The sequence below is a fragment of the Lepidochelys olivacea genome (genome assembly GCF_965140295.1).
Source record: "Lepidochelys olivacea isolate rLepOli2 genome assembly, chromosome: 2".
NCBI classification, from domain to species: Eukaryota; Metazoa; Chordata; order Testudines; family Cheloniidae; genus Lepidochelys; species Lepidochelys olivacea.
The window spans coordinates 2,768,905-2,905,757 of NC_140412.1; the positions used below are offsets into that span (position 1 = coordinate 2,768,905).

At 59.2% G+C, this 136,853-nt stretch overlaps 5 protein-coding genes across 5 annotated transcripts in view; 2 read left to right on the forward strand and 3 right to left on the reverse strand.

Annotated features, from left to right (window-relative positions):
• Window positions 1-9,092: 9,092 nt before the first annotated feature.
• TMEM249 (transmembrane protein 249) lies at window positions 9,093-16,801 on the reverse strand (the record flags this gene model as incomplete). The annotated part of the gene is made up of 6 exons (XM_084618907.1): window positions 9,093-9,311; window positions 13,867-13,992; window positions 14,842-14,927; window positions 15,025-15,217; window positions 15,460-15,557; window positions 16,687-16,801. 6 exons carry the CDS (start codon window positions 16,799-16,801, stop codon window positions 9,093-9,095), a joined length of 837 nt encoding a protein of 278 aa, XP_084475033.1.
• An 8,309-nt stretch (window positions 16,802-25,110) lies between these two features.
• FBXL6 (F-box and leucine rich repeat protein 6) lies at window positions 25,111-41,333 on the reverse strand. The gene is made up of 10 exons (XM_084620861.1): window positions 41,228-41,333; window positions 39,023-39,595; window positions 36,057-36,215; window positions 35,762-35,825; window positions 35,239-35,370; window positions 33,665-33,772; window positions 32,994-33,107; window positions 28,464-28,695; window positions 26,222-26,462; window positions 25,111-25,657 (listed from the first exon to the last, which is right to left on the reverse strand). Exons 2-10 carry the CDS (start codon window positions 39,553-39,555, stop codon window positions 25,516-25,518), a joined length of 1,725 nt encoding a protein of 574 aa, XP_084476987.1. The 5' UTR covers window positions 39,556-39,595; window positions 41,228-41,333; the 3' UTR covers window positions 25,111-25,515.
• Window positions 41,334-42,608: 1,275 nt separating this feature from the next.
• Window positions 42,609-70,686, forward strand: SLC52A2 (solute carrier family 52 member 2). Its single transcript, XM_084618915.1, has 10 exons — window positions 42,609-42,727; window positions 44,366-44,504; window positions 46,281-46,420; window positions 49,549-50,407; window positions 52,084-52,207; window positions 52,763-52,969; window positions 60,313-60,524; window positions 66,450-67,457; window positions 68,116-68,239; window positions 68,460-70,686. Exons 1-10 carry the CDS (start codon window positions 42,658-42,660, stop codon window positions 68,670-68,672), a joined length of 3,096 nt encoding a protein of 1,031 aa, XP_084475041.1. The 5' UTR covers window positions 42,609-42,657; the 3' UTR covers window positions 68,673-70,686.
• Window positions 70,687-100,597: 29,911 nt separating this feature from the next.
• Window positions 100,598-112,228, forward strand: ADCK5 (aarF domain containing kinase 5). Its single transcript, XM_084618112.1, has 15 exons — window positions 100,598-100,698; window positions 104,488-104,588; window positions 106,391-106,540; window positions 106,742-106,817; window positions 107,325-107,525; window positions 107,999-108,139; window positions 108,775-108,888; window positions 109,201-109,332; window positions 109,769-109,852; window positions 110,281-110,362; window positions 110,594-110,672; window positions 110,865-110,956; window positions 111,285-111,537; window positions 111,715-111,831; window positions 111,938-112,228. Exons 1-15 carry the CDS (start codon window positions 100,681-100,683, stop codon window positions 112,041-112,043), a joined length of 1,746 nt encoding a protein of 581 aa, XP_084474238.1. The 5' UTR covers window positions 100,598-100,680; the 3' UTR covers window positions 112,044-112,228.
• A 350-nt stretch (window positions 112,229-112,578) lies between these two features.
• The window catches only part of CPSF1 (cleavage and polyadenylation specific factor 1), a 36,131-nt gene continuing 11,856 nt past the window's right edge, over window positions 112,579-136,853 (reverse strand). Inside the window, exons 8-38 of the mRNA XM_084618108.1 lie at window positions 136,340-136,479; window positions 135,122-135,232; window positions 133,624-133,717; window positions 132,476-132,563; window positions 131,596-131,721; window positions 130,878-130,929; window positions 130,388-130,482; window positions 129,727-129,801; window positions 128,945-129,025; window positions 128,041-128,130; window positions 127,570-127,680; window positions 126,905-127,046; window positions 126,398-126,576; window positions 124,954-125,090; window positions 124,353-124,527; window positions 123,251-123,457; window positions 122,372-122,461; window positions 120,543-120,686; window positions 119,855-120,007; window positions 119,500-119,616; window positions 119,001-119,091; window positions 118,452-118,536; window positions 117,950-118,091; window positions 117,269-117,421; window positions 116,484-116,660; window positions 116,208-116,274; window positions 115,777-115,824; window positions 114,737-114,892; window positions 113,814-113,943; window positions 112,889-113,027; window positions 112,579-112,760 (exon numbers count right to left, since the gene is read on the reverse strand). Of these exons, the coding sequence (XP_084474234.1) occupies window positions 112,713-112,760; window positions 112,889-113,027; window positions 113,814-113,943; window positions 114,737-114,892; window positions 115,777-115,824; window positions 116,208-116,274; window positions 116,484-116,660; window positions 117,269-117,421; window positions 117,950-118,091; window positions 118,452-118,536; window positions 119,001-119,091; window positions 119,500-119,616; window positions 119,855-120,007; window positions 120,543-120,686; window positions 122,372-122,461; window positions 123,251-123,457; window positions 124,353-124,527; window positions 124,954-125,090; window positions 126,398-126,576; window positions 126,905-127,046; window positions 127,570-127,680; window positions 128,041-128,130; window positions 128,945-129,025; window positions 129,727-129,801; window positions 130,388-130,482; window positions 130,878-130,929; window positions 131,596-131,721; window positions 132,476-132,563; window positions 133,624-133,717; window positions 135,122-135,232; window positions 136,340-136,479 (3,643 nt within the window). The 3' untranslated portion in view covers window positions 112,579-112,712. The remainder of the gene's footprint in view (window positions 112,761-112,888; window positions 113,028-113,813; window positions 113,944-114,736; window positions 114,893-115,776; window positions 115,825-116,207; window positions 116,275-116,483; window positions 116,661-117,268; window positions 117,422-117,949; window positions 118,092-118,451; window positions 118,537-119,000; window positions 119,092-119,499; window positions 119,617-119,854; window positions 120,008-120,542; window positions 120,687-122,371; window positions 122,462-123,250; window positions 123,458-124,352; window positions 124,528-124,953; window positions 125,091-126,397; window positions 126,577-126,904; window positions 127,047-127,569; window positions 127,681-128,040; window positions 128,131-128,944; window positions 129,026-129,726; window positions 129,802-130,387; window positions 130,483-130,877; window positions 130,930-131,595; window positions 131,722-132,475; window positions 132,564-133,623; window positions 133,718-135,121; window positions 135,233-136,339; window positions 136,480-136,853) is intronic.

Genomic DNA, 136,853 nt, shown 5'->3' on the forward strand with positions numbered 1-136,853 from the left:
GCCAGGAAGAATTTAGCCAGAGCCCAAAGGAAGCAGAAGGCCTGGTATGACTGTACAGCGCGGGCCCGTGCCTACACCACTGGGGATCCGGTGATGGTTCTCATCCCCGTGAGAAAAAACAAACTATAGGCCACTTGGGAAGGTCCCTTCAAGGTCATCAAGCTAAGTGGGAGGAAACACAGGCAGGGCAGGGGATCTGTTGGGAGTGGCAAGGTGCTGAGTAAGGAAAGTCTGGATGAGCCCAGGCAGCCTTGTGAGCTGATGGCTGTGTCTAGTCAGCAGGGTGGGAAGGCGAGGAGAGTGGAAGATGAGTGTCCCTGGCCCTTACCTGTTACCTGGGTGGAGAATTGTGACAGTGAAGGAAATGTGCCTGTGTCTGTCAGGGGTATTGACTTGCCTATGGAGGGAGCTACCCTGGTCTCCAAGCAGTTGTCTGCGACCAGCCCTGTGTGCTGGGACAAGGGGAATGAGATCCCAAGCTGGGTGTCTGGGAAAGGAGAAAGTGTGTCTGGCTCTTCTGTGTCCGTGGAGCAGACAGAAAGGGCCTTTCAGCCTGTGATGGTTGAGGGTCGTGCAGTTGTCTTAGAGCTGGTTCTGGATTCAGCTAAAGCACAGGAAGGGAAGGGTCCTAAGTTTGTGTCTGCTCGGGAGAATGGCCCTGTAACTAGGTTGCATCCAGTTAGTGTCTATGTAAAATCCCAGAGACCAGACAATTCTGGTGCTTGTATTTTGCCTGTTGCTAGTGTGTTGTTGGGAAAGGGTGTCGCAACTCTGTCTAATCAGGGTGAGATCCTAGCCAGGGCACAAGGAGAGCGTGAAGGTGATGTGATTGTGTTACCTACTGAGGGAGTGGAAACCTGTAGCAAGAAGGAAAAGATTCCTGAACTTGTGTGTGGCAAAGGGAAGGAGAATGCTTCTGACCTTTTATCTAGGGAGTCTGTCAGTTTGCCTGAAAGGGGATTGTGTAGGAATCCGCCGGATGGGCCAGAGGTAATTCTGGATGTAAGGGAGACCCAGAAAGAGTCTGTTGTTGCTCAGGAAAGTGTTTCTCTAGAGCAAGCCCTAGGTGAAGAGGGTAAGGGCAGAATTTCTGTGAGGGGTGAATTGTTGTATAGAAAAGCCCTAGGGAAAGGAATCCTCATGGAGTCTTTGCAAGCAGTTTACTGCAACTGAGGGGTGTGAAAGTGATTTAATCAAGAAAGTTTCAGTTCCTAACAGCCCGAAATTTTCTGTTGTGAATGGATCCACTGACTGTCCTGTTGAAAGATCCAGTGTGGATAGCTTTGAGAAGGTCTCAGATGAAGTGAAAGCTGTTAAGAAAGTTAAACAGTCCGAAAACCAAGTGGCTGTGTTTGGCCAGCTTGTTGGGGAGAAGACCCAATCCCAGTTTGACCCCCTGGGGTTTTGGGGTGGCCAAAGGGCACAGGCTGCATAAACCTTCCCACATGCGGCCTGTGAGTGCTATCGACCACCCCGGACCTAAGGGAGGGCGTGAAACTGGAAGGGCCTTGTGTAACTCCTACCAAGGAATGGGAGAGATGCTGGGGCATCCATGGGAACGTTGTGGCTTCGAACTTCCCCAGGTCACTGGCTAAAGTGACCCCGCTCAGTTCAATCTTGAAGGGGGGAGAGATGTGACAAAGTGGGACTGTTCTTAATGTTTCCTCTGAATAGTGTGGGGGTGCCTCAGTTTCCCCTAGGCAGTTCTTAAGTATCTAGGGGGTGGGGTAAGGGTGTATGATCGTTGCAGAGCCCTAGAGGGCAGGTGTGTGCAGGGGTCTGGACACTGAGAATGGCCAACACCCTGTTTTCTGGCAACTGATGGCCTGGGCCCTCCCCCAGGTGAGAGCTAAAGGGTTGGAGAACAAAGGAATCAGGTGACCTCCTGGCCCGGAAAGGGAGGGAGGGAATTTCAGTTTGGGCCTGGCCGGGACATGGAGTGAAGGGCAGACGGGGTTGTCTGGCTCACTGCCCCCCAAAATGGACCCAGCTGAGGGGTCTTGTTCTCTGCACCATGTTCCTGTCGTCTAATAAACCTTCTGTTTTCCTGGCTGGCTGAGAGTCGCGTCTGACTGCGGAGTTGTGGGGCAGGACCCTCTGGCTTCCCCAGGACCCCGCCTGAGCGGACTTGCTGTGGGAAGCGCACGGGGGGCAGAGGAGGCTGAATGCTCCGAAGTCAGACCCAGGAAGGTGGAAGCTGGGTGAGCTGTGTGTCCTGCAGACAGGCTGCTCCCAGAGCGGAGACTTCCCCAGAGTCCTGCCTGGTTTCGTAGGGAGCAGTTCCAGAGCATCTCCCGGGGACCCCGTGACAGGCTGAAGCTGGCATCGGATGAAGCTGGATGAAGGATCAAGGATGAAGCTGGAAACGGAGTCAGATGTCAGGCCAAGGGTCATGCAAGAATCGATCCCTGGAATTAGGGCAGGAGACTGGGACCTGCTGCACCCAGCAGCTGGTGGCCCAGACAAGGCGTGGGAGAGGAACAAGAAGCTTTATGCCCAGTGGTGTCCAATCAGCCGTCTACTGCTAGTCACCTGACCCAGCTGCGTCAGTGGGCGCAGCTCTGGCGGTGGGGTGTTCACTGCGGTTCCCTGGGCTGGCCTTGCTTGGCAGGGGTGCAGCGGGTTAGGCTGTTGCTTGGCAACCCTGGGGGCCTGGGTTCCAGACTCCTGGTGCCTGATGGGGAGGGTCTGTATGTGCACTAGTGGGTGCCTGGGGGGGTCTCTGCATGCCCGGGGAGGTGTCCGTGTCCTCAGTATTGCAGGTATCTGATGTGTTTCTGCAGGTGCCACTGTGCATGGGTGGGGGTGTGCGCACGGGTACCTGTGTAGGTGCATGCCCGTGTGACACTCTACCTGTGTGTGAGCTCAGTGACACTGTGCCCCCCGGGCTGGGGAGCTGGGGGTCAGCACAGCCTGCCCAGGCTAGGGACTGTAGCGAGGCTGGGCAGCCGGGCGGCTGGTTGCACGGAGGCAGGAAGGACCATGTGGGGCAGCGTGTTTGACTGTGCATCCCGCATGGCTGAGGCCAGCCCTAGGGTCACTCTGCCCCTGCAGCCATTCGCTCCAGCATCCCAGCGCCAGCTAACCCCCAGGGGGTCAGGAACGCCAGCCAGGAGCCCAGCGATCCCTGCTCGGCTGCATGCTTGGAGCGGGGCCTCTCCTGTAGCCAGAGCAGGGTTGGCTCGTCTCCTGGCGAGGCGGCACTGGGGAGCCCTGCTGGAGACGGGCAGGGGGACATCTCCCCCCCTCCGTTAGCACTGCGGCTGCTGGGCATGTGCCCGGGAAGGAGGAACCAGAGAGGCTGGAAATGAATCTTCATAAGCAAAGATCTGCTCTGTCCCGCACCTACCCCCAGGCCTGTGGGGACCCTGAGTGCCCAGGGAGCAGCTGCCCTGGGGGCTGTGGATGACGTGTGGGTATGTGGGGCTCTGAGGGGGCTATTAGGGGACTGGAACACATGACTTATGAGGAGAGGCTGAGGGAACTGGGCTTGTTTAGTCTGCAGAAGAGAAGAGTGCGGGGGGGATTTGATAGCTGCTTTCAACTCCCTGAAAGGGGGTTCCAAAGAGGAGGGATCTAGACTGTTCTCAGTGGTAGCAGATGACAGAAGGAGGAGTAATGGTCTTAAGTTGCAGTGGGGGAGGTTTAGGTTGGATATTAGGAAACACTATTTCCCTAGGAGGGTGGTGAAACACTGGAATGCGTTACCTAGGGAGGTGGTGGAATCTCCTTCCTTAGAGGTTTTTAAGGTCAGGCATGACAAAGCCCTGGCTGGGCTGATTTAGTTGGGGTTGGTCCTATTTTGAGCAGGGGGTTGGACTAGAACCTCTTGAGGTCCCTTCCAGCCCTGAGATTCTATGATTCTGTGACCCCACCGAAGCCGTAGCTCTGGGGGCGTTCGCTCTGTCTGTGGAGCTGTGCACACGCATGGGGAGTGTCAGCGGCAGATGGCACGAGCCCAGGGAACTGCCATGGGGCTTGTGCCTAAGTCCATGGGGGTCTGGCAGCTCCGAGAGCCCCTCACACCATGTCCATGCCCCTGCCAGATCAAAGCTGGGGCCTTGAGCTCTCCTGGGACAATGCAGCTGACAAGGCCTGAGATAGGGAGATAAAGGGCCCTGGAGCTTGGGATCAGACTTGGCCAAGGACCCACCAGGGGAGCCGCCATGTGCCACCCTGCAGCAGTTGGGGAGCAGCCAGCCTGGGCCCCGCAACGCCCTGGGGCGAGCACAGAAAGCAGAGGGGCTGCTGGGAGGGGGGCAATCAGCAGGATGCACAGTGGGCCAGGCTGGACGCCAGGGCTCAAGTGCTGCGGTGACGTAGATCGGTAGCTGGGGGATGGGAGGCACGGACGATACCTGGCTGCAAGCCTCAGTCTGTGGACTGTGTGGGTCTGATCCCTTGGAGCACGGGCTCGGCCATCCAGGCCCCCAGGCAGGTCAGGGCCACCTGGGCCTCATCCCCGTAGGATACGCCTCGCCCGCGGGGGCAGTACGTGGGAGAGGTAGCCCTACCAAGATGGACAGGCAGCCTCTGTCCGTGGGAGGCTCCGCGCCCGGCTGTGTCTTCCCCATGGGGGGCCGCTTTGCTGCCACTTCTCGTGAGCTCAGATTGGGGGGAGCCGGGGGCACTCAGCCCCTCCCCCTAACCAGGCGGCATTAGAACCCGGCACTGCTTCCCCTGCCATCTGGGCAGCCCCGTGCTCCCCTTGGCCTGCCCCTTTGTGTCTGCCCCCGGGCGCCCGCCCCGTCACTGGGCACAAATGAAGCGGTAAATAAAGAAACAGATCCCCTCTCCTCTAGGGAATGCCACAGGCGGCTGGAGCGGTGGGGGCAGCGGCTTCAGATGGAGTCTGTTGCCTTTGTGCACTTTATAAAAGCAATTAAAGGGCTCTGGCTCCCGCAGCAGCGAGAGCCGGGGTGGGGGATGCGGGCGGGCGGGCGGGCTGGGGTCTCTCCCTTACACTTGTAGAAGTGCAGTGGAGGCTGCGGGGTGAACTCGGGCTCAGCAGCCTGCCCTGGCAAAGTGCCAGGCCCCTGGCGGGCTCCTGCCCAGCGGCCACGTGGTGCCACCCTGCTCAGGCGGGACGGGCTGGGAGGCCCCCCCGAACGGGTCAGCCCATTTCTGGGCCTTGCGCTGTACAGGGCACGGTGCACAGAGCTCCCATCGGGGCGCCTGGCCCGGGGAGTGCCCAGGGGCACGAGGGGGCAGCATCCCAGCCAGCCCCATGAGAACACTGGCTTGGACAGGCCTCATCCGGGGAGAGGGGGCTGCCTCGCAGGGCTGACCTCCAGCAGGGCAGCACCAGCTCAGAGGGGGCGCAGTGCTGCAGGGCCCCCCTCCCTCCACGACCCACACAGCTGGCAGGGACGACTGTGCGACAAGACACCCGCTCCCAGGCCCCAGATCTATTGCTTCCCCCCCCCAACTCCCGGACGGGAGATGCTGGGAGGGCCCACGCATGCCCAGGTACCCACCTCTGCTGCCCTCACACGCCAGCCTGCTCCCCTCTCAGGGACCCACTGCAGGGAGCAGCCCCTGCCCCATATGTCTTGTGGGCAGATTCTTTCCCAGCCCCCTGCTGCCTTTGCTCTGGGGAGATGCCCAGACACTACAGTGGGGGGGCATGTGAGTACCCCAGACTGGTAAACAGCCCTCCTTCCAGTGGGTCAGGTCCCTGGCCCCTGTCACAGAGGGGCAGCTGGAGGGGCCTTGCAGCGCTGATGCAGGCCGGCTCGATGGCTGGCGCCAGCTTGGCAGGCACTAGAGGGGGGAGCGGGGCTGGGATGCCAGCAGTGGGCCTGGTGTCAGAGAGAGCTCCTGAGAGCAGCATCTGGGCAGGGTGCCGCTCGTGGGCTCAGCAGCTCCCCTGGGAAAGGCCCAGCCCAGAGCTGGCAGCTGCCCACGGTCCCCCAGAGAGCAGGTTTGGCATGTCCTGGAGGGAGGCCGCTGCTGAGGAATACCAATGAGCCAGCCATTCCCACCCCAGTCTCTCAGATGCACACAGGCTTTGTCTGCGCCAGGATGGGACCCAGGGGCCCTGGCAGTTGTGATTGATGAAGCCAGGCCCCCCAGCATGGATGGCGCATGTTGGCTGCAGCATGGTAAGACTAATGAAGGGGGGAAACTGACGCTCCCTCCCTTCAGAAGGGGGCGAGACCAGCACCTCCTTGGGCTGCTCGGATCGGCGGGAGAGAGCCCGGCTGGCTCTGTGGGCTGGACCTAGTGGGCCCCACGCAGAGATCTTCCCAGGCTGGGGACCAAGGGCTGGGGGGAGCAGGGTGGCAGGAGGGTCAAAGGGAACCAGAGATACCTCTGCACTAGTGCCGTTGAACGGTGCCCCAAAGCACCCGCACGAGGGGGCTGGGCCCAGCCGTGCATGAGGTGGGAAGGGGTCATAGAATCATAGAAGTTCAGGGTTGGAAGGGACCTCAGGAGGTCATCTAGTCCAACCCCCTGCTCAAAGCAGGACCCACCCCAACTAAATCATCCCAGCCAGGGCTTTGTCACGCCTGACCTTAAAAACTTCTAAGGAAGGAGATTCCACCACCTCCCTAGGGAACCCATTCCAGTGCTTCACCACCCTCCTAGTGAAATAGTGTTTCCTAATATCCAACCTAAACCTCCCCCACTGCAACTTGAGACCATTACTCCTCGTTCTGTCATCTTCCACCACTGAGAACAGTCTAGATCCATCCTCTTTGGAACCCCCTTTCAGGGAGTTGAAAGCAGCTATCAAATCCCCCCTCATTCTTCTCTTCCGCAGACTAAACAATCCCAGTTCCCTCAGCCTCTCCTCATAAGTCGTGTGTTCCAGACCCCTAATCATTTTTGGTGCCCTCCGCTGGACTCTCTCCGATTCGTCCACATCCCTTCTCTAGTGTGGGCCCCAAAACTGGACGCAGTACTCCAGATGAGGCCTCACCAATACTGAAGAGAGGGGAATGATCACGTCCCTCGGCCTGCTGGCAATGCTCTTACTAATGCAGCCCAATATGCCATTGGCCTTCTTGGCAACAAGGGCACACTGTTGACTCATATCCAGCTTCTCGTCCACTGTGATCCCCAGGTCCTTTTCTGCAGAACGGCTGCTGAGCCAGGTGGTCCCCAGCCTGTAGCGGTGCCTGGGATTCTTCCGTCCTAAGTGCAGGACTCTGCACTTGTCTGTGTAGCTGTTCTGCACCGTCAGAGGAGGGCAGGGCATTCAGCTCCTTTGCCAAGTCCTCCTGGCCCCTTTCTGCTCCCCGGCACCCCGCCAAACTCTACAGCTGGCCATGCCCGTGCAGGTTTGAACCCCACTGACGGTGCCAATGGGCCATGTTGGCACCTGCTTGGACCGGTACGCAGCTCCGTCACCGCCTGCCCTGTAACATCAGGGGCCTCTGCGCTGTGGGGGTCTGGGTCAATTCCCTGCCATCAGCCGCCTGCCCACGAGCACCAGCTCTCACTCTGGCTCTCCCCAGCCTTGTAGGGCAAGGGCAACACCCCTTCTGGTCCTGGGTCTCCCACATCCACCCTCCGAGTTCTTAATGCTCAGGCCCTGGGACCGTCCCCTCTGGTGCGTCAGCATGAAACCAGCCCCCCAGACACCAGCTCACTTTGGGGCACGCGCTCCCCACAGTTTGCACCCCAGCGACCGGCTTGGGGGGAAAATAAACGTTTATTTCATGGGAAAGCTGCAGATTCCCAGAGGAAATAGGGCTGTGGGGGGAGGGGAGCAAACCCACCGAGTTACACAGACAGTAACGATGCACCCTCGGGTGTTACACTTCCAGCCTAGACAAAGTCCTGGGTGCAAGTAGCGTTCCCTGGTGCCCTAAACCAGTCCCACCGTGTCCCTGCAGCTACAGGAGGGCTCCCGGCTTCCTGGCCAGCCTCCTGCCGCGGGACTGTGCCCCAGGGCTGCTCACTCAAAGCCCTTCCATTGTGGCCGGGTTTGCGGTTGTTTGCGTCACTCGCTGTAGAGACTCCAGTGGGGAAAGTTCCCTCCTTTCTCAGTGGCCGAAGCCTGGCGCTTCCTTTTCCCGCAGTTTTATCCTGGGACGGACAATGGCTCAGGGCCCGAAGCCGGGCTCATCCGCTAGCCCCTCCCTGCCAGGCTGCGAGGTGGGGCTGGTCACATTGCTGTTGCAAGGGCCTAGGCACACATCCCTTCACCCCTGACCTGGCCGCATGGTGCCTGCCGGCTGGGAGGGGCCATGCCGCAAACTGACATAACACGCCAACGGCTGGTTTAACTGCTTATGGGCGGGTGGGTTTAAACCTCTGGTTCTCCCCCTGGGGTCTCTGGACCCTGATTGCCCAGGTGTGCTGAGTGCCGGGCCCTAGAGCGGGGCTGGGTCGGGGACCCAAACCATGTGTTTGCTGCACAGCCCCTTCCAGCCGTCCAGCCCCACTGCTCCCTCCCGCCCACCACCTGCACCACACAGGCTGAGGGCAGAGGAGTCGGTTCTCCGTTGCCCTCTGCCGGGACCATGGGCCGAGAAACTGGAACTCCCGGCCAGCCTAGGGGAGCGCCTGACCCCAGGGTGGCTGCACCGCTGGCTCACCAGACCTGTCACTATCCCGGGGCAAAGCTGGCTGAGCAGTGGGCCCCTCTCCCCTCCCGGCTGTGCTCTGGCCATGGGGGAGAGGCAGCGGAGAGTCCAGGTGTCATGTCTTGGGCAGGCTCTTTCCTGGCAGGGTGACAGACGCTTGTCTGCTCCCCGTGTATGGGGCGTCCCGATGGAGGCCTGTTTGCAGACTGAGCCAGATGCTGATTAAGAGATTGTGAAAGCTACACGAAAGACGGATCCAGGCAAAGACACCCGGGGGTGGGGCCGGGGTTCGTGAATAAGGCAGGTGGATGGTTCTGATACATCTGGGGATGCAAACAGGTGTCTGGGATCTTTCTCGGGGGGCAGGGAGCTGCCAGCTGCCCCGTCCCACTGGTGGAAGATGACAGCCAGGCCTGGCTGTCCAACGCTGGAAGGACTCAGAGGGAGCGTTGCTCTCGAGGTGAAAGTATCTTGTTAAAGAGCTCGAGGCTCCAGAACATGTCCGATGGTTTTCTTTGACAGGTGGCCATTTGCTGCCCGCCTGTCTCCTGCCCATCACTCGGCTCGCTGAACCTTGTGCCATGGCCTCTGCCTCGGTTTCTCTAGAGCCGTCTGGGAGCGCTGGGTGTGCGTCCGTGCGGTGACGGGGCAGCCGGCGTCACTGTTCCCAGGGAGCTGCAGGTGGGTGAATGCCGCGTGCCCAGCGGAGCAAGGGCCGGGTGCTCCTGGGGGCGCTCCGAGGGCCTGGGACTGGCCTGCCGGGGACGGGGGGGCCTGGCAGGCAGAGCGGGGAGGGCTTGTGCAGCTGGTGGCCGGCAGAGCTGGGGAGCTGGTCCCGGCCGGCACAGATGGTCCTCACACTCGGGGCAGGTGTAGTGCAGTGCCGCACAGCCCTGGGTCCCCCCCGGGCAGCATCACACCCCTCCCCTAGTGCTCTCCGCTTCCTCCCCATCCCCAGGGGGCAGTTTTCTTGGCTGCTCTCCCCATCTAACCCCTCCCACCTGCCCCAATGCCTCCTCACCTCCCTGCCCCCCCCACCCCTCACCTTCTCCTCACACACCCCGTCACCCTGCCCATCCCAGAGCTGTCCCTCTTGGTCCTCACCTGCCTCTGCAGCAGTGCAGGGTGGGTGGCAGTGAGCGGGTGGGCAGTGGCAGGGGGCTGGGTATTGGTGAGGGGGGGTGGATGGCAGTGAGGGGGTTGGTGGTGAGGGGAGTGGGCAGTGGCAGGGGGCTGGGTGGTGGCAAGGGGGGTGGAAGTGAGGGGGTGGGTGGCAGTGGTGGGTGGCGGGTGAGGGAGATAGGCAGTGACATGGGACTGGGTAGCAGCCAAGAGGTGGGTGGCAGTGAGGGGTTGGGCAGTGGCAGGGGGCAGCGGGGTGGCAAGGGGGGGTGGAAGTAAGGGGCTGGGTGGTGGTAAGGCAGCCAGGGGGTGGGCAGCAGCAGGGGAGCTGGGTGGTGGCGAGGGGGGTGGCAGTGACATGGGGGTGGGTGGTTGTGAGGGGGGGTGGGCGATGATGTGGGGCTGGGTGGGTGGTTGTGAGAGGAGGTGGGCGGTGATGTGGGGCTGGGTGGTGGTAAGGGGGGTGGGCGGCAGCCAGGGGGTGGGCAGTAGGAGGGGCCTGGATGGTGGTGAGGGGGATGGGAGGTGACGTGGGGCTGGGTGGTGGTGAGGGGGGTGGGCAGTGACGTGGGGGTGGGTGGTTGTGAGGGGGGGTGGCAGTGAGGGGGTGGGTGGGTGGGTGGTTGTGAGGGGGGGTGGCGGTGATGTGGGGCTGGGTGGTGGTAAGGGGGGTGGGCGGCAGCCAAGGGGTGGGCAGCGGCAGGGGCCTGGGTGGTGGTGACGGGGATGGGCGGTGATGTGGGGCTGGGTGGTGGTGAGGGGTGTGGGCAGTGGCGTGGGGGTGGGTGGCGGTGAGGGGGTGGGTGGGTGGTTGTGAGGGGGGGTGGCGGTGATGTGGGGCTGGGTGGTGGTAAGGGGGCTGGGCGGCAGCCAGGGGGTGGGTAGCGGCAGGGGCCTGGGTGGTGGTGACGGGGCTGGGCGGTGATGTGGGGCTGGGCGGTGGTGAGGGGGATGGGCGGTGGTGAGGGGCTGGGTGGTGGTGACGGGGCTGGGTGGTGGTGACGGGGCTGGGCGGTGATGTGGGGCTGGGCGGTGGTGAGGGGACTGGGCGGTGGTGAGGGGGCTGGGCGGTGATGTGGGGGCTGGGCGGTGGTGAGGGGGATGGGCGGTGGTGAGGGGGATGGGCGGTGGTGAGGGGCTGGGTGGTGGTGACGGGGATGGGCGGTGATGTGGGGCTGGGTGGTGGTGACGGGGATGGGCGGTGATGTGGGGCTGGGTGGTGGTGAGGGGGCTGGGCGGTGATGTGGGGTGGGTGGTGGTGAGGGGGCTGGGCGGTGATGTGGGGCTGGGTGGTGGTGAGGGGGCTGGGCGGTGATGTGGGGCTGGGCGGTGGTGAGGGGGCTGGGCGGTGATGTGGGGCTGGGCGGTGGTGAGGGGGCTGGGCGGTGATGTGGGGCTGGGTGGTGGTAAGGGGGGTGGGCGGCAGCCAGGGGGTGGGCAGCGGCAGGGGCCTGGGTGGTGGTGAGGGGGATGGGAGGTGACGTGGGGCTGGGTGTGGTGAGGGGGGTGGGCAGTGACGTGGGAGTGGGTGGTTGTGAGGGGGGGTGGCAGTGAGAGGGTGGGTGGGTGGTTGTGAGGGGGGGTGGCGGTGATGTGGGGCTGGGTGGTGGTAAGGGGTGTGGGCGGCAGCCAGGGGGTGGGCAGCGGCAGGGGCCTGGGTGGTGGTGACGGGGATGGGCGGTGACGTGGGGCTGGGTGGTGGTGAGGGGGCTGGGCGGTGATGTGGGGCTGGGTGGTGGTGAGGGGGCTGGGCAGTGGCAGGGGCTGGGCGGCAGCCAGGGGGTGGGCAGCGGCAGGGGCCTGGGTGGTGGTGAGGGGGATGGGCGGTGATGTGGGGCTGGGTGGTGGTGAGGGGGATGGGCGGTGATGTGGGGCTGGGTGGTGGTGAGGGGGCTGGGCAGTGGCAGGGGGCTGGGTGGTGGTGGGGGGGCTGGGCGGTGATGTGGGGCTGGGTGGTGGTGAGGGGGCTGGGCGGTGATGTGGGGCTGGGTGGTGGTGAGGGGGCTGGGTGGCGGTGAGGGGGTGGGCAGCGGCAGGGGGCTGGGTGGTGGTGAGGGGGCTGGGCGGTGATGTGGGGCTGGGTGGTGGTGACGGAGATGGGCGGTGATGTGGGGCTGGGTGGTGGTGAGGGGGCTGGGCGGTGATGTGGGGCTGGGTGGTGGTGAGGGGGCTGGGCAGCAGCCAGGGGGTGGGCAGCAGCAGGGGGCTGGGTGGTGGTGAGGGGGCTGGGTGGCGGTGAGGGGGTGGGCAGCGGCAGGGGGCTGGGTGGTGGTGAGGGGGCTGGGCGGTGATGTGGGGCTGGGTGGTGGTGACGGAGATGGGCGGTGATGTGGGGCTGGGTGGTGGTGAGGGGGCTGGGCGGTGATGTGGGGCTGGGCGGTGGTGACGGGGATGGGCGGTGATGTGGGGCTGGGTGGTGGTGAGGGGGCTGGGCAGCAGCCAGGGGGTGGGCAGCAGCAGGGGGCTGGGTGGTGGTGAGGGGGCTGGGCGGTGATGTGGGGGTGTCTGTGGGCACACGTGTGTGGGTCTGTGTGTGCTAAGGCAGGGGCAGGCAGGTGTGTGTCTCTACGCACCTCAGCCCAGCACGGAGGAGCCCAGGAGGACCTGGCCCCGGGGCAGCTGCCAACCGGAGGGCAGAGCCCTTTGCCAGGAGGAGACCGGCTGGGCTCAGCCGTGCCCACGGCTGGCTGCCAGTCACCTGGGCTGCATGAACACGCGCTCTGGCCAGGCCAGCCCCAGCACCCCTCCCTCGCCAGCACAGGGCACCTCCAAGCAGGCGCTGGGCTAGTGCTCGACTCCCCGCGCTGCCCTGCAGTGACGGGCGCTGCTCTCTGGGCTGGGGGCCCACCGGCCGCCGGCATCCTTCACACACCTCAGCACTCTCGGGCTCCCCAGCCCCATGGCCAATGGGGAAACTGAGGCACAGACAGGGACGGGACCTGCCCAGTGTCACGGAATCCCCTTGGTCACCTCTTACCCCGACCCGCACATCCTCCTCCCCCAGTTGCAGGGCCCAGTTCAGCCAGAACAGCGCCGGGGGGCCGGGGTGTGTGTGTTTGATCCTAGGGCTTTGCAAACCGCCCCCACACACCCCCCCCCACACACAGCCCAGGGCTCGGAGCCACCGAACTGGTTGGAGTGTGACGTGCCCCACCTAGCGGGGGAACATGGCATGGCAGCCCCGTGGCTAGGAGAAGGGAAGGCAGCAAGCCGTAGACCTCAGCCGGCGAGGCAGGGACTGGGCCCCCATTAGCCCAGGGGCCAGGACTTGCTCTGTCTGGGGGGCCGTGCAGGGCAGCTTGCACAGGGCAGTGCCATGGGCCGAAACATTGCCCGATGGTTTCCAGCAGGCCGGAGCAGAGAGACGCAGCCAGGTGCCCCTGCCCTGCATGGCTGGAGCATCCCCCAGGTCCCCAGCACGGGACAGGGATGGTCTCGCCCATCCCCAGCCTCCATGGACAAGCGTGCCCACAGCCTAGACAGCCCCAGCCCCCTCCTGGCCAGCACCTCAGGCCTGGGCCAGCCCTCGGGGGAGGAACCGGGCCAGCTGGGTGATGCTCTGAACAGGCGGATCTGGGGGAGCCCGGAGCACTGCGGCAGCCTGGGGGCGCTGCAATCCCCAGGGCTAGCTCTGTGGCGGGAGAGGGGCGGGTTTGAGACCCCTGGGGGGTCAGGCAGCTGCTCCCTCCTGGACGTGATGGGGGTCGGCCCCTTGCAGGCCCGGGGGCTCTTTTCAATTGGGTGGTTGGCACAGCCGTATGGCCGATCGCCCAGGGAGCGACGTGGGAGGTGCCCGCCCTCACCCGGAGGAGGGACCATCAGACACAGCCTCTGAGGCAGGACGTGGGGCTGCTGGCCAGGCCGAGGTGCCCAGGCTGCTTCCCGCGGCCCCCCCTCCCACGGCCCCCCATTGGTTCCATGTCCCCACCCAAGGGCCAGCTGTGGAGGGGCGGGGGGAAGCCTGGCTGGCTGTGGGGCTGGCAGGGGGGTGACAGTCGGCGGCAGGGTGGGGGAGGGATCGGGGGGGAGATCTGCAGGGTGGGCCCCAGGGCTAGGGATGGGGCAAAGCCCCAGTGGATATACTGCAGGGGCCGCTCCCACCCCCGCCAGCCCCAGAGTGGGGGGGACCAGCAGGGTCCCCCAGTGCAAACAGCTGCGAGCGGAGAGGGAGGCCAAGTTTTACTGGGGCTTGGCCCCCCCCTCAAACCTGCAGGTCCCTGTCCCGCTCCAGCGGGGGCCGGTGGCGGATCACGTGGTGTGTGGACACATCCAGGTAGTCGAAGTAGTTGAGTTTGAGCTTGCGCGCGATCCGCCTGCCCAGGAACTCCATCTGCTGAGGGGCGACAGGCAGGGCAGGGGGCATGAGGCCAGGGCAGAGGCCCAGGGACAGTGGGTGGGCACCTGCAGGGTGGGGACATGAGGCCAGGCGAGGGGATGTGGACGGAGATGGGCGTACCCCCACCAAGCACCTGCCCCAGGGTGTCTCCCCCACACCCTGGAAGGGGGCACTCAGCATCCATGGCCCCTTCACTGCTTGACCTTGCCATGGGGCCTGGGAACACGAGCACCCCCAAACACCCCCCTCCCACACACACACACTTGTCCTGAGAGCCCCATGCTCCAAAGCAGCCCCCCGGCCTGCCAACAACTGTGCAAACTCAGCTGGGCTAGCAGGGTCAGGGTTGAGGGGCACCAGCAGAGCTCAGGGTTGGGGGGGAGCCCACGGCTGGGCTGGCAGGGGCCTTCAGGTTGGGAGTGCGGGGCGCTGGCCGGGCTTGGGGGGACCCAGGGTTGGGCTGGCAGGAGCTGTGGGTTGGGAGTGAGGGGCATGGGCAGAGCTGGGGGGGCAGGGCTGGGCTAGCAGGGGCTGTGGGTCGACCGGCAGAGCTGGGGGGCACCCAGGGCTGGGCTAGCAGGGCTGTGGGCCAGAAGTGAGGGGCACCGGCAGGGCTTGGGGGGCACCCAGGGTTGGGCTGGCAGGGGCTGTGGGTTGGGAGTGAGGGGTACAGGCAGAGCTGGGGGGCACCCAGGGCTGGGCTAGCAGGGCTGCGGGCCAGGTGGTGGGGTGGAATTGAGCTCTCGCTGATCTCTCAGGTTCACAGCAGTCTCGTGGCTTTGGTGGCGGCATGCACCAGGGTCCAGCGCGGTGCCCGGCAGAGCAGGGCCAGGCCGGGCTGCTCACCTCGTACTTGTCGGACAGGCTAGCCAGGGCCAGCACCTCCAGCCCGTAGCCGTTGATGATGAGGCTGTAGAAGCATTTCCCGTAGGCTGCAGGACAGGACAGGACAGAGGCAGCCGGTGAGGGGTGAGAGTCCTGTGCAGGGGGTGGCTGCCCCAGGCCCCTCTCCCTGGGCAGGGGCCGTACCGTCCGTCTGGGCCGTCAGCCGGACGTAGATCTGGTACAAGGGCCCCTCCTCCCACAGCTGCCTCTTGATGTAGATCTGGTAGCAGCCCCGGGCGTGGTTGATGACCAGGTGCCGCTTGTGCATGGAGCTGAGGAGGAGCCAGAGGCCGACCAGGATCCCGTAGATGAAGAAGCCGGAGTAATCCTGGGAGACCTGTGGGGGATGGACCTGGGAGCCAAGACCCAGAGCTGGGGGGTGGAGGCAGGGCGAGCAAGCGAGAGGGACCTGCTGGCCACAGCTCCCAGGATGGGGAAGTAGCTGGAGGACTTGGGGGTGAGGGGTCCCCAGTTAGCTATAACCCACCCCGGGGGCGGGGAATGGAAACAATGCCCTTTGCCTGGCCCCAGTCGGGGGGCTCTGGGGCACAGCCTGGGACCAGCCACGGGCTCTCCTACCTTCTCACTCTTGAGGTAGAAGACACCGCCCAAGACACAGAGCAGGAAGATCAGGGCCCCCTTCCACAGCGTGTCCTTGTAATACTCCATGACAAACACTGGGGGTGATAGAGAGAGCTCAGCATGGGGCCAGGACCCAGACCCACCTGTCCCCATGCAAGCAAGGCCCCAGGAGAATCACCACACTGGGGGGACAAGCCTGGAGCTGCCCCAGGCAGGCCAGCAGCAAGGATCAAACCTGGGACCTTCAATTCTAAGACCAGCTCACTCTGTCCCCTGAGCCAGAGGGCCGAGCACACAATGGGAGCAGGTGGCAGGCTCTTCCCTTTGGCGTGTGCCAGTCAGCGTAAGGTGCCATAGGCACTCGCGCCAAGGCAGTGAGTTCCCTGGGGCAGGCAGAATGCCAGAGGGTTCCAGAGCAAGGAAGCTGAACGGTTGCACAATTTGGAGCAGGGAAGGCAGCGCATTTGTGGGTTCCAGATCACAGTCTGGAGCAGGGAAGGCAGAGCAAGTGCCGGTCCCAGAATGGGCTCTGCAGTATGTAATACAGAACTCTTGCTGGCTCTGGAGCAGGAAGACAGAACAATTGTGGTTTCTGGAGTGGGGAAGGCAGAACCTCTGTGGGGTCCGGAACAGTTTCTGGAGGAGAGCAGACAGAAGCAGGTTCCAGAGCAGGTTCTGGCGTGCAGGAGCCAGCATGGCAGTGAGTTCTAGAGTGGGCTCTGGAATGGAGGACAGACGATTGCTATTTCGGAGAGGGGAAAGAAGAGTGTTTGCAAGCTCCAGAGCAGAGTATGGAGCAGGGGAGGCTGGTTGTGGAGCTGGGAGGGCAACCCTTGCTAGTTTTGGAGTGGGTTCTGGAGCAGGGAAGGCAGGAGGCGTGTGGATTCTGGAGTGGGGCAGGCTGAACATTTGTAGGTTCTGGAATGGGTTGTGCAGAACGTTAGTGAGTTCCAGAGCAGGCAGGAAGCCACTGGGTTCTGAAGAGGAGTAGGCAGAGCACCAGTAGGTTCTGGAGCAGGGTGTGCAGAACATTAATGGGTTCCAGAGCAGTTTCTGGAGTGCCGAAGGCGGTCTCATGGTCCCTCTTCATGACACACCAACCCCACGACGCTGCATCAGACACATCCTCCTGTGGGCATCTCAAACACCTCCAGGAGCTTCGGGTGATGTGGGACCATGTACCCTGGAGACCTCCAGGGCCTGGTGCCAGGGAGTGCTCCTCACCATTGGGCTGCTGCACCTGGAAGGGGTAATGCGCGTTCTGCTGCATCCTGCGTGCCAGGGTCCTCTCCACATTGAAGAAGCTGAGGTTCCAAAGCATGAAGGCACCTCGTAGCATGGCTGCTCCTGGGAGGTGGGCGTTCGCCCACACCAACGGGGGCTGTCAAGGGAAGGGCGAGGAGCCAGTCAGCAGGGAAATGCACCCTGTGCTACATACCGTGAACCCTGGAATTCATCAGGCCCATGTCAGCAGTGGGGAAACTAAGGCACAGAGCTGGGACGTGCCTCCACCAAGTCACCCTGGAGTCGGTGGTAGAGCTGGGAAAAGCCCCAAGAAGCCAAGCCCCAAGTTAATATCTCATGTTGCCATCTGGGAGGATCCCAAAGGGCTCCATAGACTCTGTCCACAGCCACCACTTCCCCAGCCACTGATATGCAGCCACCTCTGGGGTGGGATGCAGCAGCTGCTTAACAGCCGCTGTAACACCACACAACAGTAGGGGCAAAAGAAGCCCCGATCTACTTGAAAATACAGGGGGAACTGAGAGGCAGAATGGAATCCCCCGAGCTGGGCTTTGGCCAGGACATCAGCACGTCACAAAAACCGGGGTGGGATCTCAAAGGACCACAGGCAGTTAGGACCTTGGACTCATCTCAGTCAAAAGAGCACATCCAGCAGCAAGTACCCCAAGCATTGCTGACAGCAACACAGCACCCCCAGTGCCATGCTGGGGCATTGAGGTCAGCGCTGACTCAGAGAGGAGAGCACCCCCTCTCGAGCTCCCTGCAGCACAGCACCCCTCGCACCACCTGGGTCCTGGGGGTCAGCACTGATTCTATCCTGAGAAGTCTCCCATCTAATAACTGACCTGCCCCAACCCTGCTGAGCCAGTACGAGCTGAGAACATCACAGCCCCAGCTGGGGGCTCCGGAGAGACACCCACTGCTGTACCCATGACCCCACAGAGACTCTGCCACGCTCAGCACAGAGCCCCCCGGTCCCAGCACTTGCCAAGTCACCTGGCCAATTGTCAGTTCCCCCTAACCGCAGGAGCTGGAGAGTGCCGGGCTGGGGAACAGCGGGTCAACGAAGACTGATTCAAGGGCCTTGTCTGTGGCAAGGGAGGCTCAACAGCAAGGCCCTTGTGGGTGGCGGGTGGCATGGAGTGCACTGCTGTGCCATGGCAACCGGCCCCTGTGGGCTCTAGAACAGGCGGACAGAATTCTAGAGAACCCAGGACCCTGTTTCCGTGGCAGCTGTGCTCAGAGAAGGGCAGTGCCAAAGCAGGCCGTGTCTTCAGCCCCGGGCACCAGGCTCTAGAGGAGGAATGTGGGAGGGCATGGGAGTACGGGGGGGGCTTGGGAGGGACTAGCACCAAGACATTGGGCAGCATGCACATTGGCATGTGGGCCTGGGGGCAGCCTGGCTCCAGCTAGCACCCCATGCTTTCCTCGCTGGCTCCTAGGGAGCCTTGCCTTTAAAAGCCAGGACCTCCTGGCTAAGCACTCAGCTGCCAGCATTTCAGTGGGAAGGTCCCAGGCACCTGCTAGGAACCAACCCAACTCAGCAGGCGCCAGGCGTGGCCAGGCCAAACAACAGCTGCTGAGCACCCCTTACTCCTGAGGGAATTCTGCACCACTGCGCATGTGCAGAATTCATGTCCAGTGCAGAATTTGTTTTTCTGTGCAGAAAATACATTCTGCCTGAGAAGTGCTGCAGTTCTGCCTTTCTCCCACCAGAGGCTGCTGTAGCACCAGAACAGACTAACAGCTGACCACAGTTGCATTCATCACAGCACCCTGCCCACAGAGCCAGGTTAGGAGGTCTGACAAAGTGGGACTGTTCTTAATGTTTCCTCTGAATAGTGTGGGGGTGCCTCAGGTTCCCCTGTGCAGTTCTTAAGTATCTAGGGGGTGGGGTAAGGGTGTATGATCACTGCAGAGCCCTAAAGGGCAGGTGTGTGCAGGGGTCTGGACACAGAGAATGGCCAATACCCTGTTTCCTGGCAACTGATGGCCTGGGTCCTTCCCCCCTGCAAGTTGAAAGCTAAAGAGTTGGAGAACAAAGGAATCAGGTGCCCTCCTGGCCGGGGAAAGGGACAAAGACCGGGGGGGGCTTGAGAGAGTTTCAGTTTGGGGCTGGTTGGGGACATGGAGTGAAGTGCAGACGTGGTTGTCTGGCTCACTGCCCCCCAAAATGGACCCAGCTGAGGGGTCCTGTTCTCTGCACCTACAAGCTCTGTTTCAGACCATGTTCCTGTCGTCTAATAAACCTTCTGTTTTACTGGCTGGCTGAGAGTCACGTCTGACTGCGAAGTTGTGGGGCAGGACCCTCTGGCTTCCCCAGGACCCTACCTGAGCGGACTCACTGTGGGAAGCGCATGGAGGGGCAGAGGATGCTGAATGCTCCGAGGTCAGACCCAGGAAGGTGGAAGCTGTGTGAGCTGTGTGTCCTGAAGACCGGCTGCTCCCAGAAAGGAGACTTCCCCAGAGTCCTGCCTGGCTTCATGGGGAGCAGTTCCAGAGTATCGCCCAGGGACTCCGTGACAAGAGGCACAGGATGTGTGTGTGGGGGGAGGGGGAGGGTCAGAGAGTTGTGCACATGGGGCTGCTGGGGGGGACACAGAAGCTAGCAGGGTGACAGCATTGAGCCAGGGGCTGAGTGGGAGGGGGCTGCAGGGCCACATGGGGACAGGGGCAGATGTGCTTGTCTAAATGGGAGAGGCTTGGGATCAGCCAGGGTCTGCATGGGGAAAGCTCCCCAACAATCCCTCCACCCCCCACAAATCTGTTCCATACTTCTCCCACCCACACCCAACACCCCTCCAGGTTCACTCCAAGGCTCCTTCTCCCTCCCTCAGCTCCTCCATTACTCCTGACTCCCCCAAGCCTTTGCACTGCTTTTTCTGGGGGGTGCAGGCAGTGGTGAGCTAGAGCCGGTTCGCTAGAACTGGTTGTTAAATTTAGAAGCCCTTTTAGAACCGGTTGTTCCACAAGGGAGAAACAGTTCTAAAAGGGCTTCTAAATTTAACCAGCCAAAAGTGGCGCCTTAAGTGCTGACTCCACGGGCGCTCCATCCCTGGAGCCTCCACGGGGAAAATCTGGTGGGTGCAGAGCCCCCACCTGCAGCTCCCCGCCCCGTGCCTGGCCCCAGCTCCCCTCTGCCTCCGCCTCCTCCCCTGAACACGCCGCCCCGCTCTGCTTCTCCGCCCCGCCCCCGGCTTCCCAAGAATCAGCTGTTCGGCGGGAAGCCGGGGCAGGCTGAGAAGCAGGCGGCAGCTTCACGTTCAGGCCCAGGGAGGCGGAGGCGGAGCAGAGGTGAGCTCGGGGGGGGGGGGGGAGATGAGGAGGGCCGTCTGCACCGCAGCAGGTAACCTGGGGGGGGGGACGGAGTAGGGGCACCGCTCCCCACCCCAGCTCACCTCCACCTCCCTGGGCCTGAGTGTGAAGCCACCACCTGCTTCTCAGCCCTCCCTGGCTTCCCGCCGAACAGCTGATTCGTGGGAAGTGGGGGAGGGGGGCAGAGAAGCAGAGCCGGGCGGTGTGTTCAGGGGAGGAGGCAGAGTCGAGGTGAGCTGGGGCTGGGCATGGGGCAGGGAGCTGCCGGTGGGGGCTCTGCACCCTCCAAATTTTGGTCCAGCCCCGGAGCACCCAGGGAGTCAGTGCTTAAGGCGACACTTTTGATGTGATCAGTGTGGGGAGCAGCCGTTCCCCCTGCTCCCTCCCTAGCTACGCTCCCCCACCACCTAGGAGCCAGAGAATCATAGAATCATAGAATATCAGGGTTGGAAGGGACCTCAGGAGGTCATCTAGTCCAACCCCCTGCCCAAAGCAGGACCAATCCCCAATTAAATCATCCCAGCCAGGGCTTTGTCAAGCCTGACCTTAAAAACTTCTAAGGAAGGAGATTCTACCACCTCCCTAGGTAACGCATTCCAGTGCTTCACCACCCTCCTAGTGAAAAAGTTTTTCCTAATATCCAACCTAAACCTCCCCCACTGCAACTTGAGACCATTACTCCTTGTCCTGTCATCAGCTACCACTGAGAATAGTCTAGAATCATCCTCTTTGGAACCACCTCTCAGGTAGTTGAAAGCAGCTATCAAATCCCCCCTCATTCTTCTCTTCCGCAGACTAAACATCCCCAGTGCCCTCAGCCTCTCCTCATAAGTCATGTGTTCCAGACCCCTAATCATTTTTGTTGCCCTCTGCTGGACTCTTTCCAATTTTTCCACATCCTTCTTGTAGTGTGGGGCCCAAAACTGGACAGAGTACTCCAGATGAGGCCTCACCAATGTTGAATAGAGGGGAACGATCACGTCCCTCGATCTGCTGGCAATGCCCCTACCTATACATCCCAAATGCCATTGGCCTTCTTGGCAACAAGGGCACACTGCTGACTCATATCCAGCTTCTCATCCACTGTAACCCCAGGTCCTTTTCTGCTGCCAAGGACCTGCCAGATGCTTCCTGGGAGCTGCCCCAGGTGAGCACTTCCGGGACTCCCCATCTCGTCCCCCGCCAGGTCCCTCTGGCTCTTAGGAATAGGGTGGGCACCCACTATGGTGGCCCACGAGACCCTCCTGCCTGGTTCTGGGGACAGGGGAGGGGGGTGGATGGGGCAGGTGTCCTGGGGGGGGGGGGCGCGTCAAGGAATGTGGGGGGGTTGGATGGGACAGAAGTCCTGGGGGGCGGGGGTGGGCAATGACCCCCTCGTGGGGTGAGGAGGGAACCCATTGTTAAGATTTTGGCCGCTCATCACTGGGTGCAGGAAATATGGTCCTGTATTGTAGTTTAAATGAATTACTCCCAGTTCTGTAATAATATGCCTAGTAAGCAATCTGTTTGTCAAAAAACATTGTCTGAATCCTTTTTTGTTGTCTGCATTGTTACAGATACACTTGCTGAAACGTATTTTGAAATAAATTACCAAAATAATGGAACTGGTGTGATTATATTGTGTTATTTTGAAAAATAAAATATGCAGAATTTTAAAATATTGTGCACAGAATTTTTAATTTTCTTGGCACGGAATTCTCCCGGGAGTAACCCATGGGCCCAGTAACCATGGGTGGATGAATCTGGGAGCCAAGGACACCTATGCCTCTGCGGCGGGAAGGAAAGCCCTGCAGAGATTGCCCATCCCTTAGTGACTTGAAGGGCTCAGGGTCCCCAGGCCTCTGGGGAGGCAGGAAGGGTGGCCGGTGGGCCCTGCTCTTAGCCTGCTCTGCGTAGGCTCTCACTGGAGCTGTCCCCATGGGAGAGGAGCACCTGCCAGGCATGCATTAGGCCACGTGACTGACAGTCGGCATGGGTCCTTTCTTGGGCAAGCTAGGTCCCAGCTCTAGAATGGGGACAAAGCTTCCTTTCTCCTGGCCCCAGATCCAAGCTGAGTTGGCATCACACTGGCTCCTTTGAAGGCCTTTGAAGTAGCCACATACAACCTCTCAACCCTGGCCTGCCTCCCACTATCCTATTGGCCTTGGATCTCTGCACTCAGGATATGGCTGGGCCTTCCAGAGAAATACAGGAGCAGGGCCCTGCCCTGGGAGATCACAATCCCCCCATCCTCCAGCACTCACCTGCCACCAGCAGAGCTGGGCTGAGAGGAGGTGATGCGGGGCCTGCCCAATCTGGGCACAACTGTGTCTATGTGTGTGGGGGGGTGGTTGGTCCCTGGAGCGAGGGGCCAGGGAGGGGAACTGAGGCACAATGGAAGGGGAGGTCAGGGGGGGTCCCTGGAGCGAGAGGCTGAGGAAATCAAGGCACAGTGGGGTGGAGAGGCAGACAGGTTACCCCGCCCATACGGCTCCGGCCCGTACTTTGGAGCCCGGTCCGGGAGCAATCAGTTCAGTTGGGCTGGGGGGCAGGAACAGCAGCAGCTACTCCTCCCACCCCTGGGTGGCGGAGGCCGGTTACTGCAGGTAACTGGACTTTTAACATCCAGGCAGCTGGGCTGCCAGTTCCCCTTCTCAACCAGATGTTCCCCTCGAAAACTGGACCCCTGGCAACCCTACCCCTGTATCTGACCATCTTCACTGGAAGGGGTCGAGTGGGGTGTCAGCCAAAAGCTCAGAACTAGCTGACTGTCATGGCCATTGCAAGAGGTCTGGACAGGAAACGACTTGCAAGGAATGTGATGTGCAGGGTCCTGGCTTTCCAACCTGCTGAATAATAGACTCATAGACTTTAAAGTCAGAAGGGACCATTATGATCGTCTAGTCTGACCCCCTGCACAACGCAGGCCACGGAATCTCACCCACCCACTCCTGTAACAAACCCCTCACCTATGTCTGAGCTACTGAAGTCCTCAAATCGTGGTTTATAGACTTCAAGGTTCAGAGACTCCTCCAGCAAGTGACCCGTGCCCCACGCTGCAGAGGAAGGCGAAAAACCCCCAGGGCCTCTGCCAATCTGCCCTGGGGGAAAATTCCTTCCTGATCCCAAATATGGCGATCAGCTAAACCCCGAGCATGTGGGCAAGACTCACCAGCCAGACACCCAGGAAAGAATTCTCTGTAGTAACTCAGATCCCACCCCACCGAATATCCCTGGCTGGGATGATTTAACTGGGAATTGGTCCTGCTTTGAGCAGGGGGTTGGACTAGATGACCTTCTGGGGTCCCTTCCAACCCTGATATTCTATGATTCTATGATCCCACCTCAGGCCATTGGGCAAATCTACCGCTAGTAGTCAAAGATCAATTAATTACCAAAATTAGGCTATCCCATCATATCATCCCCTCCATAAACTAATCAAGCTTAGTCTTGAAGCCAGATAGGTCTTTTGCCCCCACTGCTCCCCTTGGAAGGCTGTTCCAGGACTTCACTCCTCTGATGGTTAGAAACCTTCATCTAATTTCAAGTCTAAACTTCCTGAAGGCCAGTTTATATCCATTTGTTTTGTGTTCACATTGATACTGAGCTTAAATAATTCTTCTCCCTCCATGGTATTTATCCCTCTGATATATTTACAGAGAGCAATCATCTCTCTTCTCTGCCTTCTTTTGCTTAGTCTAAACAAGCCAAGCTCCTTGAGTCTCCTTTCATAAGACAGGTTTGCCATTCCTTGGATCATCCTAGTAGCCCTTCTCTGTACCTGTTCCAGTTTGAATTCATCCTTCTTAAACATGGGAGACCAGAACTGCACACAGTATTCCAGATGAGGGCTCACCAGGGCCTTGTATAATGGTACTAATACCGCCTTATCTTTACAGGAAATACCTCGCCTGATGCATCCCAAGACTGCATTAGCTTTTTTCACAACCATATCATGTTGGCAGCTCATAGTCATCCTGTGGTCAACCAATACTCCGAGGTCCTTCTCCTCTGTTACTTCCAAGTAATGTGTCCCCAGTTTATAACAGAAATTCTTGTAATTAAAACCTAAATGCATGACCTTGCACTTTTCACTATTAAATTTCATCCTATTACTATTACCCCAGTGAAACTTGTCACCTGAGCAGGCAGGTCTGAGCTATCAGGCCATGCTGAGAACAAGGCACAGCCATGGAGACAGCCGGGATTTCCTGGCTGGCCTGGCCGGAGAATTACAGACAGGAACCCCAGGCGAGCTCCTGGAAAAGGAGTCCTGGGCTCAGAGCCACTAGCCTGTGATTATATAAGCAGAAGTGGTTCTCCATTACAGGACAGACTTTGTCAGGGGACGGGGGAAGGTGTCTCATTAACAGTGGGCCTGAGCTGTAAGGACTGGCCGGGGGTGAGAAATCCCCTATTAGACAGGACAGGAACTTGCTAACGAGTGTCGACTTTTGATTGCGTCTTTTGTTGTTCCCTTGCCTGGAACCTTACGTTTCCAAACCCTTCTACTTGCTTTGATTTGAATCTCTGGCTCAGGCTCTGTTAAATAAACTTCAGTTTGGTTTCACTAGAACCCTAAGTGCCTGGTGCTAAGGAGACTGATGAACTGGGGTAAGACCTGTGAACTGGGGTGTTGTGTCCATGGAGGTAGCAGGTCAGTGTGCACTGCAGGTGTCCAGAAGACAAGGCACTGGGCACTTGGGTAGAACAAGGCCGGGTGTATAAATTGCTGGCCTGTATAAAGAAGGAGCCGGGCTGGAGAAGTTTCCCTGGGGGCACAGGCAGGGCTCCGTCCTGCTATGAGCCAGTGATAGCGATTCATCCCAGAAACCCTGACAAATGCCACAACCTAGCCTAGGAATTCAGCTCAGGAGAGGTATGGGCCAGAGAGGTGGTCTGTGTCCTGAGGTCCTCCAAGCCTCACAAAGCCCCTGGTGGAGAAACAGGGTTACAAAAGCCATGTGTTTGCTGGAATCCACTGGGCTTGATGGGCTGCAGTTCCCCACTCCTCCTGCCCCCAAGGGCTCTGACTCCCTGCCAGGCTGCAGCAGCGGGCAAGTCCCTCCCCGCGGTATCTGCGCCAGGCCCTGGGGACAGACCCACGAATTCCCTGCAGGAACAGCCCTTTATTCTGTAGCACCGGGCGCTGTGCTGGACAGTACAAATGCTGCAAAATCCAAGAGGAATGTCATACAAAAAGGGGCGCTATCAAAATGGGAAGCAGGGAACCAGGGACAGCTGCTCCTCCCGGGGGAACAGGCTGCTTGCTGCTACAGCACCAGGTGGGTGCCCAGGTCCCAGGTGCTGGCTGTGAGCTGCCCAGCACCCTGAGGGTATGGAGCCCCACTGCTCTGCCCACACTGCCAGGAATGTCCCAGTGAAACAGCAACGCCTGGCACTCAGCCTGTGCGTGGGGTTGCTCCAGATGCAGGAGCAGGGTCTGGGCCTCAGGCTGGTCTCTGGAGAGGGGAGGTGCTGGTGTCATTACGACGTATCCTGTGCAGCTGCCGGCTAGTCGGTGCTGGCCAGCAGCTTGCTCAAGCACTGGCGGATGTTGTCCTGGCCCCGATACACCTTCTTCATGCCTCGGGGCAGGTAGCGGCAGGAAGACAGGTTGAGGTAGCTCAGGGCAGGACAGCAGATGATCAGGGCACTGTGGGGGAAGCAGAAATGCCTTGAATTGCACCCCTCAGCGACATGGTGCTTCCCCCTAGACTTTAGCCCGTGGAGCAGCAGACCCAGAGCAGAGCAGAGCCATGGTGGGAGGCTGACGGAGGCAAGGGGCTGGCCCACATGCAAGTGGTGGCACAAGAGAAGGTGGGAACTGAGCAGAAGGGCCCAGCCAGGAAGAGGTGGCCCAGTGGGGCAGGGAAGAGCCAAGCAGGGCCGCAATGCGGAGGGAGAGCGGGGCAGTGAAGGGACTTGGGGTGCAGAGCCCTGCGTAGCAGGAGAGGCTGGTTTTCGGGGTGGCATCTGACAGGGGGAGAGGAGGTGCAGCAGCTGAGCTGCGAGCCAGCCACGCACAGAGTCACTTACACACAGCAGCTCTCCTGGCAAGAGGGAGGACAGAGGGCAGCTTTGCAGCTCCTCCCCAGGGTGGAACACAGCTGTGGCTGGTGAGCCCCAAGCCTGGAAGTGCAGAGGGCTCCCAGCTGGCTGTGCGCTATGCGGATCTCCCTCTGCCTGCAGCCCTACCAGCCCCTCTGCCAGCACTCACCTGACAGTGCTCACAGTGACCTTGGTCCCGGTCATATTGAGGGATCGCAGGGCTGCCCGGCCACTGCCCTGCCCAAAGGCGGCCATGGCAAGCTCCAGGTCACGCTCGCTGAAGCTCTGCCCTGCCAGATCGAGCTCCTGCAGGCTGTGGTGCCACTTCCAGGTGAGCAGATGGCTGCCCTCCGAGGGCAAGAGCAGGTGGTTATCGCTGCAATATAAGCCCAGGTATAGCTGCTCTAGATCTGGGATGCAGAGAGAGATACAAAGTTACTCAAGAGAGTTAAGTCCCAGGCTGACTGCGAGGAGTTCCAAAGGGATCTCCCAAAGCTGGGTGACTGGGCAACACAATGGCAGATGAATTTCAATGTTGATAAATGCAAAGTAAGGTACATTGGAAAACATCATCCCAACTGTACATATAAAAATGATGGGGTCTAAATCAGTTGTCACCACTCAAGAAAGATCTTGAGTCAGTGTGGATAGTCCTCTGAAAACATCCACTCAACGTGCAGCGGCAGCCAAACAAGGTAACAGAATGTTAGGAACCATTAGGAAAGGGACAGATAATACGACAGTAAATATAATGCCTCTATATAAATCCTTGGTTCACCCACCCCTTGAATATGGCGTGTAGTTCTGGTTGCCCCACCCAAAAAAGATACATTAGAAAGGGAGAAGGTTCAGAGAAGGCCAACGGAAATGATCGGGGGTCTGGAATGGCTTCCGTCTGAGGGGAGATTAAAAGGCCTGGGACTGTTCAGTGTGGAAAGGAGATGGCTAAGAGGGGAGATGACAGAGGGCTGTAAAATCTTGACTGGGGTGGAGACGGGGAACAGGGACATGTTATTTACCCCTTCACATAACCAGAACCAGGGTCACCCAATGACATTAACAGGCAGCAGGTTTAAAACAAACAGAAGGAAGTATTTCTTCATACAACGCACAGTCAGTCCGTGGAACTCTTTGCCTGGGGATGTTGTGAAGGCCAAAAGTGTATCTGGATTCAATAAAGAGCTAGATAAGGTCCTGGAGGATAGGACCATTAATGGCTACTAGCCAAGCTGGTCAGGGATGCAGCCTCATGATCTGGGTGTTGCTAGCCTCTGACTGCCAGAAGCTAGGAATAGATCATGGGGGATGGATCACTTGATAATTGCCTTGTTCTGTTCATTCCCTCTGGGGCACCTAGCATTGGCTGCTGTCGGAAGACAGGCTGCAGGGCTAGATGGGCCATTGATCTGACCCAGTATGGCCGTTCTTATAAGATGGGGAGGGTTGCTTTAGAATAACTATATCCTCTCACATTTTCACAGCACCAGGCACCCTGCCACATTTACAATGGTGTCAGCTATGCTCAGGGCACAGGGCAGGGAGCTGGGACTCCTGGGTTATAGCCCCCTCTCTGTGCCTCAGTTTCCCCACCTGCAAAAGGGTGCTAATGACACCACTTCCCATTTGCAGAGCGCTGCGAGCACTACAGACCCACAGTTCTCTATACACATGGAGTATGAGCTAGCTAGCAATCACCACTGCCTCTAATCCACCTCTGTCTCTAGTCCTCCATGACGTTATTCAGAAATCCCTCAGTGGACTTTGCTCAAGCCAAACTCAGAGACCTTTTCTCTCTCCTCCTTGCTCCCCAGCTCCTTCCTCCCTTCTAACCCTGGCCGCCTGCGTGCCTCCACCTGAACTCACCGCCGCTGGGACAAGAGCCTTCTCCTCTTCAGCGGTTGCTCTCTAGAAGAGCCTTCAGTGCCTCCCCTGTGTCTCAGCAGCTCTGCAACTCATCTCCGCTCTCGGCCCCCTCACTCTGCTGCTGTCCTTTCCGACGGTATCACGCACTGACCCTGCACAACTCTGGGGACATAGCTGGCAGGAAGGATGCTGTGCAAAGCAGGACCCTACACCTCTGGAAAGGCTGTCCTTCTCAAGGCTCACCTATTCCAAAGCCCTGCTGAAATGCAGCCACTTCTGGGGTGGACAGCAGCTACTATTCCACAGAGCCCAAGGGCCCCCGAGACCTAGGCAAGGCAGGTGGACAGCAGTGCTTCCTCACCTGAGTGCTGCACAGAGGGGCTGGCCAAGGGCCAGGCACAGAACCAAAGCTCTCCGGCGTCTACACAGTGCTACGCATTAGGCTCAGGGCCTCACCAGGAGGGCAGAAAGACTGTCCCTAGCTGTACCAGATGCACCTGTCCTCCACACAAGATGCCCCCCCCAAAGATGGGGACTCCAAGGCTCACCGGGGCACGGCAGCTCCTGCAGCCCCTTGGGTGTCACACGGAAACAGCCCCGCAGGTCCAGCACCCGCAGCTTGGTGGAGGCCTGCAGGATCTTCTGCAGGACACTGTCACTGACGAAGGAATAAGAGGTAGTGGCCAGGCACAGCTCCTCCAGCTGAGGGAAGCCCAGGGAGGTGGGGGCGGACCGAGGGCTCTGTTTCAGGGTCCAGATCACATTGAGCAGACGTAGCACCTGGAAGGGAAACAGATGGGGGCAGGAATGACCCACCAACCCCAAGACAACAACCTCCCAGTCAGCCAGATTGGCTGACAACGATGGCTACCGGCAGGAGCAACCCCTGGCCTGCTCCATGCAGGGCTGCCTCAAAGAAGAGGCAGCAAACATTGGGCAGATGCAACTCCTGATGCATCGATACAGTGCAGCCCATTGACACCAACACTACAAAAAGAAGGATTCTAGGTGGACTCCTCCTGAAGGTCGAGACAGCAGACTGGACTTCTACATAGAGTGCTTCCGCCGACGTGCACGGGCTGAAATTGTGGAAAAGCAGCATCACTTGCCCCATAACCTCAGCTGTGCAGAACACAACGCCATCCACAGCCTCAGAAACAACTCTGACATCATAATCAAAAAGGCTGACAAAGGAGGTGCTGTCGTCATCATGAATAGGTCGGAATATGAACAAGAGGCTGCTCGGCAGCTCTCCAACACCACTTTCTACAAGCCATTACCCTCTGATCCCACTGAGAGTTACCAAAAGAAACTACAGCATTTGCTCAAGAAACTCCCCGAAAAAGCACAAGAACAAATCCGCACAGACACACCCCTGGAACCCCGACTTGGGATATTCTATCTACTACCCAAGATCCATAAACCTGGAAATCCTGGGTGCCCCATCATCTCAGGCATTGGCACCCTGACAGCAGGATTGTCTGGCTATGTAGACTCCCTCCTCAGGCCCTACGCTACCAGCACTCCCAGCTACCTTCGAGACACCACTGACTTCCTGAGGAAACTACAATCCATCGGTGATCTTCCTGATAACACCATCCCAGCCACTATGGATGTAGAAGCCCTCTACACCAACATTCCACACAAAGATGGACTACAAGCCGTCAAGAACACTATCCCCGATAATGTCACGGCTAACCTGGTGGCTGAACTTTGTGACTTTGTCCTTACCCATAACTATTTCACATTGGGGGACAATGTATACCTTCAGATCAGCGGCACTGCTATGGGTACCCGCATGGCCCCACAGTATGCCAACATTTTTATGGCTGACTTAGAACAACGCTTCCTCAGCTCTCATCCCCTAACGCCCCTACTCTACTTGCGCTACATTGATGACATCTTCATCATCTGGACCCATGGAAAAGAAGCCCTTGAGGAATTCCACCATGATTTCAACAATTTCCATCCCACCATCAACCTCAGCCTGGTCCAGTCCACACAAGAGATCCACTTCCTGGACACTACAGTGCTAATAAACGATGGTCACATAAACACCACCCTATACCGGAAACCTACTGACCGCTATTCCTACCTACATGCCTCCAGCTTTCACCCTGACCACACCACATGATCCATCGTCTACAGCCAAGCTCTACGATACAACCGCATTTGCTCCAACCCCTCAGACAGAGACAAACACCTACAAGATCTCTATCAAGCATTCTTACAACTACAATACCCACCTGCGGAAGTAAAGAAACAGATTGATAGAGCCAGAAGAGTTCCCAGAAGTCACCTACTACAGGACAGGCCTAACAAAGAAAATAACAGAACGCCACCAGCCGTCACCTTCAGCCCCCAACTAAAACCCCTCCAACGCATTATTAAGGATCTACAACCTATCCTGAAGGATGACCCAACACTCTCACAGATCTTGGCAGACAGGCCAGTTCTTGCCTACAGACAGCCCCCCAACCTGAAGCAAATACTCACCAGAAACCACATACCACATAACAGAACCACTAACCCAGGAACCTATCCTTGCAACAAAGCCCGTTGCCAACTGTGCCCACATATCTATTCAGGGGACACCACCACAGGGCCTAATCACAGCAGCCACACTATCAGAGGCTCGTTCACCTGCACATCCACCAATGTGATATATGCCATCATGTGCCAGCAATGCCCTTCTGCCATGTACATTGGCCAAACTGGACAGTCTCTACGTAAAAGAATAAATGGACACAAATCAGATGTCAAGAATTATAACATTCATAAACCAGTCGGAGAACACTTCAATCTCTCTGGTCACGTAATTACAGACATGAAAGTTGCGATATTACAACAAAAGAACTTCAAAACCAGACTCCAGCGAGAGACTGTTGAATTGGAATTCATTTGCAAATGGGATACAATTAACTTAGGCTTGAATAGAGTGGCTAAGTCATTATGCAAGGTATAACCTATTTCCCCTTGTTTTTTCCTACCCCCCGCCCCCTCAGACGTTCTTGTTAAACCCTGGATTTGTGCTGGAAATGGCCCACCTGGATTATCATACACATTGTAAGGAGAGTGATCACTTTAGAGAAGTTTCAGAATAACAGCCGTGTTAGTCTGTATTCGCAAAAAGAAAAGGAGGACTTGTGGCACCTTAGAGACTAACCAATTTATTTGAGCATGAGCTTTCGTGAGCTACAGCTCACTTCATCAAAATGTATACTGTGGAAAGTGTAGAAGATCTTTTTAAAAGATTAGTTTTTAGATTGGTTAGTCTCTAAGGTGCCACAAGTACTCATTTTCTTTTTTCACTTTAGATAAGCTATTTCCAACAGGAGAGTGGGTGGCGGGGGGGGGGGGGGGGGAAACCTGGATTTGTGCTGGAAATGGCCCAACTTGATTATCATACACACTGTAAGGAGAGTGCTCACTTTAGATAAGCTATTACCAGCAGGAGAGTGGGGTGGGGGGAGAGAAAACCTTTTGTAGTGGTAAACACCCATTTTTTCATGCTTTGTGTGTATAAAAAGATCTTCTATACTTTCCACAGTATGCATCCGATGAAGTGAGCTGTAGCTCACGAAAGCTTATGCTCAAATAAATTGGTTAGTCTCTAAGGTGCCACAAGTCCTCCTTTTCTTTTTGCGAATTCAGACTAACACGGTTGTTACTCTGAAACCTGGTTCCCATCATGGGGATAGGAGGGCACAGGAGGATTAAAACAGCCAGTGCAGACCAACCCTACCTCCTCCCCTCCCTGCCTGCCTCCCACGAGGTGACAGGCACCCTGCTCCAGGCACTAATCCGAAGACAGAGGGAACAAACAGATCCTGCACTGTGTCCTAGAAAGAAAAGGAGTACTTGTGGCACCTTAGAGACTAACCAATTTATTTGAGCATAAGCTTTCGTGAGCGACAGCTCACTTCATCGGATGCTAGTGTCCTAGAACTGGCTTGGACAGGCTCTAGCAGCGGGCAGGAAGGGGTTCCTCTGAGGACATCCTGAAGTCCTGTCCCAGAAGGGGGCGGATGGCAAGATCTTCCCAATCGCAATGGGCACAGTGGGAGAGGCGACCCCTGCTCAGGGCCTTCCAGAAACGAACCAGGCCCTGGATGTGCACTGGGAAGGCAGGTGCAAGGCCCCAGCATTTGGGGATAGGAGCCAGGGCCGCAGGAGCCAGGCAAGGTGCTGATGCAGCTCTCAGTATCGCAAAGCTTGGGGTGCCCCGGATCTAACCAGTGAGCCGCAGCAGCATTAAGCAGAGCCTTGCCATGCAACAACATCAGAAGAACTCCCTCCTGATCACATCGGCCATGGCAGCGCGGAGCACAGCACCAATAAAACTGGCCATGCCCTGCAGCGTACACTACAATCGTCTAAGCTACATCTGTCAAGATGCCCAGGGAAACTGGAGAAGGGGTGAGCTACAGACATTACCTCAGTGGCACACACTGCTGGGGTGGGCAGAGCTCCGGGCAAGGGAAGAAGCAGATCTGAAGGGGTGCCTGGTACCTTGGGTTTGGGAGGTCGGAAGGGGTCAGTGTGGGAGAAGGCAAGGCAATGCACGGCCATAAAGCAATGCCAGGACATACAGGCGTCAGGATATACAGGCGTCACCTGCTGAAAAGCAGCTGCCTGGCTGTGAATGCCTGCGAGCCCCTCCTCCAGGGACTGCCCACCCTCTCCAGGGAGAGAAAGCACCCAGCGGCAGGGGACGCCCTCAGGCGTCAGGAGATCTCTCCTGGCTGCAGGAGCACACTGGGGCAAGCGCACTGCATTGAACCGAGCACCATTTGGAGCCATGGGTGACCACACAAGCTGCTAGTGCAGTGGAGATGCAGACCAAACAGGAAAGGGTCAGGAGAATGAACCTACCTGAGCTTCCGGGAAGCCTGTTAAACCAGAATTGCCATGTGTCCAAGGGCAGCAAGCATGGCACTGCCCGGAACCACCCAGCAGGGGAAGGAATAAATTAGCATTGGAGCCGCAGGGTGGCAAAAGGTTACCAGGGTAGGGGAAGCAGAGGGAGGAAGATCAGAGGAGGAGCGTGCAAGGAGGGAAGGAGAGCTCACGGGTACCTGCAGCTGCTGGCAGGCTGCCTGCAGCTGCTCTACTGAGAGTTGAAGGTGCTGGCTGCTCTGCTTGATCTCCGTGTTCACCTCCAGGAGCCGCAGCCCAAGGCAGCAACCACTCTGCAGAGGGGGCGACAGGTTCAGAGAATGAGGCACTCCCTGCTGCTCTGTCAGTCTCCGTGCCCACCCGCCTTGCTGAACCTTCCCAATGTGACCCAAGCGTAACTGAGGCAGTGACATCCGCAGATAGCCTGCAACAACAGCCCTGAGAGGTATGATCTGCCCTGTTCATCGCAATGGCGTGTTAACCCTGAAACCTAATGATACAAAGTGAGACGCTAACCATTTCACAGCTGATCAGAGCTGCCAGAAAGAGGAATGATTACAATGGAAATCTGAAACTGACTCCATGGCATCTCATTTCAGAGTCATGAATGGAAAGGTCCCGGCTTGTGGGCAGAGCCTGGGAAAGCACCACTCCCAATTCAACGCCCGCCTCTTGTTGTTCCAGTCTCAGCAGAAGCAGCTTCACAGGTCTCATAAGCCTCTGCCGAAGCAGGCTGAGAAAGAGTCCCATCCCACATACGTATGGTGCAGTCCAGCTCTGACAGGGAACGCTCGGGCAAGGCCAGCCCCTCTACAACTCCCACTCCCCAGGCGGTCTTTGCCAGGCTTACCGAGAGCGTGGTGACGATGGCATTCATCCGGCTGCTGTACGTCAGCCAGAGCTGCCGGATCCGAGAGCCAGCGGCCTCCAGAAAGCTCACCACAGCTGAGGAGTCAACCTGGGAACAAACCAGAGAAGGCCACCCAGGGAGGGGTTACTACCCAGCACTTGGCAGCCAGACATCCTGCACAATGCTCAAAGCCATAGGAGGAGGGGCTGGCTAATTAGCCACAGGAAAAGATCCACTGCTGTACACAGCTGCTGGCTACGGCAGATTAGGACGCCCCCGTCTGGGCCAGGGTAAGGGGCTCGTCAAGCCATGTCTGGGAGGGGGCTGGGCGCTGTCCCATGCAATGGAGTTGACAGTCTCGGAGCAGGCGCAGTGGGTTTGACTGGCTGTAGCTCAGTGTTCTCCCATTCCTAGGGGACCAGAGGGCTGGCAGATGGTTCCTTTCTGGCAGGGCACACAGTGCTCCCCGGAGGGTGAACGGGGAGACTTTGGCAAACCAGTAAAGTGCCTGAAACCACTATGGCTTATTGCTAAAAGCAGCCAAGTCAACGGGCTGTAAATTGGCCAAGTCAGCAGGCTTAGCTTAACCAAGGTGTGTGGGGGGGTGTCTTTGGATGCCACAGAGAGGGCAGCTTGACCCCGAATCCTTTCTGTTAAGAATTGTGTTGAAGTGGCTGATATATGCATTTTAGAAGATCAGGATGTGCCCCAGGAATGTCTACTGGGGGCCTCAAGGCTGCAAACTCTGGAAAAACCCACACCTGGTTAATCAATAATCATAAGGAACCTTTTGCTGGACCACTGAAACTGCTTGTAACAAGTTTCAGAGTAGCAGCCATGTTAGTCTGTATCCGCAAAAAGAAAAGGAGGACTTGTGGCACCTTAGAGACTAACCAATTTATTTGAGCATAAGCTTTCGAAAGCTTACGCTCAAATAAATTGGTTAGTCTCTAAGGTGCCACAAGTCCTCCTTTTCTTTTTGCTTGTAACAAGTTTTCTTTAGGGGACATGTCTAATGTATAAATAAGGGGGCAAAGTTTGAGGTAGTTGGACTCTTTTTGGACTCTCCCTCTGGATACATCTTGCAGTCCCCACCGGCAGACGGAAGATTTGGCCACCGGAAGCCTGCAGCTGTGTCACTTGAGAGCCACACTCAGCTTTGGTAATTATCAAGGGTTGGGGTGTTTTACTAACCTTTTGCAGACGTGTGTAAGTGCTTGAGACTAAGTAAAGTTTAGCTGTAAGTGAAAGCACTCTTGTGTTGTCCTGTTTGTGCCAGCTATCTATCGGTCGGATGGCCGTGTCTCCCCTGATTTATTCCCTAACACCACCTCGCACCGAGTAAAAGTTACCAAGAGCTTTGGGTTGAAAGAACCCCGGGGAGCAGGGGGCTGTGCAGGATGGGCCTCACCACATTTCCTAGTCTCTCACCCACAGCAGGTAGCAACAGTGACGTGGCTGCAGCATCGCCCCGCAGGACGGCACCCTTGTATTTCTGGGAGGGCCTCAGGGGATCCCTGGCTAAAACTGACCCCCTCTCCACCCCGGCTCAGCAGAGCCCCACACGCCCCTACCTGGGAATTCTGCAGGTTTAAGCTTTCCAGCCGGGGGCAGCATTCAGCCACTGCACTCAGGGACTCGGTGGTCACTCCACTGCAGTGGGTCAGCTTGAGGGATACGAGAAGGGGGCAGGACTCCGCAAGGGCCTGTAACAAGAGAGGGTGGTGAGCCAGCCAGTCCTGCCATCCCACGAGCAGACCCTGTAAAAGGCAGGCTACACGCAGGCTGGGGGATTCACGTTCTCCACCTCGCTCCAATTAAATTCTTTGCAAAGAAGACGATTCTGATCTCAGTTCTTCCAGGCTGACAGGGGCTATGTGACTAATAGCAGAGAGGGCCCCAAACTTGGAGCCCGAGGGCTGGATATCCTTTGCATGAAAAGGACAGAACTTTGTGCCACTGGCTCTTAGTTGCAGAAAGCCTCCTGTTCTTAGAGCTATGGCTACATCTATCCAAAACCAGGGATCGGAGCGGGACAGTCGGTGTCCAAGGGCAGAAGGGCATGATATCATGCCAAACTGAACCCTGCCTTCTCACCTTCAGGACAACAGGCACGTGGCTCTTCCAGTGGCAAAGAGCAAAGTCCCGGAGAAGTGAAAACCTGCATGGAGGAAACAGAGTTAATCTGGCTGCCGAGCCAGCATACATCCAGCTGTCCAGAGGACGGTATAAAGGGAGGAGGGGAGAGGAGCAGGAGTAGGGGCAGCACAACGTACAGCCCCTACGGGGAGCTGGAGTGGGAAAAAATGTGGGGGTGACACAGCAGGAGAGGGCCAAAGCATGTGTCATGCACAGGGGATAGGACACCCCCCATCTATAACGCAGCACCCACCTGTTCTGGACCAGCCACTCCATCGTGCTGAGGATTCTTTTCTCGGTCTGGGGAGGCTGCTTTTTGCCAGGCTCCACCCAGCAGAAGCCGATTGACACCTTCTGCCACAGCATGGGATTGGAAGCTGCCCCGTACCACAGCCGGCACACACGGGCCACCCTGGGGATGGAGACACCCGTCACTGCAACGGCACATGCCAGGTTAGACAGGTAGTGGACGTGGGACTAGAGCCATCTCAGAACAGAGGGCCCGCAGGGGCCCACTGCCAGGGGGTGAGAGCCCAGCTAATTGTCAGGCAGAGCTTTTCAAGGGGGTAAGACCCCCTTCCCCCAGCCCTTCCACCTGAAACGTCGCTGGGAGCCCCCCGGGAAATGCCCCTCAGGCTGGAGTGGTGGCAAAACAGGCCGCGTGCGGGCTCCAGGGCCTCTGCCCATGGAGAGTCGGTGATGCACACACTCCATGAGTGTCACTGGCCACCCACTATCCACCAGGCCCTTGCTCTTGGGCTTTCATACCTTGCACATTATAGGGCCAGCTGTCCATGCCACTGAGGTGCCCGAGACTGAACAAGAGGTACCACTGGCCATCTCCACTGAGGAGTAGACTCCGGCCCGTCCTCCTCCTTGTTGAGTGCCAGCACGCACTGGTGATGCCCCTTAAGGCCAGAATCAAGCTACTGGGTCAAATTCAGCCATGGAGTAGGAGGCAGCAACACCTGGTGACTTCAGCAGGGATCTGCAAGCGCTTGCCCCAGGACTGACTTTGGTCCCAGGTGTCCTCAGTCCGCTGGTTTACAGTGGGGTTCTGGGGACTGAGATGACAGTGTTGGGGGTTGGTTTGCCCCCAGCGACACCCTGGACTTATCAGCCAGGCCCTGCTCTGGGAGGTTTATATTTCGGCTTGGCAGAATTCACTTTTTATTCTTTTTAATTCTCACAAATAATATCAATGGTCTAGTTAATACTTAGTCCTACCAGGAGTGCAGAGGACGGGACGCTCTGACCTCTCGAGGTCCTTGCCAGTCCTACCGTTCTTGGATTCTGTTTATTTTTAAGCCTCTTTTTAAGACTTTTACCAATTTACGTTTTCACGGTCATGTGACATTATGGGGGGCGGGCGTTGAGCACAGACAATAATTATTAAACAAAAGCAGCAGTTGAGATTCAAAAGTTAAAGCTACCTAAGTGGCACCTCTGCTCCAGCTCCCTCAGTGCCAGTATTACGACACGCTTTATACAAAAGGGGCATTTCTCTTACTTTGCCCGTCTGTACACGCTGATTATTAGCACTGGGAACACCTTTTCCTCGGTTTGTGGGTGTGCATGCTGAAATCAACGTTTACCACTGTCTACCAATACAAATCTAATCTTTCCAAGCCCATTTAGATTGGTTCAAGTGCCCAGAGGCAGGGCACCTGCGCAGAATGTCCATGTAAGATTCCCCTGGGGATACTGGAGGCCCATAATGCAGGGGCTGCAGGCCAACCCCCTGAGGCCTTGAGCTACCTCACTACCCCATCAGGTGGGACCCAGGAAGGTGGAGAGACAGGAGGGGAGATCACTGCTGATATGCTGCATGCTGATAAAACAACATGGTGAAACGAGCTTCAGAAATACCTTAGAGACGTTGTCAAATGAGGGGTTTCTAAGCTCTGGGAGAAGAGCCCCCTCATGGCTGCCTGTCTTCTCTTCCTGGACTAGTGCTTTACAAAACTAGTTCAAAGCCAGGTCGGTGATATGACACACGATGCCAGGGGGCCTGGACGACTCTGGTACGTGAATCCCACCACTCTAGGCATAAGGCTGTGGGTCTGCAAAGTGCCCCCTTTGTACTCGACTGCCCAGCTCCTGGTCCGTCTCGAAGATTGGCTCCACTGAGCATTCATTACGATGGGCCAGGGCAGCATGCAGGGCCAATGCAGCCATGTGATTCTGAGCGGCATCTTTGCTGCTCTTTTTCCCTTCGCTCTTGAGTGTATTTGTCTTGTTTTGTCTTTTAGGGAACGGGATTGGACTTTAACATCAGAAGCAATGCCAGCTCCAGCCTATCTCTACTAATGTTGTCTCTCTTCCCCCCAGGACAGTTACTGCCATCTTTAACACCAGCTGAGTGTCTAACGGAGGGTTGTTTCTAAAAACTTGCTCCAGCGAAAGGGAACAAGGGATGCTGTTAAAATGATTACGATCTGACATTTCAAATGCTTTCTCTTTTTACCCCCTCCCTTCTTTTCTGGGTCTTTAATAAGGGTGCAAAGGACGTTTAATGGAGTGTTTTCCATGGCCCCTATGCAGGCTGAGGTCTCTGCATACCAAACCCCGAACCTCATTCAAAACGATTTAATGCTGTACAGGTACAGCATCTTGTTAACACCTTTGAGTCTTTGGGCCCCTTTATTCCATCTAAATGAATATACCTTACAGCCCCCATTACCAGAGGATCTGAGCATTGCACACTCTTCATGGATTTAGCAATTGATCCTCACAAACGGCCCTGGGAGGCAGGGCACAGCTACTGTCCCCTCTGGAGAGAAAGGGAACTTAGACAGAGAGACGAAGGCCAGATTTTTAAAGGTATTTAGATGCCTAGTGGGATTTTCAAAGGCATCTAGAACCTAACTCCCATTGATTTCAAGAACTTTACAAAGCTGGCCGTAAGTGACTTGCCCGAGGTCACACAGAAAGTCTGTGGCACAGCAAGGAATTCATAGATTCCAAGGCCGGAAGGGACCATTGTGATCATGTGAATGGAACCAAAGTCCCAAGCTAGTGCCCTAATCACTGGACCATCCTTCCTCTCATCACCCCGGCCCCCCCACTCCCTCCGACCCCAGCAAAGCAGGACACAAGGATGGAATGCCAACCCAAACAGAGAAAAAAGCCCACGAGCTTGTTCCCGTAAGCACTGAGTGACTGTGCAGTGCTGACCGCATGGTCCCCGCTAACCCACTTCCCAGTACCTCCACATACCGGCAGAGCAAGGGCACGGCCCCCTCAGAGGCCACCAAAGACTGGAAGATCCGCACCAGGATTTCCACTGGGAGGCGCTCTCCCCAGGAGGCCCCAGCAGCTGCCCCGCTTTCCGCAGCCTGGCCCCCAAGTACAGGCTCCTTTGCAGTTGGAGCCCCTCCTTTCTCTCTCTTTCTCTCTCCTGCCACGCCGGTCCTTTGGACATGCTGCAGCTGCTGCTTCTTTGCTAGCGCTTGGTGCTTTCTCTTTGCCACTTTCCTGGGTGGGCGGTCTTGCCCATCGCCTATGTTGGAAATGATCAGCAGCATATCATTGTCCGTCTCATGAACAAAGTAGTCTGGGGCCACTCTCCTGGGGGCCTTGAAAGCCTTCTTCTTTTTAGAGGCCTTGCTGGCATCCCCTGGTCCTGGTCTCCCACTTGCTTTGGTGCCCTGCTTCTTGGAAGCATTCTGCCCTGTGCCGGACGGTTCTGAAGAAGTCCCAGCTTCTCTCAAGTTCTCTGCTGTCCTGGGCTCTTCCATAGTAGCCCGCATAGGCTGGGTTAATCGGCAGGGACAATCTGGCAGCACATTTCTGGCAAAAAAGACAGGTGACAATCACTGCTAGGAGCATTCGAGTACTTTTGCCGCACGTTCCTACCGAGGCACCCTGGGATCTAAGTGAAAACCAACACAGGCCAAGGACAAAAGCTGAATCTCACTCACTGGTTCCAGCCTCCGAGCGTTCACTGGTGGACAGGGCGTGGCGCTCAAAATGACAGGATGTGTGTTCTATTCCTGGCTCTGATGGTGATGTTCGACCCCAGGTGACCCACCTCACCTCTCTGCCACTCAGTTTCCCCAGCTGTAAATTGGGAATGACCATTAATGGATTTTACGACCAGAAGGGACCATTCTGACCATCTAGTCTGAACTCCTGCATAGCACAGGCCAGAGAACCCTACCAGTGAGAGTCTGGATCCAGTCTGAGCTAGAGCGTATCTTCTAGAAAGACTCTAACCCAACACACAAGGGATGGCCTACCCAGAGCACGGAGAGATCGACGGGGGGAAATAAAGTATTACTGTTCCAACCAGTCATCTCCCTGCTGCCCAACTTTACATGCATGGCCCTAACTTCCCGCTTCCCCCACACAGCGCCTAATGAACTCCTGTCAGTGCCCCTGGAGACATCTGCCTATCTTCAGAGCTTCGCACCCTGGGGTCACCCCTAGCCCTGCGCCCCGTTTTTGATCTGCCATGGGAGTGACTTGCTGGTACTTGTGGCTGGGCACGCTGCAGGAGCTGGGTGACACTCCAGTAACCGGCATAGCACTGGGGGGCAAATCTGCATTTATGTCAATGTGGTGGGTGAATTTACTGGTGGCGGATGGGGGCGGCTTGCCAGCCGGAGACAGTGGGGGGCTATCCTTGCCCTGTCTAGCCAGAGAATGGCACTGCTTCAGGCCAGCACTGGGGGGGCTGGGATCCTCCTGCACAGAGCCCTGCTGGGAGCCCCACGCTGCTGGGTCTGGCCCAGCGGGAAGGGCAGAAGGGGAGGTGAAGACACAAGGCCTGAATCTGCAATGCTCAGAAGGGGCAGTGGGGGTGGGGGAGGAGGGACGGGACTCGGGGTGGGGGAGGGGTGAGAAGGGGAGGGGGCGGTGCGGGTGGGGGAGGGGGGATGGGACTCAGGGTGGGGGAGGGGTTAGAAGGGGAGGGGGTGGTGCAGGTGAAGGAAGAGGGGCGGGACTCAGGGTGGGGGAGGAGCGGTGGGGGAGGGGGGACGGGACTCGGGGTGGGGGAGGGGTGAGAAGGGGAGGGGGCGGTGCGGGTGGGGGAGGGGCGGGACTCGGGGTGGGGGAGGGGTGAGAAGGGGGAGGGGGACGGGACTCGGGGTGGGGGAGGGGTGAGAAGGGGAGGGGGCGGTGCGGGTGGGGGAGGGGCGGGACTCGGGGTGGGGGAGGGGTGAGAAGGGGGAGGGGGGACGGGACTCGGGGTGGGGGAGGGGTGAGAAGGGGAGGGGGCGGTGCGGGTGGGGGAGGACCGGTGGGGGAGGGGCGGGACTCGGGGTGGGGGAGGGGTGAGAAGCGGGGGGGGCGGTGGGCAGGGAGGCCCCAGGGTGACGCGGTAGCGGGGATCCCGGGAGGAGGAGGAGGAGGGGGCCCCCCCCGGGGGTCCCGCGCTGAGGATTGTGGGAAGGGGCAGGGGAGCCGCGCGCTGCTGACCGGGATCCCCGCGCGCCGCCGGCTCCTCAGCCAGGGGCCCGCCAGGCCGGAGGTTGCGGCGCCTTCCGGGTCCGTCACTTCCGGGGCGGGGCCGCCTCGGGGAACCGGGAAGGAGGCTGGAGCCGCGTGTGTGAGTGAGAGAGAGAGAGAGAGAGTGGGGGGAAGTGGGGGCTGGGGGACAGGACAGGGGAAGTGGGGGCTGGGGGGCGGTGAGGAGGGGGGCTGGGGGCTGGGGGGCGGTGAGGAGGGGGGGAAGTGGGGGCTGGGGGGCGGTGAGGAGGGGGGGGAAGTGGGGGCTGGGGGGCGGTGAGGAGGGGGGTGGGGAAAGTGTGGGCAGGGGGGAAGTGGGCTCTGGGGGGACAGGACAGGGGAAGTGGGGGCTGGGGGGCGGTGAGGAGGGGGGCTGGGGGGCGGTGAGGAGGGGGGGAAGTGGGGGCTGGGGGGCGGTGAGGAAGGGGGTGGGGAAAGTGTGGGCAGGGGGGAAGTGGGCTCTGGGGGGACAGGACAGGGGAAGTGGGGGCTGGGGGGCGGTGAGGAGGGGGGCTGGGAGGTGGTGAGGAGGGGGGGAAGTGGGGGCTGGGGGGCGGTGAGGAGGGGGGCTGGGAGGTGGTGAGGAGGGGGGGAAGTGGGGGCTGGGGGGCGGTGAGGAGGGGGGTGGGGAAAGTGTGGGCAGGGGGGAAGTGGGCTCTGGGGGGACAGGACAGGGGAAGTGGGGGCTGGGGGGCGGTGAGGAGGGGGGCTGGGGGGCGGTGAGGAGGGGGGGAAGTGGGGGCTGGGGGGCGGTGAGGAGGGGGTTGGGGAAAGTGTGGGCAGGGGGGAAGTGGGCTCTGGGGGGACAGGACAGGGGAAGTGGGGGCTGGGGGGCGGTGAGGAGGGGGGCTGGGGGGTGGTGAGGAGGGGGGGAAGTGGGGGCTGGGGGGCGGTGAGGAGGGGGGTGGGGAAAGTGTGGGCAGGGGGGAAGTGGGCTCTGGGGGGACAGGACAGGGGAAGTGGGATGGGATGCGGGGGTCCAGGGGGACGTGCCCGGAGCCCCGCGGCGGTCACAGCCCATAGCTGTGCCCAGGGCTTGGCCCGGGGGGCTGGTGAGCCCCCTGGCAGGAGCAGAGCCAGGGGCCTGGCCTGGGGAGATTCCTGTCCGGGGGGGGAGCTGGGAAAGCCCCCAGGGCCCCCAGTCCAGCGTAGCCAGAGCCCAGGCAGGCGTGGGCTAGGGGCAGCATGGGGCTAGCAGACCCCAGAGCAGCTGCTGTGAGGGGCTTTTAAGCCATTGTACAGACCAGCAGCTCTGGCCCTTTCTGGGCCAGGCCCGCCCCCCCCTTGCAGGACTCGGATTTGTCCCCCCGCCCCCCCCCCCCAGTTTCACCTCACTTCAAAACTGCTCGCTTCAAAAATCAGACACACACCCAGCAGTGTCAGCCAGGCCAGGACTGAGCATGGCCTCCCTTCTCCGTATCGGCATCAAATCCGTCACCTGGAGTGTAACTATCCCACGTGCATCTCAGGGTACAGTGCAGAGAGCCGTGTAAACAAGTCAGGGTGTGACATTGGAGTTTGTCCTGACTTCTGTAGCCTGTTGTAAAACTAGGCAAATCTCAAGATGAGTTGATGTACCACCCCCGTACCCCCGCTAGATCTCTCAGGACCCCTGCGGTACACATATCCCGGTTGAGAGCCACTAGCATATATAACTCCTAAATAACACAGGCCATAAGGAGTGCAGTCAGGGGTGGGTCTGGGTGGGGGGTCACTTGGGATCCAGCCAGCTCAGTCCTCAATCAAGCAACTCTGACCGGCTGGCTGTGGGGTTCTCAGAAGAAGCCAATAAACTAGCAGATAAGAGGGGCCCATTGGGTGCTTGGTGGGGATTTCACAACACTTTTGATAAGGCTTCTCCACAAAAAGCTGTTGGGGAAATGAATAACCCCTGGTAGGAGGGGAAGCCTTGTGGTGTGTTGGCTGCTGGCTGGGTGGGACGAAGCAGGGAGCTGTGGTGAGCAGCAGCTGGCCTGTTTGGATAGAGGTTGATAGTGAGTGACTTGTTTGGCTGCTCCATGGCCATGTGCATGATTTAGAGGAGGGAGTGACCGGGGGTTGATGAAATTCACCAATGCCCCTAATGTTGTTATGCCAACAAAACTACACAGGATAGTTTCAGGGGACAAGACAAGATGTCACGTTTATTATAACACAATTTGATTTAAGACCAATAACGAATATCTAATACCTATGTATACACACACACACCCCAAATGTTCTGCAGCTGCGGTATAGTTACCAGTCCTGAATGTAGCTTGTGGCGGCTCACTGGCCAGGAAAGCCGGGCACAAGGAAGAGCTGGGTCTCTGTTGGGCATGCACTGATGCCCTTCCATGTTGGCAGCAGAATGTTACCCTCCAAAGTCTTCCATCTCATCCATCCTGTTTGTAGGCTTTAGTTTGAATCCAGAGTCTATAGTTCTTGCTGTGTCATGCTTCCTCTGGGTTCAGTGTGACTGATCACCCGTCAATTGCAGACGTGACTTTCAGCCTAGGAGCTGGCTTTGATGTTTCTTCAATTGTACTTTTGTTTTTTCTTTTTAGGGTGGACTCTTCTTTCTTTGTCAGGGCTGTTGTCTGCATCTTCAGCCCTTGGTGTTTACACATTATTTCATCAGGACAGGCTGGGGCTGGAGGTTGATTCCATCATCCATCCATACCTCATTCCCACATCTAAACTACACTAATCAGATTACAGCAGGGTTTAGCAAAAATGAAGTGAGCATTTTAAAATGGGTTACAACATGGACACATGTAAGGAATGGCAAACAGGGAGCAGAAGTTACAATGTTGAAGCAGTGCAAGTTTCAGTAGTTTTAGCAGCAATTGGATTGAAAGTGAAACTCAATTAGCCAGTTATTGGGGTAACCGGTTTTATGAATGAATGTTGTTTCATTCATGAAACTTTGCTTATGAAGTTATATTAATAAAGTGAACAATTAAAACCAATTTCATTTGTCAGTTCTACAAGGTGTGTGAGAGGCACAGCTCCAGGTGGGGATGAGCACAGTAAAGGACTGGGCAGGTGGGATTAAGCGTGGCCATGGGTAAGGCAACGTGCGCCGGCGGAGATGATGTCTCACGCTGATGGGCTCTGCATTTCCAGGACTTGCCAGGAGGGAACTCAGGAGGTGTTGGGACATCAAGTGGTGCTGGAGTCTCAACTCACAGGCTGTCTGGCTGCCTCCCAACCATAAGGAAGAATCTGCTGAGGCTGCAGAGAAGGGCACTGAGGCTGGCCAGAGGTATGATGGGGTAACTTAGCCCTGGGATGAATGAGAACTGGTCCATCCAGCTTTCTTCTTCCTCCCATAATCTGCGCCCCTGGAGTTATGCAGGGACACTAGTGGCAGGTCCATTTAGCTCAGGTTAAAGCAGGTCCTGGTTTGTGGAGCAGACTCGTATGGCTTCCTGCGCAGGAGGGCAGGGAGATCAGTGCTGGGCTGGATCTGAAAGCTGCTGATAGCTTTGCAGCCGGGGCTGATGCTGGTAACTGTCGGGTTAAACTGGCAGCGGCTGGATCTTGTGGTTTTTGGAATCTTCTCTCTGCCTGCTCAGAAACGCCCATTGCACAACTTCCCCCAGGTCCCGTTGCACAGCGGGCACTGTGCACGCTGCCCGGGGGGAAGGAGCAGTGCACGTCTCTGGAGCAGCGGGGTTTGTCCCGGTGCTAGATGCTCATTCCAGCATCAGGGGAGCACCTGGCGCTCCGCTCTAGCGCTCAGCACGTTCCGTGCCCTGAAGAGCTTTTGACTGTGTACAAGACGAGGCAAAGAGCAGGGACGTTTGCAGAACCTGAATTCCTGAGACGTGCTGGGCTGTGTGATTTCCGGGGCAGCTCTGCATTTTTGACTTACCCACTCCTTCCTTGTAATAGGAACAGCCAGTTGTTCCCTCTCCCCCCTCCCCCACTTCTGTATCAGTGCAGTTGAGCAGGGGGCTGTTTTTAATCACAGGATTCCAAAGGGATCCGCCATCCTGACTTGTGACATGCCTGCTCTGTGCCAGCTGCCATAGGGTGACTGCCAGGAAGTCCTCCCAAGGGTGCAGTACGGGACTCTTGCTCCAGTAACACTTCAGTCACTTACCTTGTCCCATGGTCCCCTGAGATTAACCCCCTGAAGGGGCTAGAGGAAGCAGCATCAGGCTGGCTGGGAGGATGAGGAGCCGATAGGACATTCTGGGTTGTATCTGGAGCAGTGAGGGGCTGTCACCACTTGCCCTGCAGCCTGGGGTGCCTCCCAATGCTTTGCTACTGTAGGTCCCAACCTGGGCTCCTCAAACAGCCAAACAGCATGCAGGTCACACCCTGAGTGTGTGTGTGTAGCCACAGCCCTAGGCCAGCAGCTCTGACCCCAGCAGCCTGTCAGCAACACACCAGCCACACTCTGGCTTCCAGGAGCCTTGGGTTACAATCTTCAGGGTGATCCCAGCACACTCCCAGTCCTGCATTCCCCCCACTTTCTCCCTCTACACAAAGGTGGTTCTGCACTGTTCAGCCCTCTCCTCCTCAACAACCATCTGCTCCTGTAAATGAAGTTACCCAACCAATTCACAACGCTGGATTCGTTTTAATTAAAGAATGAAACAAATTTGTTTATTTACAAGGAAGGAGATTTTGAGTGAGTACAAGCATAAGGCATTAAAGTCGGAAATGCTTACAAGAGAGATAAAGATGAAAGCGTTCGGACGTGCACGCTCAGTACATTGTCCCACTGCACCGCCCCTGCTCAAGCCCTGGCCGCTGGAGTTCAGCATGCTGGGCCCTGGTAGGACAGTTCCAGCCCCAGCACACCAAAATGTCGGCTCTCTGGTAAAGGATGTTGTCTCTTTCAGCAATGGCTGGCTGTGGGGATCCCTGCTCCAGCAGCTCTGGACTCCTCGTTGCCCTTTGCCTGGCATAGCTCAGGCTGTTGGATTCGGTTTTGGATCCACCAGTCTATGAGGTAACCCTTTGCAGAGCTGGTGCTATTCACCAGTGGATGAGCTGGACCTGACCTTGTTCTCTTCTCTGTTGCCAGGGCTGAGGGAATGGCTGCGTCTGTGATGGGCCAGGCCATGATCACCCACGTGCTGGTGGCCCTTTTCGGAATGGGCTCCTGGGTCGCCGTGAACTCCTTGTGGGTGGAGCTCCCCGTGGTGGTGAAGTGGCTTCCAGAAGGTGAGGAGCAATGGTGTGCTAGGAGCTGATGGGTGGTGATAAAGCAGCGCCTGCGGGCCCGGCATGGGTGATGCCCCAGGCTTCACCTGGCACGTAGGAGCAGCCGCAGTGGGTGGTCAGGTGTCTTGCCTTCTGCTGTGCCATTCATCTCTCCTTTCTAGCTGCCACAACGCCCCGAAGCCAGCGGAGAGGAGGAAAGTGTTTAATGGGGAATTGCTGTCGTTACACAGTAACATCCCTGGGATCGTGAATGGGGCTGGAGGGGCTTAGACAATCCCCGTTCTAGGGAAACAGCTGAGAACCTGCTAGTCCGGGGCTCGGCGACTAGGGGAAAAGTCGGTGTTCTGGGGGCTGGGGAGTTCTCACTTAGCCCCTCCCCAGCAGCATGAGCCCTCCGAATGCTGCGTTAGCCTGCATGGCTGCGACTGCCCAAGCACGGGGGATCCTGCAGACCCTGAATAACCCAGCTGCTGGCCTGGGGTTCAGTCTGCCACTCCGCCCGAGCCAGGCACCGGGAGAGCAGCTGGAAACCTGCCGCCGGCCGTTTCCTGGACTCAGAGGGGCCAGCATCCGGTGCTGGTTGCGCAGAGGTGTTCTGCCCTGGAAGCATGCTGCACGTGTTGTTTTAGCTAGCGCCAGCTCAGAGCTCCAGGCAACAAACACGAGGTGCCAGCCGACCGGGCGGAGAACAAAGGCAGGAAGGGACAAACTCCTCCGGCTTCCAGAGGGTTTCCCGGCCCAGGGCGAAGAGTCATTGGAGGGTCCTTGGTGGAGAGGGAGGCAGCAAGGACACCGCTGGTGTGAACACGAGCAGCTGCCCTCTGGGCTCTGGATTCCTAGCTGGAGCCTGAGTGCAGAGTGTTGCCGTTGGACTGGGAACACAGGCCCCAAGGGAGCTTTGTCCTGCTCCCCAGCTGCTGCCCCGGACTGCTGTGGGGACGAGATGGCGGGGCTCAGCCGGCCTAGTGAAGAAGAACTGTGGAGTCCCTGGTGTCCAGCAGAACTTCTCCCCCAGGGGAGCCCTGCCTGGGGGGTGGTTGGGTTATCCCGGTCTCTGGGAGTGTGGATCTGGTGCTGGGAGCCAGCAGGTGCTGCCCAGCTCTGGCCCAGGCTTGCTGCCTGGCCTTGGCCTTCTGCCCTCCACCCGCACTTCCTGGAGGAGAACAGCCCTTAGCCTGTCGCTCGGGGGTGGAGACTAGCGCGTGCTGCGCTGGGGAAGGCCATCGGGGCAGACTGACTGGGTGTTTCCGGCATGCTGGGGCTGGCTCGTTAGCGGGATAGAGAGCGGTAGGCAGCTATTTCCAATACTCTTCTCCTGGTCCAAGGGCCGGGGGGCTCCGACCCAGTAAGTTAGTATTAGGGCTGTTCCAGTTCCACCCCCTCCCGTCCCCCAAACGAGTGACGCTCTGTTCATGCTGATGAGGGATTCTGCTGGGATCTGCACCGGCCCTACGGACGGCCCTGCAACAGCGACACCATGAGCGCAGGGAGGCAGCTCTTTGCCCGTTGCCTGGTCCGAGAGGGAACTCGCTGCCCCGACAGCAGGATCCGATCCCCCAGGCAGAGAGGGGCCTGCTCGCCTCTTCTGTAGCCGGATTGGCTAGGAGGAGCTGGCCATGAGGATCATCTGGCCTGGGGGTTCCAAACTCTCCCATGGGGTGGGCCACACCTTGGCGAGTCTGGCAACCCACTCCCCTCCTCCCTCCCCCCCCCCCAGCACTCGCATGTGGCAGAGATGGTGGAGGAGGAGCTGGGAGATTTCCTGGCTGATGTGCCCAGTGCCTAGGGAGTTACTTGCAGGCTCCTTTTGTTCCTCATTTAACTCCCCTTCTCTGCCACCCTGCACACACATGCCAGCCACCTGCCCCCCACACATACACTACCCAGCCTCTCGGGGGCCCTCTTCTCCCCTTCCCCTGCTCCCTTCTGATGTGGTGCCTGCACCCCCTGGGGCAGCTGTTTCTCCCCCTCCTCCGTGGAGCCGCAGCTCCAGCATGCCTCCCTCCAGGCCCGCCTCTGTCCCTCAGAGCCTGCATTGCTTGGAGCCAGCCCCTGGTGAGCAGCCAGCCCTCTGCACGCCCCCCACAAGTACTCCATGGGCCACGGCAAGGGAGCCCTGGGGCTGGAGAGGCCCTAGCTGCAGGAGACTGTCAGGCCAGCCCCATGGTCTGCACAGGCAGCATCCTGGGGGCGGGAGGCAGGCTGGCGTGCTTCCCCTGTGGGGTTATTGAAGGTGCCGGAGGCCTGGTCTCTGTCTCGTCAGGGCCGCCCACCTGAAGGCAGCCTCTGCACCTGCTGCAGGCACATGGTGTTCCCAGCTAAGCCCTGCCTGGGGCTGGAGTTGCTACCAGCCGTGCCAGCGGAGAGTGGGTCACGTTCCTGGCAGCGTAACCTCCCCGAACGAACGGCTGGATTCCCTCCATGGAATTCACATGCAGGCCCTGGCCTGGCCCCCTGCTGCTAGCAGCCGGCTGCCTGGGGCTCCCCTGTGAACAGCTGTGTTCTCGGCCCATCCCCACTGGTCCCCAGAACCCTTGCACAGTGAAGCGTCTCCATGCAGAGGCCCAGCACTCTTGTGGGGGGGCGGGGGGGGCAGCAGCAGAGCTGTGCCAGTTGCTTTGCTAGCAACGTTTCGTTAGCTGCAGAAGGGCCAGCGTCTGCCGTGGCCCTCTGTGCAGCTTCCCCCCGCCCCCCTCCTCGCTATCTGCGGGGAGATCAGCCCATGGGCTCCTTTCCCCCGTAGGTAGGGCTGCACTGTGCTAATCCCACGGGAGGCTGCATAGCCCCATGGGAGCACTGCCTTCTCTCTCTCCCCTCACACAACCAGAGCCGGGACGACGCAAAACCCAGGCGCTGGCCCCTTTCGGGTGCTGCCCTGAAGTCTGTTTGCAGCCTCTGCTTCCCTCTCTGGCCAGGGACGAAGGTGGGGGGCACGTGCTGGTCTCCAGGGAGCGAGGCGAGGCGGCTCTGCTGGCCTGCAATAGAAGGGGGAAGAATTACAGGCGGCATCACTCTGGACTGGGCCCTGGGGTGCCTGGCGCACCGAGGAGCCGGCTGCCCTGCACAGCAGCAGGGCGAAGGGCTCGGGTCGGCAGGGTGTCCCTAGTGCTACATCTCTCCCCCTCCAGGCTGGAATCTCCCTGCATACCTCTCAGTCCTCATCGCCCTGGGGAACGTGGGCCCCCTTGCTGTCACCCTGGCTCACAAGCTGGCCCCTGGGTGGCTGAAGGAGCGCTGGGTCATCCATGCCATCCAGGTGCTGGGTGTGGTGGCAGCCCTCTTCATGGCTCTCTTCTGGCACCGGACGGCGATGGTGGCGGGGGAGCCCCACAGTCTGGCCTTCCTGCTCCTGGCCTTCCTCCTGGCCTTCGTCTGCTGCACCTCCAATGTCACCTTCCTGCCCTTCATGTACCAGTTCCCCCAGCCGTTCATCCGCACCTTCTTCGTCGGCCAGGGCCTGAGCGCTCTCTTCCCTTGCGTGGTGGCCCTGGCCCAAGGGGTGGGCAAGCTGGAGTGTCGCAACGCCACCTCCGGCAACGGCTCCCAGCCCCACTACCTGGAGGAGAACTTCCCGGCAGACACCTACTTCTGGCTGATGTCCGCCATGCTCGCTGTCTCAGCGCTCTCCTTCCTGGGGCTGATCCTGCAGCGCAGCAGCTCCACCGCCGGCCAGGAGAGCTCTTCCAAGGGCAGCGTGGAGACGGAGGAGTCCTTCCCACTGCAGGACGGCACCCCCACATCGGACAGCGCCGCGGAGATCGCCAAGGACGCCCGCCCCCCGGCCCAGGCCACCTCCTTCTGGACGGGCCGGAACATCTGCCTGCTGGTGCTGCTGGGCGTCTCCAACGCGCTGACCAATGGTGCGCTGCCCTCGGTGCAGAGCTACTCCTGCCTGCCCTACGGGAGCGCGGCCTACCACCTCTCCGTGGTGCTCAGCAACATCGCCAACCCCGTGGCCTGCTTCATCGCCATGTTTGTGCTGTGCAGGTAGGGCAGGGTGCTGTAGGTGATACATGTACCAGCCTCCTCCCTTACACCCCTCTTCACCCTTGCCCTGGGTGTTGGTCCTCATCCCAGAGTGCGCTTCAGCACCGTCTGACCCCGCCCGCCCCCCCCCCCCCGCCTGAGAGGGGGCCGTGCTGCGGGGCAGGATTGAGGGGCGTTGGTGCAGCTGTGGGGGGCCTCTGGACTGGGCCAGCAAGGGGAGCTGCACACCCAACTCTTAAGATGGTGGCCCTGTGTTAGGAGTTGGGTGCCCAGCACGTACCTGGGTCGTTCCTGATGATGTCCCTAGTGAGCAGCCAAGCGGGGTCCAGGGCTTGTGCACGTTAAACGTTTGTAAAACCGAGACCATATCCCCACCTCCCACTCCAAACCTGCCAGGTGCCCCCTATTGTCCAGTTGCCAGTGGGGAGGGGGCAAGCTCAGACTGATCGGGCAGGGGCCAGTGGGAGTCGGGGGATATTTATGGAAGGGGGGGGGCTGAGAGGAAGACTTGCCCAGCGGTTAGGCCCTAGGACTTGGGAGAGCTGAGTTCAGCTCCCTGCTCCGCAACAGACACAATGGGTGACCTTGGGCACGTTCCTTAATATCTCTCTGTCTCCGTTCCACACTTCACAACTCCCCCGGATGCTGTGAGGATAAACGCAGGGAAGGTTTGAGGTGCTCAGATATGACAGGGGTGGGGACATATAACTGCTATCTGTTGACTGGCTCTAGGGGGGCTGAAGCCCCCATCATCCCCCATTGCACAGCTTGGCCCCTTCCTTTCAGCCCCACTTTGCCCTACATTGGTCCAACACCCCCTCACCGCACAGACTCCCCTACCCCTGCTCCAAGCCCCCTATCTCCACACTGCTCTTTTCCCCCCACCCCACATGTCCCCACTGCTCTGAGCCCCCTCTACCTACACGTTCCCACTGCTCCGAGCCCCATCTGCCCACACGTCCCCACTGCTCTGAGCCCCCCTCCCCACACGTCCCCACTGCTCTGAGCCCCACCTAGCCTATGGGGAAGAGGCTCTTCACAGAGCAGGCTCAGAGAGGTGTGATGTGGCCCATTCATCTCAATGAGGTGTTCTCAGCTGGAGGAGGAGGTCCCATGGAGATGATGCAGGCTGACCCATCACCTTGGGGAGGTGTGAATTGCTCCAGCTGAGCAAGTTCTTTCTCTGTCCCGTCCCCCCCCCCCGGGTCAGGTATGTCTACACCTAAAGTGCCACAGTTGTGCTGCTTCCCTGCTTCAGTGTAGACGGGAACGGACTGAGCTCAATCCCTCCCCTACAGAGCTCTGCTTTGAGCCCCAAGTGTGCACAAAATAACTTAAGGTACCTGTTGATTTAGTAACATGCTGGGGTTGGGGGAGGGGTTATCGTGGGAGCCCCTTTCTCAAATCACCCCAAATCTTGCTCATGAGCTCTGCCCGGCACCCCACAGAGCGCTTAGCACCCGCAGGAAGTGCTGCCCGATCTAACACGTACGGAGCTGGTGCGCTGCTCTGACCTCGGCAGTGCCCAGTGCTGCTCAGACAGCAGGGCAGTGCTCCTGTCCCCTGCCCCCACTCGCCCCATTGGCCCCCAGGCCGATATTCAGACTGGCAGCTCCGGCACCGAGCTCGTCTGCAGCCCGCGACTGACCCTCGTTTGTCTTCTCTCTACCCCCCAGGTCAGCGGTGGGCTTGGGCGTCATCTCTGTGCTGGGAGGCGTCTTTGCGGCCTATCTGATGGTGCTGGCCGCGCTCAGCCCCTGCCCTCCCCTGCTGGGCAATGCCGCAGGAGTCGCCCTGGTGGTGAGTACGGTGGAGTCCGGGCCCCGGTCTCTCCGAAGGCCTCTGCACCGGGCTGCAAAAGGAGCCATCAGAGCATCCCCTGCTGGTGGGCTGAGGCTTCGCTCCAGGCACTGTTCTCTGGGGCACCGTCCAGTTGGCCTCTGGAGGGGGCTTCAAATGAGGGGGCTTCCCAGGGCTAATGTCTCTCTGCCCTTGGGAAACGTCCCTCCGGTCTCCTCCCATGGCTCCCGGTTCTGCCCCTCCTGCCCTGTTTTGCTTCTCGGGGTTCAGTCTCCCGGTGTCTGATACCAGGCTCACAGGGCTGGAGAACTGTCTGAGAGTCCAGGCAATGCCCGGGATCCCCAGGGGCTGGTGAGTGCTTTCCCCCCCGTGCCCACCGCTGGTGGGTGACCCCTGGTTCTCAGCCCGGCCACCCAGGCCTGTTTGCTCCCAGAGGGTCTCGGGCCCATGAGGTGGGGATGGCTGCATTGGTCCTGTCTGTCGCGACCCCTGGGTTCCCTTGGGTTGCTGTGGTCGGCCCCCGTTACTGGCTGAGGCCATGTCTGTCCCCGACAGGTGCTGTCCTGGATCCTGTTCCTGGGGCTCTTCTCCTACCTCAAGGTGGTGATCGGCAGCCTGCTGCACGAGGCCGGCCATGCGGCGCTGGTGTGGTGTGGAGCGGTCATCCAGGTGGGCTCCTTGGTGGGGGCCCTGGCCATGTTCCCCATTGTCAGCATCTATCACCTCTTCCAGAGCGGGCAGGACTGTACCGACAGCTGCGGGGCATGAGCTGGGGGCAGGACACGGCAGCCCCATGGGGGGCTCTGCCCGGATGGAGCTGGCACCCGCTGGCCTCTGCCTTAGGGACGTAAGAATTGCTGTAGAGGTTCAGAGCACTGGGCCATCTCGTCCCGCGGCTCCTGGCCAATAGCTGATGCTTCAGAGGAAAAGCCCCTGGTGCCCCGGCCAGCTGGGAACCTTTGCCCTCCCGGGGGAAGGCTGGCTCCTCCCCTGCTGCTCGGAGCACCGAGGGCTGTGGGCCGGTCACGCTATCCTACAGACCAGGGGCTCGGAGGCCTGCCCAGCCCTGCTGCCTGGGGAGAGGGGTAGCAGCCCTGCCTTGCGGCCTGGTTCCCTGGGGCTGGCAGCTGCTGCACTCGCTGCTTCTCTGGCTGATTGTTAGGACGCACAGAGCTGGGGCTGGGGTGGGGGAGGCTTTGCTGACGCTGCTGACGCTGCCAATGTCCCACTGTCAGAGCAGGGGGCCCCTGTGGCGCAGGACTAGGCTCCACGGGGTGTCATTCCCCCCTGCAGGGGATCCCACAGCAATGGCCGCTGACTGGATGGAGCCGCTGGGCGCCCTTCTCCTGCACCGTTCCACTTGCCCTGCGGCCTCCCCCAGCCATCCCAGCCCCCGCCCAGTGCTCTCAACACACGTTAATCCTGAGCCCCCGCTGCCCCCGCCCTGGGCGTCCCTTCCCGCACCCTGCCCCCAGCGCTCCATTCCTGGGGCCTCTCCTCGGCACTGACCGAGCCCTCGGCTGAGCCTGGGGTTCTGGCGGACGTTAACGCTGGGGCTGGGGCTGCCCTGTGTTCGATACCCTCTGTGCTGTGTTAGCCCCACGGAATTAACCCCTGCTCACTGAAGAGTGGTGGGATTGTGGGGAGCCCAAGGAGGGGCTGGGCTCTGATCCCAGCCAGTGCAGCCTGCTCCCTCCAGTCTGCCCCAGAGCTGGTGTCTGTGCCCCGCCTTCAGGAGGATGTTCCCCAGCCACCTCCTGGGGGTGGGGGGTGCCCTGATGCCCAGCCAGCCCCATGCTTCACTCCCAGCAGCCTCTTCTCCAGCACGGAGCTGATCAGCCTCAGCCCAGGGAGTTTATCTTGGCAGGACAATGGGCAAACAGTTTTGCCTGACCCTCTGCAGGTCTGCATGGCTCCTGCCCCACAAAATTGGGGGGATGGGGGTTCCCCACTGTGTGTGGCGGGGGGAGGCGCTCCGCTCCCTGAGCAGCCTGGGACCAAAGCCAGCAGGGAGCCTCCATGCAGAAATCTGCAGCCTTGGGGGTCTCCTAAGCCATGCCCTGTCTTTCCAGCCTGTGCAGGGTGGCACACGCTGCCTGGTTATTAGCCGTGTCACCTCCACGTGCCCTGTTGAATGTTGCCCGGTGTGCTCATGCCACTGTGTCTTACTGGCTCCTGCAGGGGCTCCATGGGGCTTTGCTTGGGGCGGGCAGGCGGGCAAGCAGCAATCTGTCCCTGTGGCGTTAGAAAGATGGTGATTTTGTGTAGACGCTGACCCCCCGCCCATGGGCCAAGGCAGGGGTGGAACAGGAATAAAGTTTCGTATCACAATCACTGGGGCTTGGCACTGGTGTCCCTGGGCAGGGGCCCTGGCCTGGGGGGGACTGAGCTAGCTGCACGGATTGCTCGTCACGGCGTCATTCTGGGAGCGGGCGACGGGATGGGTCACTTGATGATTCCCTGGTCTGTTCACTCCCTCCGGGGCCCCTGGCATTGGCCACTGTCGGCAGACAGGACACTGGGCTAGATGGACCCTTGGTCTGACCCCGTCTGGCTGTTTTTATGCAGCTACTGGGGCGTACGGGGGTCCTGCTCCTCCAACCTGCCCAGGCGCGCCAGCCCCCATGGAGGTGGCTCCCCACTGGAGGGCCAGGCCCGCCTGAGCAGCAGTTGTGTGTAGGCCCCATGCAGGAAGGAAGCCTGGCTCCAGGGGGGTGCAGTGTGCTCTGGTGCCAGGGCCCCCCGTGCGGCCCACGCAGGTGTGAGCACTCCCCGGTTAGTGATGCCCCGGGGCAGCGCCGTGGCCCGGCTCTGGGCCTCGGGTGGGTCTGGCTGCTGAGCGTCAGGCGCTGTCCATGCAGAACAGTGCGCCCTTTGTCCGTGCGATGGAGGGAGCTGCAGGCAGCAGCCGTGCCGCACCACGAGGGCGTTTGGGCCTGGGGCCGGCTCCTGGAATGCTCTACGGCCTTCAGATTGCTACAGCCTCTGGCAAACCGCAGCTGCTCTCCACAAGCCGGTGTGATCTCGGGAGCACGTGAAGCACGGGGCTGTGCCGGGCCTGGAGCCAGGCAGCAGGGGCACCAGGAGGACAAGTGACGGGGGCTGCATGACCTGAGAGCCTTGGGGGCGACGTGTCCTGGAGAGCATTGCTGGGATGCAATGGCCGTAGAGGGGAGCTCCTGGGGAAGGTGGCCTGAGGTGGGGAGCTGGGCTGGCTCAAGACGGGAGGAAGGCTGCAGGACCAGGGGTGGGGTGGGGGGGAGGCAGGAGGCAGCTCCGCGTTGGTCCCTGCCTGCTGCATGGGAAAGGGTGCCTGGAAGGCTGATTGTTGGGCAGCTCAGGCAGTGGGGCGCATGACTAGGCCTGCCCTGGGGGCTGTTCTGTGCTCTGCATAGCGTAGGGCAGGGCTGGGGCCAAAGTCCCTTTGAGTGTGAGGTCAAAGTCCCTTGCCAAGGGTTCTGGGTACTACCGGAGCCTTCATGTTCTCGGAGGCCAACAGCGGGGGAATCTGTCCGCTCCTCCCCTCCATGGCTGGGGAGAAGATTGTGCCCCATCTTGCAGGCCCAGGGCTGGCCAGGGCGCCCCACACATCTGGGGCTGCTGGGCTTGGATCCTGCAGCTTATTCCAGCTGGTGAGGGAGCTGCCTTGTTAATGTTTCCCCTGGCCCCTGCTGCCCCACACTACTCTGGTTCCCTGCTGAACGGGGGCCGGTTGGAGAGATACCTGAGACCATGGCTTCCCGGCAGGGCTGCATTCCACTGTGCCAGTGAACCTGCCAGCCCAGAGGCCCAGGCTGGTGTGTGCGGGAGATGGAAGTTTCCCCACAGCTGGGTCTGGCCTGGGGAACTCACTGCCACAAGAGAGAAGAGATCCCGCAGCCTCGCTGCACTCAGAGCCACGGGCAGGGTCTAGCTTTGGGCCTTGGCTCTTCCTCTGTGGGCTCTTCAAAGCCATCCCTTCTCTCACCCCCAGCCGACAGATCACTCCCATTTCTCTTCTCAGCTGGGCGCAGTTTAGATCGGTTGGTGGCATCCGGATGCCCTGGTGCTGGGCCTGGAGAAGCACCTGCCTGGGTGTGAGTGGTGTGCCGCTGGCCTGGGCCCTGGAGAGAGCCCTAGTGCGTAGGTAACACTCCCACCCCTGCCCCTCTGTGGGAGCTGGGGTCAGGGTTGGGCCAGTTTCATAACTGCTGCGCATTGACACGTGCCTAGAGCTCAGCTCACTTCCCCTGGGCCGGCTCCATCCTTCCACCGCTCCCCCCAGCAGCTGGCAGTGCTCAGGCCCGACTTCTGAACACACCTGACGGGGCCAGTGGGCTCCTCCAGCCTGGAGGGAGACGCAGAGGAATCAGCTCCTTCCAGCCACATGGACTCCAGGGCTGACACCCAGCCAGCTCTGGGGTGGAGCATGGCAGGGGCACAGCACTGGTGTAGAACAGGGCCCAAGGAAGAACCCCACATCCTTGGAAACGACGGGGTGTTAAATAAGCCAAACAGAAAACCCTCTGCTGGGATTTGGCTGTGGCAGCAGGGGGCTGGTGCTCCGGGCCCTGGGAATTACAGCGGCTCGCAGGCTCCAGGCCCAGCCTGTGGGCACAGTGCAGTCGGTTCTGCTCTGACTCAGAGGGGAGAGCCTGAGTCACCAGCAGCCCTCCCGGCCCAGCCAAGGCAGCACCAGCCCAAGGGTGCTGGGCTTGTGCAATCAAGCCAGGTGCTCGGGCTGTCTGGGGAAAGCAGCGCCTCTCACCCACTGCAGGGGTGCAAGACAGGAGCCCTGGCGATGGAAGCGGTCACTGATGGTGCCCATGCTGCGTGGGGCAATGCCAGCCCCCCCCTTTGAAAAAAGGCTGCCCCAAGCTGGGCTGGCTGCCTGGTACCCTCTGAGACCTGGATGCTCGTGTCACACGGAGCGTGGTCAAGGCCACAACTCGTGCCCTCAGGAGTGGCCAGCCTGGTGCCTGAGGATGCTGCTCCGTGCAGGGAGCTCCAATGTGAAGCTTTCCTGTCCTGCAACTTCAGCTTCTTGAATGCAGGGTGTGCCCCGTCCATGCCAGGGTTGGGTTGCCCCTGCCCTGGTTGGGGGCTAGGGTTGTGGCTGCCACTCCTGGACACCCCTACCATAACGCCACTATACAAGGCCATGCTGTGCCCAGGCTTTGGATACGGCAGGCAGGGCTGGTCGCCCCAGCTCAAAAAAGCAACGTTAGAACTGGAAAAGGGCAACAAAAATGACGAGGGGTCTGGAACGGCAGCCGGATGAGGAGAGATTAATAAGACCGGGACTGTTCAGCTTGGAAAAGAGACGAGTAAGGGGGGATATGACAGAGGTCTATAAAATCAGAACTGCTGTGGAGAAAGTGAATAAGGAAGTGTTATTTACCCCTTCTGATAACAAGAACTAGGGGTCACCCAAAGAAATTAACAGGCAGCAGGATTAAAACAAACCAAAGGAGGTATTGCTTCATGCAACGCCCAGTCAACCTGTGGAACTCCTTGCCGGGGGATGTTGTGAAGGCCAAGAAAACAGAACTAGGCATCTCGGCAGAGCTGCGTGGGCCCTGGGGCTGTGCCGTTTCTGTTGCCTGGGGCGTCTATTCCCGGCCTCTGCATGGAGCTCTCCCTAGGCTGGGCCATGCCCCCACTCACCCTGCAGGAGGGCACTCAGTGGAGAACAGTATTGCCCTCCCCCATGTGCCCGCCTGGGAAGCGTTAACGCCAAGGGGGGTGGACTGTGAAAGGGACTCAGGGTGCCCTGGCGGGGGTGCGGGGTGGGGCTGGGAGGGCACAGCAGGATGCGCAGGGCTGAGCTGCTGTTTTGCTGATTCATCCCAGCTCAGCTCCCACCTGTGCCAGGCGGGGGAGAGAGCTTCCGTTTCCCTGCAGGGCCTTCCCTGGGCACGGGGCCAGCCTGGCTCTCACAGCACCCACGGGCCTGTGCTCAGGGGCATGGGGGGGCTGCAGCCGCCTGCTCTCCGGGGCGGGGAAGGCTCCGGTTTTTATCGGTGAATTTCCATTACGCTGCACAGGCATGAAGCCAGGGAAGAGTATTTCCCTGGGTGATCCGGGCACGGTCCAGCCGCGGCTCGAGAACGTGGGATCCTGTGGCTGGAGGCTGGGCCCGAGGGAGAATTTGACACGTGATGGTGCTGGTGTGTGTGTTACAGGTGGTCTGGATTTAACGTTCTGCATCTGCCCCGTCGTTCCATCATCGTCTGACGCTCCCCGGAATATCCCGCAGCTGTGAAATCCAAATCAATCCAAATATGCTCAAAGATGGACACCGATTATCCGCCAAATCCTGCCCAGCCTGGTCTGTGTGAGCAGCTGCTGCACCTGGGCAGAGCGCGGCACCACCCGCCCCGTGGCCGCTCTGCAACGCCAGGCTGGGCACCTCTTCCTGCCTTAGCCGCTGTGGGCACCGACCGGCCCCTGCCACAGGGACTCACTGCTGACGCATGAGCGAGCTGTGTCCCCCGGGAGAGGAACCTTTGCCCCCCAGGATCCCAGCAAGTAAAGCCACCTCCTGTCCCTGGAACAGTCCTGGCTCAGCTGCCGGCACCGGCTCAAGTGTGCGATGGGCTGGGGTGGCAGCAGGGTCCAGCCTGGGGGGTCAGGGGCTTCCGGCTTCTCAGCCCTGCTGCAATGCTGACTGGCCATGTGAGTGCCCCGCCAGGGCTTGTCTCCAGCTCTGAGGATGGGGCTAGTCCCCGTGGGGCCCCTCGCGGCAGCAAACAGCCAAGCTAGGTCGTAATGACTGGACAGGTGCTTCTCGAGCCTGCTGGCCACAGAGAGCACCCAGAGCGATGCTGTTAGCCCTCCCCATGCTGGCTTCATGCACAGCGCTTCCTTCAGGCACTGCAGTGCTGGGGTGTCCACGATCCCCAGCACTGAATGAGGCAGGGCTCTGGGGGGAGGGCTGTGCACTGAATGAGGCAGGGCTCCGGGGGGTGGGGCCTGTGCACTGAATGAGGCAGGGCTCCGGGGGGCCTGTGCACTGAATGAGGCAGGTCTCTGAAGGTTGGGGGGCTGTGCACTGAATGAGGCAGGGCTCCGGGGGGTGGGGGCTGTGCACTGAATGAGGCAGGGCTCTGGGGGGTGGGGGCTGTGCACTGAATGAGGCAGGGCTTTGGGGGGTGGGGCTGTGCACTGAATGAGGCAGGGCTCTGGGGGGGAGGGGGGCCTGTGCACTGAATGAGGCAGGGCTCTGGGGGGTGGGGGCTGTGTACTGAATGAGGCAGGGCTCCGGGGGGTGGGGGCTGTGTACTGAATGAGGCAGGGCTCCGGGGGGTGGGGCCTGTGCACTGAATGAGGCAGGGCTCCGGGGGGCCTGTGCACTGAATGAGGCAGGTCTCTGAAGGTTGGGGGGCTGTGCACTGAATGAGGCAGGGCTCCGGGGGGTGGGGGCTGTGTACTGAATGAGGCAGGGCTCCGGGGGGTGGGGCCTGTGCACTGAATGAGGCAGGGCTCCGGGGGGCCTGTGCACTGAATGAGGCAGGTCTCTGAAGGTTGGGGGGCTGTGCACTGAATGAGGCAGGGCTCCGGGGGGTGGGGGCTGTGCACTGAATGAGGCAGGGCTCCGGGGGGTGGGGGCTGTGCACTGAATGAGGCAGGGCTCCGGGGGGTGGGGGGCGGGGCTGTGCACTGGCATTACAGCCAGTATCACAGGACGTCTGCCCCAGGGGGCCAAGGTCAGATACAGGCAGCTTCATTCTGCTCTTGCCCAGCTTGCAGCCCTGGCACCAGTCCTTCCACACTGCGTGAGGTGGATTCTGGCTCCGCCTGGGAGCCCCAGCCACGGCCCAGGCCCCCGCTGCATTCGGTGCTGCACAGCCCCAGAATAAAGAGCCCACCCCTGCCCCACAGAGCTTCTGATCTAAGTCCAGGAGGAGAGACACCAGCCAGACACAGGCAGACCCATAGGAGAGTCACATGCACTGCGCCCAGTTAATTTCACCCGAGGCAGGTTCACCAGCTGGGCCAGGTGCCTCTGCGGCCCCCTCCATCTCCCGCCGAGCGAAGTGGCTTCATGCCATCCCCCGGCTGGGCTCCGTCCCTCCTCACCCCTGCTGCGGCTGGGCCCCAGAGCCATAAACCCCCCGGGCCAGGCGGTTACACGGGCCAGGGCAGCCCGCGCTCCCCTGCCCACCTCCAGGGCAGCATCCCGGCCCAACAGAGGGCCAATCTCTGCCACTGCCCCGGGCAGCATGTTACGTAGGCAGAGCAGCCAGGGAAGGCTAAGGCAGCAGGGCGGGGCCCCGAGCCCTCCACTTCCAGCTCAGAGCAGTCAGCGGGCGGGAGGACAGGCCAGCTCTGCGAGGTAGGAGAGGGCAGGAAAGCAGCCGGGGAGGGGACCTGCGGGCAGCCGGGCCAGGCTGCCAAGGGACAGGGCGGGGATGCAAGAGGAGAGAGGGGAGATGGGGGAGCTTTTCGGGAATGTGTAACAGGCGGCGTCTGCCTGTGCACATACGTGTGTGTGTGTGAGAGAGAGAGAGAGAGATGCCTGTCGGGTGACATGGTGGGTGTGTGATGACACCTCTCTGGTGACATGGTGGGTGTATGGGCATGTGTGTATGTGTGTGATGATGCCTGTCGGGTGACATGGCCGGTGGTGTGCATGCGTGTGTGTGTGTATGTGTGAGATGATGCCTGTTGGGTGACATGGTGTGTACGTGTGTGTGTGTGAGAGAGAGAGAGAGATGATGCCTGTCGAGTGACATGGTGGGTGTATGGGCATGTGTGTATGTGTGTGATGATGCCTGTCGGGTGACATGGCCGGTGGTGTGCATGCGTGTGTGTGTATGTGTGAGATGATGCGTGTTGGGTGACATGGTGTATACGTGTGTGTGTGTGAGAGAGAGAGAGAGATGATGCCTGTCGAGTGACGTGTGTGTGTGATCACACCTGTCAAGTGATTTGCTGTGGGTGTGCATGTGCATGTGTGTGTGTGTGATGACACCAGTCAAGTGACATGCTGTGTCTGTGAGCATGTGTGTGTGTGTCTGTGTGATGATGCCTGTTGACTGACATGGGGGGGTTGTGTGTGTGTGTGCGAGAGAGAGAGATATGATGCTTGTTGAGTGACATGGGGTGGGGTGTGTGTGTGATGATGCCTGTTGGGTGACATGGTGTGTGTGTGTGTGTGTGTGTGTGTGAGATGACGCCTGTCGGGTGACATGGTGTGTGTGTGTGTGCGTAGGTGGATGGGTGTGTGGTGACGCCTGTCGGGTGACATGGTGTGTGTGTGTGTGTGTGTGTGTGTGTGATGACGCCTGTCAGGTGACATGGGGTGTGTGTGTGCGTGCGTAGGTGGATGGGTGTGCGGTGACACCTGTCGGGTGACATGGGGTGTGTGTGTGCGTAGGTGGATGGGTGTGCGGTGACGCCTGTCGGGTGACCCAGGGGGTGTGCGGTGGTGCCTGCCGGAGGACCGGCATTGCAGCCATTTGTCCCGTGGGCAGAGCCCCAGCTTGCAGCGGGACACCAGCCCTAGGTGGGGACCCGTGTGAGTGCACAGGGTACAAGGTGCCCAGGGGTGACGGTGCAGAGCCCTCTCCCACGGGGACCCCAGCCAGAATCCCCTCGTGCTCACGCTCACGTTCACGCTGCCGGCGCCGCACACGCACCTGGGGGAACGGACACTGGGGCTGACTAGCTGGACACGTCCCAGTGGGGATTCATCCCCCAGGGGAAGGGGAGACCCGCATTGCTTGGGGCCTAACGTGACCCCAGAGACCAGGCTGCAGCAGGAAGCCTGCCCTGCCCCTGGAGGAGGAACAGATGAGCCCCCACGGGGCATTTCCTGCCTCTGAGCTCTGGGGCTGCAGCTCATTTACCCACCAGGGGCTTTTCCCAGCAGGGATTTAGCTCCATCCCCCAGGCCAGGGGAGCTGAGTGACAGTATCTGACAAGACAGGAACGGACTGCTGGCCCCATGCATTGCCCCAGATGGTCCAGGTGCTGGACTCTGCCTCTGGTCAGTCAGATCCTGGGGCCCAGCCCTCCCCCTGCCCCCCCCAGGGGCCCAGTTGTGTCTGTTGTGTGCTGGATGCAGACTGAGCAGCCAGAGAACGGGGGGTGCACAGTGAGGAGGGGAGGTCTTGCCCCCCCTTGGGTCACATCCCAGGCTCGCTCAGTGTTGTGGGGGACTGCAGGGGTGGAGGGGAGCAGGCAGAAGCTGGCAGTCATGTGCTGCCTGGGGGAGGGCTTCCCACACGCACCCTGGCTCCCCCCACGGGGAGAAGGGCTCAAGACACCCCCCACTCCTGGGCCAGGCCCCCCTTGTGCAAGGTGCTGCAGAAACACAGATCAAAGCCGCCAGCCTGGGTGTAAGCTGGACACAGAGCCCTGGGGCAGCCCAAGGAAAGGGCAGCACGAGTCGTCCCACAGGGCTCGGGGACGATGAGCAGTGTCGTAATGAAGGGTTAATTGAGCGCTACAGCGTCAAGGGGTCACTAGGCCGCTCCCCCCCCCACCAGACCTGCAGCCCCCGGGCCGTGCCAGGCGTCCCTGGAATCCTTTGTGACCCTTCCCAGAGCGCGGGAGCAGCTGGAAAAGGAGGGTTAATCTTGGCCTGTCCTGGCCGCTGGCTCTGCTCAGCCCCGTGAGAGGGTCGAGCCAAACGGGTGACCCCAATGGCCGGACCTTGGCCCAGGAATTCAATGCTGAGCATAGCGACTCCCTGGGAGCTGCCTGCAGCCCCGGAGCAGGAGTTAAAGCCTAACCGAGCTGTGGTCACTTATTACAGGGCCGGGGGCGTGTGGGTGTCTCTGTGTGTGTGTGCCTGTGGGGGTGTGCACGCACGTGTGTCTGTGTGTGTGTGTGTGTCTGGGGGTGTGCACGCACATGTGTCTGTGTGTGTGTCTGTGTGTGTGTCCGTGTGCCTCTGGGGGTGTGCACGCATATGTGTGTGTGTGTGCGTGTGTGTGTGTGCGTGCCTCTGGGGGTGTACACACAGTGTGTGTGTGTGTGTGCATCTGGGGGTATGCACGCACGTGTGTCTCTCTGTGTGTGTGCCTCTGGGGGTGTGCACGCACGTGTGTCTGTGTGTGTGTGCACACACGTGTGTCTCTGTGTGTGTGTCTCTGGGGTGTGCACGCACGTGTGTCTCTGTGTGTGTGTGCACACACGTGTGTCTCTGTGTGTGCCTCTGGGGGTGTGCACACACGTGTGTCTGTGTGTGTGTGCCTCTGGGGGTGTGCACGCACGTGTGTCTCTGTGTGTGTGTCTCTGAGGGTGTGCACACACGTGTGTCTCTCTGTGTGTGTGTGTCTGTGTGTGTGTGTGTCTCTGGGGGTGTGCACGCACATGTGTCTGTGTGTGTGTGTGTGTCTCTGGGGGTGTGCACGCACGTGTGTCTCTGTGTGTGTGTGTCTGCACACACGTGTGTCTCTGGGGGTGTGCACGCACATGTGTCTCTGTGTGTGTGTGTGCACACACGTGTGTCTCTGGGGGTGTGTACGCACATGTGTGTATGTCTCTGGGGGTGTGCACGCACGTGTGTGTGTGTGTGCGTGCCTATGGGGGTGTGCACGCACGTGTGTCTGTGTGAGTGTGTGTGTGTGTGCGCACGCACGTGTGTCTCTGTGTGTGTGCCTCTGGGGGTGTGCACGCACATGTGCGTGTGTGCACATACATGTGTCTCTGGCAGTGTGCCTCTGGGGGTGTGCACGCACATGTGTCTGAGTGTGTGTGTGCATGCACGTGTGTCTCTCTGTGTGTGCCTCTGGGGGTGTGCACGCACGTGTGTGTGTGTGTGTCTGGGGGTGTGCACGCACATGTGTCTGTGTGTGTGTCTCTGTGTGTGTGTGCGTGTGCCTCTGGGGGTGTGCACGCATGTGTGTCTGTGTGTGTGTGTGTGTGTCTGGGGGTGTGCACGCACATGTGTCTGTGTGTGTGTCTGTGTGTGTGTGTGTGTGCGTGTGCCTCTGGGGGTGTGCACGCACATGTGTCTGTGTGTGTGTGTGCGCATGCCTGTGTGGTTGTGCACGCGCGTGTGTCTCTGTGTGTGTGTGTGCCTGTGGGGGTGTGCACACGCACGTTTGTGTGTGTGTGCCTCTGGGGGTGTGCACGCACGTGTGTCTGTGTGTGTGTACGTGTGTGTGTGCGTGCCTCTGGGGGTGTACACACACACGTGTGTGTGTGTGCGTGCCTCTGGGGGTGTGCACGCACGTGTGTCTCTGTGTGTGTGCCTCTGGGGGTGTGCACGCACGTGTGTCTGTGTGTGTGTGCGTGTGTGTGTGCGTGCCTCTGGGGGTGTACACACACGTGTGTCTCTGTGTGTGTGCCTCTGGGGGTGTGCACGCACGTGTGTCTCTGTGTGTGTGTGTGTCTCTGGGGGTGTGCACGCACATGTGTCTCTGTGTGTGTGCCTCTGGCGGTGTGCACGCACGTGTGTCTGTGTGTGTGTGTCTCTGGGGGTGTGCACGAACGTGTGTCTCTGTGTGTGTGTGTCTCTGGGGGTGTGCACGCATGTGTGTCTCTGGGGGTGTGCCTCTGGGGGTGTGCGCACACGTGTGTCTGTGTGTGTGTGTGCACACACGTGTGTCTCTGTGTGTGTGCCTCTGGGGGTGTGCACGCACGTGTGTCTGTGTGTGTGTGTGTGTGTGTCTGGGGGTGTGCACGCATATGTGTGTGTGTGTGTGCGTGCCTCTGGGGGTGTGCACGCACATGTGTCTCTGTGTGTCTGTGGGGGTGTGTGCGCACGTGTGTGTGTGTGTGTGTGCCTCCACCCCCAGAGGCATGCACACACACACGCACACACACACAGAGACACACGTGTGTGCACACCCCCACAGGCACACACACACGTGTGTGTGCACACCCCCACAGGCACACACACACACAGACACACACACGTGCACACCCCCAGAGGCATGCACACACACAGACACACAGACACATGTGCGTGCACACCCCCAGACACACACACACACACGTGCGTGCACACCCCCAGAGGCACACACAGAGAGACACACGTGCGTGCACACACACACTCAGACACATGTGCGTGCACACCCCCAGAGGCACACTGCCAGAGACACACGTGCGTGCACACACACACACAGACACACGTGCGTGCACACCCCCAGAGGCACACACACAGAGACACACATGCGTGCGCACACACACACACACTCACACAGACACGTGTGCATGCACACCCCCAGAGGCACGCACACACACACACGTGCGTGCACACCCCCAGAGGCGCGCGCACACAGAGACACACACACACATGTGCGTGCACACCCCCAGAGAGACACACACACAGAGACACACACATGTGCATGCACACCCCCAGAGACACACGTGTGTGCACACACACACAGAGACACACGTGCGTGCACACCCCCAGAGACACACGTGTGTGCACACACACACACAGAGACACACATGCGTGCACACCCCCAGAGACACACACACACACAGAGACACATGTGCGTGCACACCCCCAGAGACACACACACACACAGACCCACACACACAGAGACACATGTGCGTGCACACCCCCAGAGACACACACACACACACAGAGAAACACATGTGTGCACACCCCCAGAGGCACACACACAGAGACACATGTGCGTGCACACCCCTGTGTGTGTGCCTGTGGGGGTGTGCACGCACGTGTGTCTCTGTGTGTGTGTGTCTGTGTGTCTCTGGGGGTGTGCACGCACGTGTGTCTCTGTGTGTGTGTGCCGCACATGCTGCGCATGTCCGTGCGTTGGGGTGTGCGTGCATCCCTGGGACTGGGCTTCCCAAGGCTGGTCCCATTGGGAAGCTCGCTGCTCCTTGCTGCCTTGGGGTTGTGGGGGGAGGTCGAGCATGGCACGCAGGCAGGAGGAGGTGGTGCTGGGGGTTACCCTGGCTTGGAGGGGCAGGGCGTGGTGCACAGATGGGAGGAGTTGATGGTGGGGGGTACCCCGGCTTTGGGGGCTGGCAGGGGGTTGCCCCAGCTTTGGGAGGGGGCAGGGGGTTATCTGGTGGTGCTGGGGGTTACCCTGTCTTGAGGGGCAGGGCGTGGTACACAGGTGCGAGGAGGTGATGGTGGGGGTTTACCCTGGCTTTGTGGGGGCAGCAGGGGGTTATCCGGCTTTGGGGTCACATCCAGGCTGCTGCGCTGGCTTTCCAGGGAGCCCCTGTCCTGGCCCTGTGCTGGGCCTGCAGCTGGGCCCCCACCCCGGGGCCCTGGCCGCATGCCCGCCGCTCTGATTTAATGCCTCCCTCTCTGTTTGGCTCTCAGGCCCAGCGTGCCGGCGGAAGCCATGGCGCTGGGGGTGCACATCCTCGCCTGCCTCCTGGGCACGGGCTCGTGGGTGGCCATCAACGGCATGTGGGTGGAGCTGCCCCTCCTTGTGCCCCAGGTGCCGGAGGGCTGGTACCTGCCGTCCTACCTCACGGTGCTGATCCAGTTCGCCAACGCGGGGCCGCTCTTCGTCACTCTCATGCACCACCTCCAGCCCGGGCAGCTCAGCGAGGCCGGCACCATCTACACCATCATCAGCCTCGGGGCGCTGGCCTGCGTCCTGCTGGCCTTCTTCTGGCAGGAGACCAGCGTGGTGGGGGGCGCAGCCCACAGCACCGCCCTCCTCATCCTTCTCTTCTTCCTCTCCCTGGTGGACTGTACCTCCTCCGTCACCTTCCTGCCCTTCATGTTGCGATTCCGGGCCCGGTACCTGACCACCTACTTTGTGGGCGAGGGGCTGAGCGGCCTGGTGCCCGGCCTGGTGGCCCTGGCCCAGGGGGTGGGGGCGGCCCGGTGTGTGAACGGCAGCCTGGCGGGGAACGCATCGGGCACGGGGCTGCGGACGGAGTACCAGCCGGCCAGGTTCTCCATTCGCTTCTTCTTCCTCTTCCTCGGCGGCATGATGGGCCTGTGTCTTGCCGCCTTCGTCCTGCTCAACCACCTCCCGGCCGCCCGGCAGGAGCGGGCCAAGGAGCGGTTCCGGGCCCAGGCCCGGGTGGAGGCAGGCTCGGGCCTGCAGGCCGTGGTGGAGGAGCAGCCCACGGTCAGCCCCAGCGAGAGCTGCTGGCTCAACAGCTACTTCGGCACCGGCAGGTACTCCTGGCCCCAGGTGGCCTACATCTTCCTGGTGCTGGCCTGGGTCAACGCGCTGACCAATGCGGTGCTGCCCGCAGTGCAGTCCTACTCCTGCCTGCCCTACGGCAACTCAGCCTACCACCTCTCGGCCACGCTGGCCGCCATGGCCAACCCACTCGCCTGCTTCATCGGCATGTTCCTGCCCAACAGGTGGGCGTCCCGGCGGCCACGCAGACGTGCTGCTCCCCCAGCTGGGGGGCGCCCCACACCCGGCCACCGGAGCTGCCCTCCCATGGCACCAGGAGCACCGTGGCTTGGCACCGGGCTGGGCAGCTGCAGGAGCTGAGTTTAATGCCCCTGCTGCAGAGGGTGCCCGGATGGTCCAGGGTCACCAAGAGGGCTGAGGGGAGACTGGCACCACTCTGGGTGGGGGCTGGGGCAGGCTGGCGTCACTGGGGAGCTGGGACAGGCGGGTATCACGGGGGGGTCATGGCCTGGGGATAGGGTCTGGGGTCACTGCGAGTCAGGGCGTGGGGGTTGGGGTAGGCTGCCTGGGGGAGCTGGAGCAGACAGCTATCATGGGGGGGCAGGACCTGGGGGTCTGGGGCAGGCTGGGGGAGCTGGGGCAGGCAGGTATCACGGGCGGGGGCAGGGCCTGGAGGTCTGGGGGACCTGGGGCAGGCAGGCATCACGGAGGGCAGGGGAGCAGGACCCGGGGGTCTGCGGGTAGGGGCTGGCATCACTGGGGGTCAGGGCCTGGGAGTTGGGGCAGGTGGGTATCATGGTGGGGCAGGGCCTGGGGTAGGGGCTGGGGTCACTGGGGCTAACTGACGCTTCTCCCTTCGCCCCCCGGTCCTTTGCCCCCCAGGTGTTTGCTGACGCTCGGCCTCCTGTCCGCGGCGGGCTCCGGGTTCGGCTGCTACCTCATGGCCATGGCGGTGCTGAGCCCATGCCCGCCCCTGCTGCACAGCCACGCCGGGGTGGTGCTCGTCGTAAGTCAGCGCAAGCCCCCGCTCCGGCCCTCTGCCCTTCGGCCAAGGGATCCCGACTCCGCCACGGGTCCCTGGCGTCGGCAGGCAGCTGCGCAGTCCCACTGCCCCCCGTCCCCCACCCCCAGGCCCGGGATGAGTAGCCTGCTTGGTGCCCCCATAGGGGCCGCGTTGGGAGGCCAGGGCTGGGCCTGCCTGACGTGCCGCGCTCTCCCCTGCCCAGGTGCTGTGCTGGGTTCTCTTCGTGGGCTCGCTGTCCTACGTGAAGCTGATGATCGGCGTGATCCTGCGGGACGAGGGGCACAGCGCCCTGGTGTGGTGCGGGGCCGTGGTGCAGCTGGGCTCCATGCTGGGGGCCCTCACCATGTTCCCGCTGGTCAGCGTCTACAGCCTCTTCCACTCCGGAGACCCCTGCAACACCCGCTGCCCCAGCTGAGCTCCGTGCGTCCAGCCTCAGCGCTCACTCGCGGGCCCAGACGGGGCTTCCCCGGGAACACTCCTCCTACTGGCACTGCACCACCGCCCTCTGCTGAATGAACTGCGCCATCCAGCATCATCAGCCCTATACTGCTATCAGCTACTGGTGATGCTCCATTAACCCCCTGGTAGATCAGGATTATGTCCATTTTACACATGGGGAAACTGAGGCACTGGGAGGTGAAGGGACTTGCCCAAGGTCACCCAGCAAGTCAGTGGCTGAGATGGGAATAGAACCCAGGAGTCCTGCCACCCGCTGCTGTGCAAGATGACAGGAGCAGCCCAGTGCCTTCAGAGATCCCCATCACCTGGGTACCGGAACGTGTCACCGGGCTGCTCTCGGTCAGCTGCTGAGCTGCCTGGTAAAAGCTGCTCCAGGAAACAACTCCCACTTCCCCCGGGGGGTTTGAAACATCAGAGCCAGGATGGGCTGGGACCAACTGTGCTGCCCCAGAGCAGGTAAGGACTGGACCCTGCTCCCCAGCCCGCCGCCCTCCCTCAGCCTGTCCTGAAATGGACAGTGGGGCCTGGCCTCCCCGCTTAGACTAAAGGTCACCAGGTGTGAGGTGTATGAAACCCATTGGTCAGGGTGTTTGTCCCCTCTAGCTGCTGGGCCACAGAGGATAAGAGCCTACTACTGCTGCAGCAGCCCATGACCAGAGTGACTCCTCTAGCTCAGACAGCAGAATTCTGTGCTGTGAAACCGAAGGGCCCCAGTTCTAATCCTCCTGCCTACGTGTGCTCGAGCCATTCCCTGCTAGGCAGCCCACCGCCTGTGGGCAGCTAGCACCAAGCAGGGCAGCAGGTTGCTCTTAGTGTGGGTCGTAGGAAAGGCTGGGTGACCATGTTGGGGGGAAGGGGTGACCCCTAACAACTCCCCGGTGAGGTGCATTAATTCCTGGGTAGAAGTTTGGCTCCCCTTCTGTGTCCAACCCAGCTGGCAGGTTCCCAAAGAAGCTCCCAGAGGCCATTGTTGTGGCTCGGGTGATTCAAAGGGGGAGCGTGATGGGTTCCCTGGGATGCTGCAAAGTGGTACTGTGGTACCACTAAGCTCTCTGGCTTACTCACTGGGGCTCCCTCTCACATGGTGAGGCTGTGGCAAGCTGCAAACCCCTCCAGGTCCTGAACTCACCCCGCCATCCACAGGCAGGGACATGTCCAGCTGAGTTACATGACTGCTTCTCCCAGCCACTTATGAGCTAACAGCAGAGAGACTCCAGCCAGTTGCCCCCAGAGCTGTACCATCCTGCCCTGATCACAAGCCTGACCAGTGTAAGTTTATAACCCAGCCCGCCCCCTCCCTCAACGTGGCGAGGACACGCACCAGTTTTTGGATACTAAGCAGAAGTTTCCCCAGCACTTCAAGCAAAATACATGGTTTTAGTTAAAATATAAAACACGTTTATTAACTCCAGAAAGATCGATTTTAAGTGGTTATAAGTGGCAGGCAGAAAAGGAGAGAGATGGTTTCCAAAGAGAAGAAAATAAGTGCCCAGTCTAAATTCTATAAACTAAAGAGCATTGGAAAGAAGCATGTCCTCACCCCACTGCCGGTTACAGTCCTTAACGCTCAGATGTCCCTCCTGACGTCTGAACCAGTGCCCTCCGATGAGCTTCATCTTCTCGGCATCCCAGTTGTTTCCAGTGTGGGGCGGGGGGCGTGGGGGTGGAGAAAGGCTCCTCATGCTGCAACTGTTCCTTATTTTGTACCTTTGGCCCATGTGCCTGGCAGAAGCCAGCCCTGCTGGGCCCCGAGTCACGGTGACCGATCAGTTCCCATTGTGTGGTGCTTGGGCAGTTGAGTCACACATTTGATTAATGGGTGGTCACTGGTCAACCCCGCCCGGGGCAGGGATCCTTTGCCGGTAACTAGGAACCTTACGGCTCGTTTTGGTAACACTCATACAGCACAATCGCATACCTGGGTACACACTAATGATACACCTATTGAAATAGAACAACTGGTTTCAGCAGCTCTTGACTTTTCCTATGATACCTTACATGGGTGCTTTGTCTGGACTATCACAGCCATGTAGGAATGATGACTAGGGGGGTTCAGTGTCCTTCTGAGGTACAGTGTGTCACAGGAAGGGAGGGCAGCTGGTGCAAAGGATTTTGGGGTGACGCTCCCTGAAGACACCCAGCCCCCCTTCCCCTTCAGGGATCTAAGGGCAGAAGCAAGTGGCCCAGGCATGGCCCGGCAGCAGGTGAGCAGGGTCCTGCAGGACGTCTCTCCCCTGCCTCGGCGCCCAGGGAGCAGGCGGCCCCCAGAGCCCAAGAACCCGCCTCACCTTCCACTCTCGCCCATGCAGGGGGGAGATGTCTGGGGGCTGTCAGGTCTGAGGTCTTTTCCTTGTGTAAGCAGCAGCAGCCATGAGCTAAGAAGCAGGAATTCACAGCCTCACATTCCCTCTAAAGCACATCACAGCATGCCCTAGCAGGACCCAGCGCCACCAGAGGAAAAAACAGATCTTAAGATGTTTACAGAAAACGTTGCTTGAAGCCTCCTGTCTGGCAAGGACTCACGTCTCACCAGCTGTGACTGTCAAATCCCCCCTTCTATTGTTCTGCCTTCATGGTCCCCACTTCTCCAGGGTTTCTCTGTAGGGTCTGGCTGGCTGGTTCCTTGCTTGGTTCTGTCTGTTGCGTGGCTAGTCTTGCAAGGTGTAAGTCAGCCAAGGTGGTGGGGTCTGAAGGGGCTAGGACTGGTGAGAAGTACTGTCTTGTACTTTAAAATGACGGGTGAAGGCCCAGCTACGCAGGACTCAAGTTTCGCTGTATGAACTGGGGTCCACAAGGAAGTGCTTTGGGACCAACTCCAGGACACGGCCCAAGAGCAGAGGTGCCAGACCTCGGCACCCAGCCCGTGACACCGGGCAGAAACTGGAGTCCCCGGATGACCTGATCCTGACTGGCCACCAGGGAAAGCTCCGGTCTCCTTGGGAGCGGGGAGCGTTGTGTGCTCAGCGTGTGTGTTCTGTTGTGGTGACTGGTAATCAATAGAGGTTAGGGTTATTACTGTGTGAGGCTCTTTCTCTGGGAAAAGGCTCCACAAACCCACAGAAGAGAATGTCCTGAGCCCTAGGAACGGGGTAAGGGGGGGCGGTGCCTAAATGAAGCAGGTTATGCCTTGAGCCCACAGAACCGTAAAGGTGGGGTGCCCTAGAGGATGCGGGTAACAGGGACTTCCCCACATCCTCAGGGCATGGTCAGCACTTTCAGCCAGAGACAGGGGGGAGGGGGGATGACACATGAGGGGGGGGGCCCACAGGGGGCCACGTGGCAGGGCCTCCAGATGGTGCACGAGGGAAGAGGGGCTCAGCCGCTTGGAGGGGGTGGGAGACCCTAGAGAAACAGCAAAGCAGCCCCATCAATCTTCTCATAAGAACATAAGAACGGCCAAACTGGGTCAGACCAAAGGTCCATTCAGCCCAGTATCCTGTCTACCGACAGTGGCCAATTCCAGGTGCCCCAGAGGGAGTGAACCTAACAGGTAATGATCAAGTGATCTCTCTCCTGCCATCCATCTCCACCCTCTGACAAACAGAGGCTAGGGACACCATTCCTTGCCCATCCTGGCTAATAGCCATTAATGGGCTTAACCTCCATGAATTTATCCAGTTCTCTTTTAAACCCTGTTATAGTCCTAGCCTTCACAACCTCCTCAGGCAAGGAGTTCCACAGGTTGACTGTGCGCTGAGTGAAGAAGAACTTCCTTTTATTTGTTTTAAACCTGCTGCCCATTAATTTCATTTGGTGGCCCCTCGTTCTTGTGTTATGGGAACAAGTAAATGACTTTTCCTTATTCACTTTCTCCACACCACTCATGATTTTGTGGACCTCTATCATACCCCCCCTTCGTCTCCTCTTTTCCAAGCTGAAAAGTCCTGGCCTCTTTAATCTCTCCTCATATGGGACCCGTTCCAACCCCCTCGTCATTTTAGTTGCCCTTTTCTGAACCTTTTCTAATGCCCGTATATCTTTTTTGAGATGAGGGGACCACATCTATACGCAGTATTCAAGATGTGGGCATACCATGGATTTATATAAGGGCAATAAGATATTCTCCATCTTATTCTCTGTCCCTTTTTTAATGATTCCTAACATCCCGTTTGCTTTTTTGACTGCGACTGCACACTGCGTGGAGAGCTTCAGAGAACTATCCACAATGTTCTTCAGAGAACTATCCACAATGACTCCAAGATCTTTCTCCTGATTAGTTGTAGCTAAATTAGCCCTCATCATATTGTATGTATAGTTGGGGTTATATTTTCCAATGGGCATTACTTTACATTTATCCACATTAAATTTCATTTGCCATTTTGTTGCCCAATCACTTAGTTTTGTGAGATCTTTTTGAAGTTCTTCACAGTCATCTTTGGTCTTCACTATCTTGAGCAGTTTAGTATCATCTGCAAACCTTGCGACCTCACTGTTTACCCCTTTCTCCAGATCATTTATGAATAAGTTGAATAGGACTGGTCCTAGGACTGACCCTTGGGGAACACCACGAGTTACCCCACTCCATTCTGAAAATTTACCGTTTATTCCTCCCTTTTGTTCCCTGTCTTTTAACCAGTTCTCAATCCATGAAAGGATCTTCCCTCCTATCCCATGACAACTTAATTTGTGTAAGAGCCTTTGGGGAGAACAGGACATAACAGGTCATTGCGGGGAGAGGGGGGAGTGTCACTATATGTGAAAGAAAATGTAGAATCAAATGAAATAAAAATCTTAAATGAATCCACATGTTCCATAGAATCTCTCTGGATAGTAATTCCAGGCTCTACTAAGAATATAACAGTAGGGATCTATTATCGACCACCTGACCAGGACAGTGACAGTGATGATGAAATGCTAAGGGAGATTAGAGAGGCTATCAAAATAAAGAACTCAATAATAGTGGGGGATTTCAATTATCTCCATATGGACTGGGTACATGTCACCTCAGGATGAAATGCAGAGACAAAATGTCTCGATACTTTAAATGACTGCTTCTTGGAGCAGCTGGTACGGGAACCCACAAGGGGAGAGGCAACTCTCGATCTAGCCCCAAGTAGAGCACAGGATCTGGTCCAAGAGGTAACTATAACAGGACCGCTTGGAAATAGTGACCATAATATAACAACATTTAACATTCCTGTGGTGGGAAGAACACCTCAACAGCCCGACACTGTGGCCTTTAATTTCAGAAAGGGAACTACGCAAAAATGAGCAGGTTAGTTAAACAGAAATTAAAAGGTACAGTGACTGGGGTGAAATCCCTGCAAGCTGTAGGGACACTTTTCAAAGACACCATAATAGAGACTCAACTTAAATGAATACCCCAAATTAAAAAACAGAGTAAAAGAACTAGAAAAGAGCCACCGTGGCTTAACAACCATGTAAAAGAAGCAGTGAGAGATAAAAAGGCATCTTTTTGAAAATGGAAGTCAAATCCTAGTGAGGTAAATAGAAAGGAGCATAAACACTGCCAAATTAAATGTAAAAATGTAATAAGAAAAGCCAAATAGGAGTTTGAAGAACAGCTAGCCAAAAACTCAAAAGGTAACAACAAAATGTTTTTTAAGTACATCAGAAGCAGAAGCCTGCTAAACAACCAGTGGGGCCCCTAGAAGATCGAGATACAAAAGGAGCACTTAAAGACGATAAAGTCATCGCAGAAAACTAAATGAATTCTTTGCTTCAGTCTTGATTCTATGATTCTTCATGGCTGAGGATGTTAGGGAGATTCCCAAACCTGAGCCGTCTTTTGTAGGTGACAATTCTGAGGAATTGTCACAGATTGAAGTGTCACTAGACGATGTTTTGGAATTAATTGAGAAACTTAACAGTAACAAGTCACCGGGACCAGATGGCATTCACCCACGAGTTCTGAAAGAACTCAAATGTGAAATAGCAGAACTATTAACTATGGTTTGTAGCCTGTCCTTTAAATCAGCTTCTGTACCCAGTGACTGGAAGATAGTTAATGTAATGCCAATATTTAAGAAGGGCTCTAGGGGTGATCCCGGCAATTACAGACCGGTAAGTCTAACGTCAGTACCAGGCAAATTAGTTGAAACAACAGTAAAGAATAAAATTGTCAGACACATAGAAGAACATGAATTGTTGCACAAAAGTCAACATGGTTTCTGCAAAGGGAAATCATGTCTTACTAATCTATTAGAGTTCTTTGAGGAGGTCAACAAACATGTGGACAAGGGGGATCCAGTGGACACAGTGTACTTAGATTTCCAGAAAGCCTTTGACAAGGTCCCTCACCAAAGGCTCTTATCTCCAGCCATAAGCACGCCCCGTCCTGTGCACAGGCGATGGGCAGACCTGTACCAGGCAAGGGGGGAGAGTGACTAGATTGCAGCTTGGCTGGCTCAGGACTATCTCCCATCAGCCTGACCCACCTCCAACCCAGGCTGGCCCTGCAGTGCCGGGAGAGGGGTATCCTTGGCATGAGACCTTTGCCCCAAGGCTGGAATGGCTTGGGGCAGGGCCAATGGGACATGGAACCAGTCACCACAACAGGCCCCACAGCATTCCCGTCCTACGTTCCACCGGGCAGACCCAGCCCTGCCCTCCTGTGGGCCAGAGACTGTCCTGGCGTCCCCGGGCAATGCTCTGGAACTGCTCCCTACGAAGCGAGGCAGGACTCTGGGGAAGTCTCCTCTCTGGGAGCAGCCTGTCTGCAGGGCAAAAAGCTCACACAGCTTCCACCTTCTTGGGTCTGACCTCGGAGCATTCAGCATCCTCCACCCCTCCGTGCGCTTCCCACAGCGAGTCCGCCCAGGCGGGGTCCTGGGGAAGCCAGAGGGTCCTGCCCCCCAACACCACAGTCAGACGGGACTCTCAGCCAGCCAGTAAAACAGAGGTTTATTAAACGACAGGAACATGGTCTAACACAGAGCTTGTAGGTGCAGAGAACAGGACCCCTCAGCCGGGTCCATTTTGGGGGACAGTGAGCCAGACAGCCACGTCTGCCCTTCACTCCATGTCCCCAGCCAGCCCCAAATTGACTCCCCCTCTAGCCCCTCCTCCTCTGGGCTTTGTCCCTTTCCTGGGCCAGGAGGGCACCTGAGTCCTTTGTTCTCCAACCCTTTAGCTCTCACCTTGCAGAGGGGAAGGGCCCAGGCCACCAGTTGCCAGGAGACAGCGTGTTGGCCATTTATGTACACTGGCCCTTTGCTCTGCAACAATTACACCCCCTCATCCCATCCGCTAGAGACTTTAGAAATGCCTAGGGGAAACTGAGGCACCCCTACAGTATTCAGAGGAAACATTAAGAACAGTCCCACTTCATCACAGAGACACACACACACCCACCCACCCACCAGGCACAGAGCCCCCAGAGGACTCCCCAAAACCCAGGGCATTGGCCAGTGCTCAGCTGACTGAGTGGGGCATACAGATAGCTCCTTTCCTGGGGTGAAATCATACCAGCCAGTACCTTTCTGCCCCTTTGCCATGGTGTGGAGGTCGCTGGCATGGGGGTTGGTGCAGCACAGGGCTGGGCTCCCAGCCGGTCTCTGCCTGGCCAGCGCAGTGCCAGGCCCTCTGGGGCAGGGCTGGATGAAAGCAACCCGCCTGCTAGCATCACACTGTGGCCAGGGCACCCTGAGAACCCGTGCTGGGGAGGCTCAGGGACGCCAACCCCAATTTCTCCCCTAGGTGGCAGCATCTCCAAGGGGACCATGAGCCTGAGCACTGGCAGGGAACCGACCCGCTGGAGAGCCCGGGACCCAGGAGTCCGGTGTCGCACCTGTCCAGCAGCCCCTGGGCTCTGTGGAGCCGCCGTGGCTCCTCTCCCCTTCCTAGCCCCACTAGACCGGCCTGGTTCCCCCACAGTGTCCTGGTGGGAGCAAAGGAGGGCGGGTAGGGGGCAGACGTATCTGTGGGGGGTGTCAGCCCATCCTGTGCCAAGGGCAGGGCCCCAGGGCCTGGGGCAGGAGGGGGAGGTGACGGGCCGGCCCAGGGTGGGAGTTTCACAGGGGGAGAGCAGCCAGGCAGCGTTGTGGGGGCCACAGCTACGGTTCCACGGACATGCGGATGCCCAACATGGGGTTCCGTGGGGCTCAGTGTCAAAGGTGCTGTGTGCCTGCAATTTGTACTGGGCACTGCAGGTGCTCGGCACCGCCGGGGGGGAGGGTCAGGCCCACGGGGTCTCGGCACCGCCAGGGGGGAGGGTCAGGCACACGGGGTCTCGGCACCGCCGGGGCAGGAGGGTCAGGCCCACGGGCTCTCGGCACCGCCGGGGCGGGAGGGTCAGGCCCACGGGGTCTCGGCACCGCCGGGGGGGAGGGTCAGGCCCACGGGGTCTCGGCACCGCTGGGCGGGGGGGGGGGTGTGACGATGTGACTCAGCAGGGGGGGGGGGGTGTTGACCTGGGAATGTGCCCTGGGGATGGGAGACCTGAGAACCTGTCACCTGAGCCAGGAGGGGGACGGGGAGGTAACACCTCTGCCCAGGAATGTGAAGACAGGCTGCAGCAGGGAACCTGCTGGGGGGGTTTAGTTTCAGTTTGGGGCTGGGTGGAGGAACACAGGGAACCCCAGGGCTGGGGTCTAAGCTCCCTGCTCCCCCAGAAGGACGTGATTGAGGGGTCCTGGTTGTACCCACAAGCTCTGTTTTGGACTGTGTTCCTGTTGTCCAATAAACCTTCTGTTTTACTGGCTGGCTGAGAGTCTCAGTGGATCCCAGGAAGAGGGGTGCAGGGCCTGGACTCCCCTACACTCTGTGACAACTGGTGGCAGCGGTGGGATCTACTGCACCCCGTGAACGGCGCTTCCTGCAGTAAGTGACTGGGGAGCAGTAAAACGAAGGGGAATTGACGGGGACCAGGCGTGCTGAAGATTCAGAGAGAGACGGTTTCGGGGGGTGGTTAACCCCTGGGAATGTGTGACCAGAGAGAAAGACTTTTGCAGTAACAGGGTCCCCCGGGGGATTGCAGCGAGCGGTCCCAGGGGCGGAGGAGTCTGCAGCTCGACCCTGGCAAAGAGTCGGTGACCTCAAGAAGGACTGGCACACGAGGGGCTTTTCCTGGAAACCGTGGGAAGCTGCCCAGCCTGTGAGTGGCCAGCAGGGAGATGTACGCTAAATGCCTTAAGAGCGACCTGGTGGAGCTGTGCAGGCAGAGGGGGCTGCGCATCGGGAGGTCCACCAAGGAACAGCTGATTGCCCAGCTGGAGGAGAGGGATCGCTTGGATGACCCGATCCCTGTCCCTGAGGGAAGCCGCCCAGCAGACGCAGCGTGGGCCCTGGGGCCTGACTGGGCTGGGAGGGGTCAGACTGCTGCTGAGGACATCTCGAGACCCTTCCTACCTATGTCTGGGGGAGGGGTTGGGGGAAGCCCAGCGAATACCGAGGGCACCCTGACCCCGGCAGCCAGCAGGGGATCCTCCCGGCGGAGCTCCCCATCCCTGGAGCGGAGGCGGCTGGAATGGGAGAGGGAGATGAAAATGAGGGAGCTGGAGGATCATGAAAAACAATGTCAACATGAGGAGAAACAACGTCAACATGAGCAGGAGGAGAAGGAGAGGGAGCGTCAGGAGAAGGAGAAACAAAGACAGCATGAACTGGAGCTGGCCAGGCTGAGGAGCAGTGGGGTCCCGGCTGCGGTGAGTGCGAGGGGACCCAAGACTGCAAGGAGCTTTGATAAGTGCTTCCTGGCCCAGCGGAAGGAGGGGGAGGACATAGATAGCTTCCTGACGGCCTTTGAGAATGCCTGCGAGCTGCACAGAGTTGACCCTGCAGACAGGCTCCAGTTCCTCACCCCCTGACTGGACCCCAAGGCCGTGGAGGTGTACAGCCGGATGACAGGGCCGGAGGCAGGGGACTATGAACTGTTCAAACAGGCCCTGCTCCGTGAGTTTGGGCTGACCCCCGAGATGTACCGGAGAAGGTTCTGGAGTCAGTGTAAAATGCCTGAGGTCACCTACCTACAACTGGTCAACCGGATGCAGGGGTGTGCCCGCAAGTGGACAGCTGGGGCCCGAGCTAAAGAGGACCTGCTGGACCTAATCGTACTGGAGCAGCTGTATGATCAGTGCCCTTCCGACCTGAGGCTGTGGTTGGTGGACAAAAAGCTCGAGAACCCCCAGCACGCAGGGCAGCTGGCCGACGAGTTTGTGAACAGTCGGTCAGGGGGTAGCCGGGAGGAGTCCCAAAAGAACAGGCCCCCCCCGATGCAGAGAGAGGGTCACCAGGGGGCCTCCCAGCGGGGAAATAGGGAGAACCCCCTCCCACGGGGAACGCCTAGCGTCGGGCCCCTCCGACCCGCTCGAGGGGACCAACGTGACCTGAGCTGCTATCACTGTGGCCAGAGAGGCCACGTACGGACCCAGTGCCCCGGGCTCAGGGACAGACTGAGCAGACCCAACCTACCCAGGGTTAACTGGGTAGGGACCCAGCTGGACGAGGGGCAGACGGCCCAGGCAAGGGGGGCTGCCAGCTTACCACCTGCTCAGGAGGGAAGAGTACCCCAGGCCAGCTCCGCCAGAGGGCTGGAGGCTCTGGACTCAGGGTGCTCGGTTTACAGGGTGGGCGCGGGGCTGTCCCTCCGGAGAGAGTGCCTTGTTCCCCTGGAGGTGGATGGGAGGAAGGTCAATGGATACTGGGATACGGGCGCGGAGGTGACGCTGGCCCGGCCCGAGGTGGTGGCCCCAGAGCGGGTGGTGCCCAACACCTACCTGACCCTGACAGGGGTGGGCGGGACCCCATTTAAGGTGCCCGTGGCAAGGGTACACCAGAAATGGGGGGCCAAGGAGGGCCCCAAGGATGTGGGGGTACACCACCATTTGCCCACTGAGGTTTTGATGGGGGGAGACCTAGAGGACTGGCCAAGCACGCCCCAGGCCGCCCTGGTTGTGACCCGTAGCCAGAGCCGGCGAGGGGCACTGCGCCCTGACCTCGTGGAGGGTACCACACCGGAGGCGCAGGACCCTACCCTGGTAGGGAGGGAGGGCCGAGGGGCACGGCTCAGAGAGGCGGAGGCCTCAGACCTGGCCAGCGAGAGGGAACCGGGCCCCGTCCCTGCCCCAGCCGCTGAGTTTCAGGCCGAGTTGCAGAAAGATCCCTCCTTGCGGAAGCTCCGGGACCTGGCCGACCTCAGGGTGGGACGGACCATGAGGAGAGGCTGCCAGGAGAGGTTCCTGTGGGAGAAGGGGTTCCTGTACCGAGAATGGGCTCCCACAAGGGAAGTAGAGTCCTGTGGGATCAGGAGGCAGCTGGGGGTCCCCCAGAAGTATCGCCGCAGGCTCCTGTACCTGGCCCATGACATCCCCCTCGCAGGGCACCAGGGAATCCGGCGCACCCGGCAGAGGTTGCTACAGAACTTTTACTGGCCCGGGGTCTTTACCACGGTCCGGCAGTATTGCCGATCCTGTGACCCCTGTCGGAGGGTGGGGAAGGCCCGGGACAAGGGGAAAGCGGCTTTGAGACCTTTGCCCATCATAGAGGAGCCTTTCCAGAAGGTGGCCATGGACATCGTGGGGCCTCTCAGCAGGACGACCCGGTTCGGGAAGAAATACATTCTGGTGGTGGTAGATTTTGCCACCCGCTACCCCGAGGCAGTGCCCTTAGCTTCCATTGAAGCAGACACCGTGGCCGATGCGCTCCTGACCATTTTCAGCCGAGTGGGGTTCCCTAAGAAAGTCTTGACAGACCAAGGCTCCAACTTCATGTCGGCCCTGCTCCGGTGCTTGTGGGAGATATGTGGGGTCCGGCACGACTGGGCCTCAGCTTATCACCCCCAGTCCAATGGGCTGGTGGAGAGGTTTAACGGGACGCTAAAGATGATGCTGAAAACCTTTATGAACCAGCACCCACAGGATTGGGACAAGTACTTACCTCACCTGCTGTTCGCGTACAGGGAGGTGCCCCAGGAGTCGACCGGATTTTCGCCTTTCGAACTGTTATATGGCAGGAGGGTGAGGGGCCCCCTGGACCTGATGAGAGACGAGTGGGAGGGGAAGGCCACTCCCGATGGAGAGTCAGTGGTGGAGTATGGCCTGATCTTCCGAGAGAGACTGGCGGAACTCATGGGCCTGGCCAGGGAGAATCTGGCCAGAGCCCAGAGGAAGCAGAAGGTCTGGTATGACCGCACGGCACGGGCCCGTGCCTACGCCACCGGGGATCAGGTGATGGTTCTCATCCCAGTGAGAAAGAACAAACTACCGGCCGCCTGGGAGGGCCCTTTCAAGGTCATCAAGCAGCTCATTGAGGTAAACTATGTGGTGGAGCTGTCAAACCGGGCGCACCACCGCCGGGTGTACCATGTGAATATGATGAAGCCATATTATGCCAGGGGGAATGTGGTGTTGGCCGTGTGTGGACAGTGGGAAGAGCAGGGAGATGACCCTTTAGTAGATCTATTCCCTGGGACCAGAGCTGGTTCCCCCCTGGAAACAATTCCCCTCTCGGATCAGCTAACCCCTGCCCAGCAAGCTGAGATCAGGGAGGTGCTGCATCCGTACCGACAGCTGTTTTCCAACCAGCCTGGATGCACTAATCTGACTGTCCACCGGGTGCAGACAGGGTCGCACCCGCCGATAAGATGCTCCCCCTTCCGAGTCACAGGGAAAACTGCTCAGGACCTGGAAAGAGAGGTCCGGGACATGCTGGCTTTGGGGGTGATCCAGACATCTGCCAGCCCTTGGGCCTCGCCGGTGGCCCTGGTCCCCAAAAAGGACGGGTCGGTCCGGTTCTGTGTGGACTATCGGAAGCTCAATGCCATCACTGTATCTGATGCCTACCCCATGCCCAGGCCGGACGAGCTCCTAGACAATCTGGGAGGAGCTCGGTACCTTACCACCATGGACCTTACAAAGGGCTACTGGCAAGTGCCGCTGGATGCAGATGCCCGACTGAAATCGGCCTTTATCACCCCTCTGGGGCTCTATGAGTTCCTGACCCTGCCTTTCGGCCTCAAGGGAGCGCCGGCCACCTTCCAGCGCCTAGTGGACCAGCTCCTGAGGGGGATGGAGAGTTTTGCCGTGGCGTATATTGATGACATCTGTGTCTTTAGCCAGACCTGGGAGGACCACGTGTCCCAGGTTAGACAAGTGCTGGACCGACTCCAGGGGGCTGGGCTGACTGTAAAAGCGGAGAAGTGCAAGGTGGGGATGGCTGAAGTATCTTACCTGGGCCATCGGGTGGGGAGCGGCCGCCTAAAGCCAGAACCAGCCAAGGTGGAGGTGATCAGAGACTGGCCCGCTCCCCACACCAAAAAGCAGGTCCAAGCCTTTATTGGGATGGCAGGATACTACCGAAGATTTGTGCCCCACTTTAGCGCCATCGCCACCCCCATCACGGAGCTATGCAAGAAGGGGAAGCCAGACAAGGTGGTCTGGACCGAGCAGTGCCAGGAGGCTTTCCGGGCGCTGAAGAAGGCTCTGGTCAGTGGCCCAGTTCTGGCAAACCCAGACTTTGACAAGCCCTTTGTGGTGTTCACCGACACCTCAGACACGGGACTGGGGGCGGTGTTAATGCAGGAGGATGAAAAGGGGGAGAGAGACACCCCATTGTGTACCTGAGCAAGAAGTTGCTACCCCGGGAGCAACACTACGCGGCCATCGAGAAGGAGTGCCTGGCCATGGTGTGGGCCCTCAAGAAACTAGAGCCCTATCTCTTCGGGCGACACTTCACCGTCTACACCGACCACTCTCCCCTGACCTGGCTGCACCAGATGAAAGGAGCCAATGCCAAGCTCCTGAGATGGAGCCTGCTCCTGCAGGATTACGACATGGACGTGGTCCACGTGAAGGGAAGTGCCAACCTGATAGCGGATGCGCTGTCCCGGAGAGGGGGCCCCGAACTTCCCCAGGTCACTGGTCAGCGTGACCCCGCTCAGTTCAGTCTCGAAGGGGGGAGAGATGTGACGATGTGACTCAGCAGGGAGGGGGGAGTGTTGACCTGGGAATGTGCCCTGGGGATGGGAGACCTGAGAGCCTGTCACCTGAGCCAGGAGGGGGAGGGGGAGGTAACACCTCTGCCCAGGAATGTGGACAGAGGCTGCAGCAGGGAACCTGCTGGGTGGGTTTAGTTTCAGTTTGGGACTGGGGAGAGGAACACAGGGAACCCCAGGGCTGGGGTCTAAGCTCCCTGCTCCCCCAGAAGGACGTGATTGAGGGGTCCTGGTTGTACCCACAAGCTCTGTTGTGGACTGTGTTCCTGTTGTCCAATAAACCTTCTGTTTTACTGGCTGGCTGAGAGTCTCAGTGGATCCCAGGAAGAGGGGTGCAGGGCCTGGACTCCCCCACACTCCGTGACAGGGGGTCAGGCCCACGGGGTCTCAGCGCCGCTGGGGGGGGTCAGGCACCCAAAATCAGTACCCATTTTTGGAGCTGTGGCCTTGGTGAGCAGGCACACAAGAGGACCAGTCAGGAACCCAGGCCATACCTCCAGCCGGGACCCCCTCTCCAGCAGTGGGTGCCTGCTGCTTGCTGGATTCGCCTCCTCGCTGGAGACAGCAAAACCATCAGGACACGTAGGGCTGGCTGTGGGGCCCCTTCTGGCCATGGGGCTCCTTCTGCAGGGTTCTGCTTTGGCCTTTGAAATGGGCCAGCTGCCACCACACAGAATCACTGTAACAGAATCATTCCCTGGGGCTAGGGGGTGTGGGGGTCGCCACGGGGTCTCTGTCCTCAGCTTCCAGTCCAAGCCACCGGCCTGAATGTCTTAGACCAGCCATGGCCCCAGGGGATTCCAGCCAAGTGCAGCCTAGTCCCGGTCTGGGGGGTGCCCAGGCAAGCGGCTTCCCTCCTCAGCTTGGTGAGCAGACAGCGGGGCTGGTTCAGTGGGAATACGAGGGAACAGATTCCTCCGTCCCCGGGGCAATCACAGCCCCACACATAATGTAGGCACGGACTTGGGCACATAGATACCCAGATTCCCTGGCCAGACAAGACCAGTGTGACCATCCAGGCCAGAGACCCGCCCCCAGATCATTCCCAGAGTAGAGCTGTTAGAAACACAGCCAGGCTGGATTTTGAAATGGCCAATGATGGAGAATCCACCAGGACCCTTGGCAAGCTGGTCCAGTGGTGAATTACTCCCACTGCTAAAACTTCACTCCTTGTTTCCAGTCTGAATTTATCTCGCTTCAACTTCCAGCCATTGGATGGTGTTAGACCTTCCTAGACCTTCCTCTGCTAGACTGAAAAGTCCATTCTTACATTTCTGTTCCCACACAGGTACTTACAGACTGTGATCAAATCACCCATAACCCTCTCCTTGTTCAGCTAGATAGCTGGAGCTCCTGGAGTCTCAGATTTTCTAACCCTTTAATCATTCTCGTGGCTCTTCTCTGAACCCTCCCCAATTTACCAACATCCTTCTTGAATTGGGGGCCACCAGAACTGGGCCCAGGATCCCAGCAGCGCTCGCACTGAATGCAGAGGTAAAACCTCTCTGCTCCTCCCCGGGGTTGCCCTGTTTCTACACTGTAGGATCCCATTACCCCTCGTGCTCACAGCGTCACACTGTGTTCAGCTGATTATCCACCATCACCCCAAATCCTGCTCTGAGTCGCTGCTTCCCGGGACAGAGGCCCCCAGCATGGACTCACGCCTGCGTTCCTGGCCTCCAGCCTGAATTGCTGCAATTCATTCCCTGTGGGAACAAGGCCGCTTGCCCTGGCAGACCTCCAATTGCTGCAGAGGCCAGCCGCCTGTCTGCTCCGCAGCACGGGTCACTGTGAGAGCTTTGCCCGCTCCTGCAGCCTCAGCACTAATCCCGCACTGAGCAGAGCCTCGTTCCAGGTTATGGTCTCTCTCCTCCCGACCCTCAAAGCCTCCTGCCCTGGCCTGGCCCAGTGACCCAAGAAACCCTGCCCTGCAGCAGCCGGGTCCCACTGAGACAATCAAACTGCTGACAGACGGACGGGGAGGCCGAGCGCAGGACGTGGCTATTAACCGGGAGCCGAACCTAGGCTGGGCTCCAGCAGCCCTGTCCATGTGGGAGGCGCTCTGGCATGTCAGGGGCTGGTGTAGGATCCACACACCGGGGGGCAGGGGCGTGTGGGGGGGCTGATGTAGGATCCACACACTGGGGGGCTGGGGCGTGTGGGGGGGCTGGTGTAGGATACACACACCAGAGGGCTGGGGCGTGTGGGGGGCTGGTGTAGGATCCACACACCGGGGGGCTGGGGCGTGTTGGGGGGCTGGTGTAGGATCCACACACCGGGGGGCTGGGGCATGTTGGGGGGCTGGTGTAGGATCCACACACCGGGGGGCTGGGGCATGTTGGGGGGCTGGTGTAGGATACACACACCAGAGGGCTGGGGCGTGTGGGGGGCTGGTGTAGGATCCACACACCGGGGGGCTGGGGCGTGTTGGGGGGCTGGTGTAGGATCCACACACCGGGGGGCTGGGGCGTGTTGGGGGGCTGGTGTAGGATCCACACACCGGGGGGCTGGGGCATGTTGGGGGGCTGGTGTAGGATACACACACCAGAGGGCTGGGGCGTGTGGGGGGCTGGTGTAGGATCCACACACCGGGGGGCTGGGGCATGTGGGGGGCTGGTGTAGGATCCACACACCAGGGGGCTGGGGCGTGTTGGGGGGCTGGTGTAGGATACACACACCAGGGGGCTGGGGCGTGCAGAGAGCCAGGTTAGGACACACATCAGGGGGGCTGGGGCGTGCAAGGAGCCAGCGTAGGTATGACATTATGAGTGTTATATAATATCTCATTGAAAGGTGACAGGGCCAGAAAGAGCTAATTAACTCACAGACTGACCTGACCCATGGCCGGACTGTAGAGACTGGTTAGGAAAAGATGAAAATGAAGAGAGCTGTGAAATGCAGTCAGCATGGTTAGAGATAGACGAGTAGATGTTTGCTCAGGTCTTGTGACGTCCGCAAACAAGCCTTGTCTATGGCTACGGCTTTGATTCAAAGATTAAAAAAAAAAAGGAATATTGACATTTAGGAAGACACTGGAGTGACAGAGTATTATTGTCTATGTCTCTTTGAAGGTTGTGGTAACCTGTGTCTGAACTGTTAAAGGGATAAATGACCCTGTGCTAATTGCCAGGATGTTTGGGAGAAGGAAAGTCAAGCCGATTGTTTTCTCAGGCCATAAGGCTGCAGGAAATGTATAAAACCCTGGGACACGATCCTTCTTCATCTCAGATCTGCTTTGGGTTTCAAGAGGGGGAAACCTTAAGCCATCAGGATTGAGATCCCCAGTCACTGACTGGAGTCACCCTGAATGTGGACATTGGACTATAACCTCTGGACTATTTCTAAGAGGACTTTTGGCAACTACAAGCTCATCTCTGCTCTGTATCTGGACCTCAAGAATTGAACTCAAATCTGTCTGTATATTGATCTTTTAACCAACGAGCTCTCTCTTTTCTTTTTAAATACATTTTAGTTTAGTTAATAAGAATTGGCTATAAGCGTGTATTTTGGGTAAGATCTAAGTTATAATTGGACCTGGGTGTGTGGCTGACCCTTTGGGGTTGGAAGAACCTTTTGATTTATATGATGAGGTAAGATTTTCAGTAACCAACATCATATCTGACAGGTGTGTCTGGATGGAGGCCTGAGGCTGGCTACTTTAAGGGAACTGCATTGTTTGGACGTCTGAGTACCCAGGGAGGTGCTGTAGAAGCTGCTTTGGGCTGGCTGGGTAAATCTAACTATTGCAATATCCATCAGCGTTTCGGGTTTGTCTGCCCTGGTCTGTTTGCAGTTCAACCTGATTGAGCGACCTCAGCTGGCTCCCGCGGGCAGCATGGTCACAGTGGCATAGTCAGCAGGATCCACAGAACCAGGTCAATTAATGGCCAGGGATCAGGAGGCAGGAGCACAGCCGTTACCTGATGCTACAGAAGATGCAGAAAAAATTAGACTGCAAAAGGCAGCAAATAAATTGCAACTTGAGCATGAACAGAAACTAGCAGATCTTCGATTGCTGGAAAAGCAAAAGAATGCTGAATTAGAAAGAGAAGCTGATAAAAGAAAGAAGGAGGCTGATGAGAGAGAAGAGAGAGCTCGTAAGGGGCGTCTGGAGCTGCTGGCTGCTGAAGAGAAAGCTCGACGGACAGCCAAACTTCAGCTCCAAGTCATGGAAGAACAGAGAAAGTCATCACCACCTGGTACTCCACTTCCTCACCGCCACAAGAAAAACTGGGAGAGGATGTGTCCCATTTACGATACTGAGGATCTAGAGGAGTTTTTGTCTACCTTTGAATGCCTCTGCAATCTGTACCAGATCCCCGATGATCAGCGAATGCCTGTCCTGCTGACCAGACTGACTGGAAAAGCCAGGTAGGTATTTAATGAACTGGGGGAACAAGAAGCCTTGGATTATGAGCGGTTTAAAGATTCTGTGTTGAGGCGGTTCAAGGTTACTCCTGATTCTTACCGTTTAGAAAGTCTAAAATGTCCAATGATTGTACTTCTGTAGAATGTGCTCATAAGCTGATGGGTTTTGTTAAAAAGTGGGTTGTGGGAGCAAAGGCGCAGGGGAGTTTTGAGAAACTGCTGGATTTGATAACTTGGGAACGGTTCTTAGAGATTGTGCCTGACCAGGTGAGAGCAGCTGTGTGTGATAGGGACTCTGAGTCAATCCTATGGGCTGCAGAGATTGCGGATGCCCATACCCAAAACAGGGCTTGGGAAGGGTATAAACCCCAGGAGAAAATTAATCACTGTTCTCCCCAGTTCAAGAGGAGGGAAGGATTTAAAAGTAAACCTGGCCCTGATTCTTATAAAGGAGCTCATGGGGGCCCAGAGCAGAAAAACTCCTACTCCAAGGGAAAACAAGCGGTACGTCATTTGTCTGGTACACCTGGGCACATCAAACCAGAGCGTCCAATGTAAAAAATAAAACCCCAAATGCCACTGTAAATGCTAATCCTGTTACTTTAAACTCACAGGCAAGCAGCACAGAGCCCAGCGCTGGTGCCCTGTGTGCAAATGCTGTTTCTGTGGTTTCTGAAGAATTTGACCTTAAAACTCATATTAAAGCTAAATATGGGAAAAATAATGCAGAGGTTATTAGCAGGGCAGAAGTGAATGGAGTGAGGTGTGTGGCATGGAGGGACACCGTAGCAGATATTACGTTGGTTAAAGCAAGTCTTGTCAGGGAGGAAGATTATTTGCCAAGTGAAGGTGTAACTGTTGTAGCCCTCTCTTGAGTATTTTGTCAGGGTGCCTTTGGCTAAAATCCACCTTAAATGGAAGGGATTTGAGGGCACCATGATTGTGGGAATGAAAAACACAATCCCTAAGGATCTTATGATTGAAATGAGATGAAAGCTATGTTCAGTCAGGTTAACATGAACCAGGCACAGGAGAGGATTAATCCTAAGATTGTGTCTATGGAGAGTTTTTCCAAAAGTTTGTCTTTCGAAAGTAGCTGTTTGACTGTGAATGAAGTTTCTGAATGTCTATCTGATGTTCCAGAAGTAAATCTGGAATTAGATCAAGCAAAGGGAGAGGAGAACAAGGAGATTTTGGATGAGTCTAGGCAGCCTAGTGAGCTGATGGCTTTGTCTAGTCAGCAGGGTGGGAAGGCGAGGAGAGTGGAAGATGAGTGTCCCTGGACCTTACCTGTTAGCTGGGTGGAGAATTGTGACAGTGAAGGAAATGTGCCTGTGTCTGTCAGGGGTATTGACTTGCCTGTGGAGGGAGCTACCCTGGTCTCCAAGCAGCTGTCTGTGACCAGCCTTGTGTGCTGGGACAAGGGGAATGAGATCCCAAGCTGTGTGTCTGGGAAAGGAGAAAGTGTGTCCGGCTCTTTGTCTGTGGAGCAGACAGAAGGGACCTTTCAGCCTGTGATGGTTGAGGGTCGTGCAGTTGTCTCAGAGCTGGTTCTGGATTCAGCTAAAGCCCAGGAAGGGAATGGCCCTAAGTTTGTGTCTGCTCGGGAGAATGGCCCTGTAACTAGGTCGCATCCAGTTAGCGTCTATGTAAAATCCCAGAGACCAGACAATTCTGGTGCTTGTATTTTGCCTGTTGCTAGTGTGTTGTTGGGAAGGGGTGTAGCAACTCTGTCTAATCAGGGTGACACCCCAGCTGGGGCACAAGGAGAGCAGAAAGGTGATTTAATTGTGTTACCTACTGATGGTGTTGTTGCCGGCACCCAGTGCCCAGAGACAAAACAACAGCAGGGGTTCGTTACCCGGTATGCTTCACCCAATAATCACAACAGGGTGGAGAAGCAGAAAAGTTTATTTGCAGCTGCAAACAAGGTACAGGGAGAATAGAATCTCAAATCCTGCACATCAGAGCAGGTTATTACACACACTTTTATATTTTTTAATGCTACTGCACTACACATTAGCCAATCAAAACTTTGCACAAATACTCTGCCTTCCTTATATGGGTTACAACAATGTTTATTTTCTGCAACCTTTAACAAGCATTTTTAGCAACTTAAACAACCAGCACATTTTGTCTGGCCTCGTAACTGTTTTTTTTATTATTTTTAATTTGGCGTCAGCAAACCTTACACTATAAGGCATTATTTACAACTGCAACATTGTTTTAAGAGCAAAAGAGCTTACTTAAATCAGCCAGGCCTGAATTTTATTAAGGGGGGTTGAGAAGAAGCCCTCCTCCAAGGAGGAGACCTCCTTGACCCTTATGGCCTTCCATCCCCTCAACTTAACTAGTGGCCATGCCCTGGGGTCTCCAACAATTCCCTTTTTTGAGAATACTCATTTTTATTTCTTGAGTCTTTTCATTTTTATTTATTTACTAGTGGGCTATGCATAAAATTAAAATTTTTAAAACTATGCAAAATAAGCATTTTTACACAGGACCACATATAACACAGTAAACATAACATGATTAATACAGGGAAAAAGACTTAAATAATAGGCTAAACAATCTACTTAGCCACGGGGAAAGGCCCCAACCAGAAAATAGAGAGCGTAGCCAATTTTTTCCAGTTTGCTGACAAATGCTCTTTGCCAGCTGCTTTAGGCGTTGTAAATTAGCTTTTACGGCTGGCCCTGCATCTGTTATATTAAAGCAACACATGCCTGCAAACTCCTGGCATAGGTGACCATGGCATAGAAGCAAATAGTTTACAGCCAGCCTGTTTTGTAGCATATTTTGACGTACTTTCCCTAACTCATGTGAGAGTTGGGCCAGGATGGTTGAGGTTAAATTAATGGCCTTAAAGATACCAACTAAGTTAATGGCCTTTGCCACCGTGCAGGCAAGGTGCTTTACGGCGTGAGAATTATGCACCGCAAGCCCAGGGATACCACCTAAGAAAAGGCCAGAGCTGCTGCCTCATTTTTTGAGAAGAAGGTTACCTCTGACCTACAGGTGGAATCAAGGGGAATAGCGTCCCTTTTATGACGGGCAGATAACTGCGGAGGGTATGGAAAAATTAATGGGGCCACGTGACCAAGAGAGCAGGGACCCCCAGAACTATTGGCCGGGACACAGGAATATGCATGTTTGCCACATATAAGGAACCACCCTGCTGGCAATTTCATGTGCCCGTAGGCAAAGGAGATTTTTACATTGTTATTACATTTAAGTTTTTTATTGGTGAGATTTTTCCCAATGTGAGTAGCATTTACAAACCTCATACAAGAGGGGGCAAGGGTTGTATTGGCTAGGAAATAAGAAAACATGGAGGCATTTAACTTATACTGGGCAGATTCAAGGGTATATAAATCAGTATAAGTAAATGTTTTATTTATGGTTTTTAACAGGGAATAATGCTGAACCAGGGTTGGGGCTGCACATACACCAATAAAACAAGTCTCCATGATTGCACCCACTGAAAATGTATGTGGCAAACAAAACGACATTGCGTTTACTGCACTCTGGACCAGTGCCAGCCAGGTATTTACGGGTACAATGCCTGAAACAACAGTACCGGTTAGGCACATGGCCAAGAGGGGGAATAAAATATACCCTTTTATCTATTTTCCTGCCTTTTCGGCGGGCTGCCGTTTAAATAGTAATTTTAGTTTAAGATTTTTAGTGGAGGGGGCTGAATGCACGGTTTACCTTTTAGCCGGGGGGGGGGGGGGTTGACACCTCTTTTAGCTGGGTATAATGAATTTAATTTTTGTGTTCCTTGACCTTTGCTGCCGTGTGGGAGACCAGCAGGACGGTATAGGGTTTTTTCCACTTTTCCTGGAGGGGCTTGACTTTTTAGGTACGTACGAGCACTGAATTACCAGGCTGCAGGGAGTGGATGGGCGAATTCAAGGGTAGAGGCTGGGAATTCTTAGTATACCTGTGAAGAGACAAAAGAACAGCAGACAGGGAACACATATACTGAGACAGAAACCCGTTTTTTAATTTTTACTTTTTTCCTGACACAACCGGTGTACCATTTATAGACCATGCCCTTTCAAACATAATTTTAAAGGGACTGAGCCCTAATTTACCCTTTGGGAGAGCACGGATCCGGAGCAGAACTAGGGGCAGGGCATTAGGCCACCGTAGGGAGGCCTCCTGGCATAATTTTGAGAGATGTTGCTTAAGGGTTTGATTGGTTTGCTTCACTACCCCACTGGCTTGTGGTTTTTAGGGTGTATGGAGCTTTTAGGGGATTTGTAAGGCGTCTGAGATGCTTTGGATGATTTTTGACATGAAGTGTGTTTTATTGTTAGATTTTATTCACTGGGGAAGTCCAAAGCGAGGAATAATTTTTTTAACAAACTTGAGAGCCATTGTTTTGGCAGTGCAATTGTGATATGGAAAGGCTTTTGACCATTTACTGAATTTATTCACTATAACAAGGAGATATTTGAATCCTTGGGTCCGGGGAAACTTAGTAAAGTTTATTTGCCACACCCGTCCGGGGCCCGGAGTGGGTTTCAGGGCTGCTGGTGGTACTGGGTGTCCTGGTCGGGGATTATTTTTTTGACAGACTAGGCATTCCGCCTGTACCTGGGCAGCCAGGGGTCTGAGTCTGGAGGTTATGAAGTACTTTCCCATTAGTTGGATGAGTGCCTCCCTGCCAGCGTGAGTGGTTTGATGTCATTTTTGTAATACTGGCAGAATTGGGCCCTTTGGTAAGAGGACTTTCCCTTCCGGGGAATTAAGCCATTCCTTTTTTTTTTTGGAGACCAAGTTTGTCAGCTAGCTGTTTTTTTTTTTTTTTAGAATATTGAGGGGTCGGGAGCTCCCCCACTGATGGGATCAGGGCATGCACATAGGTGTTCTCAGTCTGAGGGGACATTAGGGTGGCAGCATGCTTTGCCTCTCTATCTGCCCTGGCATTACCCCTGGTCACATCTTGATCCTCCCTCTGAGGGGCCTTACAGTGTACCACTGCCCCTTCCGAAGGGAGTTGCACGGCCTCTAGGAGCCGGAGAATTTGGGGCCCATACTTGACTGGGGAGCCTTGGGCTGTCAGCATTCCCCTCTGCTTCCACAGGCCAGCATGGGCATGCAGTGCACCAAAAGCATATTTGGAATCAATGGAAATATTGACCCGGTTTTTTTTGGACAGTTTGAGTGCACGGGTCAGGGCCACTAGCTCAGCCAACTGGGCAGAGGTCCCAGCGGGCAAACTTTTAGCTTTCACGGTGTTATTGAGGGTCACAATAGCATAACCCGCCCTTTTTTGCCCTTTAGTACCATGCTGCTACCATTAGTGTACCACTTATAATTTGCATTTGAGAGGGGCACATCCTTCAAGTCCGGGCGGCTAGAATATTGGGCATTTATGATTTTTAAACAGTCATGTTTTTGTTTTTTAGTTTTTGGTAAGAGGGTGGCAGGGTTAAGGGATGGACAAGGCTGCAGTGTGACCTTAGAGTTTTTTAAGAGCTTTGCTTGGTATCTTGCCATACGCGCTTGTGTGAGCCAGAGGCCGCCCTTAACATCCAGTAAAGCGCGTACCATGTGTGGTGTAAAAACCTGTATTGTTTTCCCTAGTGTTAGTTTTTCTGCTTTTGCCAGGGTCAGGGCGGTGGCTGCCACTGCCCGCAGGCACGCTGGCCAGCCCTTGGCTACTTGGTTTCATTGTTTAGAAAAATATGCCACCGGACGTTTTTATGCTTTTAGCAGCTGTGTGAGTACTCCCAGAGCCACCCCCTTTTGTTCATGTACATACAACTGAAATGGCTTGGAGAGATCTGGCAGACCTAGAGCTGGGGCTTCTATTAGCCTTTTTTTTTTAGGATTTTAAATGCCCTGTTAGCCTCTGGGATCCAATGAAAGGGGTCATGGTTTGCTCCTTTTACCCAGTTGTACAGGGGTTTAGCCCATAGTTTAAACTTCGGGATTTATATTTTACAGAAGCCTGCCATTTCCAGAAATGCTCTGAGCCACTTGCGATTACTTGGGATAGAAACTTGGCATATGGATTCCTTCCTCTCATTTGAAATCTGGCATTTCCCCTGCCGTATGTAGAACCCTAGGTACTGTACCTGCGGGAGAGCAATTTGAGCCTAACTTTGTGCTACCCGATATTTTCGGAGTTTCACAAAATTTAGGAGACTTACGGTGGCTTTAAGGCAGGGAGTTAAGCCCACGGTGGCAATTAACAGATTATTTACATATTGCAAAAGGAGGGCTTTCTTATTATCCCACTCCTCTAGGTCCCTGGCCAGAGCCTGGCCAAAGAGGGTGGGGGAATTTTTAAACCCCTGTGCTAACACTGTTCAGCAAAGTTGCTTTTTAACTTTGTTTCGGTCCTCCCATTCGAAGGAGAAACTTTCCTGTGATGAGGTGTCAACTGGGATGGCAAAAAAAGCATTTTTTAAATTAAGAACTGAAAAATGGGCATACTGTCCCCCTATAGAAGCCAATAGGGTATACGGGTTAGGGACAAGAAGGTGCAAAGTCTTAACCCATTCATTAACTGCCCTTAGGTCTTGTACCAGCTGGTACGTGGCATCAGGTTTCTGTACGGGTAAAATGGGAGTGTTCCAGGCTGACTGACATTCCCGGAGAATACCGTACGTTAGAAATCGATTTATGGTTTCCTGTAACCCCTTTCTGGCTTCCTTCTTGATTGGATATTGCTTTACCCGCACCTGGCCTTTCCCGGGTATGAGCTGGACATGAATGGGGGGTTGGTGAATAGCTTTTCCTGGGATCCCTGATGCCCACACAAGGGGATACACTTGAACTTCCCACTGGTCCAATTCTGGGGCTTGCATAGCTGAGGGTTCAACTGCAAGGGTCATAATCCATGCATTTTCAGGGGGTAAGCTAAGGGTTATTTCATCTTGAGTAAAATGCAGGGTGGCACCTAGGCGACACAGCAGGTCCCATCCCAGCAACGGCGTTGGGCATTCAGGGAGGTATACCAGCTTGTGGGATATTGTTCTGTTTCCCAAAGCATAGTTTGCTGGGGCATACACAAGGCACTTGGTATCTTTGCCTGTGGCTCCTGTCACAGTGAGGGAGTCTGCTACTGGCAACTGAAGAGGTTGATTTACAGTAGTTTGTGCCGCTCCAGAGTCCACTAAAAAAATCTATTTTTTCATTTCCCACCCGCATTTTTACTCGGGGTTCTAAGGGTAGGATGATCCGTCTCCCCTGACACCCCTATTCCTGTTCTTCTGTTGCCATCATAGAGGTACCCCCCCCTTTCCTTCTTGTTTGGGCACTCATTCTTCCAGTGTCCCTCTTGCTGACACAGGGACACTGATTGCTCCCCAGTTGTCTCTCCCGCGGGCCTGGACGTCCGCGTCCATGGCCCCTTCCTTCTCGTTCACTGTCCTTCGTGCGTGCCTGCCTGCAAAGCCGCTACCATCAATCTCACTTGCTCCTTTTTTCTTTTTCACTTCTTTTAAACTATACACTTGATTTGCTGCTTCTAAAATCTGTGCCATGGTCATACCCATTAAATCCTCCTTTTTCTGTAGCTTTCTCTTAATGTCGGGGGCTGCCCTGCTTGTAAATACTTCTTTAATAATTGCCTCAGTTTGCGGATCATTAGGATCTGCATTGGTATACTGTCGGATCGCGTCTCGAATGCGCTGTAAAAAGGCTCCAGGGCTTTCCTTTGGGTCCTGCACTACCTCATATGGTTTAGTCCAATTATTCTGTCTGACAGCTGCATGACGGAGTCCATACAGTAGCAGCTCCTTATAGGAGGTGAGGTGGGTCACAGCCTGATTGTCATTTGGGTCCCACCTAGGATCCTTTACGGGAACCTGATCATCTGGGGTCGGGATATTGTTACGGTCCTGGTCATATCGCCTCTTTGCTTCCTCCCTTGCTTTAGCTATGACCTGTTCTCGTTCAACCTCAGTCAATAATGTTCGCAGAAGGACATTACAATCATCCCAGTCTGTCTTGTAGCTACTAAGACATCCCTCAAAAACCGATACAAACTTGCTTGGGTTGATAGAAAATTCTCCAGCCTGTGCTTTGAAAGCGGCCAGGTCCATAGGATTAAAAGGTGCATGAGTATAGACCTGCATGGTTAGGGCTGGTCCATCTTCTGCTGCATTCCAAGCAATTTTAGTCTCGGTAAGTAACGGGTATAATCCAGCAGATGGAGCTCGAACCTCACTATGAGCTTCACTAGGAATCTTACTCTGAGCCTCGCTCTGTGTGGGTGTAGGGGCCGAAGGGGGCACACTCTGTGTGGGTGTAGGGGCCGAAGGAGCCTCACTCTATGTGGGTGTAGGGGCCGAAGGAGACACCGGATCTGCCATTACATTTGGGGTGGGGGTCCGGGGACTGACATTAATTGCTACCAGGCCAATCGGGGTTAAATTACAGCGTTGTAAAATATCAGTACGAGACCACAAGGTCATAAACAAGTAAGCATACGAATGCTCATTCCACTTCCCCGTTCACTGACAGAACAGGAGTAACTGGAGGATTGTATTATGATTTAGTGATCCTCCGGGAGGCCACTGTTCCTGGTCCTCTAATTGGTACTGAGGCCAGTCAACCGTACAAAATTGCTTCAATTTACCTTTAGTCGTTGGATCTGATCCAAATACCTTTCAATTTACTAAAATACACTCTAGGGGCGTGCACCGTACCCTACCTCCCGTGCTCTGTTCCTGTCCCATACCTACAGGGTAACTCTGGGCGTCCCCAGGTTCCAACAGAGCATACAATCTGGATTTCAAAAGGTTCCTACCTTATCCAAGGGACCGGTTCCTCACCGTCGCCCACAGCTGCTTCTCCACTATATGAGTGCGTTGCACCGTTGTGCCCTCCGGGGTCGATCAAATCGCATCTCCTCCGAGGCCCCCAATGAACTCACCGGTGTGCGCTGGGCGTCGATTGTCGCTCCAGAAGGGATCCGGGCAAGGCTAAATAGCAGCCTCATCGCCCCACGTTGGGCGCCAAAAGCTGTTGCCGGCACCCAGTGCCCAGAGACAAAACACCAGCAGGGGTTCATTACCCGGTGTGCTTCACTCAATAATCACAACGGGGTGGAGAAGCAGAAAAGTTTATTTGCAGCTGCAAACAAGGTACAGGGAAAATAGAATCTCAAATCCTGCACCCAGAGCAGGTCATTACACACACTTTTATATTTCTTAATGCTACTGCACTACACATTAGCCAATCAAAACTTTGCACAAATACTCTGCCTTCCTTATATGGGTTACAGCAATGTTTATTTTCTGCAACCTTTAACAAGCATTTTTAGCAACTTAAACAATCAGCACATTTTGTCTGGCCTCGTAACTGTTTTTTTTATTATTTTTAATTTGGCGTCAGCAAACCTTACACTATAAGGCATTATTTACAACTGCAACATTGTTTTAAGAGCAAAAGAGCTTACTCAAACCAGCCAGGCCTGAATTTTATTAAGGGGGGTTGAGAAGAAGCCCTTAGGCCTTCAACAGGGAGACATCCTTGACCCTTATGGCCTTCCATCCCCTCAACTTAACTAGTGGCCATGCCCTGGGGTCTCCAACAGTGTGGAAACTTGTAGCAAGAAGGAAAAGATTCCTGAACTTGTGTGTGGCAAAGGGAAGGAGAATGCTTCTGACCTTTTGTCTAGTGAGTCTATAAATTTGCTTGAAAGGGGATTGTGTAGGAATCCGCCTGCCAAAGGTGATCATGGATGTAAGTGAGACCCAGAAAGAGTCTGTTGTTGCTCAGGAAAGTGTTCCTCTAGAGCAAGCCCTCGGTGAAGAGGGTAAGGGCAGAATTTCTGAGAGGGGTGAATTGTTGCTTAGAGAATCTCCCAGGAAAAGAGATCCTCATGGTAGTCTATGCAAGCAGTTTGCCGCAATTGAAGGGTGCAAAAGTGAGTTAATCAAGGAAGTTTCAGTGCCTAACAGCCAGAAATTTTCTGTGGTGAATGGATCCACTGACTTTCCTGTTGAAAGATGCAGTGTGGATAGCTTTGAGAAGGTCTCAGATGGAGTAAGAGCTGTTAAAGTAAGAGCATGGTAATTTTGTAACGAATGTGTTGCTAATACCAAGAATTGTAAAAATGTACAACGGGCCCAATCTTTTGGAAAATCCCTTAAACATGTTGAAAGTGATACATAAGAACACACCTTATGTTAAAAGGCCTTGCAATACAGATGGTGCACTGTTAATGCCTGTAAACAGTATTGGAACTTTTCACAGGGGAAAAGACATTCCAGACTTGATGTGCTGTATGAAAAGGGAAACTGAGGCACGCTACCATATTGCTTTCACGGCTAAATGCCAAGATTCCTGTACTATGGACAACATTAATATCTACATTGACTTGATGTAAATTGGATTCCAAACATTTGCCAGAGCTTGTATGGATAAAGTAGCTATTTTCTTTAGCTCTTGGCAAAATCACATGAGACATAAAGGAACCACGCTGCAAGAGCAGATCCAATCCACTGTTGTTCTAACCAAGTTGTATCTTAAGTTTGTAAAGAGATTCAATCATGTTATTGAACATGACTTTGGAAAATAATTTTTGTTATAGACTAATACGGCTTCTAACCCAGTACAAGCTATAATGAGACAGAACCCAGGATGGGGAGCTCTTGGGATGCACTCAGTGATGTTTGTGTCATCCCCTCCTGCATCACTGAGGGTGTGACGTTAAGAGTGTGATATAATATCTCATTGAAAAGTGACAGGCCAGAAAGAGCTAATTAACTCACAGACTGACCTGACCCATGGCTGGACTGCAGAGACTGGTTAGGAAGATGTGTAAATGAACAGACCTTTGAAATGCAAGTCTGCATTGTTAGAGGAGTAGATGTTTGCTCAGGTCTTCTGATGTCAGCAAACAAGTCTTGTCTGTTGCTATAGCTTTGATTCAAAGATAAAAAAAAAAGGAATATTGACATTTATGAAGACACTGGAGTGACAGAGTATTATTGTCTATGTCTCTTTGAAAGTTGTGGTAACCTGTGTCTGAACTGTTTAATGGATAAACTACCCCTTGCTAATTGCCAGGATGTTTGGGAGAAGGAAAGTCAAGCCGATTGTTTTCTCAGGCCAAATAGCTGCAGGAAATGTATAAAACCCTGGGACATGATCCTTCTTCATCTCAGATCTGCTTTGGGTTTCAAGAGGGGGAAACCTTAAGCCATCAGGATTGAGATCCCCAGTCACTGACTGGAGTCACCCTGAACATGGCCATTGGACTATAACCTCTGGAATATTCTGGAATATTTTGTATAAGTAGGGGCATAGCAAGCAGATCGAGGGACGTGATCGTTCCCCTCTATTCGACATTGGTGAGGCCTCATCTGGAGTACTGTGTCCAGTTTTGGGCCCCACACTTCAAGAAGGATGTGGATAAATTGGAGAGAGTCCAGCGAAGGGCAACAAAAATGATTAGGGGTCTGGAACACATGACTTATGAGGACAGGCTGAGGGAGCTGGGATTGTTTAGCCTGCAGAAGAGAAGAATGAGGGGGGATTTGATAGCTGCTTTCAACTACCTGAAAGGGGGTTCCAAAGAGGATGGCTCTAGACTGTTCTCAATGGTAGCAGATGACAGAACGAGGAGTAATGGTCTCAAGTTGCAGTGGGGGAGGTTTAGATTGGATATTAGGAAAAACTTTTTCACTAAGAGGGTGGTGAAACACTGGAATGCGTTACCTAGGGAGGTGGTAGAATCTCCTTCCTTAGAGGTTTTTAAGGTCAGGCTTGACAAAGCCCTGGCTGGGATGATTTAACTGGGAATTGGTCCTGCTTTGAGCAGGGGGTTGGACTAGATGACCTTCTGGGGTCCCTTCCAACCCTGATATTCTATGATTCTATGATTCTAAAAGGACTTTTGGCAACTACAAGCTCATCTCTGCTCTGTATCTGGACCTCAAGAATTGAACTCAAGTCTGTCTATATATTGATCTTTTAACCAACACTCTCTCTTTTCTTTTTAAATAAATTTTAGTTTAGTTAATAAGAGTTGGCTAGAAGCGTGTATTTTGGGTAAGATCTAAGTTATCATTGGACCTGGGTGTGTGGCTTACCTTTTGGGATCAGAAGGACATTTTCTTTTATATAAGATTTTCAGTAACCATCATCATATCCGACATGTATGTCTGGATGGAGGTCTGAGGCTGGGCATTTTAAGAGAACTGCATTGTTTGGACTTCTGACTAACCAGTGAGGTGATACAGAAGCTGCTTTGGGCTGGCTTGGTAAATCTAAGTGTTGGGATATCCACCAGCATTTGGGATTTGTTTACCCCATTTTGTTTGCAGTTCAACCTGATTGAGTGATCTCAGCACCATCATCACAGTAGGATACACTCCGGGGGGCTGGGGCGTGTGGGGGGCTGATGCAGGATACACGCTGCGGCGTGTGGGGGGCTGATGCAGGATACACGCTGCGGCGTGTGGGGAGCTGGGGCGTGCTGGGGACCTGGGGTATGATACACCCCAGGGGGCTGGGGCATGTGGGGAGCTGGGGTACGATACACCTCAGGGGGCTGGGGCATATCCTACACCAGCTCCCCACACGCTCCAGCCCCCCAGTGTGTGTATCCTACATCAGCTCCCCACATGCCCCAGTGTGTATCGTACCCCAGGCCCCCAGTGTGTGTATCGTACCCTGGCTCCCCACACACCCCAGCCTCCCAGTGTGTGTATCCTACCCTGGCTCCCCACATGCCCCAGCCCCTCGGGGTGTATCGTACCCCAGCCCCACCCATGCCCCAGCCCCCCAGTGTGTATTGTACCCTGGCTCCTCACACACCCCAGCCCCCCAGGGTGTATCCTACCCCAGCCCCCACACACCCTGGGGGTCTGGGGCGTGTGGGGGGCCAGGGTACGATACACCCTGGGGGACTGGGGCATGTGGGGGGCTGGGGTAGGACACACCCTGGGGGTCTGGGACGTGTGGGGGGCCGGGGTACGATACACACCGGGGGTCTGGGGCGTGGGTGGGGCCGGGGTACGATACACCCTGGGGGACTGGGGCATGTGGGGGGCCAGGGTAGGACACACCCTGGGGGTCTGGGACGTGTGGGGGGCCGGGGTACGATACACACCAGGGGTCAGGGGCGTGTGGGGGGCCGGGGTACGATACACCCTGGGGGACTGGGGCATGTGGGGGGCCGGGGTAGGACACACCCTGGGGGTCTGGGGCGTGTGGGGGGCCGGGGTACGATACACACCAGGGCCGGGGTACGATACACACCCGCACCCTGCAGGGCTCTGGCTGCTCTGTCCCCTCCAGACACAGCCCCACCCACCCTGAGACTCCGCTGGGCCCAGCCCCCACGAGCAGCCAGAGCCCCGACCTGCGGAACTCCCCGCCACACGGTGCGCGGACACGCCCGCCCCGCCCCCAGCGCCTCGCCCCAGCCCCGCCCCGTCCAGCTTCAGGGCGGGGCCACATGAGGGCCCCGCCCATTCTGCCCACCACTGCGACGGGGGCCTGCGGGCCAATCAGCGAGCGCAATGCGGCTTGGGGGCGGGGCCTGAGTCCGCAGGGTCCCGTCAGAGCGGGGCACGAGAGGCGCCGCGATCCGGGCGGGCCAATCGGCGCTCGCGGTGAGCGAGGGGGTGGAGCCTGGGAGCGGGCGGGCCAATCGACGCGGGGCTGAGTGAGGGGGCGGGGTCTCGGCGGCCCGTGGCGGCGGTGGCGGACGGTGACAGCGGCGGTCATGGAGCTGCGGCGGACGGTGAGGAGAACTGCGGGCCCCGCGCCTGGGCGGGGGCTGCCGGGACCGGAGCCCGGGGCCTGGGTCCACCCGGCTGCGGGGCGGGGGGCGGCCGGGACTGGGGCTGGCTCCTCCTCCGCCCGCGGGCTGGTTACTGTGTTTACGGTGTCGCCCCCCACCGCCGTGCATTCCGCGGGCTGGCTATTGTGTGCATTACGGTACCGCCCCGGTGCTTCCCGCGGGCTGGCTATTGTGTGCATTACGGTACCGCCCCGGTGCTTCCCGCGGGCTGGCTATTGTGTGCATTACGGTACCTCCCCGGTGCTTCCCTCGCGCTCGTTATTGGGTTCATTACGGTACCTTCCGCCCCCCGCCCCGGTGCTTCCCGCGGGCTGGCTATTGTGTGCATTACGGTACTGCCCCGGTGTTTCCCTCACGCTCGCTATTGGGTGCATTACGGTACCGTCCGTCCCCCCACGCTTCCCGAGTTAGTGGGTCCATTACTGTGTGCATTACGGTACCGCCCCCCCCCCCGCCCTCCCTAGTGTTGGGTATTATGTGGATTTTACGATATTCCCCCCCACACACCTGTGGTTCCTGAGTGCTCGTTGTTATGTGCATTACGGTACCCCCCCCATGGTGCACTCACCCCCCCCCGTGGTGCACTCACCCCCCCCCCATGGTGCCAGGTGCTGCACTGGCCTGGGGCTCCCACAGTCGGAGAGCCCCAAGCTCTGTGCTGCCAGTTTCCCCTCTGCCCCAGCCTGGCCGGGCTGCACAGACGCCCTTGGGAGTCGGTCTCTGCCACTCCGGGTCCCGGCGGGCTTTGACCACGACAGGCAGCCCCTGTGGCTGGCTAGCGTGGCCGGGGCAGGGGAGGCGGATGCCTGCTCCCGGGCCTGGTCTGCCCCAGACGTCGCCCCAGCTGGGACATCGCACCGGGGACCCTTGCCAGGCAGGGCTGGTGGCTCACTCCTGGGACGAGGGAGGCCGTTTGCGCCCGGGCACCAGATCCGCCCAGTGTGCCTGGCACTGGAAAAACACCCCGAGGCCGATTAGGAAACAGCTTCCTGAAGGCGACTTGCCAAGGCCGGCTGGGGGGCTGTGGGGGGGAGGGGAGGGGGAGGGGGAGGAGAGGGGGCTGCGGCTGCAGCCTTGAACCACGCCGCCATGGGACTGGCGGGAGGCTCCTTGATCTCATATTTCCTCCCTCCCCCAAGGACAAGTTGTTAATCCAGCCTGAGGCTGGAAATGGGGAAAAAGCCGCCAGCTCCTTGTGAGTGCCCATGCTGGGCTCCCAGACAGGGACTGGGGTGCCCCATGGTGCTGCCCGGGGCGGCCCAGCTGTGCACAGCCTGGCAGGGAGCAGTCGGGGTGGCAGATCTGCCACCTCTCCTCCCACTGGGTGGCATGAGGGAGGGTGCGAAGGCAGGAGCCAGGGCAGTGTGCCCGCAGCTCGGCCAGGCTTTGGGCAGTCAGCGCCCATGGGGTGAAGCTGGTTTTGCCTGCTGGCTGCTGGGGGCAGGGACTGCCTGGGCTGGGCACTGTGCCAGGGGACCCTACGCCAGGGATGGGCAGCCCCAGGGCCACGTCGGGTTCCCAGATCATTTTATTTGGCCCACCACAGCCCAGGGCGGAGCAGCAGTCTGGTGGTGCCAGGGCTTAAGGCCACAAAGGGGTGCTGCGGGGGGAGGCCCCCTCGGTCTGTATCGTGTGATGCTATGGTGAGAGCCAATGGCCAGAGCCGGGCCCAGCCCTGCGGGACAGGCCCCTACCTGACCCCTCCTCCCCCAGCTTCAGCCACCACCCCTCCCCCGGCTTCGCCCACCCACTCCGGGGACAGGACCCGACGCCCCCCTCTCCCGGCTTTACCCACCCACCCCAGGGACAGGACCTGACCTTCCCGCTCCCGGCTTCGCCCACCCATCCACTCCGGGGGCAGGACCCGACCCCCCCCAGCCCGGCTTCACTCCCCTCCCCCACCCCCGGGGGCAGGCCCAACCCCCTCCTGCTCACAGCCCCTGGCCCACCAAAAGGTGGCTCTCTACCACCTGACAGCTGCCCATCCCTGGATGCCATTGAACTGTAGAGAGAAGTAGCGGCCAGCACACCTGTGGAAGGCGCAGTGAGCACCACGTGAACGGGCGTTACACTCCCGGTATTGATCTAACCCATGTCTATGGGGAGTTGGGGTGTGACGTTCACCGACTGGAACGCGCTCTCCCAGCGTCCGGGTCACCCCAGCAGGTGTCCCCGGCACTTTGCCGGCGTTCGAGGACAGGCAGGCTGTGAAAGCTGGGAGAGGAAGGGGGCTGTCGCCTCGCCCCCCCCCCCCCCCCCGGGCTGGCACTCAGCATCTGCCATGGAGACAAGGTGAGGACAGACCAGGTTCAGGCCCGGGCGGGCACAGTCTGGTGACTGCAATCCAGCTGGGAACCCGGCTGGCTGGAATGCAGGTCCCCGAGGGGACGGGTTGCGAGATACGTCTCCTCTGGGAGCGGGTTCTCCTTTCCCGGGCTTTGCACCAGCGTTTGGCTCCGGCCGCCATTTGGTCTCTAGAACAAGTCAGCTGCTCCTCTTCGCTAACGAGTGCGGCCGGGAGCCGGCTCAGCGCCCGTGGGGCTTGTTCTGGGCTGCGCTGAGAGGGCTTCTCCGCCACGGCGGGGTGGGAAAGCTTTCTCCTAGGCCGGCTGGCCCAGACCGTGGGGGAGCGGCCTGTTCCCAAATGCCCAGCCAGCCCCCAGCCTGCGCCCGCTTGCTGACTTCCCCAGTGGTTGAAGCAGTCGGCTCCCGAGGCATGTGCTTGCGACATAACACCCGTTTACCCAGCGTAACGACGCAGTGCTGATCCAAACAGGTCTAGCGGGCCCCTCGCTCTCCACGCAATGCCTCCGCCTGCCCGGGGAGCAGCGAGGTCTCACTGCGTCCTCACCTCCTGCGGCCCAGCGTGGTCAGCTGGCGGGAAGTGGGCCTGCTCGGCAGGACTCCTGGGTTCTGCTGTAGGGTGACCGGCTGGCAAGTGTGAAAAATGGAGACGGGGGTGGGGGGTGATAGGCACCTGTGTCAGGCAAAGCCCCGAATATCAGGATTGCGCCTATAAGATCAGGACAGCTGGTCACCCGAGTTCCGTGCTCTGCCTCTGCCGCTGTGACGCAGCAGGGAGGGGGGAGTGTTGACCTGGGAATGTGCCCTGGGGATGGGAGACCTGAGAGCCTGTCACCTGAGCCAGGAGGGGGACGGGGAGGTAACACCTCTGCCCAGGAACGTGAACAGAGGCTGCAGAAGGGAGCCTGCTGGGGGGGCTTAGTTTCAGTTTGGGGCTGGGTGGAGGAACACAGGGAACCCCAGGGCTGGGGTCTAAGCTCCCTGCTCCCCCAGAAGGACGTGATTGAGGGGTCCTGGTTGTACCCACAAGCTCTGTTTTTGGACTGTGTTCCTGTTGTCCAATAAACCTTCTGTTTTACTGGCTGGCTGAGAGTCTCAGTGGATCCCAGGAAGAGGGGTGCAGGGCCTGGACTCCCCCACACTCCGTGCTCTGCAGTGCAGCTAGGTGATGGTTTGGGTGCGGCTGAGCGAGGTGGGACGGGCATGCTGCCAGTTCTGTGCCTCTCCGGGTTTCCCTGGGGGCAGCTGGGGATGGGAGAAGCTCTGGCTGAGGGAAACTCTGGCTGGTGTCCCACGGTTCTGCTCTGGGAATGTCCCGGGCCCTGGCAGGTCCTGGTGGCAGTGAGTTCCGCAGGCAGTGCCCAGGGTGGCCGTTCCTCGCCTGCACTCTCGGGGTCCCGCTGATCTTTGCGCCTTGCCCCCCAGGTGCAGCTCTGCCGCTTTCACTCCCTCCTGCTGCAGAGGAGGTGCCCATGGCAGCCGCCCGCCCTGCACTGCAGACACAGGCCCACCCCTCCGATGCAACGGTAAGCCCGGGGAGCCAGGAGTCCCCAGGACCATCCCCTGCCACCTGGGTGTGTTGGAAACGGCCCTCCCCACGGTGCCCAGCCCCGCCCAGGGCCTGTCTGCACCTGCCTGCCGGGCAGGGTGTGAAATAACGGGGTGGGACGGACCATTGGTGCCTAGGGGGGCCCACACTGAGCTTGCTCAGTCAGGGCAAACTGCAGAGAATGGGGCAGACGATCCCCAAACTGGTGGATTATTCTAACACTTCGATTCACCCAGCCAGCAACAAAACAGCTTCTACAATACCTTGGTGGCGACCCAGGAGCCAACACACACTCCCCTAGAGCGACCCAGCCCGGGGCTCCCCGCCCCCGCAGCCCAGTCAGACGCCATGAGGATGCTTGAGAGTCTTGCTCATCGTGTATAAAGTTCTGCCAGTCCCCAGGGATCGGCCACGTCACCCCCCAGCTCAATGGATAGTTCAGATCTTACCCAAACACACGCTTCCAGCCAGCTCGTATTAACCACGCTAAGACTGATTAAACAAGACGAGAGAGGGTGGTGGGTCAAAGCTGGTTACACATCCGGATATGAACCGAGCTCTCCCAGCAGTTTCACAGCAGACATGGTGAGCTGCTGAGTGCAAAAAGTCCATGTGTAGGTTTCAGAGGAGCAGCCGTGTTCGTCTGTATCCGCAAAAAGAACAGGAGGACTTGTGGCACCTTAGAGACTCACCCATTTATCGGAGCATGAGCTTTCGTGGGCTACAGCTGAATGCGTCCGATGCAGTGAGCCGTAGCTCACGAAAGCTCATGCTCCAGTAAATGGGTTAGTCTCTAAGGTGCCACAAGTCCTCCTGTTCTTAGTCCATGTGTAATTTGTTCTAATTCTTCCACAAGGAGGAGCAGGGACTCCAGACTGGAGCTGGAGATCTCAGTCTTGTGACTCAGGCTTCCTCTGATGAAGCTTAAGCAGATCTGAGCTACAGGATCAGGGCCCTAGAGTTCCTTTATAGATCCCCGGCAGCCTGCGACAGCCTCTGGCCAGCAGGCGTTCCTCGGGTGCAGCATTGTGGCTTTGCCGTAAAACCTCCAGTTGCCTTTGTATGCGCACGTAACTCGTTGCGTTCACCAGCACAAGGTAATTCTCCACTGGGCACTTGGCAAACTTCACTGAGAACTAGAGCCAGTGACGTCATCCCACCCAGGTTCCAGCTCCACGGTAATGTCCCCGTCTGATCTCGGGAGCAATAGGCTCCAGGGCCAGCCAGGGGCCGGCTGGTTACCTGGGTACCCTCTGACAAGAGCGAGGCACACAGCCAGTTAGGATTCGCCGCTAATGCTCTCGCAATCCCGGTTTGCGTCTCCAAGCGCTGGTCTCTCTGCCGTGGCTGGAGCTGTTTGTCAGGACGGGCCCAGTGACCATTTACAGACTTTTCTAATATGTCTGTAAAGGTAGAAGTTGGGTCATTTCGCCTGCCAGTGGCATGACCCTGTCCTGTCCGGCTCCATGTCACAGGGGGTTGGGCACTGCCCCTCCGCTAGCAGGCCCCGTCGGTTCACCCTTGCTGGGCCGCCAACCAAGGCCTGTCTGGAGGGGGTGTGGCCTGGCTCTGCTGCACGGGGGGGGCATGGCGGGCACTGGCAGCGGGGGCCATGGAGGGTGGGGTGGGGCCGGGCCGGGCGGTCCCAGGTGCCGTGGAGGTCCCAAGAGCGTGGGGCAGTCACAGGGGGGCGTGGTGACCCCGGGGTGGGGTGGGGCAGTCACAGGAGGGGGCGGAGGTCATGGGGGGGCTCTCACCACTGTCCCCTTGTCCCTCCAGTGGGGGCCGGCGCAGGGGCCTGCTGTGGAAAGCGCTGCTGGCTGCGGGGTTGGGGCTGCCCCTGGCGGCCGGGACGCGCTACGGCCTGGCTGACGCCCAGGAGCGGAGGAAGATGCGGCTGCTGGTGGAGGGCGTCGGGCGCTTCGGCAGGTGGGTGTCGGCAGTGTCACACACACACCCCCCACCCCAGTACGAGGGGCTCCCTCTGCACGGGCGCCCAGGCGACTCCAGGGAAGGACCAAGCTCCCAGGCCCCACTGCAGGGGGAATCAGGTCTCCTGGGTTCTCTGCCGGCCCCAGGCCAGTTGTCCTTCCCGTGGCCGTGCTGAGCCGTCCTGCCCTGTCGCTGCAGGTCCCTGTACGTGGGCATGCGGATCTCGTTGGATTACTGGTGGACGGCCCACGTGGTGCTGCGGGGCGTGGACGAGGTATGTTCCCTGCTGCATGGGGACCCGTGTGCCCCTTGGCTGCGACCCAGTGCCAGTCCCCTCCCGAGCCAGATGGGTCACTGCCAGGCGCCCCGATCCCACGGTGATGGGCATGGGGTCAGTGTGCAGGGGGTCACAGATGCTGTCTGGAGGGGTTTTCAGAGGGGGAGCCCCTCTCCTGCCACTGCTGCTGGCGTCCTGGGCAGGTCCCGCCTCCCTGGCCATGCAGCCCCCAGGGCGCAGTGCCCCCTGCTGGTGGGCGTGTCCCTCCATCGAAGCCCCATTACCCCTTTGCTTGGGACATGTCTTCTGCTGGCCATCCCCAGGCGCCCCCTGCTGGCCAGGTCCCTGTGCCCGTGCCCCCTGCTGGCCGCACTCTGGCACCCGTGCCCCCTGCTGGCCGTGACCGGACACCCACTGCTGGCCGCACCTGGGCGCCCGCGCCCCCTGCTGGCCGTGCCCTGCCGGTGCTAACGGCTGCTCCCTGCCCCGTCTCCCTGTCGGCAGAACAGCCCGGAGTACAAGGAGGCGACGTCAGCCTGTCATCAGCGAGCGGCCGACTGCCTGGTGCAGGGCGCCATCCGCAGCGGGGGCCTGTACATCAAGCTGGGCCAGGGCCTGTGCGCCTTCAACCACCTGCTGCCGCCCGAGTACATCAGCACCCTGCGCGTGCTGGAGGACCAGGCCCTCAAGAGGGGCTGCGGGGAGGTGAGTGCCGGCTCTGCGGGGCTCCTGGAGACGGGCATCACTTCAGCCACCACCACTGCCCCCAGGGCGAGGGGCCAGGCTGGCAGCCCTGGGGCTGGAGCCCCCTCTGCCTCTAGCTTCCCCCAGCTGCACCAGGGGAGGGGGGGGGCTGGGCAGAGCTCTCCATTCTGCACAGCACTGACTGAGCACCCACCGGCCCCCCCCGCCCTCTGGAGCATGGGCGCTGGTTGCTCCTGCAGGCTGGGTGAGGGGGACACCTGCCCGAATCCCCCCACCCCCCAACTCATAGCACACAGAGCACAGCTGGAAACTCTGGTTTGGTCTCTGCTGCCCTGGGGCCGCTCAGAACCAGAGCTCCCGCGCGTGGCATCTTCAGCGGCTGAGCCCTCCCGGCCAGCCCTGCCCGCTCTGGGCACGAGCCGGTGCCGGAGGGCAGCTCCCTGATGGCCAGCCCTCCCTGTCCCCTGCTGCAGGTGGATGAGTTGTTCCTGGAAGATTTCAAGGCCACAGCCGACACGCTCTTCCGGGAGTTCAACTACCACCCCATGGCCGCAGCCAGCCTGGCCCAGGTGCACAAGGCCCGGCTCCAGGACGGCACGCTGGTGGCTGTGAAGGTGCGTGAGCCGGAAGGGCTGGTGTGACTGACCTCCCTTGCTGGGGCTGGCTCCATACGGGGCCCTTGCCTCCCCCGCGGTCCCAGTCAGAACAGCCGGGCTGGGGTCATGGAGCCAGAGGGGCCCAGCTGCAGCCCTCTTCAGCCCCACAGTCCTGGCCCCAGCCTGGGCTGAGAGCAGCCCTGCGTTGCTGGGTGGGAGCAGGGGCAGGCAGCTCAGGCTGATGGAGGGGGCCTGCAGGGTGGAGGACAGGCTAGGACCCGAGGCAACTCCCAAGATTTGCCTCCATGGGAAATCTCCAGCAGCTGCTCCCCTAGGGCTGGGGCTGGGAGGGAGATGGGGGCTCTGCCCCAGGCAGGGGTGTGTAGTGCCCAGCATGGAGCAGCCCCGATCCCTGCTGGAAGCCTCCCGGGCACGGATACTCAGCATGAGGAGCCAGGACGCTGCCGGCTCCGTGGGGCTGCAGTCTGAGCCCTGCAGGGGGTGCTGCCAACGCGAGGCCCCCTGCTCTGCAGGCAGACAGGGCAGCATGTGGGGGGGGGGGGTCCGGCCCCAGGCCGGGGGTGGTGAATTGCATTCTGGGACGTGTTGTCCCTGAGGGCAGCCAGTGGCTGAGGCGGGTCTCTGCCCCCCAGGTGCAGTACATCGACCTGAGGGACAGGTTCGACGGGGACATCCGCACGCTGGAGCTGCTGCTGCGCATCATCGAGTTCATGCACCCCAGCTTCGGGTTCAGCTGGGTCCTGAAGGTACCGGCGCCGCCCGAGCCCCTTGGACTGGTGCCACATCCCGGGTGCAGGGCCGGTGCTGCCGGGTGCGGGCGCTCCAGGCTCCGTTCGCCCCGGGCCTGGGCTGTTAGCGCCCGCCCGTGGGCCCTGCCCCAGGCCAGGAGCTTCCCTCCGTGCCAGCAGGACAAGGCGCTGAGCGGAAATCAGGGCAGTTGGTGCCCCGTGCTGCGGGATATGTGCCCCCCCTTGGCATAGGAACGCTCTGGCTAGCCCAGCTGTAAGGGGCCCCTGGCCATGCCATTGCCCACCCCTGCCCTCCCTCCCCCTCCGCAGGACCTGAAGGGGACGCTGGCCCAGGAGCTGGACTTCGAGAACGAGGGCCGGAACGCGGAGCGCTGTGCCGAGGACCTGCGCCACTTCCCATACGTCGTGGTCCCCAAGGTGCACTGGGACAAGTGCAGCAAGGTAGGGACGAAGGATGGCCGTGCCCCGGCCATGGCTCCAGCTGCCCACGCTGCACCCCGGGCGCGGGGGCCCAGCCATGTCTCCAGCCGCCAGCTGGGTAGGACGCCTGGCTGCAGCCTGAGCTGCACAGGCCCCTCCTCTCCTGGGGCCGGGTGGGTTTAGCCCCCAACCCCAGCAGGCAGCTGGGGTCACCCCCTCACCCCAGATGTGGGCTCTATGGAGACTAGCTACTTCCCCCCCAAGGGGACACAGGAGACCCCCCTCGCCCTGGTAACTAGGCCCAACACCAGGGGAAGGACCTGCACCCCAGCCCCTGCACCCCAGCACCCCAGCCCCTGGGGCCGTAGGGCTTACCCTAGTTCTCTCTGGCTGCATCCTGGAGAGCAGGGCCCCAGCCCCCGCCCACCCCCTCCTGATCCCCATCTTCTCCCTGCAGAGAGTCCTGACGGCAGATTACTGCGAAGGCTGCAAAATCAACAATGTGGAGAGCATCAGGGCGCAGGGCCTGGGCCTGAAGGACGTGAGTGAGGCGCTGCTGTTCGGTGAAGGGGGAGCTTCCCTGGGGTGATTGGGGACCAGGAAGGAGGGCCCAACAGGCAGAGTCCCAGTGGATTCTGTGAACCTGCCCCTGGGCATAGGGCTGCCATGTTTAAGCTCCCCACCCCCCACAGCCGCTCGTAGCGTTCCTGCAGGTTGGGACTCAGCTGCCACGGTCCACCCCAGAGGCGGCTGCATTCACTGGCAGGCAAAGCACTCCCCTTCCGCACGAGCACTGCGGAACGGCTGAATGATGGCACTTGCTGAAGGCCCTTCCCTGTTCAATGGAGCCCCGGCGCTGCCCTTGGCTGCCAGGCACCAGTGTCTGCAGGCTTGGCCCATCTGCTGCCCTTGGGGTGGGTGTCTGCCTTAGGGCACTCAGCAGCTCACCCCCGTCTCGCCCTCTTGCAGACCGCAGACAAGCTGATCCAGATGTTTGCCGAGCAGATCTTCTACACGGGCTTCATCCACGCGGACCCGCACCCTGGGAACGGTACGGGGGCGGGGGGAGCAGGGAAAGCCCAGCACAGAGGCACTGCCCTCTCCCCTCCAGGGGCACCTTTGCCTTCGTGGCCCCCAGGCTGGGCCGGGCCAGGGGTTCTCTCCAGAGCAGGCCGGCTGCAGCCCCCTGCCCGAGCGCCAAGGGGAGGCGGCCAGTGGAGGAAGCAGGTTGGGCGCCGAGGGGAGGGCTGGGTGCTGTGCAGTGACCTGCTCTGTGTTGCAGTGCTGGTGCGGAAGGGTCCTGACGGGAAGGCCCAGCTGGTGCTGTTGGATCACGGCCTCTACGAGTTCCTCAGTGAGAGGTAGGGACCGGGCAGGGGGCCGGGGGTTCGTGGATAGGGGGCAGCGCACCAGGGCCCAATGTCTCCACCCCTGCAGGCAGCCCTGGGTGACGCGGTCCCACCCCCCGTGGGGCGGGCAGCCCTGGGTGACGCGGTCCCACCCCCCCGTGGGGCGGGCAGCCCTGGGTGACGCGGTCCCTCTCCCCGTGGCAGTGACCGGACGGCACTGTGCAAGCTGTGGCGAGCCATCATCCTGCGGGACGACGCAGCCATGAGGGCCTGCTCCGCCGAGCTGGGCGTGAAGGGTGAGTGGGGCTTGGGGGGTCTCTGGCCTGGGCATGGGAGATGTGGTGAGAGGGGCCCCAGCCAATTCCCATGCTGGGGGCTGGTTCAGTGCACTAAGCTCTGTCTCCACCTCGCTCGCCGGGGAGGGGGGGCGCAGAGGCTGGGAGGATTGAGTGGTTCACTCTCCGGCTCCTAGCCTGGGCCCCTGGGCTCTGCCCCCACCTCGCTCGCCGGGGAGCGGGGGCGCAGAGGCTGGGAGGATTGAGTGGTTCAGACCCTCCGGCTCCTAGCCTGGGCCCCTGGGCTCTGCCCCGGCTCCCCTGACGGCCAGGCTTGGCCTCGCCCCAGATTATTTCCTCTTCTGCGAGATCCTGATGCAGAGGCCCATCCACATGGGGCAGCTAAGGCTGGCCAACATCCTGACGCGGGAGGAGACGCTCTACATGCAGGCCATGGCCCGGCACCACTTCGACCGCATCATGCAGGTGCTCAAGGACCTGCCCCGGCCCATGCTGCTCGTCTTCCGTAACATCAACACGGTGCGCAGCATCAACATCGCCCTGGGTGCCCCCGTCGACCGCTACTTCGTCATGGCCAAGAGGTGAGCGGGGCTGCCCCCCAGCTCCCGGGTACAGGCTGCAGCAACGGAGGGGAGCCCGTGGCGCCAGCATACAGCCCTGCCCGGCCCCCCTGCGCCAGGGTGGGCTTGTGCCCAGTACAGAGGGCGATGGGCGCCGAGGGGAGCCCCGGGCCTGACCTGGCTCCTCTGTCTCTGCAGTGCTGTGAAGGGCTGGAGCAGGATCGCCGGCCACAAATCCTCAGGCATCCGCAGCAGCAGCCTCGTCTGCTGGCTCCGGGTGAAGTGGGAGAGCCTCAAGTTCGAGATTGCCCTCAGGTACGGTGGGGTGCGGGTGCGAGCTCGGGCTCCTGCACCGGGATGTTGACTCGAAGCAGGGGTGCTGCCGGCGCACGCTTCACAGGGTCTCTTTCTTCCTCCCCAGGCTGGAGACGTTCTCCATGAGGCTGATGGCCTCCTTCATTCGCTTCCTCGCTGACGTGGGCTTCCTCTCCGAGAGTGACCAAATCTACGAGTACCTCCAGGCCTAGCTGAGCTGCCAGCGCAGACCAGGGCAGACCCAGGCCTGCTGCGGCCTCGCAGGCTGACCGGATTGGACGCCAGGGGCAGCGAGCCTTGCCAGCGGGAGCCTGGGCCTTTCCCTGTGGCTGCATCAGCTCCGGGGGCCGCACAGACCCTGGTCTTACACTAATAAAAGGTGTGTGGGCACCCCACAGCAGGTGGTCAGTGGTGCTGCAAGGGGAGCGGTGGGGGGAAAGGAGCCAGGCCCCCTCCCTCGATGGCTTTCCGTGCAAGGGAGCCTGTACGGGGGGGCGGAGACACCCACTTCTCCAGACAGGCTGCCTGTGCGGCCATGGCCCCTCCTGGCCAGTGCTGGGGCTGGAGGGCAGGGGGATGAGGCACATGCCTGCCCCTTCACCCTGGGGTTGCAGCCAGGGCCATGCTCTGCCCTGGCCTGGCCCCCAGCCTGCTGCAGCCTGGCGGGCCAGCATCTCTCTCTGTGCCAGCCGCCAGCAGGGCTCTGCCCTGTAAGCATCAGCCCCCAGCAAACACCACAGCCAGGAGCGCATTGTGCTTTTTCTTTACAAACCCCACCCAGTTCGTACAAAGCCGGGCCGGGCACTCCTAGCCCGGACTCCGTGGAATTTACAAGAGCTGGGGCAGGTGCTGGCCCTGCGGCCCCGTCTGCCCAGAGTCCATTAGAAATGAGCCGTGACGCGGTCAATTTCCAACAAGTCCTCCAGGATCTGCAGGGAAAGAAGCAGGCAAGTTAGGGGAGGGGTTACTGACTGGGGAGTGGGTGGCTAACCCCTCTGGGGTGGGGCTGCCACAGCCCAGGGGCCAGCCTGCAGTCAGAGCGAGGGGCCCGACTCACAATGTCTGGCGTGGTGCCGATCTTCTTGGCCAGCTCGTTGCGCTCCATGGCGCTCAGGTAGAGGTAGCGGGTCAGCAGCTCCCCGTCCAGGATGTTGCGCACGGCATTCTGCAGGGTCCGGCGGTCCACGTGCAGCATCCTGCAGGAGAGGAGCTGCAGCTACCAGCAGGGACAGCCAGCCGAGGCGGGGCAGCGGCCCAGGCTGGCGTGCCGCCCCGCTGCCCTTCCCACGGGGTCCGGGCACTTCGGATGGCCCAGGGAAAGGCACCGGGTGAAAGCCCCGTGTCCCCCTGAAGGGAGAGCTGGGGAAGCTCGCTGACCTTGGTGAGGCTGCTGGGATGGCAGGTTTGTGCTATGGCCAACAGGCCATGGGGGACCACATGGAGCCCCAGCTCCTCTCCCCAAGAGCCCTAGCACCTCCTGGGCCCTGCCCCAGCGGAGGACGCCCTCCTGCATCAAAGCCTCCCACCCTGCATGGAGTCCTAGGAAGAGGCTGGCCCTGCCCCAGGAGCCCCACACACTGTTTTGAGGTCTATCCCCCCTTGCTGTAGAGCTGGGGGGCACCAGGGCTGAGTGCAGCCCCACGCAGGCTCACCCAGCACCTCCCTGGAGACACTTCACCACATCTCTCCTGCTACTGGCAGGGGGCAGCTGAGCCCAGGGTCATGCCCGTAGGACACAGCCCTTCCCCCTGACCGAGGGTACAGGGTACTGGCACCCAGCAGCTGATCCCTGCCCCTCCAGGGTCAGACAGGCTAAATGCCATCCTTCCTTAAGGGTCCCCTAGAGCTCAGCCCAGATGCCTCCACCTCTGGGGTGGAGAGCAGCCACCAGGCGCACACCAGGAGGGGAGGGGGGTCTGGCCAAGGGCAGCGGGGCAAGGCAGAGGCTGGGAGCAGATGGTGTGTGGGGAGTGGGGCAGTACCTGAAGGCCCGGGGGTTGAGGCCGGCATGGTGTGGCAGCATGGTGGTGAGGGCGTTCTGCAGCATCAGCAAGCGCCGGTACGTCTTCTCCAGCATGGGCAGGAGGAGGCCGATCCCACCGTCCAGCGTGGCTGGGGGGAGGAGAACGGCCCAGTCAGGGAAACCCGGAACGCCCCGCCGCGAAGGGAGGCTCCCTGGGCTGGGCCAGCAGCAAGCCCTGGGAGCTCAGGGTAACAGGGAATGGGCCTCAGGTGCCCCCTGCAAGATAACCCCTTCCATTGCAGAACCCGGAGCGAGGCCGGCAGCTCCAACGCCTTCCCCGCCCGCTAGCCCCACCCTGTCCTACTCCGGACACCAGTGCTGGGACGCACTTCCCACAGCCCCAGGCAAGCCCCTGCTCCCATTGCAGGCTGTGCACATCCCCTGTGGTCCTGACCTGGCCTGCGCCTGGCCCCACAGATGCACCTGATGCCCACTCCGACCCCATCTCCCCCCACAAGCCACCGCGTGGCTCCTCCGCTTCCCGGCACCGAACACGAGCTCCTCCACGACCCCGTCCCCCGGCAGACCTGAGCCCGGCACTGGTCCGCCCACGTCTCTTCCTGCTTTGCCTGCCTCCCTGGCCCATGTCAGCCCCTCTACATGCCTACCCCAACCCGGCTGGAAGCCTCTGGGGCAAAGCCTCCAGAGCACAGCCCCGCGCGGAGGACACAGATGTAGGGCCGGGGTGGAGACACACTCGACCTTCACTCCCCCCACCCACATGGCAGCTGCCTCCGGAGACGGCCACCTGCTCGGCCCAGGCACCATCTCAGTTTGTACAGCCCCCGGCACAACAGGGGTCCAGCCCGGCTGCTCCCCCAGCATGTGGATGGGTCAGAACTGGGCACAGCGCTGCCCTCTGCAGGCCGGAGCCCAACCTACCGAACCAGGTGATGTGCTTGCTCTCCCAGGCACTGGACTTCTTGGTGACGCCGTCGGTGGCCCAGCGGCACGGCGTCCTCCAGAAGGTGTTGACGTGGGCGCCCACGTGGAAGTCGGCCCTGCGCAGCAGCCGCATCCCACCGAAGCTCTCCTTGGCTAAGAGAAGGAGCAGGAGCAATTCCATCAGGGCGAGGTGTGGCCCATGGAGACTACAGTTCCCAGCATGCTCCGCTCCACAGGTGATGGAGCATGGCACGCTGAGCGCTGGAGTCTCCATGGGCCGCACTCCCGAAGGGGCTGGACTAGCTGGAGTCCTCAGGCTCCCACCCAGCTACCGATGCGGCTCTGGCTGCGCCGGCAGGAAGGACTTTCCAGTCCCATGTTCAGGGGGCCACAGGTTGTTAGATGTTCCTGTGGGTTCCATGCTGCTCTGTTTACGTGCAGCCCTACAGTATTATTATCTGGCACTGCAACAGGCCAGAAACAGAGCCAGATGGGGAACGACCACAGTGGGGCAGACCAATGGTCCATCTGGCCTAGTATCCTGTCTTCCAGCAGTGGCCGGTGCCAGGTGCTTGAGAGAGAACAAACAACGGGGCGATTTCAGTGACCCGTCCTATGAGCCAGTCCCTGGTTCTGGCAGTTGGAGGCTCGTGGTGGGTGTCCCTGGCTAATTAGACCCTGGGCTAATCAGAGGCAAGGTGGGTGAACCACAGTGGTCGGTGTAGCTGGAACGCCTGGCTCTCACCCAGAGAAGCTGGCCCAATAAAAGCTGTTCCCTCCCCCATGGTGTTTCTGACACAGCTCAGCCAGCAGCCACCAACGGACTGGGCTCTTCTCCAGCCTATTTGGCTGGGCTCCCAAAGCACCAGACAAATACGAGTGTCATTGTGTCTGTGCTAGAGGGGAAGGGACTGGCCCCCTCACAGCCCCAGAGCGAGTCATTGGGAGAGCAGGGGCTATCCCTGGTCCTGTGTGCTAGCCATGGCCCTCTGCAGGGAGGGGCATGGCTTAGAAGCGGAGGGTGCAGAAGGCCTTACCTTCAGGCAGGTACATATAGACCATGAGGTTGCGATCGCGATCTGACACTGCGGGGAGAGAACAGATCAACAACGTTGCTCTGGGCAGCATTTCAGCCCCACCAGAAACACAGAGCTACCCAAGAGCCCCCACCCTGGTGGGCACGCTCCAGCTCCCCCGCCCTGGGCCCAAACCTGGATCCAGCCCCCATCCTGATCCGCCCACAGCTGCTGGCTCTGCCCTCAACACCCCCCACCCGCAGCAGCTCTCAGTTCTCAGCATGGTCACCGCACTGAGAAGAGAGGGCCCAAGCAGTTCCAGCCCCACCAGCTTGTCCAGCCGGGACTGGGGTTGCCCATGGGGGTCTCCCTCCCTTGCTGGCCTCCCTGGCTCTGGGCAGGACGCCCAGCCAAGCCCTATGTGCGGGGGATGGAGAAGGAGCAGCACATACCCAGGAAGCCCAGCTGGTCGGTGTCCACCATGAAGTCCACACTGTACACCTCCAAGGGCTTGGCATCCTGCAGCAGGAGAAACGGGTCAGGGGGAGTGCACACAGCCACGGGCGGGGACCCAGCACCCCCCAGCACCACGTCAGGGAGTGACTAAGGTACCATGCTGAGCCCTGCTCTTGGCTCCGGGCAGACCCCTCCTTCCCGCAGAGCCTCTCCACCCTCCCAGCTCCCCCGTGGGCCAGGTCCTGCAGACACCCCCCGGGCCCAGCCCACACCCGGCTGACGAGCGACAGCGTCTTGCTCTCCTCCTGGTAGCGCAGCAGCGAGATGCTCTTCATGACGTCAGCCGCCAGGATGAAGTTCTTGACGCTGATCATCTGGTGGATGTAGAGCTGCGTGTCGATGAAGGCCATGCCCGTCAGGTCGTTGTCCTTCAGGCTCCACAGGAAAATCTGCAGGGGGCAAGGGCGCCAGGCTCACGGCCATGGACAGGCAATGCAGCAGGGGGCAGACTGCCTGAGATGGGGCCCGACTGGAACCAGTAACCTGGAATATCCCCCGCCCCACTCCTATCCCAGGGCTGGGTGAGAGCCAGCGCTCCCAGAAGGAACAGGCCCCATATTCCATAACCACACCCCCTGAGCCAGCCATTCACCACCCCCCACACACCCTCTGGGGCTGGATCAGAACCAGCGCTCCCCAGAGGGAACAGGCCTCATACCCCGCTCCCTGCCAGCCCACCCTAAAGGCAGCGGCTGCCCTGTGGTGTCTCAGGCTGGCACTGGTTCATGCTCAGACTCCACCGCCCAGGGCACTTGGTCCCCAAGACCAACTGGAGGAGATGGGACTCTGTTCCCCAGGTGGTGCCCTCCCTGAATCGGGACGGTTAGCCGCCGGGCAGCTGCTGGAATGGGGTGGCACCAAGGGCCCGTTTCTTGCCCACAGCCCCCTCTGGGCCAAGCTTCTCGGCAGAGTTTTGTGCAGTTTCTCTGTGGTGGGGGAGGACAATGAGAGGCTCCTGGCGGCCCCTGCTGGTCCAGCTGGGGAACAGGCCCCTCACCTTCTGGCCAATGGCCGACACCAGGTAGCCGTGGCAGTGACAGAGTGCCGTCACCGGGCCCTTCTGCTCCTTCTCATACAGCACCTTGAACTTGTTCTTGGTAAGCGGCTGCCCCGGCTCCGGCACCACCTCGATGATGTCCATGATGAGGATCTGCAGAGACGGGTGGGACAGGGGGCTGTGAGCGAGGGGCCGCTCCCTCCCAGCTGCCCTGAGAGCCCGGCCGCAGGGCTGCCCGCACCAGGCTCCACACACCGGCCTGGGCTGAGGGAGGGAGGCGACCCCCACCCCCAGGGCCCATCAGAGCCGCGGAGAAAGCATGCCCCACAAGGAGCCCGGCTTCATGGAGAGAGTCGGGGAAGTGACACCTGCCCTCCTGCCCCCCATGACAAGTATCTCTTGGGCACAGTCCAGCAGCTCCCACGCGGCGACCTGGCCAAGTGCTGGGTGCAGATGATGGCTCCGCCAAGGGAAGGTGGGGTCAGCACAGTCCAGCCTCCATCAAGGTGCAAGGTGGAGGGGGCAGCCAGGAGGGCAGAGGGATGGGCTCAGTAGGGGGCGCTGTGATGCAGGGAGTGGGGCCGGGGCTTGGTGGGAGGACGTGCAGGGAAAGGATGGGGGAGGCAAGCCCCAGGCCCCCCAGGGTGCTGCTGGGGCAAAGCAAGGCCAGCCCGCACTCACCCGGCCGCGGCAGGTCACCTCCTCGCCCTGCATGAGACACGTGCCGGCGGCAATGTAACCCTTCAGCCCCGACACCGTCTCCTCGCTCTTCAGCGACACCGTCTTCATGCAGGTCACGTGCTCCCATTCCTCCAGCTCAATCCTGGGCAAGCGGGAGAGGCAGGCACAGGTCAGGGGAGCAGGGAGCCCCACACCAGAGCAGCCAGGGCCAGGATGGGAACTGGCCCTTTTGGCCCAGGGCACCAGGCTCCTCCTCCCAGACACAACCACTCATGGGCCAGCATCCTGCCCCATCTCCCTCTGCTGTGGGGGGCAGGGGGAGGCCAGCGCCTGCTTCCCACCCTCTGCCCTCCCGGTGCAGGGCCGGGCCCTTGCCCATGCAGCACTCCCAGGGCCAGCCTCCTCGTCCCCCTGCCTGGCAGAGCCCCGGGAGCCCGTCTCCAGGAGAGGAGTGCCAGGGCGCAGCCAAGCCCAGCCGCCTGCCCCACTCGCGGGCCCTTACCGGGTGTTGGGGATGGTCTCCCAGCTCACCGGTGAGATCAGCTGGATGGAGAAGGCCTCCTGCTGAGGGTGGATGTAGCGCTCGTCTGGGGGAGAGACCAACACAGCTCCAGTCCCCAGCTGGCCCCCAGGAGAGAGTATGGGGCTGGTGCAGGCACAGCAGGCCTCCTGTCGATGTCACGCACCGACCCAGCCCAGGAAGGTTTGATGGCACCCCCCATCCCACAGCTCTGCCCCATGGGAGGACACAGCTCTACCCCAGGGACCCCACCCCAGGACTCTGTGGGCTGGGGGGACCTTCACAGCCATGGGCACAACGGTGAGACCCCCGCGGAGCCCACTGGGACCTGTGCCAAATGGGGCCAGGAGCCGGGCCATTGGGCCCACGCAGGACAGGGAGTGCCAGCCTGAACCTGGCCCGTAACTGCCCTGCAGGAACCTCTGCCAACGCTGCACACCCAGTGCCAATGTGCTCCCCACACATCCCTCCCGCTCAGTGGGGCCTGGGGGGGACCCGGGAGGGGCCCCTGCAGGGCAGGTCTCTACTCACCCCGCTCAATGCTCTCAAACTCCTTCTCCTCTCCCGTCATGCGGGGGATGCGGGTGCAGGGGTTGACAACACTGGTGGCCACGGCATAGACCTGCCAGAGACATGCAGCCGTTAACAGGCCACCGGGGCGCAGCACCAAGAATGGGGGCCCCCTCTCTGACCCCCCTGACTGCTGCAATCCTCCAACCACGCAGTGTGGACACAGGAGACACCAGCTGCTCCCTGGGGGCTCCCCTCCCCCTCGGCTGGCGTTGTGCAGGCTGCCAGTATGGGGCATGCAGCAGAGCCAGGCAGGACAGGTCTGAAGCACCCACCTTGGGGGCTGTGCTCTGCAAGGCCAGATGCCCCTTGACCAGGATGGGGGATAGGCAGCATCTGCAGAGTGGCGGGTCCTGGGCCGGCAGAGCTGAGCTCTCGGGGGACGCTGTGCCCCAGAAGGGGATCCCCAAAGCAAAGCCCGTTCCCACACGGCAGAGCTGCCCCAGCAGCACCCCAGTACCTTGGACTCCACGTGATAAGCCACGTAGTGTGTGGTGCAGCGCAGCGGGATCTTCCTCACAGGCCACGGAGCGTCGTAGGAGAGGTACGCGGGCAGGACGCTGATCCGCAGCTCCCCCTGCGAGCAGAGCCCACCGTCAGCCCCTCCCCTCAGTTCAGCCCCCCCAAACAGCCCCCGCCTTTCCCCACGCCCTCGAGAGAAGAGCTGCTGGCCAGATAGCCGTGCCCAGATGGAGCAGCGAGTGCTGGGACCTGTAGGCCTTCCGCACCCCACCTCCACAAAGAGCCCAGGCAGTGTCTGTCTGCCCCTTGTGGGGCCCTGGGCTCTGCCCCCAAGCCAGCCGTGCCCCACATACCTGCCGGTTGAAATAGAGAAAGCCCTTGGGGCAGTTGACATTGTGGAAGGGAGCGAAGGACTCGATTAAGCCGTCGATCGTCATGGGGTGCAGGCGCAGGGCCCCCCGGGCCGTCACCAGCAGCCAGTGCGGGGAGGGCCCACAGATGAACACCTGGGAGCAGAGCCAGCACTGGGGTCAGCGTGGGGAGCCCAGGGTCCGCTGCCAGGCTGCTTCGGACCAGGGGCTCCCGCTCGGACTCTCCACGGGCTCTTTCCTGGCCAGCACGCCAGCTGCAACACAGGGCTGACTCACCAACCCACAGCCCCGGCCCTGCCCAGGTCTCCCCTCCAAGTGCCGGCCGAGCCAGTCCTGCTTAGCTTCTGGGCTCTCACAGGATGGCAGCCCGCAGCAGGAGGTTGGGAAATCCTGCGGCGTCACTTCCCCAGTGCAGCAGCCAAAGCCGGCTGCAGACAGCGCAGAGCCCAACCTCCTACCAGCACCCTGCAGGGTCTAACTGCCCCAGGGACATGCCCGAATGGGGCTGCCCCACCGGCTCTCTCCTGCTGGCAGCCCCCGATACCAGCAGCTGAGCCTGGGGTCAATCTGAACAGTGAGGGACTGACCCAGAGGCAGCCCCTGCTGCCCTGCCAGCCCCCAGGACAAGCCCTGGCAGTGGTTCTGAGGCAGGCCTGCCCCTGTGGCTCACCCCCGAGTAGCCGTAGATGTCCTCAAAGAAGCGGAAGCGTGCGACCCGGCCCCGCGCTCCCCCCGACTCCTCACCCCCTGCACTCTCTGATTTCTTTTTGGACAGCTTCAGCTTCTTCTCCCGGAAGTTGATGTTGTGGGGGACCTGACAGGGAGGAGAGATGGTCACAGACAAGCCAGGGCCCCCAGGCACCAATGGGACTGGAACCCTGCAGTTGAGGCTGGGAGGGGCAAGCACCAAGTGGGGAACCCACACAACAGGTGGGGGGGTCCCCACCTTTCCATGCCCACAGCCACGTCACCTGCGGAGGGCACTGCAGACCGCACCCCAATACTCCCTGGCCCTGCCCAGCGCTGGCCCCCAGGGAAGTGGCTGAGGACAGTCTGAGCTGCAGCCATTCAGCTGCTTTGCACCTGGGACACACACTTTAAACCAGGGCACTCGCCCCAGACCAGCCCCCCAGAAAGGAACAAGCTGCTTGGGAGTTTTACCTGCCACTGGCTCAAGATGGTGCATTGTGTGCTGGGAGCTGAAGTCATATGGATGGGACCTCGAGAGGTCGTCTAGTCCAGTCCCCTGCACACGTGACAGGTGTTTGTCTAACCTGCTCTTAAACTTCTCCAACGACAGATTCCACAACCTCCCTGGGCAATTTATTCCAGTGCTTAACCACCAGGACAGTTAGGAAGTTTTTCCTAATGTCCAACCTAAACCTCCCTCGCTGCAATTTAAGCCCATTGCTTCTGACCCTGTCCTCAGCGGTCAAGGAGAACAATTTTTCTCTCTCCTCCTGTAACAACCTTTTATGTGCTTGAAAATTGTTATCATGTTCCCTCTTAGTCTTCCCTTCTCCAGACTAAACAAACCCAATGTTTTCAATCGTCCCTCAGAGGTCATGTTTTCTAGACCTTTACTCATTTTTGTTTCTCCTCTCTTGATTTTCTCCAATTTGTCCACATCTTTTCTGAAATGTGGCGCCCAGAACTGGACACAATCCTCCAGTTGAGACCTAATCAGCACAGAGTAGAGCAAAAGAATTACTTCTCGTGTCTTGCTTACAATACTCCTGCTAATATAGCCCCGAATGATGTTTGCTTTTTTCTTGCAACAGTGTTACACTGTTGACTCATATTTAGCTTGTGATCCACTATGACCCCAGATCCCTTTCCGCAGTACTCCTTCGTAAGCAGTCGTTTTCCATTTTGTATGTGTGCAACTGATTGTTCCTTCCTAAGTGGAGCACTTTGCATTTGTCCTTATTGAATTTCATTCTATTTACTTCAGACCATTTCTCCAGATCATTTTGAATTTTAATTCTATTCTCCAAAGCACTTGCAACCCCTCCCAGCTTGGTATCGTCCACAAACTTCATCAGTGTATTCTCTGTGCCATTATCTAAATCACTGATGAAGATATTGAACAGAACCGAACCCAAAACTGATCCCTGCAGGACCCCACTCATTATGCCCTTCCAGCATGAGTGTGAACCACTGATAACTCCTCTCTGGGCACGGTTTTCCAACCAGTTTTGCACCCACCTTGTCGTAGCTCCATCTAGGTTGCATTTCCCTAGTTTGTTTATGAGAAAGTCATGCAAGACAGTATCAAAAGCCTTACTAAAGTCAAGATTACCACGTCTACCACTCCCTCACTATCCACAAGGCTAAACGCTGTCACAGAAAGCTATCAGTTGGTTTGACACATTCCCACTGGCGTGGAGGGTGACTATGAAGCAGAACTTTGTGGGTTGCTTTGGGCCCCCCTGCTCCATATCGGCTGGGTGTGATGGCAGGAGGACACATGGGTGGCCTCAAACACTCCCCTGTTACCTTCTTAAACCGGACTTTCAGGTTACTCTGGCCCAGCTGGGAGTCGTGGCTGAAAGCCTCATAAATCAGCAGCTCCTGGTCCACGTGAACCTGCCAAAAGGACGAGAAGAGCTGAGACTCCTGCCCCTCCCGTGCTCACCCAGAGACCACCCCACCTCACCCCCGTACCCACAGGTCACACTTGGTCCCTGCTCCAGGCAGCGGAGCTGGGGCAGTGGCAGGAGGCGTGTGAAGCTGTGCTGTGAAAGGAAGCCTACCCAGCGATCGCAGGGTTGGAGTAACCCCAGCGGGTCCAACCCTCAAGACAGGGCAGGATGGTACCCCTCAGACAGACACCCCAGGGCATGGCAGGCGGCTACCCTTCACACAGACATCCCAGGGATGGGCTCCCACACTGCGCTGGGGAGTCAATTAACAACCAGCGCTTCTTTGTGCGGCGAACGTTACCTTAATATTCAGCCTACGTTTCCCTTTGCTTCATCCCCCACTCACCCCCCAACCTCACACTGGTGGGCCAGAGCGCTATAGCCCCCATCCCCTGCCGTGCCCCCTGCAGCACACTCAGACTGCCCAGCCGGCCCCTCCCAGCTTGGTATCGCCCACACACTTTATCAGTGTACTCTCTATGCCATTCTCTAAATCACTGATGAAGATATTGAACAGACCCGGACCCAGAACCGATCCCTGCGGGACCCCACTCGTTATGCCTTTCCAGCATGACTGTGAACCACTGATAACTCCTCTTTGGGAAGGGTTTTCTGCACCCCCCCCGCTGCAGTAAGCGGCCATCTGCACCCCGCCCTGCAGCCCCCTCGCTGCTCCCCTGCCTGGTACGTGCACACACCAAGTGCAGCAGTGAGCGCCCACGACCCAGCTCACCAGCAGGTACGGCCGGCTCTGGCGATTGCCCAGTGCCACCAGCAGGACCTCCTTCACCAGGGGCATCTCCCCCTGTCGCGTCACCTCCTCCTTCTTGGTGTCCCCCTGGGCCGCAGGCTGCCCGAACGAGCTGTCCACCAGCACCCGCTGGCCCATGGGGAAGTTCTTCACCAGGAAGACCAGACGCCAGTCGGGCAGCTGATAGATCTGCAGGGAGAGAGACAGCAACTGAGCTAGGCAGGGGCCCAGGGAGGCTCCTCGTAGGAATCCGCACACGAGGTCAGAGCAGGGTCTGCCTCGCCCACTCCCAGCTGTCCCAAGGAAGCTGCAGGGAACCCTGCAAGGGCCATCCCCAGATAACAGCCCATGGAGAAATGTCTCCCAAGCCCCCTCCCTCGGCCTGGCACTGACCCGGGAGTAGGATGGCTGTTGTTGTTACTCTCATTAGCCACGTGAATGTTATGGCCTTTCTATGCTTCTAGATTCAGTCTTGTGGCCAGGAGTTCCACAGGTTAATCACACGTGGGGGTCAACATTATTTCCTTGTCTCAGTTTAACTGCTCCCCTTTAGGGCCCCTGCACACTGAACCAAGAGAGTGATTTCATGCAAGGGGGAACCCTAGAAATACCCCAGAACAGGCCCAGCAGCAGCATGGGGTCACAGCTCAGTGGGAATCCTGTACCCAGCCGACTCGCCGGGGGATTCAGAGCAGAGCTGGGATCTGGCTGGGACTGACCGCCCAACTCTGTGGGTAAACACGAACTAGGCCTTGGTTTCACACCTCACCCACCAGCAGCACAGCACCTCCTGGGGGTCCCCTGGGGTCAGCGCCCCCACAGGCTCACTAATGCCACAGCGTCCCCTAGTACCGCACTGGGGCATTAGTCAGCACTGATTCCAGGGGGAGGACACCTCGTACTAAGCCCCCCACCCCACTCCCTGCAGGCTGTTTTGAACCCGGAGGTCTCCCATCCAAGCCTTGACAAGACTGAACCTTGCTTAGCCTACAAGATCCAAGGGGCTCAGCACTAGGTGGGCAGGGGCTGCCCTCCAGGCAGTGCCAGATCAGGGTCCTTAGGGAGGGGTTGGACCAGGCCTTACCTCCATGGCTCCATTCTCCCGCACCAGCACACACCAGTGCGTGGGCTCCACTTTGTACTGATGGGGGTCCCTGTCAGACAGTGGGAGGCTGCTGCGGCGCGGCTCCTCCTTGGTGGGGCTGAAGAGGGAACTGGAATCCCCGTAGAGCATCTCCTCCTCGTCGTCCACCGTGTTACTGTGCCGGGCGGCCGGGGCGGGGGAAGCAGGGAGAGGCTGTTACGGGGGGTCCTGAGCTCCTTCCCACCCTGTGCGCACAGGGACACGCCCATGCTTGGGGGGAGACTCATGCACCCTCTCTTGGCCGGGAGCGGCAGGCGCAGGACGTAGGGATCACTGCCAATGACTCACATGGCACAGAAGCAGCAGCCTGGAGGGGTGGGGGGGCTGCCCCCAGCTGTGCCCTGTCACACAGATCACCCACCCTCATTCCCTATGCCATTCATGCAGACACGGCTCCTCTCCCCTGCCACGTGCTGCTGGGCACGGCTCGACTGCCGCTCGGCCAGGACAAGGGGCGCTAAAGCCCCCCTGCCATGTGCGTCTCTCCCCGCCCACCTGCCCATCCCCGATGGCCAGGGAAAGGCCCCAGCCTCTCTCGCACCTGATGTCCTGGATGACGGTCTCCACCTCTGAGTGGCTCCTGAGGGAGAGCTCGTCCCTGGAGCTGGTCGTCCTGCTCTCCGTGGTGAACATGCCTCTGACGTCGCGGTACACGCACAGTGCGATCACCTTGGATTGCTGCAAGGGAGAGGCGCTGCAGGTCCCACCCCGCACAGCAAGGAGACGCCCAGGCTGTCCCCAGCCCCTGAGCCCTATGTGCACGTGACAGCACACGCCCCTGCATTCACACCCTGCTCGCTACTGTGACCATCTCAGTACAAGGTACGCCTGGTGAGGGACCACTGAAAACTCATCACGGGCTGGTCAGTATCAGCCTGGTAACGTGCGTGTGGCAACATTGTGTGATACGACTCCCCTGCCTGGTGCGATTTACACACGTGCCAAACCCCACTCCCCTCCCCAGGCAGACGTTGGCAAACAGGCCTGTCCTACAGCAAGGAATGGGTGCTCCGCTTAATTTGCATTTAAGAGTAAACAGAGTCATCGAACAGGGAGGGAAGACAAAGTAAGTTCAAACAGGTGAGGAAAAGCAGCAGGGAACATCCTTCCACACAGACTCTGTGTCTCCTGGTGCCCAGCTGGAATCGTTTTTCAAGAGGGGGCCTAAAACTATAGAACTGAGGGACAAACAGCCCCAGCCTCCCTCTCCTTCCCCATTGCATTCACTGCTCCCAAAGAGACAAGGGAAGCAGGCCTTGGACTCTGGGGGAAGGGGTTGGTCAGTAACCTGCTGGAGCATGTGGTGAGAAACTTTGCTTGAATCCAATATAGTTTGTTAAGTTAGTTATTAGTAAATGTCTGGTTTTTATTTTCTTGTGACCATTTCTGACTTTTAGGCCTCATTACTTGGACTCAATCTCTCTCAGTGTCGTTAATAAACTTGTTTTACTGTTTTATCTAATCCCGTGTGTTTAAACCAAAGCGTCGGAATAACTATTTGAGATAATAAACTGGCATATTCTTCCCTTACTTAAAGGAAAGTATTTGTCCTGCCCAGGAGTGGGCTGGGCAGTACAGGACATACAGTTCTGGGAGAAGATCCGGGACGGGGTTGGGGGTGTGTGTTGGGGTCACCCTGCAGCGTAACCGAGGCTGGCAACCCAGGTGTGGCTGGCAGGCTGCAGTCACACACACACATTCAGGGGGTGGCTCACATGCTGGCAGGCTGGTTGTGGGCAGCTCTGGGGGGAGCTGCAGCAGGAAGGCATTGTGAAGCAGCCAAGGCTGCAGGGCAGGGCTGGGGTGACACAGCTCCCCACTGGTCTGGACTGTACCCTGGTATGTCACACATGCCCACCCCGACCGACAGCACCCGGGCGTGTCCCTCCACCCCCACCCCGATGGACAGCCCCAGTGTCACACAGACATCAGGACAGGGGCATGGCAGCCTGTCCCCCACAGCAGCACCGCCTGCTCAGACTCACGTGGTGCAGCTGGGGCTTCTGCAGGGTGAGCCGGTGCGTCCTGCCCCCGTACGTGTCGCTCTTCAGCACGAACATGGTCACCTGGCCCTCGGCGCTCATGATCACCACATAGGGGTCGGCCACGGCGCAGTGCACGATGGGGGAGCCCAGGTCCACAGGGATGAAGTGCAGCTGATTCACTGGAAGACAGAGCCACCCGGCTGAGCCACGGCCATGCCCAGGGCCACAAGGCCCAGCCCCAGCCCGCCACCCTAGCACCCCCCTTCAGATCAGAGCAACGGGTTCCTCCAGCCCTGCATCCCCCCATGAGGAATAGACCAAGGTGGCCCTGCTCCCAGATCAGAATGGGGGGCCATGGAGGTCCCCAGCATGCACCAGTCCCACCAGCACCAGCCACTGCAGATGGCCCCAGCTGCTCGGTTCCAGTGTGGTGACCGGAGCAGGCAGGCCAGCCTGAGGGGGTCGGCAGGAAGAGACATGGCGGCTCTGCCCACCCGCAGTGCCCACCTCCTTCCAGCAGCCGGATGCCCAGGGGCGACACTTGCACGATGTAGCGGTTCTCTCCGATGTTGCCAGCGAACACGGTGGGCCCCTGCGTGGCGAACCCACTTGTGTCCAGCTCCATGATCTCCTGACCCGTCTGCAGGATCTAAGGGGCACAAGACCAGAGGGCAGTCAGCGCGGAGAGTGCCCAACCCTGCCCGAGCCCCTACACTAACCCACCTGCCTGTCACCTCAGCAGGCATACAAGGAGCCAACCCCGCCCCTTTAAAAACGGGCAGGTACCCCCCCACCCCCCCCCCATGCAGCCACCTCCAAGGTGGAGCATGTCAGCTGATTAACAGAGCCCAGCAACACCAGGGAAGGCAGGAGACGAAGCTCCCCATGTCCCGATGAACCCACAGGGAAATCAGGGAGCTGGAACAGAACGATCCAAGCTGGATGGGAGGTTCACACCCCACCTGCCGGGAAAAGGGCCAGGGCCTGTGTTCTCTCTCACCCGAATACAGCCCCTCCAGAGGCACAGTGCACTCGGGCTCCCTCCACCCGGCCTCTGAGGCAGTTCGCTGCTGGGGTGCTTCCCCAGAGATGGAACTGACTCCATGCACACTTCAGTGCCGCAGTCCCCTGGGGACAGCTGCCTGGGCTGGCGTCACTGCCAGGGCCCTTACCATGGTGGAGTCTTCGCGGCTCAGGATCAGGAACCCATGTCTCTTGCCATCGTCCTCAGGTTCAGGGTGGCTGGGCTCCTTCTCTGCAGTCTCCCCTTTGGCACTCTCGTCCTGCAGAAGGAGAGAATGAAGCCAGGCCCTGGGAGTGCACAGCACCCCCCAGTCCCTAGGAGCCGAGCCCACAGTGATGGGGTGCTATGGGGCACAGTGCTAACCAGCCCAGCCAGGGGCCTTTACCCCAGCAATGGGGCCGGGGCGGGGGGGGCACTCCTCCAAGAGACATCTCCTGCCTCACCAGGCCAGACACAGCGAAGGAGCACACCCAGAAGCGAGTCCTTGGCATGCTGGGATCAGCTTGAAGGAACTGGGGCTTGGTGGAAGCCAGCGGAGGTGCCAGGAGCTCTAGGGGCAGGCGGCTGATGGGCCAACCCAGAGCCTCCCCCTCCAAGCTGCAGGCAGCCAACCACTGACCTCTTCCTTCTTCTGGGGTGAGATCACGGTCCACATGTCGTAGCAGCCGGGCAGCTCAAAGGTCGTCACCACTTGGGGGCGGATGCTTTTCTGTTGGGACGAGGCGGAGGCTAGAATTGCAGCTTCCCAGTCCCCCCAGCCTGGTGGGAGAAGCGCCGAGACCCAAGACTCCCTCCCTGGAGACCCCCATTGCTCCTGAACACTGGCGCGGAGCCCAAACTCTGCCCAGCCGCGAGCCACCCCTCGCCATGTGCACTGCCAAGGGAGCAGCCCGCAGAGAGCACGCAGCCCTGCATGCCCAGCAGCTGCAGCATTGAATGCGGTCATGTGGCTGCGCCTTTAGACTGGAGAGAAGGGGCCACGCGCCAGCCAGCCCTGCCGTGACAAGCGCCAGACGCCCCCTTCCACCGAGCGACCTGGGGTAGCAGAGCTCACTCCCCCGGCCCTGTCTGCTCCTCCCCACCCCCCCTCCCTCAGGCAGGGCCCGTCTCTGCCCCGCTGGGCGCTCCCCCTGCAGGGATTGCCAGGCACCGCACCCCACCCCACCCCTCCCATAGCCTCGAGGCAGATCTGCAGGGCGGGGATGCCTGAAGCCCAGAGCCCGGATGTGGGACCTTCACACGGTGACAGCCCTCCCCATGCCACACTTGGACCAGCCAGGGCTCACACAATACCCTCACCCCTGGGCACAGACTCCGCCTCCCCTGCCTGTGCCAGGCTCACTCTGGGGCACAGACATACTCCCCCGCTGGCCCCACGCTCCCCCAGCACAGATGCCCGCCCCTCCTGCCCATCGGGGCCAGACTCTTCCCGGCACAGATGCTCGCCCGCCCACCCATCCCACCCATTGGGGCTAGGCTCCCCCCAGCACAAATGCTCCCCATCCCACTGGCACTGTGCTCACCTGCAGGACAGAAAGGGCCCCGTTCTTCCCATAGCCTGAACAAACCACGATCTCCAGGTCTGGCTCCGGGCTGTTCTGAAACTGTAGCCATGGAGACAAGCACCGGATGTCAGGAGCTGCCCCACCCCCAAAGGGAGGGAAGCCCCCTGTCCCCCCCACCCAGGACTGGCTGCTGCCAGGGCCTCCTGCGGGCCCTGTGCTGGAGGGCTGGCACCCAGGCCTGGGGCTGCTGCTCCTGCATGCTGACGGCTCCACAGACCCCAGACCCCCTGTAGCCCCCCGCCCTTCACCCCACTGGCTCTCACCGCCTCGGCTCCGTGGAGCACAGAGGGAGACCTACTCCAGCCCCTGCACCCATCCTGTCAGAGTCCCGACCTCCCGCCCAGCTGCCATGCAGCGACAGGGACTCGGGCAGGCAGTGAGCTGGGAACGGCCATTGCTAGTGACTTGGCTTTGTGGGGGATTAGACAGGACAGGAGGGAACAGCCGGACTGGACTTCCCAAAGCAGCCCACGTGCTGGCTGTTCTCAGGGGGCAGAGGGAGAAGAATGAGGATCGGAAGGACTGGGGGGTCTTGGAAAGCGTTGTCAGCTCAGGTCAAACGCCACCCTGGCTCAAGCTGCACAGAGCACAGCCCTCCCATAGCAGGCAGCAGCCCAGGGAGACTCCAGATCCCAGCATGCACTGCAGCCAGGCCGCCTGGAGCATGGCCTGCTGGGACCTGTAGGCAGCACGTGGACGCGAGGGGAGCAGAGCGCCGTCGGCTCTGGCACGGTACGCACCTCCTCGGACAGGAAGGCCGGCTCCCCCATGGCTGCGTTGGCACAGGGCCCGATGTTGAGGATGCTGTCGCACACCTGCAAGATTCAAGAGAGGGTCAGCGCCCTGCGCCATAGACCAGGCTGGGGGAGTTCGGGGGGAGGGCTTCAGGGATTGGAAACGGAGCTTTCAGCCTCGGGGCAGCAGCTCCAACCCAGCCCCAGGGCCAGGAGAACGGGACACATGGCCATACCCCACAGGGCTCCAGCTCCAGCCTGGCCCCAACCACCATGGAGCTGGTGGGGATCAGCCCGGTTCCTACATGAGAAGGGTCAGCACCACCAAGTCACTGGCCCGGGCCCCTGCCGGGGACCATCTGAAGGGAGGGGCATGAGGGAGGGGGTCAGCGTGGGAGGGGAAACAGAGCCCCCACTGCCTAGCCGGGGCCCTGGGCGTGTCAGGGGAAGTGGGGGGAACTCACCCCCTGGGCTGACACCAATGAGCAAGCGGAGCAGCCTAGGGAGAGCTCAGCTCAGGGAAGAGCTCAGTCCCTTGGGGCAGCAGGGGCCTGGGTCCCACCTAGCTGCTGCCAGCCCCCCAGGCCGCTGGGCAGGGAGCCACAGCCAGCCCCCCCGGCCAGAACGGCAGGTCCAGGGTGTTCAGGCAGCTCCGCAGAGCGAGTACCTCGAAGGAGTAGGTGGCCAGCTGGGTCCCGGACTGGGCCTCGCTGCCGTACACCTCGATCTCATCCACCTCGTCCTGCGGGGCCGACTTCCCCCCTGCAACACAACAGCGAGCCGGAGCCTGGGACAGAGCTGCACCCCCCTGTGCTCCTGCCCCGAGCCATGCCAGCCTCCCTCTCCCACCGCAACACAACAGCGAGCCAGAGCCTGGGTCAGAGCTGGGGGCAACGCTGTGCCCCCCTGTACTCCTGCCCCAAGCCACGCCAGCCTCCTGCACCCCACTGTGTGCCCCAGCTCCCCCACCCTGAGCCACACCAGCCTCATGTGTCCCCCACATACACTGTACCCCCAGCTCCCCTGCACTGCGGTGCATGGGGGTCCGGCCCTAGGGCTGGGCAGCCGCTGCCAGGCACCCCCAGCCAATCCTGGGATGCAGAGACTGGCTCAGTCGGACCCCTTCGCCCCCCGACCCCGAGGAGGCACCCACCTACCAGCCCAGTTCCCGGACGACTCCGATCGCTTCTTCTTGACAGGGGGCTCCTCCTGTGGGGAACAGAGAAGCCAGCAGTGACTCCCCACCTCTGGCCCCGAGCTAGGGAACTCCAACCCTTCCAATCACCCTGCAAATGGGAGGAAGGATGGGGCTGTTTGCTGTTTGGTGCTGATGGCCAGGCCAGCAGTGACCCACGGCAATAGCCACTCAGGGGGAGGAGCTGGGGGCTCTCAGGCCTGCTCTAAGGAAAGCCACAGCACATGGGTACAAGCCAGACCCTACACTGGCAGCCTCCAGAGAGGCCAGGGACCAGCCGGAGACAGACACCTGGGCAGAGAAAAGGTGGGCAGGTGGGGTTTGCCTGCCCGGCTGCCCGGGTTTGCCTGCCCGGCTGCCCGCTGGGCTGTCCATGGTCTGGGACAGGGCTGAGCCTGGCACCTCTTCTGGAGCTTTCATCACCTCCAGTTCCTCAGCTGTCCAGCGGGACACCACACGGACGTGGGGCTAACGGCTACTAGGTCACAGAGCCATGCCCTGTAGCCCCTCGCCACGCTGACCCGTAGCAGCCGCTGGGCCAATCCCCCGAAGGACGGCGCAGCAGCGATGTAGGGAATGTAGCCAGGCTGGCTTGGGCCACAGCAGAAGCCCAGGAGGGGCAGGGTGGGGCAAAGAGCACATGGAGGAGGAAGCACCCACAGGCCCTGGGCTGCCCTGACCTGCTTGTCGGCCGGGTCCTTGACGACGTTCATGGGGGGCTCCTGCAGCTTCTCCGTGTACTTGAGGAGGAGAGAGTTACCGAGCCGCGAGCCCAGGAACAGGTAACCCGGCTCCATTGTGATCATCTGAGGGGAGCAGGGAAATGGACGCTCAACAGATCCACCCCTGCACCGCTCTGGGACTCAGACACAAAGGGCCGGGCCACATGGCCCGCACCAGCCCACCCCCGGGCCCGGTCCGCACTGGCACTCCCAGAGCCGCGTAGATGTTGCTGTCAAGCCTACACAGCTCTTTTTAGAGCGGCAGCACAAGCCGGAGTCTGTGGAGCCAGGCTCGGCAGCTCGCTGGCACTGGCTGTGTAGACGTGCCCTGCAGAGGGCAGTGAAACCAGGCCTGGGGCCATGAGCTCCTCTGAGCCCCCAGAGCACATGGGTCACTCGCAGGAATGCTGACACGGTCAGTGACTGATCCCCCCAGGCCTGGCCTGGAAGCCTAGCAGCCACCTGCTAGTGCATAAGGGCCCCACAGCAGCCCCTCTGACTGCCCATTCGGGCTCAGCCCTGCTGACCAGCCTCGTGCGGAGTCGGCATCGCTCTTGGCACCAGTGTCCCGCCCACACCTGCTCCCCCACATTGGGCCACCAGTTCATCCCCAGGCACACGACGGGGAACCCTGGGAAGCATGGCACCTACCCCATGTTCCCCATCTGCCCGCTGAGGTCTCTGTAGCCCAGTTACCCTGGCAAAGAGAAAGGCACTAGCCTAGCACAAGGCAAGAGCTGGGTATCCCACCTAGCCAGGTCCAGGAGAGTCCCCAGGCAATTACTAGCACCCCCGTGACAGGCCCCCCAGGACACCCCTCCTCAGCCCAGCGGCTTACACAGGTGGTGAGGACGCTGGCTGCTGCCTTGTCGAAATGGAAGGAGCGGACGCTTCTCATCCCGTCTGTGATGAGGGTCAGGACGTAGCTAAGGAGAGACAGGGAGAGCGGTGAGGCCAGAAGCTTGTCCCGGGTCCCGCAGGGCTGCTGTGGGCCAGCTGGAAGCTCTGACGAGCTGCTGAAACAGGCTCCGCAATCAGCCCCCGCTGCGGAGCCGGGCACAGCTCAGGAGCCTGGGGAGGGGCCAGGGCAAGCTCTTGCGCACCGCACCGCGAGGGCGGCACCCAGGGGCCAAGCTCCACAGCAGATCAGAGCTTGCGCTCTGCGTGGCAGGGGAAGCACACGGGAGCAATGGACGGGGGAGGGGGAACCCCTGCATGGGCACGGACCATGCTGGCGAAATCACAGCAAGAGCACCAGGGCTTAAAGCTCTGCACGGGTGAATTTCTAACACTGGGGTCGGGGGACTCCGTGGAGACTGGCAGGAAAGTGAGTCAGAGTCAAACCAAGAGCTCCCCAAAACCGCAGGCACCTGCTGGCCATTCTCCTAGCCACTAGTGTTCTCTCTTGCCCCCCGGGGGTCTCCAGAGGGCACGCCAAGCAGCGTGTGTGGAGCCCACCCTGTGGCCCTTCGCCCATCCCTTTCCTCTCGGGGCTGGCCGCACTGTGCACAGGATGATTTAATTGGGTATGGGTCCTGCTTTTGAGCAGGGGGTTGGACTAGATGACCTCCTGAGGTCCCTTCCAACCCTGATATTCTATGATTCTATGATTCACCACCCAGAAGCACCTCCGACGCAACGAGCCAGTGCCACCATCCCTGCCTCACGCACATGCAGGGCAGGGACTTGCCCCGGGCCGCTGAGGAGAAATGAACAGACCCAGGAGTCCTGCCTCCCAGTCTTCCACTCTAGCCCTAGACCCCAGTACCCCCACAACAGCTCCTACGAACCTGCAGCTGCTGGGGGGACCGGCTCCTTTCAAACCCTGGCTATTTAGAATCCGTGACCTCCCCACCACCCGCCAACTAGGAGCGAGAGGGAACAGCAGCAGCTCAAAGCTCCCAGCTCCCTGGGACAGACCCAGCTACCAAAGGCAAGGTCAGGTGAGCCGGGCCAAGCTCCCGGGGGCCACCGCTGAGGTCTTACATCTCCCCTCCTTTCAGCGAGATCACCATCTTGTCGTAGGAGATGAACGCCGCCTGTGCACAGTCCAGCGTTACCTTCACTCCGTCCTGAATGCCTGCAGAGAGAGGGCCCTGCTCAGTGGCAGTCCAGGACATGACGCAGCCCCATGGCCCAGCTCGGCCGGCCACGCCACCACGACCCCCAGGGCTGTGCCTGAGCTGGGGGAAAGGAACCGGGACAGCTAACTGGCAAGCACGGCCCACACAGACTACATGTCCCAGCATGCATCGCTCTATGCGCTGCATTGCATCAGGCCTATAGGCTGCACCTATGCTGCGGCCCCCTGCTCTGAATGCTGCCCCCTCCACACCTCCTTGCACCACAAATGCAGGGGGCATAGCTCTGCCGTGGCACACACTGATGCCAGTGGTCTATCGGAGGGCAAAGGAGCGCACCGATGGGCATGTTAGAGACCCACGGGCACTGCTGCAGTCTCCCCGGGTGAGCAGGGCCACCCTAACCCACCGGTCCCTTGCAGACTAACGACCCCCCACAAAGCACATCCGCAGCTGGCACCAGGTCCTCCAGTTGGAGCAGACCCCAAGTCCTGAGGGGAGGTTCACACCCCCAGCCCCACAACGAGAGCTGTCGTCTCTAGCCTGACAGCTGCTGGACCGATGGCAGGTCACTTTTACTGTCTCCGCGGCCCTTTCCCAGCGCGGCCCTTTCCCAGCGCGGCCCTTTCCCAGCGCGGCCCTTTCCCAGCGCGGCCCTTTCCCAGCGCGGCCCTTTCCCAGCGCGGCCCTTTCCCAGCGCGGCCCTCTGCTCCCCCGCAGGGCCAGGGCGAGCCTGGTGCACACACTCTGGGGAAAGCAGCACTCTGCAGGGACCTGACTGTCGGGCAGGTGGGTGCGGCATCCGGCTGTCCAGAGCAGGCGGGAATTCAGCACTGGAGAAAGGTCTCAGAGTGGAGAGCTCAGGACGTCTTCCCCCACCCACTGCCCACAGGCCTCGAACCGGACCCGGACAGGCCACAGGAGAACTGGCAGTGGAGTCGCCATTCAGGGCTGGCCTGTCTGATGACAATGCAGGAGCCAGCTGGCGGGAGCCCCTGGCTCATCTCACATGCATCACTGAGCGACAGCAGCCCAAGCGGGCACCACACCCCTCTACCCGCCACAGCTAGGCCCCCTCATGGGCTGTCAGCAGCAAACTCCCCACACCCAAAGTGTCCGGGACAGTCGTTCTCTGGGCTACACGCGCCGCGGCCATCGGATTGCTCAGACCCCAGCTCCCAACTGGGCCAGAGTCAGTAACAAGCCCTCAACAGCATCACTGCCATCGCTTCGGCAGCTGGCATCTCCCACTCAGGCCAAGATCGCCCAGCCTATCTCCCCACCTTGGTGCCCATCAGCCCCCTAAGCTCTGCCCACAGAACTGCCTCTCCAGTGGCCCATCCCACACGGAGCCAGGCCCAGGACAGAGAGCCGCGAAGAGAAGGACAGGCACGCCAGCTTACGCAGGGGGAACACCGTGGTCCCGGTGGTCAGGCAGTTGAGAGACACGCCGTACGGCGGGACGCTCTGGTTCAGATACAGCAGGGAGTTAACCGCGAAGATCACCACGCCTCCTAGAGAGAGGACGAGCGCAGCTGTAAGTGTCAGAGGACACCAGGGCAGAGCAGGGACTGCCCTGGGGACAGAGCTCCTCCATGCTATCCACACATGAGTGCTGACTGGAGGGCAGTTTGTGGGGTGGGCAGCTGGCGTGAGACCCATGGACTCATTGCACACACGGCCCCACGCAGCTCTCCGGGCCAGCCTGGGCACAGTGAGCTGAAGGCGAAGGGCTCCGGATCCCGGACCAGAGTGCCCCTCACTAGACCTGCAGTTCAGCCCATTCTTCAGGGAAGATTTGTCGGGACTTGGGCTCACGTTCCCCGGCATGAGCGGATCAGCTCCCCCAGGACCCATGCAGGTCCAGGGCTGGCGGCAGGGAAGGACACTGCGCAGAGGACAGCCCTGGAGCTCTTGCTTATAGGACCCAGCACGAGGCACCCCCAAGCCAAACTGGGGTGGGTTCCTGCGCTGGGTAAATTAGATCAACCCGGGATCCTTGCCCTGCTTTAAACCCTTCCCCTGGGGCTGGGTGAGGAAGGATTTGCAGAACTCACGGCACCAGTTCCTGGGGAACGGGCTGGGTCTGACCCCTTCCTCTCAGAACCGAGGGGTCTCTCTGCACCAACCCAGGGGGGAACTGGCGGGGCTGGTGATGCAGGCTCATGTCTGAGCTCCAGGGACAGCAGATGGTCAGAGAGGAGTCTGGGAGGAAATGGGGCTCCTTTAGCTCCACCCTCAGCCCCCCCCATATCGTGCTCCAGGGGAGAGAGTGCCCCGCACAGCAGGTGCCATTCTGTCCGTACGGGTGGCGAGCATTAGCCAGTGCCCTGCATTAGCCAGACACTGGGCTGGCCAAACCAGGGAGGCGGTAATAATGCTATGATCCTGCACTTACCGGCCACCCGATGAGCCACATGCAAAGCCCCGCACTGCCGCCCGAGCCCCGGGGGATAGGCAACCACTGGACTCGTGTTCCAGGGTCTCGAAGAGGCTGAGCAATTTGGCCAAGGCCTCAAAGGGTCAGCAGCGGAGCGGGGACAGAGCCCAGGAGTCGTGCTAGAGTCATGCTCTAGCCACCAGGTCGCACCCCACACCTGGGAAGCAGACGCTCGTCTCACCTATTGGCTTGGGCACAGCCAGGGCCTGCGTGCAGTCGAAGGGCAGGTTGCTGAGGGACCAGATGACCGGATGGACCTTCTGCATGATGTTCAGAGAGATGGCCACGATGCTGCATGTGTCCTGGCGCACAGCCACCCGCCTGCACCGAGGGGAAGGAGAGACGGCAGCTCGCATACACTCCGCCCCCAGGCCTGCTCAGGGAGCCCGGAGCAAGACAAGCCGTAGCAGCGTGAGAAGCGAGCGGGGAGAGATGCCACGGGAAGTGGGTGGAAGGGGAGAATGGTGGGGTGGGGTCTCCCCCAGAAAGCTGGCTGCCCTGTGCTTCACTATCATTGGTCACGTGCTCCCCACCAGCCCCCACGTCCTCCGTTTCCCCAGTGACTACGTCCGTCTCTGCTGCTGCTCAACTCACCTCTGCGAACCCGTCTCCCCTGCTGGGTCCCACAAGGTTTGGTGCCACCACCCCAGCCCCTCCACACTGCACCAGTGAGCCCCTCCTCCCAGTGCTGCGGG

Excerpts from the sequence above, each read along its gene's own strand:
- SLC52A2 (XM_084618915.1), top strand. The coding sequence starts at position 42,658 with ATGGCCTCCCTTCTCCGTATCGGCATCAAATCCGTCACCTGGAGTGTA. Across the intron at positions 46,421-49,548 it reads GGTGAAGTGGCTTCCAGAAG|GCTGGAATCTCCCTGCATAC; the intron begins GTGAGGAGCAAT and ends CTCCCCCTCCAG. Across the intron at positions 52,970-60,312 it reads ACTGTACCGACAGCTGCGGG|GCGGTTACACGGGCCAGGGC; the intron begins GCATGAGCTGGG and ends CCCCCGGGCCAG.
- ADCK5 (XM_084618112.1), top strand. Across the intron at positions 106,818-107,324 it reads TGCTGCGGGGCGTGGACGAG|AACAGCCCGGAGTACAAGGA; the intron begins GTATGTTCCCTG and ends CCCTGTCGGCAG. Across the intron at positions 108,140-108,774 it reads GCACGCTGGTGGCTGTGAAG|GTGCAGTACATCGACCTGAG; the intron begins GTGCGTGAGCCG and ends TCTGCCCCCCAG.
- FBXL6 (XM_084620861.1), bottom strand. The coding sequence starts at position 39,555 with ATGCGGGCTACTATGGAAGAGCCCAGGACAGCAGAGAACTTGAGAGAA. Across the intron at positions 35,826-36,056 it reads GAGTGGCTGGTCCAGAACAG|GTTTTCACTTCTCCGGGACT; the intron begins GTGGGTGCTGCG and ends TCCTCCATGCAG. Across the intron at positions 33,773-35,238 it reads TAAACCTGCAGAATTCCCAG|GTTGACTCCTCAGCTGTGGT; the intron begins GTAGGGGCGTGT and ends GTTTGTTCCCAG.